We start from the raw sequence: 126,307 nt of genomic DNA on the forward strand, positions 1-126,307 counted from the left end.
GGCAGAACGCTGAGAAGGAGAGGCTGCTGAAGAAAAACAGACCAACGGACAGATGGGTGACTTCAGTCAGAGAGACAATCACAGTACGGTCAAAAAAGTAGGCCTTGGCTGGGGGGGGGCTTTCTTCTGGATACGACCTCTATGCAATTGGGCAAGGCAGTTGCATAGCCAATATAATCATGTACTGTATTTAAGATTTCTCTAATATATAGTGGAGTCAAAAAGTGTTTGCACCCTTCCTGATTTCTTATATTTTACGTTTTTTATGCTTTTTAACGTTTTGCTATGTTTTTTTAAACGTTTTTTACGTGTCAGATGATCAAACTAATTTAAATATTAATAATTGGCAAAAGAACGGAACAAAAAAATGCAGGATTTAAATTAAACTTTAAAGTTTGACTCCAGTGAACAACGTCGGTATTCGTGATTCCACCACACGGCAAAAGATCCACGACATTGTCTGTGCTCTACTTTTTATCAGAAAAAGAATGTATTGTTGTCCACATCCATTTTGGCAACATCATACGAACATACAACCCTAGACTGATCCAAATCTAATCCAAGATCATCTTGCAGTCAACCAAAAGGTATTGTTTTTAAAGCCACCTCAGCTAGAAAAACAAATAAAATGTTGACTAGTTTGCACAATTTACCAACTAAACATATTGATCAGCCCACACAAGCATTTCAGAGATCTTCAGAAAAAAAAAAGAGTCCCCATTCTATAGAGACTGCCCGGAGGATGAGGAACACTATTCTAGTCATGCAAAAAGCATTAGGGCTTTAGGGCCCAACTAAGAGAAATGGGAAAAATCATTGTGTTGTTCAAGGGAAGAAATAGGAAATACATTGAGAAGATTGTTGGAGATCAATATTCCATTTGGACTCCATGAGTAGACAGGACAGTAGACAGTCTAATGTTTTGCAGGATAAGCAGTGTGTGTGTGTGTGTGTGTGTGTGTGTGTGTGTGTGTGTGTGTGTGTGCGAGCGAGATAATGTTTGCCCCTTATTTCTTATTTCTATGGCAGTAGAAGGAGGAACATGGTCACTACTGGAAAGCCTCGGAGCAGCTCGGGGCTTCTTGTCACAGACTGAGTCCGTTGTGCAGCTGTCCATATCTATTGAGGTCAGCTGGGCTTTCTATATCGGTGGTGCCAAAAACAGCACCTAGAACCGTGGACCATACGACATTAGTGCGCTGGAGCATTGAAATGAAATACAACAGAGGAACACAGAGCCAATATATTGTTGTTGGAGCGAATGCCGCTCAGTCGTAGCACAAAGCTAAACCAAAATCCATGGAATGCTTGGAGTCGTTGTCATTTGGCAAAACGTTCACTGCTTATATACTAGAGTCATTTTATTTTGGTTTATTAGTCCCCATTCCAGTTGATGGTACTTTAAATATGTTAACTATGAGTTGCCAGTCCATTACTGAGCACATGCTTGTGGTATCCGTTCAACGAGGAATGTCACGATCGGGCTTCACCCCCTCGTGACGGCTTCCTTAGTTTTTGTCTTTCCTCTCTGTTCCTCGTTCGTGCTCTTATTTTGTAGTCACTTCCTCTGTTGCTCTGTCCTGCTTTCCGTTTCTTTCCATTTTCTCCCGCACCCGTTGTCAATCGGTGATTGCTATTTAGTTCAAGTGCACGCTCCCCTCGTTGTCGGTTCATTGTCTTAAGTTGAGTTTTGCCATGCTAGTGCGCCATCCTGCTGCATAGCACAAATAAATATATCTTTACCTGCATTTGGGTCCTATTCTCTGCATCCTGGGGTCGAACCACAAAGCTCACAAGCCGGACCGTGACAAGGAAGCCGGAAAGAATGCAATCAACCTGCAACAATGTATCTGGGTCTGTAAAATCTCAACTTATTTGACCATAAAAATGGGCAAGACTTTAGGGAGAATTTGGATTGTCCAAATGGTCCTAAAATGGATTCTTCTTGCCACTGATGTTACGTTGTACTGGCCCATGTATCCATGTATCCCCGTGTTAAAGGAGGCCACATGGCATTCCATTTGCAGTGTGGCGCCGTGAGATCAGGTGCATCGTCACGGTATTAGCATGACGCCCTGCTGCTTGCCCATGTAGCGGGGTTGTCCTGAAAGAACCCTAAAAGGCACTGAATGAAATTTAGGAAGCAGAGTGTTGTACCGTCCTCTTAAATCATTCCCACTTGTCCTCCACTCGCACCCCACATCGTCCACGATGTACACACACATAGACGCAATCATGCACTCGCCTGCTCGTGGTGACTCATTAATCAACGCCAGATTATCAGGAAAGTGACAGCTTTGTGATTACAATGGAGCCGGGAACTTTCTTTCATATGAGTTTAGTTGTAAAGGAGATGCAAATTAGCAGGTTTACTTGAAAGTGCACGGCTGGTTATTATTCAGGTTACAGTACTGGAGGGTTTGTGTCAAATCGGAGAAATGGAACTTGAATGTGGAACCAAATAGATAACATGTCAACAACTTAGAGCTTGCATTTTTTAGAGTAAAGAGAGTAAATAGAGCATTTGTTTGCTGATTTATTATTATGGCGCTAATGAAAGGTGAGGAAGGCCCATCCACCCACAGCATCCTACCATGTCTACAGTGAATGCTCAGCAGTTTGATATTCTTGGCTGCTAGCTTTTCCAAAGCCTGCAGTTTTAGTATGATTCAATTTTCAAGAAAAATGTTCGCCCGAATTCTGCCGCGGTTCTCATACCTTGTCTCCGTATCGTACAATATTGAGCGTAACAAATACTTGTATTTTCCCTTTTCCTGCCTTGAATATTGTAGTATTGGTAAAGATGTGTTTAGAGATGCTCACTTCAGCATGTGGGAAGCAGGTAATAATACGCTCCACCAATGCAGTGTCCGGACAGATGATCACGGTGGAATGAATATTGTGTTTATTGTAGACGACTGAAGCCAACAGCAAATCTTGAACATCCTGAAAGAAACATTCATTACCTGTCAGGGAGATGCCTTGCCGTGGGACTTGGGGGATCTTACTCCTCCACTGCTCCGCTTGACTGTGGAGTTCCACAAGGATCAATTCTTGGGCCCATTTTATTTGCCCTCTACCTGGTCCCACTTGGCGCAGTACTTAAAAAGCATGGCATCTCCTATCACCTGTATGCGGATGACTGCCAGCTGTACTTGCCACTCGCAAAAAATGATCATGCCCCCCTGACACCCCTTCTTGAGTGCTTAAAGGATGTCAAGGCCTGGTTGGCCCACAACTTTTTAATGCTTAACGAAGAGAAGACCGAAGCTATCCTGCTCAACTATAAAGGCCCCCCTATAGACTTCGGTCCCCTCCAAAACAACATTCGTCCCTCAGCCACCAGCCTTGGCGTCATAATAGACAGTGATTTTAAACTCAACAAACAAATTAATGCAGTTATAAAATCCTGTTTTTATCATCTTCGGCTTTTATCTAAAATTAAATCTTTTTTATCTTTGCAACACTTTGAGCAAGTCATGCACGCTTTTATTTCATCACGTCTGGACTACTGTAATGCACTTTACTCTGGAATTAGCCAAAAGTCTCTCTCCCGCTTACAGTTAGTCCAGAACTCTGCGGCACGGCTTTTAACAGGAACCAAAAAAGGGGAGCACATCACCCCAATTCTGGCCTCCCTACATTGGTTGCCCGTTCGTTTTAGGATTGATTTTAAGATTTTATTGTTTGTTTTTAAGGCGTTGAATGGGCTGGCCCCCAAATACATCTCGGACCTCATCCAAGTTTACTCTCCAGCTCGGTCACTGAGGTCCGAGGGCCAGCTCCAACTTGTGGTGCCTAAGACGAGACTTAAGACCAGGGGGGACCGAGCCTTTTCTGTGGTCGGCCCCAAACTATGGAACTCTCTGCCCTCCCAAGTAAAAAAGGCCCCCAATATCGAAAGCTTTAAGTCTCGTCTTAAAACCCACTTTTATTCTCTGGCTTTTAGCTCGGAGTGAGTCGTATGGTCCTGTGTCTTTTAGTTCTTCGTTTTTATTGTAATTAGTTTTATTTTTTATACTTTTATTGCTTTGTTTCTTGTTTTTAATATTTTAATATTTATTTTATTATTTTATTTCTTAAATGCTCTTTTAGTTTTGGATTATTACTTTTTAATTTTACTAGTCTGTGCAGCACTTTGGAAACTCTGTTTATAAAATGTGCTATATAAATAAAGTGGATTGGATTGGATTGGATTTGGCAAACTCAAATGAGGATGTGACACAAACTACAACAATAAGATCCGTCCTGACTGTGTACTGGCGCTGTGTTGCAGTCAGGGAAACGGCAGGGGCTCGCTGCTCATTATCCCAACTCCGATGGCATGCTGGACTCATTCAGACGCACGATAATGCCGTGTTGGAAGGGCTTTTCCATAGGAGATGTGGCACGACTCCTTCTTGGGACTCCAACTCAGCCCTTCCAGTAGCTCCAAGATGGCCGTGTTGGATATCTCTCCTAATTTTATATCTGACAGTTCAAGTCTGATGACAAGTGCACGGAAATTGTCCCTCTGTCATTTATCGTTGCACATGCCCTCTTGTCGCCACAACGGGCGCGGCCATTCATGCCAGCTTGCCAACAGTTTCAGGTTTGATAAATCACATTGCAGGTGCCGTATCAATACATCTACATGGCCCCCTTCCAATATTTTTGTGCGTTCCAATAATGTGGAAGCATCCTGCATATTCATGAAGGCAAACAGGCCCAATGGACTGGGAGCATTATTTTGTTTATTTGACAGACGCAATGATGGCTTCATCCTGTTGGTAGATCAGCTTTGGGGGGCGATCAGGTTTGCACGTTTTTACACATGCAGCTTTAGCAGATCAGTCCCTTAGTGTGCTCCAAAGGCTTAATACACAGAAAGAAAGAAACGCAATCAAGTTTGTCTCTCTCTAATGGAATGTGATTATGCCTGCACTCTGTCCAAACATCCTTCCTTCCCCACATCTGTCAAAGGAAAAGAAGCAACTCTTTTAATCTTTAAACGCTAAACAAGCTTGAACTCCTGCTGTCGCCTTCATTTTCTGTCTAAAAGCATATGCTCGTGTGCCTAAATATTTCATGCCAGCGGCCCGATAACACTGGGTGAGGGGACGGATAATCAAAGGTAGACCCTATAGACCGAGGAGCGGCTCTACTGTCGGTATCCGCCCCATTTTCTATCTCCAGATTGATTCCATACATATTGAGGAGCAAAGGTCCGGACCGGATTACGCTGCCCAGTGTGCTCTCAAGGTCCCCAAAACCAACATGTTGACACCGAACGCTTGCAAAGAAAGCACGAGCGTGTCCACGGTTGAGCGCTTTGTGGTTGTTAAGGGCAAGGTGGCTTAATGTAAATTAAAAAGCACCGCCTGATCCCATTTGACCCCCCCGCCCCCTCTGTTCACAGCCTTAATGCGACCATTTGCTCCGAGGTACGAACCCCCATAATTCAATTTGTCCGAATAAATGAGAGTGCCAGACATTTCATACAGGCAAAATGCTGGCCAACCTCAAAGAAAATGTACAAATAAAAAGAGCCGACAGAAGTTACCCTCCACAAACGCTGGCCTTCTCGCTTTCTAACCCTTTTTTACCGCTTTCATCTGTAAATGAAAGCAAGCAATTATTGCAAGGTGCCGGTATCATATTATTATGTTGGCCCCGGTCCCCTAGATAGTCATCAATCACTCTCAATCCAGCTGTCACCGGTAGGCAGACATCCAGCTGGAGAGCACTGGAAGGGGGTGGGGGGGGGGGACATCATCATTAATTTGAAGAGTGACCCTCGGGGCCTTTCACATGTCTCAACCCGGGACTCCGAGCAGGCACAGTGGATGAACCGGGGCGGGAATGCTTGGCTTTTTGGGTGCTAAGCACTTTGGGGATGGATGGAGGGGTGGATGGATGGATGGATGGATGGAGGGGTAGATGGATGGATGGAGGGGTAGATGGATGGATGGATGGATGGATGGATGGATGGATGGATGGATGGATGGATGGATGGATGGATGGATGGATGGGAGCATGAATTGGATGGGTGCGTGGATGGATGGATAAGTTGGGTGGATGGATGGATGGATGAGTTGGGTGGGTGGATGGATGGATGGGTGCGTGGATGAATGACAGATAGATAGATAGATAGATAGATAGATAGATAGATAGATAGATAGATAGATAGATAGATAGATAGATAGATAGATAGATAGATAGATAGATAGATAGATAGATAGATAGATAGATAGATAGATAGATAGATAGATAGATAGATAGATAGATAGATAGATAGATAGATAGATAGATAGATAGATAGATGGACAGATAGATAGATGGACAGATAGATAGATAGCATTTGACATTTGACCTCTTCATCTCCATATCATAAAAGCATATTAAAGTTCCAGTCGGCTGATATTTTAGACCGAACGTCGTGTGACGTCACAGCCACATCCTTTTAAAACAACCCGCCTCTGCTGCTGACGTCTTTTATACTACTTTTTTACAAGCCAAAATATGTAACTGACAGCAAAGTTGCCATCCCAGCCCAAGACATCATTTTTTTTCTATTTATCACACAGACATGTTTTAAGTGGCGCCGCCTCATGCTTTTCTCTCTTTTCGTTTTCCTTTTTTTCCCGGAAAGGTGTTGGAGCGGCGGGGCAATTCCCACAAATTAAACATGCTACCGCGCTTCGCCCTATAAGCTTCCAAGGAGCCTGAGCTTCCCAATCAATCGCCACAGTCGAGCAGCGGCAGCCTGCCGGACGGCGGAGACCTTCGTCTCGCTTCCTGCCGCATATTGGGGACCTCTACCATGTCCTATCCACAATTCGGATATCCCTACTCGTCTGCCCCGCAAGTAAGTCGTTCAATGAGTCCTTTTCACTTTCCAATGCCATTGATTATGTCATCGATCCGAGTTTGGGCTTTTTACGCACTTTGGCGCAAGAATGAGCGACGCTGTCGGAAGTGGAAGGTGTTTCTTTTCCTCCTTTAGCAGAGGAAGAACACCGGAGGAGGCATTGAATTTCAAAGAAAACCATCCGCACTTGACAACTTGTTCCGCACATGTTTGCGCCAATGCAATTTTCTTATGCAGTCATTTTGTTATCACTTTAGATTTGGAGCCAAAAGACGCATAATGGACATAAAACCGCCGAGGCTTATTTTTATTTCATGTTTTCATGTCGACAATGCAGTTGCTAAACTTTACGATAGCCCTTCTCTCCGTAATCTACTTCTCTATATCATCTATTTCTATCTCTAATTTCTATACATCCTCTATTTTCTCTCTAATTTCTCTACATCCTCTATTTCTATCTCTAATTTCTCTACATCATCTATTTCTCTCTAATTTCATCTATTTCTGGACACAACCCCCCCCCCCCCACCCCCACCCCCTGCAGTTCCTAATGACAAGCAACTCTCTGAGCACTTGCTGCGAGTCCACCGGCAGGTCCATCGCCGACTCCGGGGTGGCCGCGTCCGGCCAGACGCCGGTCTACTGTCCGGTGTACGAGAGCCGGCTGCTGGCCACCGCCAGGCATGAGCTCAGCTCGGCCGCCCTGGGGGTCTACGGGAGCCCCTACGCCGGCACCCAAGGGTACGGCAACTACGTTACCTACGGCACCGACGCCTCCGCCTTCTACTCGCTGGTGAGCACCTTCTTTTTGGGGTTGATGAAGGGAGGCTGGGGAGCCTGCATAATCCTGGGCGTCTCAGAAGCCAGACAGTTCTGTCGTGAAAAAGATTGTTTGCATGCATTCATCTCCGAAAAAATGTATGATTAGAATTTGGGTGAATTAAGGATATTATGTCATAATATTTAAAAAATTGAATAAAAACGAAGGGAAAGAAATCAGTTGCAAGAAGGTTTTTATGATCTTTGAAAATATTATTTTCTATGCTGTGAAGCTACACTGTATGAAAGCTACAAATATTATTACTGTTTTTTCTTCCCTCTTTTATATGGAAGTCTGTTTTAGAAACCCCTTAAGAGAGTCATTGAATCTCTATTCCGGCCTCCAGATGATGCCATATTTTACAATCCCCCTACCAAGGGTCCAACAGACCAGGGCAGCACATTTCAGGACTTTTAGCAGCAGGATTTCTAGTCTTGGTAACCGAGCGCCTTTTGGTTGATTGCAGGGCACATTTGATGCAAAAGACGCCAGCGCCTCGGCACATGCGGGAATCACCCCAGCGACAGCCTACTACCCCTACGACCCAACCTTGGGGCAGTATCAGTATGACAGGTAACAACGTGCTGTTGGTGCTGACTGATATATAAACGTATATATATATATATATATATATATATATATATATATATATATATATATATATATGTAGCATGATACTGCGCTGACTGTGTTTGATAATAACCATTTCATAATATTTCATAAAGTATGCTATGTTTGCAATATAATGCACAAAGATTTCACCAAAACATTTGTTTCAATTAACAACATGAAGTATCAAAACCTGACAGGAGTGCCCATGAGCAATGTGGGCTGTCAGGGACTCCCCCAAACGTTCCTCCTGGTTCCGATGTGAACTTCCTGCCTGCAAATGTAGCACTCAGAAGAACAAGGGGCCTCCAGCAGCCCCACGTACCTGTCGGCCTTTTACCCGGGGGTTCATCATTACCCCCCATGAAGCAATTTTACCGTCTGTTTTATTTGCTCGAGGAGCAAATGGAACGAGGAAAGGTGCCGCTCGGCCCTTTTGAGTCCCATAGCGGCGCTTGACCTGCACTAAGCTCTGCAGAGTAATAAGGCCTCATAAACGCCCCCCCCCAGAGGACTTTTAAAGCTCTCTGCTGACAGACTATCAACACTGTGCATTTTAAATGGGGGCATATGTATGTGTGGGGGGGGGGCACTTTGAGATTGTCTAGACAATACGCTGCTCCTATAAATCATCATTCATAAATCACATTCTAAAAGTTATTGATGCCAAATGTGTGTCGTTATGCCCCCCAGGCCTGTGATTAGCGGTGGTTTTAGGGACCCTAAAATGCACTCAAATCATCTTGTCTTCTGGGCGAGCCTTCAAACGACACATGGTCTTAGCGGTGCTCTGTGTTCTCCATTTCTAGGCCATCGTAGTATTTATTGAAAGTACTCGGGAATCATGGAGGTGGAGTTCATCAATGGATCGTTATATCTTCGCCACTGCAAAGAGATTGCGTAATATGTTTCAATACGAGATGATCTCTTCACCTTTGTGTTTGTGTTCTTCTCCTGAGCAGATACGGCTCCATGGATGGAGGACCAAGGCGGAAGAACGCCACACGTGAGACCACCAGCACCCTGAAGGCCTGGCTGCAGGAGCACAGGAAGAACCCCTACCCCACCAAAGGCGAGAAGATCATGCTGGCCATCATCACCAAGATGACCCTGACTCAGGTGTCCACGTGGTTCGCCAACGCCAGGAGGAGGCTGAAGAAAGAGAACAAGATGACATGGCCCCCCAGGAATAAAGGCTCAGAGGAAAAGCGATATGACGACGACGACGGCTCCCAGGAGGAGCAGATGAAAAGTGAAAGTAATGAAAATGGTCAGTGTCCATGCAGGGCTTTCCTTCCGCTTACGGTCAGCTTGGCAAAACCTATCCAAGGTTTCTTGTCTCGGGGCCAGGATGCGGTGAGGAGATTTATGACGTGTCTCCAGGAATGTCGGGTGTTGACAAGGAGATGCCTTTCCTGAACGCTGTACGAATATAAGCCTTGCTGTTTAACTCCGTGGACTCCATGAAGGACGCAATTAATATGGTTTCAAAGCCTAACGTTATGTTTTATTGCCTTTTTACACGAGTTACTGTTCTTGTTTTTGTACAGCAATGGCAGGAAGTCTTTTAGGCCCGAATCAGCTCATCTAAATGGTTTAAATGGCTTGGGTATAATAAATAGATTTTACGGAATTGAGTCTAGAGTAGATGACCTCCTAATATTGTCATTCATAAAGTTCAGTCAAGGGGATTATTAAAATGTCTTGTTTTTTTTTTTGTTGTTGCCCTCCACATTAAAACACTTTGGATATTATTTAAACGCTTTATAATGTGCTCTGCATCCAGAATAATACTGCATTGTTGTTATTATTATTATTATTTATTTATTTTTTGATGATGATGATTATTATTATCATCATCCCACTCCACGAATTCATGCACTCAATAAAACGATCAGCATTTTTGGAGTGGAAATAAAAGAGGCAGTCCCGGATGTGACCTTCTGCTTTGTCGTCTCTCCATGCAGACAGTCGAGGCCGGTCCAGCAAAGACCTCCAGCTGAGCGACCTGGAGGATTTTGACACCCTGGAGTCCGAGAGCTCGGAGTGCGAGTTGAAGCACCGATACCACATGAACCCCCACATGACGACCACCGGCGACTGCCCCGCCGAGCACCTCGTCAAGGACGTGTCCATGAAAATCTCCGCTCCGGGTTCCCTGGCAGGGGAGCGGGACTTGAGCAAAGGTTGCCTCAAAACGAACCCGGATGAGTTCCAGACGGAGAGCAGAGCGCCGCCCAAGTCGTGTTTCAACCAACAACCGCAGCACCACATATTAGACGGAAAACCGCGAATCTGGTCTTTGGCCCAGACCGCCACGTCCTTGGTCCAGACTGAATACCCGTCCTGTATGCTGCGGTGCCAACCGCCGCCCCCCGCCCCCTCCCTCAGCCCGCCACCCGCCGCTACCTCGCCCGCCGCCGGCCCGGACCACAGGCAGGACTCGCCCGTCACCACACTGAGGAACTGGGTGGACGGGGTCTTCCACGACCCCTTGTTCAGGCACAGCACTTTGAGCCAGGCACTGACCCACACCACCGTCTCCTGGAGCAGCAACGCCGCCAAAGGATCCCTCCTGGACGCGGACAAGAGCGGCCCCGGCGTCCTGCAGCAGGAGGGGCCCAAAGACAGTGCCGTGGCGTTCCCCAAAACTCTCAACAAACTCTTCTGTTCGTAACGATACCAAATGGGACCATTTATTTTGAAAGGACAAACTTGTCTCCTGTAGCCGTTACATCCTGTAACATAATTCAACTTCAATTCCCTTCACTTTTTTTTAGGATTATTATTTTCAACGCACGCACACAATTCTTTGAATTGTAAAATATGTTTACATATCGGGGAAAATGCCCCGAGGTTTACAGTATTTATTATTTATTTGCCTTCATTTCTTATGAGCATGCATAAATGATTACAATAATAATTTGGAAGTCACTACTAAATAAAAACAATGAGTATCACAGAAGCATGGTGCTCCAAGAGGTGGGGCGATGTCACTAATGTTCACTTCATAGCGGGCCTTCGGAGTTGCTGTCCATGGTGCTAGAGCCTGGAACTATATTTTTAATATCATTGAAAAATAATAACGCAGATGCGATTCAATAAATTATTTGAAAAGTTAATTAACTTCAGTAGTTCAATTAAAAAAGTGACACATTTATATCCTATGGATGAATATCATATAATCATCATATCATAATGTTTCTCTTAATAATGCTGATGATTTCAATTTACAGCTAAACCCAAACTGACCATCTCATAACATCAAAAAATATATATATCAAAAAGTTGAATATTGTAAACTATTGGTTGACTCCTGAGCCTGAATGGATGTCCTGGTCTCAATCGAACGCCATGTTCACAATATTCACATATCTTGCGTAGATCATAGCGATTTTACCGCATGTGTTATTATGGTGCTAAAGCCCCCACGACAGTCGGACATTGAGGATGCACACGTTGATGCCATCTCCACGGGCTGTAATTGGGATGTCGGTGGACATATTCCACAGCACCTCATCGATTTCCCCTTCCCCAAACATCTCAACCCGCTCCATGATGCAGCTGTCCAACTGCTCACTTATTCAGCGTGCATTCATTAGGTTCAGGAAAGGATCGTTTTGACACTTTTCCCTGAGACAACATCCACAGCAGGAAAAAAAAATCTCCCCTGGAAGGAAAGTGAAAGGTAGCCACTCATGTCGTCTCCAAGTGAAAAGGGCAAAGGAAGTGGAATTAGTTGTTGCAGATAAAAGGGCAAAAAGAGGGGGAAAAAGAGTCAAGGGTACTTGACAGTAATGGCGAAAGTGGAGCCCTCATGGGACTCTGTCCTGCTGGAGACGAGGAGGGAGGGAGGGAGGGGGGGGGGCCTGCAGAGATGAATTTTAATGGGAAAAAGCATGAACGACTGAGCCCCCTTCTTTCCTGCATGGAAAAAAATAGCGTGCCGGTCAAAGGGGATTTACTTTATATTGGAGTCAGCGTTAATGTTTCTGTTTGCACTTATTTAAAAAAAAGTCAGCATTTTGATGATTTATGACAAACATATAACCTGACACACAGGTGGGGTTAATTGCTACTTAATGGATTATTATGCAACACAACGCTTGCCTGATAAGACAACCCTGCCATGATGTTTAATTAATTTAGCATGAAGGTAGATTTTATTACGTTTTATTAGAGGGACGATGTGAGGAGGAGGAGGGGGTAGAAGAAGGAGGGAGTGTAGAAGTAAATCATTCAGCCGTGTCAAATACGAACACACAGAGGGAGCGCGGTGGTAAATGAACAGGGCGCTTTTTACATAGAGACCATATAAAACTGTAATCAGCGACGCGTTACTTTTCATTAAGCAGTTTTGACAGCAGCATATTCGGGAGCGTGGGGGGGGGGGGGGGGGGGTCCGGGCTCCAAATAAACTGAAACAGAGAGTCATAAGATAATTCCTTAAGCTCCATTAACAACTCTTAGCCGCAGGAAATGGGCTCCCCAGAAAACATCTCCAAATCTAAAAGCTTTATCGACCTGGCAACCCTCAGCTGATGGTTTTTTTCCCCAGCACCCACTACCTCCCTACCTCGCTCAATCTCCCCCTCCCTCTCCCTTTTTAAGGGACCAAAACGTCCAAGTGAGGTAATAGACTTTGACACAACACATTAAACAGGGAATGAGAAAAGTGTAGAAGAAAGGCCAGCCTTAAATGCCTTTTAAACGTTGCCAATTAGAGGTTTAAACTTGAATAAGATCTAGGCCTTTGGCATGTGGCTGACTGCTGGGACATTTAAGGGAATATTTCCTCCTCCTGCTACCCGCTTGCAAATATGGGGGCGCTGAGTCAAGCCATTCATACCAAGTTACCATTTTCGGGACGGTTAAAATGGACTCTGGCACCGTCAGTACGCTTCGTTTGGTCCGGTGTGAACGCAGGCCAGGACTGGACCAACAAGGGAACCGAGACCGCCTGGGAGGTGGGTTTCCGACCTCCTGCCAGACTCTAGGCCTGAGTGAGCCAAGGGTGAATGCTACCAAACGCCGCCATAACCCGGCAAAGTAGAACAGGCGTCACTTAGCGGGCTCTTTTTCACAGCCTTTTCCATGACGTCATCAGAAACATCTACTTTGGCATCTTCAATAGTGTGTGTATGAACATCATGGATATTTATACACACCTCTTTTGGCCAAGCAGGGCATCTTCCAAGTGATGCACACCATGAAAAGTTCCACCAATCTGTCTTAAAAACAAACACCCACCCAAACCCGCGATGGGGCCGCAGAAGCTGCCTGCAACACAGAACAATCAGCGCCCCGGAGCATCCCATGAGAGGCGCAGTCTGGGTCAGGTTAATGCCACTGTGACCCTGAGCCATAAATATATTTACACACCATTACACATCAACATACACAACTCCCTCACATACACACACACGCATAGAACATAGAACCGTTCCTTTAAATGATTCCTCGCCAGGCTTAATTGGATATTTAATCTATTGCCTGACAAACATTAATACCACCAGAACAGCAATGATGGCTTTGGAACGCGAAGCATGACAAAGGGAAGGGAACACACGTACATGCATACACACATACACGCATACACACACATACACACACGTACACGCATACACACGTACACACGTACACACGTACACACATACACGTACACACATACACGTACACACATACACACGTACACACATACACGTACACAATGGTGTTTCCTGGCCTCCCTGAGAATCAGTGGGTTGGCCTTTTGTTACAATTAAAATATAATATCCAAATTCCTGGGCCACAATAAGCAAAACAGCCTGCAGCTTTGGAATCAAACTTCTATTTTATTTTCCTTCCAGATGAAATATTATCTAAATGTCAGATGATGTGAGCTCTTGGTTGACCGTTGCAAATGAAACAGTATTGACTGAACACACCGAGTGGGGGGGGGGGGGGGGGGTCGACTCTCTGAGGTTTGTGGAGTTGAGTCTCAAGACAAGGAGGAGGTGTCACACAGAGACAAGGAGACAAAGAGACAAGGAGACAAGGAGACAGTTTCCTGTTGGCAAGTTTATATAAAATGTACTTAGCCACTTTCTGTTGATACAACACTTGGTAGATGGCTTGGTAGATTGGTAGATGGTAGATGGGGGCAAGACGATTGGTCATGGCGTGTCTATCTATTTTTCCCATGCACTTTAATGACAAAGTGATGTTATTCTATAATATAATATGATATGGATATGATGCTATGATATGATTGGCTGTTTATCCGGGTGTGCAAACTGACCAAAGTAGGCTGGAGTCAACAGAGTGCCACGGTTGCTAGTTTAAAGGTGGGGAAGTCAGAGATGGAAATGGTGGTGTGTCCTTGTCATCAGTCAGCAGACACCATGGTGGGTGAGATGCCCCACCCCCCCGCCCCCACCACTTGAGGATTTTAAGAGTGTATTCCTCTTCTATCGTAGGTCTGTATGTGCACGTGTGAGTCTGCTCGGAGGTCTGCTGCCAAAAGCACATGTCCACGATGTGTCGTTAGTCCCTGGCCGCCATTGCCCCTCCCTGCCGTCCCCTCCCTGCCGTCATTCCACAGGTCAAGAGGCTTTAGCCATTTGGTGTCCATTACTTTTGTTTCACTGGTTTTTTTTCGCGTCCTGGTGTTGACTTTTTGTTTCGTCCCCAGTTGTGGCGATTGTTTTCTGTTGCTCCTAGAATTAAATACTCTTTTTGTTTTTGTTTTTTTTACACCTTTGTTACGCCCCATTTTTGCCCTAGACCCCTTTGGGACATAACAGTTACTTTATTGGATGATTAATCCAGACTATAAGGGCCTAAAAGAGGTGATGAATGTTAACACAGAAAGACAAATCCAGCACAGTCCAATATCAATATCATCAATAGGGCAGTATCAGATGGATAAGAGATATATGTTTTTTATTTGGAGAAAAATGCACCTTTAAAAAAATAAATACATTTTTAATTTTTGTGAAATTGAGTCATTGAGCAATTTTCACATTGGTTACGTTGGAAATTCAAAATGTATGCTTAATATATCATAAATACATAGCATTCATGCCAGTCATACTTCTAAAATTAGATGTCAGTGTATCTCCCACTGGTTTTAGTCTGTGGGATTTTTCACTTACCCTCTAAAGGTCAAGAGGGTGTGATCATGGGGCATCAGACCACACTTCATCTCCGTCTGACAACTTCAACTCAGGAAAGCTCACCAGCCGATAGCAGAGATTGTACAAGCCACCTGAGTCGTTCCCAGTCTGGCTATTTTTAGAGTGAAATTGCAGATATAATTACATTATATCTGCAATTTTAACATCTGTGATGTTAAAAAGCCCACATCTCCAAAAGATGTTGATAGAATAGGTGGAAATCATGGTGGCAATATAGTACTTCCACCTACAGTACAGCCACTGCAAAAACTGCATAGACATAATTGCTAAAGGTCAAAAGAGACCGTGTTTTACCAACATTCTTGCGTTTATAAGTCAATACAGGTCAATAATAAACTGTTGTTTAAAGAACAAAAGCCAGAGGAGACTTAGTGCTGACCTTTCCAGCCTTTTTATTTTGTGCTCCAAAGGTCCCAAAACATACTAATTAGTACCTCAGCTTTCCCTCAACACAAGTACTTGTTCCAAGTGTTTGAAGATGCCATTGGTGAAGTATAAATCAGTCAGCGTCTGAAGTAAAGGAGCTACAGTCTCCTCAATGTGTTGCTTTAGTCCCTCCAAAGAGCCAACATGGCTTCCTTTTTTCCCCTTAAATATAAAAGAGGTTGATTTTTTAGAGAAAATGCAAACACGGAGAGCCAAGTGAAGATTTCAACACGCAACCACATGGCTTTATGGCGACGTGTTAACTTAACTTAACTTAACTCAACTTAACTTAACCTAACCTAACCTAAGGCTCCACTGTGCAGTCCAAATGAGAAGCACTTAGCTCCAAATTAGACGTACTTCCTCCAGAACATGAAGAAAATTCAAGGTAGGAGAATCATGCTTTTTATTTCGACGTATTTTTAAACACGATCCTAAAGCCCACGACTGTCCTTCAGGAAAGGAAAGTTCCCCTGCAGCAGCCATATTGAGGTTCCAAAATAGTTCCTCTAACAAGTCCCGCAGAGAGCGGCAGTGAGACACCTTTGTGGGCCCATCGCTCCCGGGCTACAACATGTAGTGTGACGACTCAGTAACTCCAACAGGTCCGCTATAGACTACTTTGGGCGTTTTGAGAGACAGCCCGGCCAAGTGTGAGGATGTGCTCACAGTTAGGTGATTCACCGCGGCACCACGCCTGCCATGCGTCTCAATCAGGCCTAATGTTTGCTTCTTGGCTTCGCTTACGCCGACTTACTGCTCTTTGCTTTACTCTCAACAGGTAAAAACGGGGGCGTTCATTTCCCCCTCAAATTGGTCAGATTGTGATGAGTCAGCCAAGCGATGTGGTTTCTACCTGTTTTGGGAAATAATGGTCCACTCAGCTACAAGCTGTACATTTTCTAGACAATCCAGAGGGAGGAGCCTTGAACCTGCGGTGGGCTGGAGGTGCTTCAGTTTACTGCGTCCACGGGCTGTCAGGATAACTGGGACTTCAGACTAGTCAAGGGTCTTGAGGTCTTGAAATGTTCACAAATTCATTTATTTTCACATATGATAGCAAACATAGTCAACCAAATGAAGACAAAATGAAAAGGGCTATTAATAAAAGCACTTTGGTCCAACACAGAGTAGTATTTCCAATTATGTTTATTTTTTCCCAGCAAAAGATACGAGATAAGAGCTTCTAGAATTGTATGTGAAATGACAAACAATTCAAGATGGTGAAACATTGAACAAGTTGTTCAAAACCGTTCAAGTCTCACAGGTATTTGTCTCTGTTAACTGGTTGACGTACCGCTGCTCCCGCTGTGTTTGCGTAAATGTATCCTGTGGAAAAAGCAACAGATCTGGTCCTTGGTTCAAACCCGCTCTTCTTTCCGCTTCCTGTTCCAATCCGAGCTCCTCATGACGCCAATCATCTACAGCGAGTACTCAAAGAAGGTCACAGGCACTCAAAGAACCTGCCAACGCCAAGTTTACGGACACTCGACTCAAGGCACTCCACTTGACTTGGGTGCTGGAGTCACCAGTGCAGAGTATCTGCAGCTTACGGATGATTGGCTGAGCTGGGGGCCTCCAGCTGGGGGCCTCCAGCTGGGGGCCTCCAGCTGGGGGCCTCCAGCTGGGGGCCTCCAGCTCAGCCTGTTGTGTCGTGGGCTCAGGTTCAGTCATTGGGAAAGTACAACTTCCTGTGCTGGGCTCTCTGCTAGTCAACATATACGACAGAGGACTTATCTTTGACTTAGAATTGTTTAGAAATTTTACATCATAAGTAAATCTGTCTTCCAAATTATTTTAAAAAAAATCATCAATATTGATGATTCATGTAAAAAAAAAAAAAAAGTACATCTGCAAGTCAAGAGAAATGTTTGCCCAAACTTTGCCAACTAGACTGAGAGTATGTAAGTCCTGTTACCAGGAAGTCCGTCTAACCAGAGGAAGGTTTGGAAAGGTCTGCAGAAGCCCACTGCCCCCCCCCCCCAAACGCAGTCGAAGGTGTTGAGGTGGTCCGTGCTTGAGCAGACTGTGTGACTGGTACAGTGGCTGCGGCTGACTGACCCGCCTCCTCATTAAGGCACTAGCGAGCCCATTTGGCCTGCTCCTGTAATGGGAGCCTGTACAGTGTCAGAAACACTTATTTGCTCCACAGCCATCACAGAACATTAACATTCACGACAGCCCATCACCTGAGGAGCCGGGGTGGGGGTCACAGGGCATGCTCACTGGCGCAGTCACATGCACACGCTAACACTTTTAGGTGCACACACAGTAGAGAATAGCAAACACACACAAATGAATGTTCTCCATGAAACACGTACCGTATGACTTTAGAGGCAGTCCAAGGCTCCTGGAAATGCTCTTCAGTTCTCTTCACAATCTGGAGATCACATGTTCCCTGTGAAAGCACACACACCTTCAAAGTCTACGTTCTCTCGTGCACTCTGGAAAATATGCAATCAGCCCTCTCAGTAAAGGTCACATTTGCAATGCAGGTGATTCAAGCAGAAGGCAGCAGGTAATTGGCTGACGGGACAAAGAGGGCTAATATCTCATCTCTGGAAGATAATGTGATGGATGAGAAAGGCTTGGCATGGGTGTCATCAGATGGTTTGGGGGTGCATAGACCAGACCAAGGTTCTTGAAATCAAGGAGCCTGACAAGGTCGTCCAAGTCGTCCACTCGGGTCGGGAGACGCAAGCAGAAGTAAAATGTAAAGGTGACCTTTAATTGGTGGGAGTAGCAAGGCGCAAACACGCATTTGGGTATCTCAACCCCGTGGGGGGTTGCCAGGCCACAACACATGGAAAAATCCGGAAACATATGGACTACAGTCATAAGAAGATCAAATGTGAGAACTAGACAAAGCAGGGACAAGAAAGGACCAAAAGTTGAAAACTGGAGTCTTCAGTGAAGGAGATAAAAAACACCAAGCGGAGAGCGAGGCCAACAAGATGAAGGACATCTGCCAATGAAGAAGAACCACCCTAAGTGCAAGTCCTTCTAATTGAACTGGGCCATCGCTGGCAGGGGGGCCCTTTAAGACACATACATTATTTACATAACGTGTGCGTGTTAGAGGGCGAGCGTATCATCCTTCCTTTGTAGGGAGAATATATTCCATCCAATGGAATTATTCCTGCTGACTGTCCACACACAGAAAATCATTTACTTTGTAGTAGTATTTCTGGCATCACAGTACCTTCATATTGACCCCCCCCCCCCCACAGAATAGAAGAGTGATGAAACTGTAAATACCAGAGACATTATCGTGTATCTCAAATCGTTCAAATGAGGGCTGTTACAGGACGGTGAACTGGCTAAGAGGGTCGAGGGTTCCACTCTCCACTTGGGCATCTCTGTGTCGAGTTTGCACATCAGCCATGTGCGTGTGAAGGTTTACTCTGCGGGCACCGAGGAAACAATACAATATTTTCCTATTATTGCTATCAGGGTGTCAGCCATGCTAGTTTGGGCTTTGTGTCGAATATTGTCCAGAAACAAAACAACTACAAGAACAGCCATTTGGGTGAGTACTTCCTGTTTAGGTCAAATTCAGTCATATTCCTCAAATGACATCATATTACTTTATGCTTAATATCTGACCAACAGGCTAATGCCAAGTGCTTTGATACGAAGGAAAAGAATCGGATGTTGGGGCAATTTGTTGTTATTTGGCTACATTGACTTGATAGGAAGTGGAATCCCTCGACTCCGTCCTGCGTCCCCCAACAGGTTATGTGATGTGTGCAAATAAGATTAGCAGGTCGTATTTTCTCAGGTCTCCACATGGAAACAGTAAACCTGGCTGTGTATATAATTAGATAGAGATTATACCAAGGTCACTGCCAATGATCACAGCCAGCTGACATTTGTGCGTGTGGGATGTGTGTATTGGCTTTGACCGTTGGTCGGTACCCCCCCCCCCCCCTCTAATCGCTGTGTGATTGGGATTGTGTGGGCGCCCCCATGCAAGTGTGTGTTCAGGATCACGGGTGTTACAACAGCAGGAGGGAATCCAGGAACACGGAAACACAAATGCAGTACATGGTAAGTAAAACAGGTATGGGATAGTGAAAAGTTACCCAATACTATTCATTTTCTCTTGTAAGCATTACTACTTCACCCCAGTGTAAATATGCACTCCTTTGAACCTGGCACACATCTGCAGTCAGGGTCCTGGTCGTTGGAGTGTTTGAATTCTCCTCCATCAATATCCTGTTTATTCAGTCTGCATAGGAATAATCACTTGAGCAAATGCATAGCAGCTTGCAGGATTTATAGGTCAGCGGGTTCCCCGTGTTTTGTGTTCATGTTTTGCCGTTATTTTTTTTATTTTAGTGCACACAACATTCCAGTGCAATTACAAATAAGGAAGAAGCAGGTGAGAAATAAGTTTGCTATAAAATGTCACATAAAGCACCCTGACAAAGTCCCTTTTCATGGGACACACGCTTTTGTTTCCAAGTATGCACAAGATTGAGGTTTTCAAGCGATGGCTGGCAACCCTACCTGGGGGCTACGCCTCCCCTGTCTATAAAACCTGACGCCACTGGGGTAGTAAATATGTCCGTTTTAGCATCAACATAAAATCTATGAGTTGTGAAATTCAAAAACTAAATACAAAGTCATATATACTGAAAATTATCCTCATCGGTGTTGCAGGGGTATGCTGGAGCCTACCCCAGAGCCAATCACAGGGCACATATAGACAAACAAGCATTCCCTCCTATAAACAATTTGGAGTGGCCAATGAAGCTAGTTTGTTTTTGGAATGGGGGAGAGGCGGAGTAGCCGGAGAAAAGCCACGCATGCACGGGGAGAACATGCAAACTCCACACAAAGATGGCCGACGGGGGATTCCAACCCAGGTCTCCCCATCTCCCGACCGTGTGGCCTGCATGCTAACCACTTGTCCACCATGAATTATTTAGAGTAAAGTATGCAAATGAATTAGCATGCTCAGCGTTTGAAGACCTTCATTAAAAGCTCACTATTGTTGTTTTGTGGTCCTCACGGCTAACGCATCACGTTAAAGACACGTCAAGAACATACATGAGCAACTGCTGTCATTCAGCGGGACGATGCTCCTCTCCGACTCCCATTTCCCATCTGCTTCCCATCGCTCCATGCTGCTTGAGAGTTACTGAATAATAGAAGAATTATGGGTATTTTATTCAGCCATTTTTCACGCACAGTTTCACATAAATTTGCGCTGAGAGGCTTTGCTAACTGAGTGAAAAATCTTCCTGGTGGTTTGCCATCGCCCGTCCTAATAGACGCCTCGCAGATGCCCGCGCTCGCCCTTCACAATTAGTTTCCATTGAACGCTATTGATCTTGAGCCCCTTTCGAATGACACACACAAAAGTGTGCACCAAACCAGCAGGATGTTTGTGGTAATTAGGAACTGTTCTTTGTGTCTTCTCCAATACTAATTATGTGTGGCTGCTGGTGTTTGCTATCCTCCGTGGTTAGAAAGGGGGGAAATGAAAACTCCACAAGGGACAAAAACCAGAATCACTACATGCACCAGTGGAGATCTGGGGTCCTGTCACGTTTGTGCATGTGTGTGTACGAGAGGGAGTGTCTGAACGCATGGCTATCCTGCCACCGTGAAGCCTATGGAGAATACAGCTAATAAAATAAAGATGATTTGGATAAGGAAAAAAGTAGAAAGCGTTTGTCCCCTGGCACGTCTCCCTCGGCGTGTGTAATCTATTGTGTTCTCCGTGGCCTGGCGTTCCTCCTGCATTGTTAAAGAATGTCTCCGCAAATGTCTCTGTCCTATTTCATTCCAAATAAATCCTGACATAAATAGCAATTTCCTTTGAACAGAACCGAGGCTCACAGTGAAAACTGTGCAAAGACATACGGTGCCATGAAATTGAAAGCGTCTTGGGGGGGTCACCGTATCGGTTTTATACTCCGTGACACATAAAAGCTGTGACTTATAGTGATTGTCTTCATTATGAAGTGATTTTATGCACCAAATATTCTTATCGTGGCTATTAAGAGGTCAGAATTCAGCCATCTTCCCGCCCTTTTTCCCATGGAGTGAAACTATTGCACATTGTGTGCAATCCGTGTTTGAACTACCTTCTCTCCTGTATTTACTTGTCCTCTAAACAGGAGAGGCACGCTTATGTACAAAACAGATTTGGCTGGCATCTCTGAGTTCAATCATTCTGCCCCCTCCTCAGGATGGCGGCCGTTCAACCAGACTCCAACCGGTGGTGGAACATACAGGAACCGCTTCCAAACTCGCTCATACAACCTCTGGCTAATATTCATGACTTAATTGTTGGAGTAATCGCCGTCTGGTACCAATGGCCTCTGCTGACCTTTGCCGATGCGTAACCGGGTAGCGATGTCCCGACGTTACGAAAACACCTCCGCAATGGACGTGTAGCAAAACAATAAGATGTGATTGAAGTGTAAACTTCATCTTCATGGTCTTCATGGGTCCTTTATTTGTTAAATACTTGAATTGTGAAATACTCCTTATAGCCTGGATCCCATGGACATCACCAAACCCCCCCCCCCGTTTCTTTTCACTAACCAAAAACATGCTCTGTTAAGGCTGAATTATGCTACAGCAAAGTCCGTATGCCGGCCCTGCTGGCAGCGTATTGATCCGTTTACAGTTCTAAGCCAGGGGGGGGGGCATTGACCAGCAATTTCCCACCAAAATGCTTGAAGCGGTGTTTCCTGAGTGTGGGCACCCACAACTCTGGTCTGTCTTTCGAAGTAACAGATGCCCAACAGGGACACCGAGTGACATCAGCGACAACCTGCCGAGGGTCGCGGTCAGGTTGTCACGATCTACCGTTCATAGAAGGCTTCATGAGCAAACGCAGAAGGACTCCACCGGCAGATGCAAACCCTTCACTGGGAATAATAACAGGAATGTCAGCCTGGAATTTGATAAAAAGTACAGACAGTTCTTAGCCTTACCAGAGCCCGATGCTGGCACGCTACGGGCGAGTCCGTGGTGAAGCTAGCTGTTCACCAGCTAGTAGCAGGCTATGTAAGTGGAGGGTTGTTGGTGCTTTTTGGAGACTTTTTCAGACGGCTTTATAGGAGGAATAAGTATGTCCCATGTGCAGTAATAAGTAATGTGTTTTTTTGTCTTTTTTTATATCTTTAAAACACACAGAAAAGGCCCACGGCCAAGTGGGTCAGCTGATCTCCACCCAACAACTTTTCACTTTTCATTTAGTGAACTGACAAAAAAGCACCCTAAAGTGTGAGGTACTTTTATTTGTACCTTAAGAGACAGTGACAGCGCCTCGTGACCTCTGACGACCTTGATAGTTCATTGTCTTCCATTTCATGGACCGCATATTGGCAGCATCCTGCCGCGCGGTTCACTTTCTAATAAATAATAAACATGACAGGTCCATATTATCCAATCAAAAGAGCTTTCATATTCCAAGCCCTTCTGAACAATATGACAAAATTGTCATGGGTTATTTGTGTGTTTTTCCCCCACATTTTCATTTACGTTCTTTGTGTTAGTGGATATTAGCCTGTAATACATTTTCCTCTGACATCTAATTAGATCAGCTTGTTTGACAGCTGGATAGACGTGTCTAAGATCTAATGTGGTATAAGGCCTGCTACATCAAATTAAAAACCAGATCCACCACAAAACTTGAATGTGTCACATGAAAGTAAAAAAAAAACATTAATTATGATGAAGGCTGTGCCGGGTGTCGTACTCTTCCTTCACCTTGATATCTGCCTTGTCACATATCACAAAGTGTTACTTTGATAATTACACTCCAAAATCACGGCAAAGCCCCCCTCTTGGTGAAAAGCATCACAGGGCTTGACACGCCGCTTTACCTTTAAGGACTTTTAACAAGGAAGTTAGGAGTGTGCCATTTAGTGCAAAGACCAATTACAGTCTGTCATAATCCGCTGACGTTATTTGGGATTCAATGAGCTCAGAACGTTCTGCTTCTGTCATGGCGCGGCTTGTAGCGCGCCGTGTGAGATCTATTGTGCAGGCAGGAAGTCAAGTCTGAAAGCGATCATTAACCGATCTGCGGGTCCGAGGTGATTTATTTATTTACATGGAAGACTCGCCGTGTGAAAAGCGTGTTGTGTTTGTCAGACGATGGAAATCAGACTTCAGGGGGAGAGGGCTGCAAAGACAGTCAATGTTGAGTCTCCAGTGAGTTCTACAGTGTGTGCACGTGCGTGTGTACGTGTGTGCGTGGGCCCAGACACCCCAGACACCCCAGACACCCCAGACACCCCAGACACCCCAGACACCCCGGACCCCCACAACAGGCCAACGGAGCTTGAACATTTAAACATGAGCATGCTTGTTGGTGTGTGTAGAGGTGTGTTGAACCTGCTCCGCGTGTCACATGGACACGTGCACACTTGTGTACTTTTACACAGCATGTCAGGTGGAATAAAACACACAAACTGATTTTGGAAGAAGATGTGAGAAAAGGATCCATAAGCTTTCTTTCTCGCTGAGATGTTTATTGCAAAAGTTGAGAAAACAACACTTGTACATGGGTGGGGTTTCAAGTACAGTTACTCACTTGAAGTAAACTATTACCGCTATTACTATTACTATTACTATTGCTACTAAAACATCCCATAATGGTTTGAACAGCATGTTTAGAACAGGCAAGCAATGGCTTTCATATGCCGTTTTTGAAATTGTGGTCCATGGTAATAAAGGAAATAATAAAGGAAATTCCCAAGCATTCCTTGGGAAAGGGAGCCGATCTAGAAACAAAAATAACGTGCATCCCGTATAGCGTTGAAAAGTGACACACATTTTTCCGTATTACACTGAAACTCTAAAAATAGAATAGTTTTTAAAATGTCAGTGGAATGAATGAATGACAAGGGGATCCATCCATAGTTTTATGGCAAACGTATTCCCTGCCCTGTCCTGCACTCTGACCAACTGCATGGGATTTGAGTCTAGTTCCATTAAAATATATATATATTAAAAACAAAACCATCTGATACAGTGTACATATGAAACCATTCTACAGTTAATGTCTGTTGATGTTTGTCTGACTTTAATCATACATTCCAAAATAAACATATCAATATCCGGTCCCATCGGTTTCTCATTCACGACCCTGGTGGTCTAACGGTACCCACTTGTGGTTTTTGTGGCAGAGGCGGCCTTTTTAAATCCCTGGTCAGGGTAACGTTACACATCCGGTGTAAACTTAAAAAAAGAAAATACAAATAATAATAATCATTCTTAGAATATGAATTTTTTACACAAATCACCAAACTTGGATCAGTCTGGAGACCGCCATGCTGGTCTTCCACTCACGTCAACGTAAAAGTTGATTGAGTGCACAAGTTGACTTAAATGCAAATAGATTCAAAGCATTTAGAGACTTTCAAGGACATTACAGCACCTCCTTGATCTTGATATTGATTCCAACTTTTAAAGTGATATTTTGTGGTGTGAAACAGGAGTCAAACCTCACCTGGGATCATATCATGCTGGTTGCAGCCTCGACCGTTCCCCATTTTAGCATGCTGAGCCATGTTCAGGGAGACTTTAAGTGCTCTGCTAAGTGTTTGGGGTTAGTTTGAGGTTACACTTTTTTTTAATTCCAACGCTTCATCTGCTAGAATCCTAAAGCTGCTTGCCAAAAATAAATAAACCGCAAGGGCAGCGCAAACGAATCATTTTATGTTGCAATGCCACAATGACAAATGAAACTTGTTTCAAGGAGGAAAACAACCACTAGATATGATAATGTGTGGTGCATTTAATAAGAAATTGCTTCATCTGCATGGAAAAGTGGCTCAAGATGGGCCCGAATGGCTCCTTCATGCTGTATGTAAAGCAACAGTGACCTCTATGGCTTGAAAAGGGTACTGGAGAATACATGCACAAAAGTTGGTCACAGCATTAAAAATGAATATTGCTCTTCTTAAAAGTTACTTTCATTGGGCATGGTGTACCCTCTTTTAAATAAAAAGCTAATAATGTTGATGCCTAATTGGTGTGCAAATATCATCGTGAACATCATAAATGCAGCATAACAACCTAAAAACGTTACAGTGACGGCAAAGTGCAACATTTACCATGGCATTGGGCACACTGGTTGTCCACATCTGTCCGCCATCTTCATCTTCATGGGAGTGTAGCACAAGTCCGACAATCTGACTGAATATCTGTCACACTGACACCCCCAGTTTGCTGGAGGGGAAACATCGGGATATCTCAGCTTGGCCGTACAGCTTCCTGACCAAAGACGGTCTCTGTCTGTTTCACGACTTGGCCTCCTCGGACTGCAGTGCATGTGTGTGTGTGTGTGTGTGCGTGTGTGTTTTGGGTGTGCAGAAGTCAAGCCAAGAAAGCAAACATGTGTGTCCGGTCGGACAGCGCTTTTGGAATCCGTTTCTCCCCCAGGCGATGGTGAAGCTGTCAGAGAATGGAGGTGTGGATGAGCTGTCAGAGAAGGGAGCTTTGGTCCAGCTTAAAATGTACCTTGCCGTGTTTATATTTGCAGTTATTTTCCCCGTTGAGTGCTAACATCTTGTTGACAACAGTGTGCGCACAAAGAGAGGCGAGACGAGTAAATAAGTCACACACTTCTCCCCATCTGCGGTGTGTCAAGATGCGGCGCTGGAGACAAAGAAGGCATGGCAGGAACATCCTGTACTTTTATTTATGCGCTGCAATGTCGCCGTGGATGCGGACGGCCTGGTTGACTTGATTGGATTTCATGCAAATGAGTGGAATCAAATCCTTCTCTTTTCTCGCCTACTCTTGGGGTTCAACCCCAGGATGTTAGTTATGACCACTTACATTTTAGGTACACATCATACTTCACTCTATCACAATATTGGAAAAATATAGGAATGAATAAGTCACAAGGGTTTTGTGGTTGACTTTGGCCAATTATTAGCCAAAAGTATTTTACCTAAATGATACTTTTTCAAGCATATGCCCCACCTGCTGATATTAGCGCTGCTCCCTCGGTGGAAATGTTCAAGTCCCGGCTTGGCTTGGCTTGGCTTGGCTTGGCTTGGCTTGAATTGAATTGAATTGGGGCGGCATGGCGGTCTAGTGGTTAGCGCGCAGACCTCACAGCTAGGAGACCAGGGTTCAATTCCACCCTCGGGCATCTCTGTGTGGAGTTTGCAAGTTCTCCCTGTGCATGCGTGGGTTTTCTCCGGGTACTCTGGTTTCCTCCCACATTCCAAAAACATGCTAGGTTAATTAGCCACTCCAAATTGTCCATAGTTATGAATGTGAGTGTGAATGGTTGTTTGTCTATATGTGCCCTGTGATTGGCTGGCCACCAGTCCAGAGTGTACCCTGCCTCTCGCCCGAAGACAGCTGGGATAGGCTCCAGCACCCCCGCGACCCTCGTGAGGAAAAAGTGGTAGAAAATGAATGAATTGACTTGAATTGACTTGACTTAGGCAAATGTATCAATAAAAATGAATGACTCATGTGGATACCTCAATGTGGATACAGAGCTAACATTTCAACTGAAGTTTCAACCAAGATCAAAATAACTAAGGAAATTACAAACTCAGTAGAACGTAGAAATTATTATTATTATTGGGGCGGGGCTACTACAGATCATGGCGTGACACGATGCTATTTATTGCGTCCCGCTCATCGTTGTCCGATAATGGAGCCTGTGTGGGGTGCACCTGACTTCCCATTACCCATGATGCCACTGCAACCATAGAGGAGAGCTTTCATCTAATAAAACAACAAATAAACATTTTGGCGTGAACAAGTTACAAAGACTTTTGGATGAACAACAGTCCCGTTTTTTATGATCCAGGATTGTAATGCATGAAAGCATGCGAGATTACTTCAAGCCTGCATGCGATCAAAGCGCTACAACAATGGCAGCAAGCGATGGAACAGGCTGGTGTGAAACAAAGTTTGCTTTTTGTTGTTTTTTAATTTGCAAAGCCTTCCCTGACAGTCGCTCGGGGAACCGGTCGGCCCGACACAGGTCCATTGTTGCTCTGTGTGGGAATGAACACACGGAGGCTAATGTGTCTGTTGTTTGTGGTTCATTGCGCCACTTCCCAGAAGATAGGCCATCAGAGATGGAGACAACGGGATGCCGGAGAGATATCACAGAGAATATGAGGATTTACATCTGCACTCCTCATAAAACCGCCGGCGTTTACAATGCCGCTTAGACCGGTCCACAAGGACTTGCGCAAAACTGCGCGCGTACAATAGACGTGCAGCTCCTGCTATTGTGTGTTCATGTGCAACACCTATGGGAACCTCAACGGAAAGGGCCCTATCAACAATTTCACACAAAGGACCAAAAGAGTAGAATTATGCTTCGGAAAACCTCTCATGCGGATCCCACAAACACGCGCATACAAAACTTGCATCGGCGCATGCGATCACGGCGCACAGAGGGAGCGGATTATTTCCCTCAGCCAGATTAGACAAAATCAAATGATTTCACTTCTCCGATGCCAGTTGTTGCTGTTTAATGCCGGCTTTTCAAACAACACAAGGTTTATTGTGGGCAGCGCCACAAAGCGGCAGTAACACTTGTGGTATTCAGCATGCGGAGCGGGCCACTTACACCGGCTGCAGCTAAGCCGTTTATGTCCCTTATTCAGCACTTACACAGGCCAGTGTGTAAACACAACTGGATCTTTTTAATTGTGCTGTTTCAAGTCTCACTCCTCCGCCGCTTTCCATCCCCGGACCAGGCTGACAGATTAGGAGGTCCGCTGGAAGAAAATGCTGGGGTGGCTCGGTTTGAGTTGTCACCGAATCAGCTTAAACTTTACTCAGCCGGCGTGGCGGCGAGCGATAACAACCCGACTCGTGTTTGTGGTGTAGCGATGCCGCAGAAGGGGCGCCCGGGTGAAGGCGTGCGCCCGCGTGTTTGTGTCTGTCCAGCAGATGTTCCTGCTGGTTGTTGTCCTGCTTATTTGTTGGAAAGCCGGCGATAAGCAGACGCAGTCCGTGTACGGGAATGAGACACATGGACTGTGGAAGCGTGTGACTTGTGAGGGATAACTCCTTCACGGTGGACACGCTGGATCGTATCGAATGCTTTGTTGAATCTGCCGTCTGTAGCTTTGGTTATTCTCTCCGTTATTTTCATTCGTGGAAGTGGAAATGCTAGCTCTGACTTGTGGGTAAAGTGGAGGCATCTTTGGGTACATCGCATGTCCTGTGAACATTAGGTCACAGGAGCTTATTTAGTTAGTTCCTTCAGCCCGGTACGCAGTATTGACTAAATTATCCACAGACACTTCTTAATCAACTAATTAATCCATCAGCACTTGCAGGAGATCCTTTTTCCCAGGAACTGAATTATTCATGCTTCCGACTGAACAGTGTGGAGAAGGCTTTCTTTTGCTCCAGCGTGACGATGCCCCAGTGTACAACGCAAGGGCCATAAAGTCATGTTCGATGACTTTAGTGTGAAGTAACGTGCACAGAAGCTTGCAAAGAATCTAGCTTTCCCTTAGATCCAAATATTTTAATTAAAAAAAAAATAATGGAATTTCTTCCAGACATTGCTAACAACGTAAACACAGACGCAGAGCTTGGGGGAGGGCAGACAGAGTATCTGGCATACAGCGCATGCCCATATAAGTAAACCCGGCACTCTGTGACATCACAAACCTCCAGTTTTGCCACGCCCTCTGAAACCGAGCGTTTTGAGACATCCAAACTTCTTTCAGGGCTCACTTCCAAATGTGCAAACCTAATTACCTGAAACTTTGTCATGGTTCAACACGAGGATAGCACATTTGAACTACATTTATAGGTCAGAAAACTTCACATAAAAACATTAACTACGATTTCCTCACAGAGTGTACTTGTACGACTAAAGTAACATTTTTCCAGTGAACAGTGAGTGTGACATCTCACCAAAAAGATATTTTAGGTGAACGAACAAACATTTCCACAGACATTTCTAGAGGCGTGTAAAGTGTGACCCATTTTTACTTTTTGTAGGTGCAGCATGATTGGTCGTGGTGCACAGAATAATCAGCTCCAATGAAAGGGGGTTGGGCATGTGACTTTTAACGAGTATATTAGCCAGTGGATTTAAAATGGGCAGCAGGAATTGCAGCGGTTGACTTTAACCTTTTCAGTATTTAAGAGCTGTGGAGAAGAGACAAGAAAGTATCTCACTGTCACTTCTGGCATTCAGGAGAGTAGAGAAGGCGGAAGGGGGGGTTGGGAGGAACGGAATGAACCTCATAAATATATAACCAAAAAGACTTAAATGGCCTCACATATTGTGCTGTTGTAGTAAAGATATAGGACTGAAATAATGAAGACACTGTGTCATGAAAATAATGATCATTCGGGGGTCTCCAATTCCAACTGACATAACTTCACTTACTGAGCACTAAAACCTTGCAGGCTGCCAGGTCGCAAGGGCAAGGCAGAGGAGGAGGGCGTGACCCTTGCATTCTGCTATTTTTATGATTATCTTTATTATTACGTTACGCCCCTAGATCGGAGTACCTGAAAGTTTGAACGAGTATTTTGTCAGAGACATTTTCTGCCTTAACCGTTGGGCATTGGTGCGTCACCCTGAAAGTGAAAGATGATCAGAACAAGATTAATCATCAATCATTTTCACGAGTGTCTCGATTAGTTAGCTTATGTTAGTTTATTCTTCCTGAAGGAAATTCTTATCCGTAGATCAAATAGATTGTTGTAAATAATTCAGTCTTTTTTTAAATGGACCAAAAGGTTCATGCGTAGATCCTTGCGTCTGTGCGTGGATTTCAAAGTTGTCATTGTCCCGATTTTTAACTGTGACTGATATGCTCTTTTCTGGTCCGGAAAATCCTTTTAAAAATACATCTTCTAATACATTTGAGAAGAACGGGAATTTGAATGACTCTTTCCAAAGGCAGCACAAACACACGGTAGGGAAAAGCACTAGAGGTGATGCCTATTAATTCCCTTATCCGACAGCAGCGTTGGAAAAGGTAGAATAGTGAAACGACAAGCCCCTAAAAAAGTGAACGAGCACACTTGAACGATTCCTACTACAGCTCCCCTCAACCATGCCTGTGGTTTTCAAAAGGAGGCGAATATGCTGAATTCTGTCTGTGGACTGATGCAGAGCTGAATGGACAGGCAGGTAATAGGAGGGCGAGGCGAGAGAGACAGGCGTGGAGCAATCATGAAAATGAATGCAAATGGAGTCAAGGCAGGTCCAAGCGCGAGGGGAAAGGTATCGTTAAAAAACAGGATCTCACCGAAGCGCCCCGAGTTGGCCAAAGGACACAATTGGAAAGCGTAAGTTCTTTAAGTAGCATTTGCAACATATTCTTAGGAGATGCTAGGAAAAAGGAATGACTATTTTACGTTGATATGTCTATGACAGATAAGCCGCCAGCCTCAACACGCTGAATATCCGGCGGACATGGCGAACAACACCATACTTTGGCGTTTGAGGTACTCATACAGATATTAATTTGCCATACGCATCTCGTCTGTTGAAAGATGAATCCACAATTCAGCAATGGAGTATCATTCCACAAATGTTTATGCCCGACCCTCGATGACCAACCTCTGAGCCCCACACCCCCTCTTTGTTTTAACGTCCCCTCAGAATGGACGCAGGCTTTTCTGCTCGGTCAACTGACAAACACCTTGAACTAAAATCCTTGTCATCTTTAAAAACACGACACCCTGTGACCTTCAATGTCATCCTCACATCAGACGGATGAATGGGAATATACATCACAACTTTGAGTGGGGGTGGGGGTGGCCTGCACAAAGTCAATATAAACTGTATGAGTTGGACGTTTCATTCCAGAGGATCCATGAGGAAATATGACGAAGAATGTACAGCAAATGCATATTGGTTCAGTCAGCACTAGTTACAAATACAAATACAAATTCATGAACACATTATTGCTGGCGTATGAAGAGGAACAATACATAACTATTTTGACCTCGACACAAATGACTGTCATGAGATTCACGATGACAAAAGTAAAACCAAATGTACAGAGGAACCTCGGATTACGGACACCCAGTTTGAGGGCCAACGTTCCATTCCCCTTTCCCTCCGCTTCTTAGCACCGCACGTTCTGGCCTTCCTGCAGTTTCCAACATCTCAGCGTGTGGTAGTAAATTAATAAAACAGGAAATGAATGCATTTTGGATGAAATGGTCTCAGCTGGGAGCATGTCGCGCCTCATTAAAGTCTATATTATTGATCAGATTCAAAACCTCTGCTACCCTTGGACCCAAACTATTAACTAAGAGCCCGCCCGCCCCTCCCCCATGAAGGATGCTAATTGCACGGAGGTAATGGATTAATAGCTAATTGAGCATATTTTCAGACAAATCATTGTCACGGCTTGACACTAAAACCAATTCCTTGAATATGCATGGGCCTTGTCACAAACAGTTAAGGCGGTAATATCATGTGGGAGGTTTTTTAAATAGTCTTATGAGATCCAAAAGTCATTGAATTCCCGACTCATGACCAGTTTACTTATGAAATATGGCATGCAGCCGCCCCTCGTCACATCAAATTTCCAGGCTTGGCTCTTATCACACTTTTCAAACACATATCAATTCATAAATAATAAATAAATAAAGCTAAAAGTCAACACTGAACCCCCCACATCACTTTATGAACTCTGATGAAATGGACTATATTGGGTAATACGAGTGTAAAGGTGACTGAAGGCATGTTACTTCATGTCTAATTAGTATGCTAAAAACTGTAAAATGTCATTTTTAAAAAAGAAATCCTACTTCCTGGGAATGAACTTATCATGGCCAGGTCTAGAACCAATTAACTGTGATAAACGAGGGATTTCTGTATTGACATACAGCATTTTGCACCTAGTGTCTCGGCCATTAAAGCCTACTTTCTTGGTGTGATTAGCCAGTCTAGGTTGAGCAGACCAGCAGCCGGAGGTTTGAGGTGGTTTGACATGGTTTAGAGGGCTTCCTGTCTCCATTGAGGTGGGCTTCCTGTCTCCATTGAGGTGGGCTTCCTGTCTCCATTCGGTTGTTTGGCGGCGCATCTTTTGTTGTGTTCTCTTCGGTCAGATCGTGTTTTGCCCCCCCTCCCAAGCAGCTTGCCATAAAAGATTTAAAACACGCTAAGTGACTAATGCATCTTCTCCACCGTGTGTTGAGACAATAAAAAATTAACAATAGAAATAATTAATCTTGATTGGTGTCTGCAGCAGTCCAAAACTTGTGTTGTGCCCTTATGAGTTATTCATATCTCATGCAAATCCCCTCCTTCACTTACATGCAAAATAATGTTGCTTCTGTGTTCTATAAATTCTGAAAGACTTGTGACTTATGTTCCAGCATGTTGTGATTACCGTATGCCCTCGTGCACCTTGCTTGTCTGGAAAATGTTATTTGCTTGTGTTTTGAAGTTCCAAGCCAGTCATCTAATATGCATTTAACCAGAGGTAAACACGATTCCTAAGTAGCATTCCATTTTGTAACTATTAATTCCTACCTTTCTCCTTGGCTGGAAACTGGAAACATCAGCCTTTTGTTCCTCAGCCTGCAACTTGGCATATTGCTCCAAGCGCTGCAAGCCTTACTTCTAACTGTCATTTTGGCTAATGCGGCATCCGGTTCGCCTTGTTTACATGATGTAAGTCTGACTGCCACCGCCGTGGCTATGTTCATTTTGTCTGGTTTTGGATGTTGCTAAAGTGGAACAGGGAGATGCGGAGTTACAAAATACCTCTAGTGTACGTCGCTGTGCATGACAATCTTTCTTTTTATTCTGTCAAGGTGGAAGCCGAACTTCTTTTTTTCTGTGCTTCTTCTAATACTTTACAGTGTAGCACGTTTTGTATGACTTGAAAAGAGTCAAGACTACACCATCATCTTTGCATGGTACCCCTACCCATATGAGCCGGCTGTCAATCATAACATTTTAGTGCGATGATGTGTGTTCTTCTCAGTCATGGCTGCCTGAAAGCCACGTGCAAGGAGTTCATTTGACTGGGAATAGTTTGCCTGAACGACTCCATTAGTAACTTTAAAATCCAATGTAATGTTCAGTGGAACTCTGGTTTCAGTTCAGGAATCAGTTCCAAAGGGTCACATGAAAACCAGTCTACAGAAGCCAAAACAGCACGCCCCCCCTTGAACTGTTCCCTGTTGGGGGTTCAAGTGCGTAGTACTTATGGAGAAAGTCATTCATGACACCCACGTGCTTGCCCCTCACCCTCGTGAGTCTTAGGTGCATTACATGATAAATGGAACTGTATTGACAACAAAATATTAACCTTGGTTATCAATTCTTCCTGGGCTCTTCTGAGGGCCAGTCGAGTTGGATGTCTGCTTAGGACGACCAATTACAGGATAGTAAATACAGAATGGCAACACGATGGCATCCATCTTTCCTCCATTCCAAGACTAGAGATAGTTACCCAGACGCATAAACACGCACGCACGTCTTCTCCCCACACGATCCCCCATGTTATCCCCATATGGTATCTTGCTGAATGAGTCAATCCATCCTGACAACAAATGGAACATAACACAAAGAATATGTTTCTTTTCACTCCGCCATATTACTAATGGATAGCCTGTTGGCTTGCAAAGCATAAATACTTTAACCATGTCACCACCATTTGTAACTTTGTGGCCCAAACAGATTCAAACAGGAAGCTATGAAATATGAATTGGCCTTTTTTGTGTCTGTGTTCATGTGGGCGTGCAACCCTGTGTGTCCGCTTGTGAACATCGTCTTGTTGCCCGGCAGGCGGTCTGCAGCCGTGTAGACGCCAAATCGAGACAGAAGAAAGTATATTCCATTTGCTGACACAAGCACACAAAGAGCGGTGCGTAGGTTTGGATTGTAACAGGAGTTAACGGCGATGTGAGAATATTAGCGAGTGTGGATGCTGTTGTTCATTCCCAGTAGCTTAGCTAGATTGTGTTGCAGGATGAACTCGCAATTTCAGCATCACTGTGGATTTTCTTTTTTTCTCGTGTCAGTTTCCCCACGTGTCCCAGAGAAGACAGAACACGCATGACCTAAAAGATGACGATTAAACTGACAAACACATGCAGCAAAGATAGGAGAAGGAAAGGAGGATGGCTGCCAGAAAGCGGCCAGCGGGTGAAAGTGCTGATTACTCACCACAAGAGGAAACCTCGTTACAGCACCGCAAATGCACAGAGCATGTAGACCAGAAGCAACATGGCTTCTTGGAGCTTGTACAACACTCCTGTTGGACATCACGTCAACCCAAGGCTGATCCATCACACTCACGGGTTGTGCATCTCAAGCGCAGGTCTGTCATCGTAGAAGCTGTAAAACATGGTGTTGGGCTAACACGCACACAAGCTACACTGCTGTACTACATCTGGAAGTACATCTTAAATCACAGGTCCATCATTGGAGCAGATGATGAACATCAGCTCCGTCTTGTTGACAACTTAAGACGACAAAGTGACACCATTACGACACAGACACGACTTTTGCTTCATTCAGGATCTTTGAAGGAAAAACATTATGCAACAACAACCAATTACTTGCCAAATACTACAGTGAAATACTGCAATACACTCTCACTGCTGGACTTCACCTTTAGTTGCTTTTTTCCATTTCAATAGCGCTAATGACACAATGAACATGGACAATGGACAATTTGGAGTGGCCAATGGAGCTAACATGTTTTTGGAATGGGGGAGGGAACCGGACTACCCGGGGAGAACATGCGAACTCCACACAGAGATGGCCATGGGGGGAATTGAACTCGGGTCTCCTAGCTGTGTGGCCTGTGTGCTAACCACTCGTTCACCGTGCAGTCACCAAGCATATTGTCCTTATTTTTCAATAGGATTTGTGTGATCATTGAGTACTTCTCGATAAGAATGCAGTCCCGAGAACTGGGAAAAAACGCTGAAGAAATGAACCGGCTTTTCCTGTGATTCCGTTTTGTCAGACAACACCAAAAAGACAACAAGTCTCCTTGCCGACCTTATTAATCCCACCAAAAACAGAAAGGCTAGATTGAGATGAGTCGTAGAACAGATGACTGTCCAACAATGGCCTTGAATAGTTTGGCCAGCGCTCAGAGCAACAACAGGGAAATACTTCATATAGTACTTGGTATACTTGGTTACCCAAGAAAGGAGGAGGAAAGGTTTGCTCCGGGGCACATTTAATTATGAAGCATCTCAATGTCCAAGTGGGAGCTGGCCAGTGAGCAAAGTGCGGTGCTAAAGTGGAACGCTAGTACGGTTCAATAGCTGGCGGAGGGCCACATTGCAAAGTTGGTCATTGAAGGCCAGCGGCAAGATGTCTGTCTTGGTTCACCTCCGCTCTTTGGGGGGGTCAATGCAGTGTTGGCCAGTCAATAACCACTTCTCCACAGCCCATACTTTTACCTTCCAGTAAGTCACTGTTTCACTTTTCACTACACTTAGACAACGGACTGTCCTTTTGTGACCTTCATATTTGCTTTTCGCTGTGACTTTACGTCGCTGTTGCTTTTTGGCTGTGCCTTTTCTTACTTGCTGTCCTCAACCGCTAGAGCGCTCTGTTTCTTATTACCTAACTGTGCCACCTTATGACATATTGCCTACTTCCTCATTGTCCATGGTGGGGTTGAGCGGGCTGTTTGTTGTATGTACGTATGTTGTACGTATGTTGGGAAAAGAGGGAGAAGAGCAGCGACAAGCTCTTGTTGGGCTCACATCTGGGGGGGGGGGGCGGTGCGAGTACCATTCCTCAACATGTGTCTTTTGCGTATACTGTATGTCTGGTCAGCAATACTAAACAAGTATACAGTCCTTGGAGATATCAAAGCATAGTTTTCATGTTTCCATCCAACCGAAGTGGAACATCATCTAATGAAGGCGTTTATGTGTTTTTAAGAAGATGGTTCCAAATCCATGCAAATCCATGTTTTAGCTTGTGAATGTGATGAAGACCCTGAAGAAGAAAAGGAGGCCATAGTGGACAAGAAGCTGACTGGCAAGGAGCGTGCTGTCCAGGACCAGTTCAGCTAGCACACCAACCTTTTGATTTGGAGATAATCTCCTGATCTTCTCCTTTGGGAGAGGTTGACATTGGATTTATCTCAAGTGGCTCGCTGCCGCTCGATTGGCGTGTCTGACACACACACACACACACACACACTCGCACATACTCGCACACACTCGCACATACTCGCACATACACACTAGTTGCAGATGTACACACACCTTGGGAAACACGACCAAAGTGACGACGAGCAATGGTGGAATTAGAAAGATCAAGTTCAGATGACATTTTAGCATCGTTAAACGTCATTTGTAAATGTAGCTCCTTTGCTGAGAAAGGGTCTTCATGATGTGATGAAGCAGTGGCGGAGCTACGGGATCCAGGGGTGGCCGTGTAGAACTGGTCCTTCTGCGGCCTCCCCACTGGCCACCCCCACATTTCAGGTACCGACTTGTTTCTTCCCCTATGTGAGTCATGGTTTCACCTTGGCCCCCCCAATGAAACATTTTTGGGGACACCCACGTCAGCATTTGTGGCCTCCAATCCAAATCAGATTTTGGGTCTGAGAGCCGATCCAATTTTGAGTCCAGATCCAATACTTTGACAACGTTATTAAATATTATCGAACTGGAAATGTTTTTAGTTTTGTTGTCGTTTCTGAGTCGGGACAGGTTGGTGTCCTACGGCATTGTTTTGGACTGGACCCTTTACCCTCAGTCGTGACGTGAGGCACCGCGTCACTACGCCAGAAAAATAGCTCTTTGTGTTAGCCGCTACAGTAGAAATGTTGGTCACTTAGAACATTGTCGCCGTTTGTGGAGGGTTGTTTTTTTTAGTCTGAAAAGGTACGTCCTCTTCCTCTTACATAGCAACAGTCATGTTTTTAATGTTTGTCCGACTCCACCCTACAGCTGCTGGGAGAGATATTGCAGAAGTTTCGCTAATGGATCCAATGAAAAATGGCTCTCAGAAGGGGATCGGTGCTCCACAGGCAAAGTGTGTCTTTGGGAGATAATTGGATGATAAATTTGATCATATGTCATTTGTAGTAATCCCAAAGCAGAGGCACTCTGTTACTGTTGCAGTTACAAAGTGTATCACATTACACATATGCATCATGTTCACAGTGACGTTTCTTGCAGCGCTGGTGTTGCCTCAATTGCTACAAATCATTTTGCAACAGGAGGTGCCTTGACAACATCACTTGGGTTTAAGCAAGCAGGCAAATGTGTCGCCTTCACGTCTTTGTAAAGGTTTAATGGTAAAAAAACAAAAACTTAAAAAAGCAAAACAAGTTCTAGTGTAAATTCGATGGGAAGAATCAATGGTCTTCTTGTCAAATGTCGTGGTGGATTTGTACCGAGGTGTCATACGTGTTGATAGCCCATCACTGCAAAAGCAAGAACTAGAATTCATTTGTCAAAGGTTATTAATGACTGGCCAATTGCATGTGCGGCACAATTAAGCATTCGCAGGTGACCGCAACCGATAGGCACCTTGTTTCCTCAGTCCCGAATCCAATGACCATTGATAACATCGGCGGCATCCCTCTTTTTTCCTACACTTACTCATTCTGCTCTTTTTTATTGTGCTATTTGTAGTATACGGTATTCCGCTTGGTTATCAAACTATCAGCCAAATTTGCTTGCTGGTGGAACACGGCCCAAAGGAAGGGCGAGGTGGAGAGAGGGAGAAGGAGAAGGAAAGAGCCTAATTACTTTCGGCTGTTCTGGTGTCAGGTCATTAATAAAGCCTAGTTATCTACCAGTGACGCCGAGCCAGGAGCATCCCACTTCCGTATCTCTTCCTATCTGTGAGGAAAATATTGGAATATTTTACCCTCTCAAAAAATAATTTTGTCCAGATATTAAGAAATACTGTTCATCCACAAGATATTCCTACCATGCTGGAAAAGTCACACTGGTGTGTATGTGTGCTGATGCATTTAGATGTGCATGGTGTGTGTGTGTGTGTGTGTGTGTGTGTGTGTGTGTTCCAGTTGGATAAATGTGCTAGAATTACACTGGCCCCAGCTTCATAAACATAGATGGATCTGGGCAACCTGCAAATGCAGATAAGCATGGGGGGGTTGGGACGGGGGGCATCACCGTGGAAGTGTTTAACTTCTTCCCCACTGTATATTTAAATAGAAATATATATGCTGTAGGTTACATAAACATTAATATTCCCTTGTCCATATCTGTGGCAAGCTGGGAGAAACGAATAACGATAATAACGCGCTGAGGTTGTCCCTGGCATGGACTCTAGTTTAGCATATTTTTACAGCCGTCTGTATCAAAAGGAAAGAGTTGCGTGATATTGAGTTCATTTTCCAGTGCCGTAACCTCTTTGGTCACCTTTCTTTTTTAAATGCAATTGGGAACATGGAGCAGTATCATGTGGCCGCAAACCTGGAATAAAATGTTCTCTCAGCTGAGGGAAATGCTCACCAGACTTCTATTTGGAATCTCTTTTGTCTATATCTGCAGTAAGAACTTCCGAACTGCCTCAACTTTGCCTTCCCCAAATCCTCTTGTTCTGCACACCCGTGTAGCGTCTGATGTTCCTTGGCTTCTGGACGCAGGTCCTAATACTCATCCATTAGCTTGCGCTGGCTCCCCTGATGACAGATCACTTCCAGCTGCTTTGAAACTGTAGCTCCATCAGCTGCGTCCACCTCTCCGGGCACACAAGGACCATATTCAGCGGGAAATTGAGTCACCGGATAGCGGGATGCGGCCCACACAATATTCCTGTGTAACTCAAGTCAGAGCAGAGGAGTGAGGAGATGTGAGGAGTTCAAGTGTCTGGAGAAAACATGGACAGGTGTCACTGGGAAAGAATACAAAAGAGCCAAATGATGACTATTTCATGATGCTTGCTTTTGTTGCTTTTCAGTCAAAATGTCAGCCTGACTGGGAAGGTCACGTTTTGGCTGTACTTGAAAATAAATCATACAGAAACGTCATTTCCATCCCTTTGAATTGAGTTGTGGCCTCCTAGGGCGGCTACATATCCTAACCCGCACATAAAGCTTTCCAGATCTTCCAGAATCTGCACCCATTCCAGCTCTATTTCCTTGGATTTCCAGAACGCTCTGTTTTATTTTATTCCGCCTCCGGGCATGCCCCCAGCTGTAATTGGTCACACCCAGCTTCTATTGCTAACAGTTTGTACCTGGGCACGCCCATATAAGACCCACTGTGACATCACAGTGAGCCCGTGTTAGAAAAAACCCTGAAACCAAGAGTTCAGAGCCATCCCAAACTTCTTTCAGGGCTCAATTCCAAACCTCGTGATCTGGAACTGGCAAACTTTGCTGATTAGACAGCATGATTATCATATTGAGCCTTTTATTGTGGCCAACCTTAGGCATACCTGTACAATAATCCATGCTGTCTACTGCTTCAGAGCTTCGTTATCAAATCCATTCTACGTTTTCATATGGAGAACACTTGAAGGTTTCACAAAAGATTAAAAAGTGGCAGGATTTGATTTAGATTAATTTGGTGAACATCTGTGGTGTGAATTAATTCACTTCTGCTCGTCCTGCTCGGGGTCACGGGGAAGCGAGGGACTGTTGAGCAGACTTGGGCCAGCGGTCCGTGGCCTGTCAATCACAGGGCACACATCAATCATGAATAAAACTTATGTACGGCCCCAAGTTTATTTTCTGGCTGGCCAATAGATCACGTTAACATCACAGCCGACGTCGTGGGATTGCTTCCATCGCTCTTCTAATAACGGCCTCAGCCCAACGCTGGCAGATAACTCAGCCCTTTGATTGGTGGTCGGCCATGCCCATCTCCCCCGCGCTGCATTTAGGGCTCATGAATAAGTAATGACATCTCTCATCACCTCAGAGCGCTGACAGTCGGGCCGAGAGCTTTCATCTGCTCCGGTCCGTGTTCCATGTTAATGTTTTTCTTCCTCCCTGATCATGTGACAGACAAGCAGCTGACCCGAAACTGCCATTAACACGACCAATCTCTAAGGACATGACGGCCAGGAAATGGAAATATCCTGCCAGATTATTTGTTTGGGATTTCAAGTCCTCACTTTAAGTTTGCAACTCAAAGTAGAAGACGTGAACGTGGATTTTATCATCGGGATAGGGTGAGGGAGGAATGTCCTGGGGATGCTCCCAGGGCGCCTCAAACGCACCCGAGTAGATTCGATGAAGCAACAACTTCTGCTGTGTTTGTTGGCATTTCCTGTGTTATAAAAGATGACATATTTTGGAGTTAGGTTTATGTGTAACTATGATTTGTAACGATGAAATATGGCTGGAGGACATCTTAACTGTCATTGTGAAAATACCACAAGACCTGAAAGATGACAGTAGGATTATCAGAAGTTGTAATTAATAGCAAATACGCCTCTTCCTGTGTATTTGTCCCACTCTTTAGTCCTTGTGGGCTGACCATGCCTGGCTCCGCCCCCCAAGCCCCCCCTGCTGCATATTCATGTCATGTTAAATTGATAGATGAAGTTATCCCTGCCTCAAAATCAATCGTGGCTCACGTTTCCGTATTCTTTCTCATTGCTCCACAATCCCGGAGCGAGGGCGAGGGCGAGGGAGCGGGGGAGAGGGAGCGGGGGAGAGGGAGGAGGCGCTGAGGCGCCGATAAGGCCCGGTCCCATTATATGTCATTTTAAACAAAGAGGCAAAGCAGCCTGTGGAGACTCCCTATCAGCTATTAAACAGAGACGTAGCATGCAGCCTGAGATTGATGATTAGCATTTCCCCTCCTGGAAATAAGATGCCGGCCTGGTCTGGCGATAAACACCCAGAAAGAAATGCACTCCACTTCCTCTTTTATGTTCCTCCTTTTAGGATTTGGTCTCCCTGTCTGTGGGACCATCAGCACCCAAATGTATCAAATGTGTATTTCTTTTTTCCCTCTCTTTACGGAGGCCAATAAACGCACAAGCCAAGTGTCCCTTTGTCTCGTGTCCTTGTGTAATCTTTGAGAAACGGACAACATGAAATCCCCGATGTCGCAGCCTGAGACTCGTAAGTCCTGCAGATAGAAGGCGGAATGACGGCAAATGAAAGCGGGGTAAAGGCGGGATTTAAGGAAGGGTTTGATGGGCGTGTGCAGGGCCATTGTTTTGGGGGTTTTCCCGACCGCAGGACCAATGTCGAGCATTGTGCTGTGGCGGTCCCGACACCATGTCAGCTGGTCAACAGGAGAAAAAAGGATGTGACCACAACGTCGGCTGCCTGGTAGCGGCTGGAGTGGAGAATTAGACCTACAATCATCCACTCGGTAACGTGGATGTTGGACCACGAGATACACGTGTCCACTGTGTTCCATCTGGAATGCTGGTCTTGATCAAGTTCCGGGAAGAAACCGGTCCAAATTCAGTGGTCATTCCCAAAGTTCTGATCCTTAGACCGGAGGTCGGGGGTCCTTGAGGTTGACCTAAATGATTTTCATTTCAATGATTTTGCTGATGTTATTGCTTGTATGAGTTGATGGCATCCATTGGACAGGGTCCAAGTCGGGGCCGACGCTTACCAAGCACACCAAGCAAATGTCTTTTTAACATCAAATCAGGTCCAAATTGCATTTAAGATTCATTTGTTCAGGAAATGAAAAGGAACCACAGCTAGAGAAATAAAACATGAATTTAAATCAGATTGAAGTAAATCAGACCACAAAGTTTTGACAAACTTTCTAAATGCGACGCAGGTGATATTGACCTGTCAGTTAACCTCATCTCGTTTATTTTGCGTGGTAATGGTCTCGGAACTGCACTACATGGTGGGGGTTTATAGATTTCAAAACACACCGATGTATACAAGTGTTTGCAGAATACGGTTCCCTCTTGATGGAACCCCAACCCTAGAATTGTATTATGGGCACCGGACAACAATAACAATGATTTCTGTGTGTGTGTTTGATGAATGAAAAAGTGACAAATCTGAATAATCATGAATAATCATGATGAAATAATGACAACAATAATATTTGAAAAATTTGCTTGTGAGTGATGGAAATGAAATTGGTACTGACTAACCACGACACGCTGAATGATGTTCCCCAACGACGTGAACATCATAGTGCAGTAGTTTACATGCAGAACATACCGCAGATGCAGTAGGACACATTCTGTAGCTTGGAGGCTTCTACACGCAGGTTCCTTGCTCCTGCCGGTGGTCTTCCCAAGTGGTCAGAAAGCATCACGAGAGCGCCTTCATTTGATCACTGTTAGTACTGCAGTAGTGAGTATACTGTATACTGTATATCATTGTATGCCAAAGAAACATGTCCTTTGGCTTAGTATGAGCAATATGTACTGGTATTATGGTATTATTTCCAAGAGTGTATGGAAGTGTTTAACTTCCATATAATCATTTTGTTTTCATATTTTTCTATATCACTGTGAAAAGGAAACCAAACTAAATTCATACATTCTGTGGGTGTTTTCAATTGTTCATTTGCAGTCCATATTCAGAATTTTGTAATGCAAATGTATAAATACCACTTTCAAAACTATGAAAAATGTAATATCATGAGCAGAGAGACTCCCGGTCCACGTTTGTAATTTCCCACATGTCGTTATTAGAAGTGGCAAAGATGTCGTCATCACCGCTGACACAGGACCAGGTGCCCTGAGAAAGGATGGGTGGGACGGGTGGCGTTACCCAGATGACAGCACATTATAGATGTCTCCATGTTAGGCTTCATCGTCAACAGAAGGACATGGGAACAAAGGATGCGCACACACGGATGGACATTTTCCCCTCGGAAAACTTCCAAGCAGCATTTCATTGAAAACAAGAAATGTGATATCAGCATTTAGCAGCCTGTCCAAGTATGCGTTTGCGTTTCATGTACGTTTCGGGCGGAGAGTCCAGGCGTACCAGGAAGTGTCATTTCTTCTTTTCAAACTGAAAGTTACTCTGACGTAAAAGATGTGGGTTGAAGTGATGGCTGGCCCTTTTAGTGTGATGCATTTTAGCCAAATGATATGCATAATGGATTATTCCTACTAAATTATGAAGCGTAACACCTGCCGCACTATAATGTTGGCGGTCTTGTTCCATACTGCAGGAAGCGGAGCGATGCTTGCTGAGAGGTCGACGTTCGGTGATAGTCTGGCACCGGCTCGTTGCTTCAGAAAATTCTCAGGAAATGAAATCATTCCAACAAAGAAAGTTGTGATATTCACACAAAAACTCGGCTCAGCTGAGTCCTTTCCTTGTCCTTGCGTCCCTGGCTCTGTCTACTAAGACTCCACACAGGATCATAGCGTAACATCTTGTATGCTTGTGTGTCCACAGAACGTATGGTCTTCCTGTCCGCTATCAGTCAGCCGCATTGACCAGACGCAAGCATCGCACTTAGCCAAGATTATCACGACATCCTAATAATAACGTGGGCTGCTGTAGGCGTCACACACAACAAGCTAAAAGTCAACTCTCTAGCCCGCCGTCATGTCCTCCACGCAGCGGGGACACATTTACTGCGACACGCGACCATGACTTGTATTGCTGTCTTACTGTCAGCTGTTGTCTCGTATCACGTCGACTGTATTTGCTAATACAAATGTGTACGGGGCGTTCGTGGCTCAAGCGGCAGAGCAGGTTTTCCGCAAACCGGAAGGTTGGCGGTTCGATTCCCTCTCCTTGTGTCCCTCGGCAAGACACTCCGCCCAGGTGCATGAATGTTTGGTGGTTAATTTTAATTTTAATTTTAATTTTAATTTTAATTTTAATTTTAATTTTAATTTTAATTTTAATTTTAATTTTAATTTTAATTTTAATTTTAATTTTAATTTTAATTTTAATTTTAATTTTAATTTTAATTTTAATTTTAATTTTAACATTTGACATTGGCTGACATTGGCCTCACCCCTCCAGAGGGTGGCACGTGCATTAGCAGGACCCGTGAAGAAAGTGGCAACCCAGGTCTTGATAATCCCTGCCTTTGTAGGTCTGCTGGCCCGTACGGTTGTACGGGTGTCCAAGTCCGGCAAAGCAGTGCTGAGAGACGGGCATGCGGGAGGACAGCCAAGCACTTGTGTTTGCCACAAAGATCTTTCTTGTCTTACAACTGGCGCTGTCCTGCCCGACATGGCTTTGGTTACAGAAGCAGCTCTCCAAGCCCGAGAGCCTTCATCTTCCTCGGACGACGGACGGTGCTTTCCAAACCTGATCCGCAAAGAGGCTTCCTCTTTCAAAGGAGCGTGGGTGTACACGGCTCACGGATTCCTGTGTCCGCTGGAAGATTGCGAGGCACCTGGACGAGAAGAAAGGATGAGGAGAGGAGAAAAAAGGAAAATGAGCGAAACCGCTTGGGTTTGATTCCAACCAAAAGGTGTCAAATGTCCGTGTGAAAATGATAGCAATATTATTATTATTATTATTAGCATGATTATATTCTAGCACTAACGAGCACCAGGACTACAAAAGGCGCTAGGAGGTTGAACAATACCTTCTGTCTGGTTGACTCTTATTTCTTTGCTACCCTGCTTTCTGCACCCTGCCGATTGCCTTTGAGCAAGACAATGAAAGCCCCCCCCATGCATACACCGTTCCATTTCATTTACAGAGCAAAAAAGGACAAAAGTCAACTTCTCTGACTTAAAGGCTTGGGAAGCAAAATAAAGGGCTTTAGTTGATTGACACATCCACAGAGTCGCCTGTCAATCATGCGTCCAATCCATTTCCTCAAGCCAAAGTGTTTTCTCTGTGTTGAATATGTTTTGGAACACGGTGGCCATTGATTGACACGGGCGCGGGCGCTAGTAAAACATCGGGGCGGCGTGAAGCAAACAACGCTCCTTCGGTCTGTCGGCCAGCCTCAGATGTTCGCCCGAGGGGTGATCCGGGTTTAATAGTTCTGGACGTCCACTCACGGTTTCACTTCCTGTCCGCGCTTTCTTTGTCACAACCGTGGCTACTCATACGCTGACCTTACATTTGGCTTTCATCGATCTTTCAGGCCGCACCGATGTTCCTCGCTTCTGCCTTCTCCACTCTGTTCCGACAGACACTGATCTTGGATCAGTGCTTCGTTAGTCCTTCGCATCGACGGCGGCGACATCTGTTCTTTTCTGACATTTCAGATGAAAGAAACAGGATGTCTGATTTTAAAACGACCTCAAACAACGCTAATTATGCTATTATAGCCTGTCAGTAAGCGTTACATACACCTTAAATGTAAACACTATACAACAATGATAGCGACATATTTCAACTTGTCTAGGATATTGACCCCCCCCCCCCCCCCAAATAGTTGGAAGGCATAGTTGCAGCACAGTGTGAGTGGCCGCCTTCTGTTACCAAATGAAAACAATCAAGAGAAAACACTGCATGTATAAAATGTCCTGACACCCGTGTATTTCCAAAATGTCATATGGATTGATTCAACACTGGCAATACAATTTTAATCAGCGGCGTAGAAGCAGGTGTTAAAGCGGGCGCCAGCCCCCCAGGCCAGAAGAAATTGGACAAGGCACCAGGAAATTGTGTCTCCCCCAGAAACAAGTGTTTTCTGATTGTTTACCCCATGTCTTTAAATTGCATTTCTTCCTTTTTAATTTAAGCACCTCAGCTCTGGGATTGGGGGGGGGGGGGGGGGATAAGCTTTTCAGCAATATTTCCTTTTCCTCTCCTTCCATCCACCTTAGCATGAACCACATCTGATGTGATCCCCGTCAAATGTAAATGTCACGACCTGACACGGTCAGCCTACAGGGGACTCTGACTTGGCGCCACAGAAAGGAAAGCAGGAAGTGGTAGGACATCTCTGTGTGTGTGTTGTGTTGCTCCAGACCCGCCATTACTAAAGCTCTTTTAAAAACATGATAGAGAGAAAACAATGATAGCTTCCTCGATGAAGTCAATTGGTCACACAGGGCCTTTTCTTTACGAGTTGCTGATTATACTGTGCAAATAATTAAGTACTGTGCTGTTTTTAGTATAAATAGATACATGTTCTGTATTTGTAAAATGACAACGTCCACAAGAGGGCGCGCTTCCGCCATTCATACAGTATGTAATGTGAGACTTTCACCACTAGATGGAAGCACATGATCAGATATGAAGAGCATCTAATCAGCAGTTATTGACTCTTGTATCTTGTACTTTTTTAAATTTTCATAATATGACTTAATTTCCCTGATATTTACAACCTTTGATCCAACCTAATCGTCCATAAATCACAAATGTATTTTATTTTGTTTGTTTCTCATCATATTGTCGCTTAAAATGAATAATAATAATAAATATTTCCACTTTATGCGACTGTATACTATTTTTCTTCATAATTCTGCAAGTTTGGTCTCGTAAAATTATGACTTTCTTCTGACTTTATTCTCCTAAAATTACAGCATTAATTCTGCTGTTTTGTTTTTTCCAACGACTTCACATTCTTGAAAATGTTCTTCTTGTATGAATGACTTAATCCGCGCTGGCTTTGTTCTCTTAACATTCTAACTAAACTAGGACTGCAGCTTTTGTTGTAGTTTTTTTAGTTTTCATGTTAAATTCTATTTTCTGAATGTGCCAGTAAGGCCAGTAAAGGCCAGTAAAAACACCTGTGTGCTGCAAATGGTTCCTGTGCCGTACTTTGGCCACCAACATGGATATCGGATCAATACCACCCACCTATAAATAGTGTAGTATCATAGTGTAGTATCAAATATGCCAGGCGCGAATAAAAAGTGAGGTGTGAGCTGAAAAGGGCCCCCCACCTGCCAGTTGAACAACCCTGAAGTAGGCACATACCAGAGGGTCCTGCAGGGTGCAGGATGAGGGGCCTTCTGGTCCAGGGTGTTTTAAAACTTGAGTACTGAAGGTCAAATCAGAAGGAATGGAAAAGCTTATTAATACTTGAATTAATACTTAGGGTGAATGTCAATGGTTTTCCATTAAGTTAGTGGCGAGCAATATTTAAGATGGATAAATACAACATACATGTATTTGCCATTTACACGCGTGTAACTGTGCCAAATAAGTCGCTCTGCTTCGAGCCTTGAGGACGCTTGTACGCATGCGCCCCAAGAAGCCAGCGGGATCGTGGCGCCGTTAGCATCTTGAGCTAACGGACCGCTTGGAGGAAGCGCACGGCGGAGGAAGGCGCCCTGCGTCAAGATAAACGGCTACTTGAAATAACCCCGTAAATAACCCCGGCTAATCCCGTAGCTAACCATTATCCCTCCATGGTGTCCAAGAAAGGCAGGTAGCGTTAATAACCCCGCACTGCCATCGTAATTAGCCACTGTGCAACATACAGATCGGGGTGCAACTGCGTCCCCCCCGGAGAACCCCCCTTTTGTAGTGATTTTTAAGTCAAGTGGAGCAGTATTTGTTATCGGGATGAAGTTACCGACTCACAGACGATGTGCGATGGAGGGAGATGGGAAGAAAATGGACCAAGCGCCTCCGTTCAGAAACCCATTTGTACACGTTTTGAAATTCACCCCCATGGAAAAGGCGAAGGTAAACATTTGGCTTAAGTGCATGTCCTGCTTTGGCTGTTCCTTTTAAATAGTCCGGCGATGCTGTCGGCGTCATTAAAAGCGGTATGTCATTCTCGGTGCGTGGATCCCAATCAGCTGTGTGCGTGTTAGCCAGTGTGCTAACTTTAGCTAAATACATGTTGCATTCTTTACCCTGCCTCTTCTTGGCCGGACGCCTCCATGTTTAGATGTTTAGATGTTTAGATGAACACGGCACACCAGACCTTTGCCTGCTCGGTGCCACGCAGAAGTGGCTAAATAAAAGCTACATTAGCCTCTTCACGCAACCGTCACGCATGAAATGACGTTACACTTTAAAATAGCTTGACCGTCCCTCCACGGTGGGCCTAGCTTGTTGCTCCGGTTCAGGTATTATCATTTAAAACACGGTTGGGTGTCTCGGTCACGCATGCGTGTCATGTTCGCTCACACAATGTGCTTTCCTGGCCCACGGTGCTATTTGGGTGCACCCCATCCAACACGTGTATAGTCGGGATGACTGACAGCTGTCTGTTTATCCACCTAGCCTAGCGGTCTGCATGTCATACACTTGCTGCTTTCACAAATCACCTGGAAAAGACAGGCATGACTCTTCCTGTTACTGATACTGTTCACTTCCACTTTTTAAAGTTAAAAGCTATTTTTCAGCCACAAGTTGTATTTGATTTCCATTGCTTAAGAAAGAACTTTAGCCAGCCACTCGTACAATGTCAACATTTGTATCGCTTATGACTGTCAGTGCTATAATACGGATGCAAAGATAGCCCGATATTTCCATACATAGGGAATGTTTGTCTGAGCAGACATTCCAGTCCCGAGTCACTGGTCAGCCCAACTCTGTGTTGGTTATGAATTGCTGTAATGTCATTCAACGATGTCAGGTTCCAGTTTTGAAGTGCTTTTTGGCCTTATGTTTGAAACCATACAATAGACACCACCACAACGGCCAGCATAAGTTACCAATAGGTTTAGAACAACAGATTGTAGGCGGAAATGTCTGTATTTTCACTATTACAAATTCTACTGCATAGAAATTGGGGTAGATTTTTTGGCCTGAGTAAACTAACCGGCGTACATGGCTGTCACTCTCTGTTGGTATTCACGTAAGCGTCAGGTAAACTACAGAATCACTGCAGGGACACGAGACGGCCGCTGCTTTAGACATAGCATGCTACCGAGCTAACTAGTCGGCCTTATTGATTGTTAACTCGGGAAAATGTTTCAAATGGCGTGGGGAAGAAGGACGGAAGCCAAAAATGTACCGCTTCCACACAGACTGGGAGGAGTTTATCAGCAATAATTTAATTACCAACCAGTAAAATGGGTTATTGTGACAAGCCTATATATAACTAACATAAAAAGTAGCTGACAGTATTTGGTCTACAAACAAAAACTTGAAACCGATAAATTGTTTGAATTTGGCAATGCTGTCAGATTAGAAGTGTCTTATCTGTTCCTATCAGATAAGATAGAGTTCCCCCAGTGCTGGGTGCTATCAAGACAAATATTGACAGAAGACAAGCATTGCGGTGCAGTCCTTTCCAAGCTATAAGATGCTACTTTTTTCCACACGCTTTGAACACTACAGCTTAAACAATGGTGCACAAAGTGCTGATTACTCAGAAGCGTACTCAGCAACAGTAGGTATGAGGACAACGTCCCCCAATTCTGTATGCATATGATGTATAGTTCTATGGACCATGTAATGGCAGCTAGGCATAATGTTTGATGTCCACAACGAAGCGTTTCAGCCCGGCATTACTCACCGCCAGAAGGGACTGGCTCTTTTCAGCTACAGCTCATGACCTTTCACCATGCCGTGGGAGCTTCCCAGGTGTTGACGCTTCAAATGCATCATGGCGGTTTTCACTCAGCTTCGTCTTTTTCAGACTTTAACAAAAACGCTGCCACACAGCCGACAGACAGGTCCTCCTCTTTGCCTGTGTTTCCGACTTTACGGGACCATTTTGTTGGCCCTGAAGTGGATTTCAGCAGTCAGACTACTAATGGATCAAATGAATTGAATTGGATGTGTTTCAATAACCCACATATTTCCTCTCCTCGTTTACAGATAGCAGTAATGACAGTCACACTATTCCCCGTCCGTCTACTCCTAGCCGCATTCATGATGCTGCTGGCTTGGCCTTTTGCCTTCCTGGCCTCAGTGGGACGCTCTGAAACAACCGTGGAACCCCAGTGCCTCTGGAGGAGGTGCGTGCCCTGCTGAGTGTGCATGTGTGAAGTTAAAGTTCTATTTATGTTCTGTTAAGAGCGGGTTACAGCACGTCATTATTGGCACTGTAAGAACTTTCATCATTGACAAATCGGATATAAATACTACATGAGTTACGCACGCACTCCATTTTAATTTGAATTATATTTAGTCTGACTCTTCACTTATGATCTGCAAAATGCTTTCTTTTGACATTTTAATGTTGGCCAATTGCATAACTCTTTCACATATCATATAAATGAGGCACTCACATCTAATCCTCATTTTCAGATTGGTCGACATCATTCTGAAGATCATCATGCGGGTCATGTGGTTTGCGGGTGGTTTCCATTGGATGACTGTAAAAGGGAGAAGGGCATTGCCTGCCGAAGCACCCATTATCACCCTGGCACCCCACTCTTCTTATTTTGATGCCATCCCAGTCACCATGACAATGGCCTCCATTGTCATGAAAGCTGAGAGCAAGGATATACCCCTGTGGGGCAGTGAGTAACGATTCCACAAAAATATGCTTTCTTTTTTTTTTTAAATATAAACATTACATACATCATCTTTGTACAGACACACCAATACAGTGTAAAAGATCATGCAAAGTGAGACATACGTATACCAGAAAGAAGCCATAGACGTATTGAGCATATGTCAGCATAGGAGTGTGGACATCGTGTAGAACACTCAATTCCTAAGCCTTAATTCGCGTTAGAATGTAGATGTCTGTTCAACGTTGCAATGAGATTTGTGGGAAGCACCAGGCACCATTGCAGAGATCAACACGTTGAATCCAGAATAGGCATTAAGACCTGATCAGCCTCAGTGACGTATGGAGTGTCTCTCCGGCTTGTAGTTCGAGTTCTAATCCCTTTCCATCAGCTCACTGTTGGGTTCAGTTACAGCTACTTCCGCGTTTCCTCACTTGTCCTATGCTACCCGACGTATGGCTATTATAAAACTGTTCCCCTTATGTGGGTCAACTATGTTTGGACCTCAAAGCGGGATATGAATTATTATTACACACCGTGCAAATTCTAATTGTTCTTCTACGCCGATTCATTGTGGTAGCCCTCAAAATGTTCCTTGATGTGTTTTCTTGTTCAAAGTGTGCAAATGATATTAACACAGAGACAGGTGGCAGATTTGAATATAGATTCAGTCTTATTCACCAACCACATCAATCAGCACTTTCTGAAGACCGTTTACTTCTATCTTAAGAACACTTGCGAACTGCATTTTAACACATCTCATCGCTTCTTTCGGTCAGTGGGATTTGGAGTGGAACCCTGCCTTTTGTAATTGTGGTCTGTCTTTTTTTAGCTTTGATAAAGTACATCAGGCCAGTATTTGTATCACGATCAGACCAGAATTCAAGAAAAAAGACTGTGGAAGAGATCAAGCAGAGAGCCCACTCTGGAGGTGAATGGCCTCAGGTAAATTGATCACATGATCAAAAACACTTTTGAGTTTGAATGATGATGGAAAGTAGTTGGAGAATCAACATTCCCATCTCCATAAACTGTAGCTCCTAGAACTATAGCTGTAAGTAGTAGTGTATTGCACCCTTGCTGATGTAATCATCGTAGTCGTCGCATATGTAACAATTGACACACCCTGTCTTGGTGTCATTTCTTTGATTCAGATCATGATTTTTCCGGAGGGAACATGCACTAATCGATCCTGCCTAATCACTTTCAAGCCAGGTAAACTCTTCCTTATTTGGTCATTGTTTGTCTTCTTTACCTTTGTTTTGTTTCCTCTCTCCACTTTCAAAACGTTGTGGTTGTGGATGTGTCCATGTAAGCATAATTGAGCACTAAAGGTCAATCGTGGTGTGGATGGCCGTCTCAATTGGTTGTTGAGTTATAAAACGTGTGCACTCTTGGGGCTAACACCAAATCGTGTTGTCTGTTGTCTCTTAGGGGCATTCATCCCAGCTGTACCAGTACAGCCTGTTGTCATGCGGTACCCCAACAAATTGGTACGATTTTTTACATCTCAGTATCAGTATGCAATTAAGAATAGGAAAAAGGAAAAATGTTGAAAATCTGCTTGAAATGGCCGATGATGTGTTTCTATTTTTTGTCTTGTACAGGATACAATCACATGGACTTGGCAAGGACCGGGAGCGTAAGTATTTTTTCTTCATGTACAGTAACATTACTGCAAATGTGCAAATAAGTAACAAAGTATGAATCGTTTTTTGTTGTGATGAGGTTGGGGTGATTTAAAACGTGACAAGATTTCTCATTTGGAGAAAAGCTGTATTGCGAGAACGGGCAGGGCCTGTTGGTGCAATGTGGCTCATTGCAGAAATAACAAACAGAAACCCAGCAAAAGTGGAAAATACAGCAGAAAGGCATTGATACTAACAATTGGTCTTTGAATGTACACAATAATAATAATAATAATGTATGGTACTCAAAGACACTATGTATATTAAATGTATGTTTGTTTGTTTTTTATTGTAGATTTGATTTATTATACCATATTTTCCATACTATAAGACACACTTTCATTTTCTCACAAATCGACGATGCGCCTTATAATCCGGTGCGCATTATGTGTGTGCTGATTTCCAAAATCTGTAAAAAAAATTGTCTTGCTAATTTGGTAAGTGCTCCGCTTGATTCTCGGACCAGTTCCCGCTGACACAGGGACCTAATACGTACGCTGGCAGAGATCAACCAATCGGAGAACGTGTACAGTATGTACATGTTACGTCGGCCGTGCCTCAGGGTGTTCAAAGTGTGGTTGCCATGGAACCACGAACCATGAAATAGTGAGCTTTATTATTGTAAAGGATTATAACAGTGGGTTGTTGACAATAGCTATGAGTGACACCACTTTTATGAACAGTAGAATATTGTTGAACATTATGTCATTATAGTCGGAGGCTTTTTGCCCCACCATCTCCCAAGCTAATGTGGTGTTTTCATTCTTTCATTCTTTTCATTTTTACATTTTTGTTCTCCAGGTTTGAGATCTTGTGGCTGACACTCTGCCAGCTACACAATGAGTTTGAAATCGAGGTAAGTGTGCAAATATTGTGCCAATACCGTTTGCATATAGGCTACCCCACAAGTGAGTACACCCCTCACATTTTAGGTATTTTCAGATATTTTATTCTATTGTCAAAGACAGCTGGGATAGGCTCCAGTATGCCCGCGGCCCTTGTGAGGATAAGCAGTATAGAAAATGGATGTTAATGGATGACTGTTATTCCATGAAAGTATACACTTAAAATAAATGGTGGACTCACTTTTATGAGGTACTGTATGCACTTCACACATTGCTGTCATTTTTCTTCTGTCCTCGTTTGTAATAGAGTACAAACGTAAGTGAGTAAATTCAATATCCACTCTTCTGAATATACAGGCCTAGTTTTGGATATGTCCTTTGGATTTATCCCAATCCTTTATTAAGCAATCTCTTTCTGCAGTTCCTTCCAATTTATACACCCTCTGAAGAGGAGAAAAGAAACCCTGCCCTCTTTGCCATCAATGTGAGGCGTGTCATGGCCAAGTAAGTTTTATTCATCGTCTATCATTTTATTGATATTAATAAGGGTAAGGAAGGTTCATTCATCAAGGGAAGCCTGCGTGCAACATGTACTGTGAAGTATGGTGTGATCCCTCCCCACTGCATATTTAATAATAATAATAATAATCCCGAACACTCCCAAGATGATAAAGTGCCTGATGGAGTGGCCGGGTATGTCTGACTCTGAACCCGAACCCAACTGTGTCTTAACATGCACCAGCTCTGATGGATTAAGACAAGCTAGACAAAAGGCGTGCTCACGCTAAATATCAACACTGGTCATCTGGATATGTTCACTGTGAGGCATACTCACGTGTGTGGCCGCCTATATTTCCACAATAACGGCGATCTGCTGTTGTTTTGACTTTGCACAGAGCCTTAGGAGTGCCCATCACGGACTATTCGTTTGAGGACTGCCAGCTTGCCATGGCTGAAGGCCAGTTGAGACTCCCAGTTGACACCTGCCTGTTGGAGTTTGCTAAACTTGTCAGGAGACTGGGGTAAGTTATTCCAGTTATGAAGTTATTCCATGGACGTACAAACATACTGTGTCCATGGCCCTGGAAAAGCAGTGAGCCATTAAATTGGAAGCAATCCTGGAATGAATCCACCTTACAAAGATATAAAAGGTTGTAGGAAGTCACATAGAAACTGACCCATGGTCTTTCTCTTCTGAATGGTGTCCATTATTGATTGAGCTGTATATACCATCACAGGCTTAAACCCAAAAACACTGAGAAGGTGTTGCAAGAGTATGGGAACCGTTCCAGGAAGCTGGAGGGACGGAAGCTGTGCTTGGATGACTTTGCTGAGTTCTTGGACGTGCCCGTCTCCGACATGCTACAAGACACGTTTGCCCTTTTTGACCAGGTCAGCATTTACTGTCTTGGGCTCTTCATCCTATAAAGTACATTTGTGGCACTTAGTGTATGAATACAGGGATGGACACGGCCATCGCTAGCATGTTCATCTTTTATACCAACCTCACTTTTCCATTCCAGCATGAAGAAAACCGCATGGATGTCAGAGAATATGTGATAGCCTTATCTGTTGTATGCAGACCTGCCAACACTCTGGAAACAATGAAACTGGCCTTCAAGGTAAGTCCCGTTTTCACATTTAAAGGGTCTGTATACACCGTGAACAGCGTGTGTGTGTGTGTGTGTGTGTGTGAACGGTAAATGAGCAAAACTAACATTTGTAGTTCCCAGTGCCAGCCATGACAAACTAGTTCTGGCAGTTCAGCCCCATTTCCATGTGTGATGTAATTGAGTAATACATAATACACAAACATAGCGGTGTACGCCTTACAGTCATTATAGCGAAGGTTTGAGCGATGTGTCAATTGTTTGGGGAGACTCCTATAAAGCAGCTACACACCATAAGCCACACAGAAAACTGTCTAGATCTTCTGCACCTATTCCAGCTCTATTTCCAAGCTCTCAGCTTGTCCCTGGGCATGCCCGTATAAGAAGAAAAAAACTCTCTGAAACCTAGTGATCAGAGCCATCCCAAATTTCTTTCAGGGCTGACTTTCAATTGCACAAACCTAATTATCTGAAACTTTGGCACTGTTTGACACGAGAATCCAACATTTGTAGGTCAGAAAAGTGGAAAAGCATAACAGCTCCCCGTTTAAACTGAACTCCTGTTGTGTGAAGTAGCCTGAATCAGTGGAATGAAGCAGTGGAGTGGTGTGTATATATTGATTTTATTTTTCAGATGTTTGAGGCAGAGGAGGACGGTGCTATCACAGAGACGGAATTGGCAGTTATTCTGCAGACGGCTTTGGGAGTGAGTGACCTCGGTGTAACCCAACTCTTTGCCGCTATTGACAGTGAAGACACAGGGAAGGTCACATATGGTAAGAACTGTAACAGTCCTGCAAAAATACAGTACCTGAATAACAATTGAATACTTAACACTCTCCAGCCGCTGAAAGAAATGACATTTTGTGCTCTGCTCCTTTGCTTTTGGCGCCCTCTCCTGGTGTCTGCAGAGAATTTCAGGAGGTTTGTGGAGGAGCACGTTGACTTTGCAGAGGAGTACCTATACACAGAAAATCCTGGCCTCCAGACTGGAACCTGTCAACATCACGCCAAGCCAAGACTGTCCTCCCACGGTGTGCACGCCACCGCTGACACCAAAATAACGAATGGTATATGCCCTGACTTCAGTCCCAAGGACCGTGACAGCACAGCAGATGGACGGCTAAAGAAACACAACTGAAAGAGTGAAGTGCGGCGGACGGGCGGGTAAACATCTCTCCGGGTGAGAGGTTGTTGTGTGACGCATACTTGGTAGTAGTTGCATTTTTGGACTGTATGGGACTACATCTCAGTAACTACGAATCAGAAGTTTACCATTTTCCTAGTCTTATGTTGACATGTTACTTTGATGGGGCTGTGCATGATGGCGGCTTCGGAGGCTTCTTTGACATGACTTTCTTTTCTTTTCTGTAGCAAGGGTTGTCACAAGGCCAACGTTGGCTGCTTCGGACACGATGCGTAAATACTTGAAGGGCACTTATTCTAGTCACGGGGCAGTTGTTGTCCCATGTTTTTCTTGTGGCAATTTAGGTAGGCCGTGCATGTTTCTAGCAGGTTGAAATCACGCCTTGACAATGAAAGGAACAAAAGCAGGGGACGTTAGTTTTTTCTTACCTCTTTGCTGTTTTGTCTTTTCTTTGTGTTTTTGAAGTAGCCGCCTTTTGAATAGCGAGTGCAGTGTGTTCGGGCAGTATTGAGGCATAGCTGTATTTACCCAACGACAGACACCTGAGTTGACCAGTGACGACTGTTGGATCACTTGAAGCAATTTTACTGCATCGAGCCACGTTTGAGGTGAACTCAGGTCACTCCGTTTTTTGCTATGAGCTTGTTCTATACATACTACGTATATTTATACAATATTTTTCATTTAGCTCAGGGTTCAGCAAAACAAATATGACAAGTATGATGTCATCATTTTTGACTGCTTGTGTGCATGTCTTTTTTTGGTTACGGTAAGACATTCTTTCACTCATTCAAGTGTCTTTTTATGCTGTGATGACACAACGTGGACCAAAAACGTGTTTGGTGACGAGATGTCGCCTCCTCCACCTGCAGCGTTCCTTTCAGTCAGCGGTGTCATGGCTTTAAAGGGAAGTGTAGGTGTGGCATTTGAAAGCACATTTGTTTTGCTGGCTGAGACGCGTTTTCTAAAGGACATGTCATAACTAGTTCTCTTTCTGCCTTACATCGCCGCACTTTTCAATCATTCCAATTCAGTCCACAGCATATAAAGATGAAGCGAAGTCCTATTTTTGTATGAACCTCGGTCCACCACATGCAACCCTGGACCAGTCAGAAGTTAATATTTATTTCACTGCCCAAAAATGAAAGCTCATTTTATTTTCTCATTTGTTTGTATGTCGATTGAAATTGTAAAAGGGAAACTCGCACCAATCTGAGCAGATGAACCTTGGATGGGTTGTTTCCTCCAGAAATGTACGCTGGGCTTTTTTTAGTCTCTTCCACTGTTTGATTTAATGTCGTGTTTGCATGTGTTCCTCTTCTGGCTTTCACTTTTTTAAGCCTCCTCTAATCAAATACTTCTCAAGAGTTCTAATATGTATTTTGAATATTCCAAATGCAGGACATTTTGTGAATTTTTGATATACATATATGACTTTTTTATTATTTTCACTGCCGTTACAAATATCTGCGATCTCTACAGATTGTATTGCTGGTGGGGAAAACTGAGCCACATTCCCTTTTCATTTCTTTTCTTTCTTGATATGATCCTGGCATTAAGTGCTGTATTTCTCCACCACGGGGTTCAATTATTGCTATGCCTGCTTGAAAGCGAAATGCAGACTTTGTAGGGAAACCGATAGCCTTGAATCGATATCATTTTTGTGCTTAAGCGAATGTATCGACAATCTTGTCACAATCACGAGCTACTCAAGCAAAATGACATTTTCTTTTGTGTTTCTTGACCAGGTTTTGTGTATTTTATTTAGGGCAGACATGCTGAGCTGAGCAAACATGAGTGTGACAGGCCTCGAGATGACATCGGCATCGCATGACAGGCCGCATCACATTTATGATGTATATCTACGTAGATATACGTCATACTGAATCACAATGCTATGCTGCCTCAAATGTGTCATTGTCCTTGCACTTTAGTTTTCTTTCTTTTATAAAGAGAGGTCGCGTAATGAAGCATGTAAATTTTTAGTTAAGTTTTCCTCTTGATTAGGAATACTTGGATATGCTACAGTCGTAGGATTAGGATTCGGCAGTCCCAATAGGCTGGATGGAGTTTTACTGCTTTGTCATGGATTGTTGAAGACTTACAGCATGAAAACCAATGGCTCGGCAAGCTCGCCATATAAATGAGTAGAAAGGGCTTGCACCGCAGAGTGGAAATGTATTACATGTACACGCCTTTTTCATGTTAATGTAAAGAAACCCATTCAGGTTGTGTCCATCTGGTAACGGCAAGCTTTGGAATCGTCCAGTATTAAATCCTCCCTCTGCTTGTGTGGGATTCCATACTTGGAAAGCTTGGCTGATCAAGTTCAAGATGTAGCTTATGTCTGTATTTACACCTGCAAATGTCCTTACTGGGGGGGGGGGGGGGGGGGTGTATTTATGCTGCCTGCTTAACACTGTTTGTCCAGCATGAGCCTAAGAAGAAAGATGTTGTGTACTCTTCCCAGAGCGATTGTCTTTCTGATGGCTCACTGCTTGTCGTCTGTTTCCTTTGTAGCTTGACTTCAACTCTTTGTCAATACGCAACATGTTTATTTTAGCAGTGCATTTGGATGAGTCAGTATGACAAGATACTTTCACTTTGTCTCTTAAGGACTGCCATGATGTAACTTGCTCATGTGACTCTTGGATTTCATTAAAAACAAAAGCTAATGGCGGGTTTCATTGTGTGTGTGTGTGTGGGGGGGGGGTGCTGGTGTGGCTGGTGTATTGATGGGAGCAATGGTAATATTCATCTTCATGTGAGTTTGTGCGTACATTATGTTGTACGCAGAATGTCTAAACATGGCTTCCAGAGATTGGTTGGCTTTGTGCGAGTGTGCAGGTCTTGGGGGCAAAAGGCTGTGAGCAACGCCCAATCAGGATTGGTGGACCTCCTGAATATTACGATATACTGATTATCAAAAAACTGAAGGGCAGTTGTCCCTTGACACATTCACATGCTTCAAAAAATATTTCACTCAATTGTTCAAAATAATCATTCAGAAATAATGAACATTAATTGTGAATGAATGTGGGTGGGAATGGTTGTCCCTATGGTTGTCTGAATCCGGGGGGCTGCATCCTACAAGTGCGCATTTGTAGGCTGTCATGACGTCATACTCCTCCCATTCCACCAACCATCATATCCCAACATTCTTTGCGCGCCTAAAAAAAATCAACTATTGATGAACGAAGTATTGATGTGTTTGTAAATCTTACACATTAATATGGGTAAGTAGAGTTCGATGTAGGAAGCTTTTGAAATTAAAATCACAACGTGGAAAGATTTGACTTTGATCTTAATACCGTTATAAAAACACATCATATTATGAACATAACAGGATGACGTCATTATTGATGTACATCCCCTACATGATTTATTGTCAAATCGTGTTAACTTTTATGAATGTAAAACCTAAAACGTCTGTGTTGCTGCTGATAAGTGTAGAAATGAACCAAGTAGCCAAAAAGTAAGAACTAAATAAAGGAGCTACGAATATTACTACTGTTTAATATATCAGCTTTATATATATCAGCTTTAGCTAAATCTGTCTCGGATAACGTCTCCTAACTAATAACTTTGTGACTTTACTGTAGCGATTGAAGGCAGAGGAGGGCAGGGTAAACCCGAGACCACGTGACCCAACCAGGAAGTGTCAGGAAGGCTAGACGGCTGGAGGAGGGGCCTCCTAAAGTCTGGCCTTGGTAGACCGGGTAGGCTACCGGCCTGGTGGGGTGCAGACCCCGAATCCCACACGGCCTGTGTGTGCCCTGCGGGCGTCTGTACCGGAAGTTGCCACCGCAGTCCCAGGCACTTGGAGGCCCAAATCACGTGATCTTGTTCTTGTTCTTGTCACCACGCAAAATACACATTTTTGACCGGGAATAGTTGTACAATGAATGAACCAATTATTTATATTGTTGTATTATTGTGTTTTGTAGGGTTCCGTTGTTCCAGGTCCAATATCTGAAGGGGTACGGGACAGTAAAAGGCTCTCTCTGGAAACCCTTTGTGGAATGTCTCCCTCTAGCGGTTATTTGATGAACACTCAACTCAGAATGCAATAGTGAATTTGGAATTTCAATCCCGCGTGAAGTGAGCCTATAATAAGCACGTTGTTTAGCGTTTTTACTTTTAATGATCATTTTAATGTCTTGAAAGGGCTTTTTCTTACACGGACACAAACAAAACATTTTATGTGGTGTTATTTTATCCCAGAAAAAGATATCCTCGTCTCAGTCGCTCCCTGTGGGTCACAGGTGTTGCATTTATGAAAACAAGGCACTCGATTATTGTCACCTCGCTGTCGGGGGACAAACTCATCCATCCAGCACGGATTACTCTGACCAATGATTTCTGATATGAGGCTGGAGTCCTGATGGACGATTCCATTTTACGGCGCTTTGGTGGCCATTTAGTAGCTGATTGATCATTACGATCGGCCTGCAAACAGCCTGAACATGAAAATCATAAATCATAAACGTACGTGGGGAGCTGGCTGATTGTGTTATTTGCTCCCATGGCTCATTATGGTTTAACCCCAAATGGGTGACGATGAGGTGGCACAACCTGGAATCTGAAGCGGCGCTTCTACGTTGGATATGTTGATGGACCTTGTTGATGCTGAGTGCTTATTAGCCGCCATAGTTGTTGGGGCTGGCATTCATTCATTCATTCATTCATTCATTCTTTCCTTTTCTACCGCTTATCCTCACGACGGTCGCGGGGGTGCTGGAGCCTATCCCAGCTGTCCAAAAACATGTTAGCAAATTGTCCATAGGTATGAATGTGAGTGTGAATGGTTGTTTGTCTATATGTGCCCTGGGATTGGCTGGCCACCAGTCCAGGGTGGACCCCGCCTCTCCCCAAGACAGCTGGGATAGGCTCCAGCACCCCCGTGACCCTCGTGAGGATAAACATCCATGTCCCTGTGTGAAAAAGTGATCGCCCCTGAAGCTAAGTGGTTGGCCACCCTTAGCAGCAACAACTGCAATCAAGTGAACACAGTAAAATACAGTAAACACATTGTGTATATATATATACATATATATATATATATATATAGATTTCTTTTGGGGGGGGGTAGTGTGGCATGAAATGATCATCTTCCCATCTCCATTTTCTTTTAAAGAGCAATTCTTGGACTTTGTTGCTGGATATATTCATTCAGGTCAAAATAATGAAAATAAAAAAACAGCTTTAATTTTGATGAAATATGATATTTTCCAAAATAAGTTGACACTCCCAAAGAGATGCTGTCCGTCATCCCTGAGGGAAGCCACACTGACTTGGCTGGGAAGGAGGGGGAACAGACGGGAGGGATCTGGGAGGGGGGGAGTGACGGTGTCGGGGGTGTTGGTGATTGTTTCTCATATTTCAAGAGTGGTCCTGCAGACAAGACCACCACAGCAGCAGCAGACCACATGGTGCTCCGGCGTCTGGGGATCTGAGGTGTCCAAGGAGGCTGGCACTTCTCCAGACTGGCGTCCTCATCCTTGCCCTCCATCTTCCCTGCCGTTTCTCCTCCATTTTTCTTTCCTTTGCTTTCCAACTTGGACGTGTTCAGTAAATAATATGCTAACTAGTTTGCAGTAAACAGAGGAACCGAAAACCACTGGAAGTAGACTGACCACACTGTCTGGAGTTTTCACCTGGACCTTGGCTAAGGTGAGTTCCCAAATGAAAACAACGTAATATGATGTAAAAACTCTTTGCTTTTTCATTTGCAACATGAAAAAAACCTGAACTGAAGATGTGCCATCCATGTTGTTTGTTATGACATACAAATACATCCAATAATCACTATTGCTATTATTTGCTATTTGTTGAACAGTGAAGTGGAAATGTAGATGGATGCTGAATTCAAAATATTTGCTACAAATTAGAACTGCTGCTAATTGTACACACAGCATGTTCATGTGCTGACATAAAAATGATATTTCAATAAGATCAATCATGTATGGCACGTACCAAGGTGAGCAAAGTGTCCATCAACTGGTGTGAGGTGTAATGAGCGTGCAGTGAGACGCCCCCCCCATGCATGTCCTTGGCCATTACCTCCTGTTGCTGGTTGCCACCCCCCCCCTCCTTTTGCCTTTGCACGCCACGCAGGCAACAAAGTATGCTAATATGTTTTTAAAACCACGTCAGGTCCCAACAATAAGCAGCTCAAGATGTGGGCGTGTTCATCAGTGATACTTTTTGTTAACTTTCTCCCACTTCCACAACCAGTCTCATTCACCTTCTGAAAGCTGTGCCCCCCCCCCCCCCCCCCCCCATGCTGAAGGAGAGAGTCCCTATCAGCCTGATGTCATCAGTCGTAGCCCCAGAAAAAAACCTGTCCAATGCCATGGGCCCCCAAGAGGTCAGTACGCATGTATGTAGTACTTGTACATGAACTGCATTCTGAAGAGCTGAGTAACCTTAATTCATAATTGTACTCATAATCGCACATGAAGTACTAAAAATGATTGTGTGGCTTGAGAGGATCATGAAAAAAGGTCCTGAATTTGAATCATTTGACAGTCGTAGTTTTAATATTTACTTATTTCATGAAGTCATTATCGTGTCTAATTGGAACAAATATACATGTACAGTATATCCAATGTCACCCCAGCCAAGGATTCATGTGAGTGGATGTCATTGGCTTATATAACACATAAGCAGTATCATCCATTATCATATATGAGAATACATAATACAGTACATGTAATATCATATGAGAGGGGATAACCGTAGAAAGGCTTCCTCTAAAGATCTAAAGATAACGAGTTGGATCAAACATGACAGCCCATACGGTGCATATGCTTGCGACCCCCCAGGTGGAGCTGGTCCTCGTGAAGGAGCAGAATGGGGTCCAGTTCACCTCCACCACCCTTGTGGCCCCATCCGCCACCCAGACCAACCCCAGCGGTGAGGAGGAACGGGAGACCTGGGGCAAGAAAATTGACTTCCTGCTGTCCGTGATCGGATTTGCCGTGGACCTCGCCAACGTCTGGCGGTTCCCTTACCTGTGCTACAAAAATGGCGGAGGTGAGGGGGGGGGGTCAGTCCTTTCAGAACAGCTCGGGTGGAACCGAAGTGGTGGTGACACGTCTGTGATTATGTTTTTATTGAAAAGGGGAACATGAAGGTTAACGTTTCAGGTGCTCCAAGCGTCTTCTCGTGGTGTTCGATCATACGTGTAACTGAGGTGTGTCATGTGTGCGTGCCCTTGTCAGCTTCTGGTGCACACTGGTTGCTCTTGCAAATCTTTGAACCCTTCACAGAGATGAAAATAAGGATAAAAAAGCAACCCCAGCTGTTGTGAATAGATTATCCCCAACAATCACGGCCACTAATTATGGCTGTTTAACATAGAGCTCTCATTAGGTCTACACCCTGTTCTGAAGGACGCGGCATGTTGCTAAGTGTAATATCGCCGTACATGTCAGGACGTCTTTGGGTTGCGTTTGTGTTTGTGTCACTCATTGTTGCATTTTTAGGCCCGACAGAAGCGTAGCCCAGCATGTTGCATCATGGGATTGATTAGGAACTTCTTTCATGTGCGTGTTTGCTGCAGGAGCTTTCTTGGTGCCGTACCTGTTCTTCATGGTGATAGCGGGCATGCCCCTCTTTTATATGGAGCTGGCCTTGGGACAGTACAACAGAGAGGGGGCAGCGGGGGTCTGGAAAATATGTCCCATATTCAAAGGTATGACTACACACACAGATACACGTAGTGGGGGGGGGGGGTATCGGGGGGGCGGGGTAGGCTGTCATTTTAGTGCAGACCTGCCAACATGTACAAATTTATAGTACTCAACATGCACTTTGACTCGTGAATATGCTTGGATGCTCTCCATAATTGTTCTGTTTTGTGGTTGCATATGGCCTAGAAGTTAAAAAAAAAGCATATTGAAGCAAATCTTACATATTTTTTGCCTTCATTGAGCATTTTCTGAAGTGAACTATAAATAAGTAAAATACCAATATAAGGCATTCAGACGATGCATTCAAAGACGCTGTGAATGCCATGTAGTGCTCAACACTGATCACTAGGTGTCAGTAATGTTACCGACTTGATCCCTGGACCAACAGGCTTTTATTATCCAACTGCAGGCACAATAATCCCCAGTTAATGTCGCTCCGCATATCACGCCAAAACTCCACTCTGAACCCCTGACGTCACTTCCTGTCTGCCCTCCACTCTGCTCCCAGAGGGAATGCAGTTATAGAAACACAAGTCTTACTCCTTTATTCTTACATATGTACTTATTTCCCTTGAATGTCTCTTTATGATGTCTACTCTATTGTAAAGATGCTTGTAGGGCCGTTATGTCGAGATGGCTCCCATCATGTTATAAACGCTATTTGGAAGGTCGTAAGCAGGTTTCCTACGCTCCAACTGCTATGAAAATGTTCCATTCATAAATAAGGAATCCTACTTCATGGAAAGAAACCTACCACGGCTGGGTCCGGGACCAATGGAGCGCAATAAATCGAGGATTGGCGTAGACTGTGTAGGTTTGCGTGTCATGGGGTGTCAGTGCATGTGTGGGTTCTGCATCCATTGTCCGCTTAATCAATCAATGTCACCCACCTGCCCATCAGGCCATCTGCCTACCCACTACACTGTCAGCGAGTTGACTTCCCTCGGATATCGACATGTCCGTGCGGCTGCCAGCATGCCCACTTGCTTGCCCGTCCACGTCAGTCCGCCTTTTGTTCGCTCATCTGTGTCGAGCCGCGACAGGCATTGTTTATCCTCCCAGAACATCAGGTTCCGCTGGCACTCAGATGGAAGGCGAATGAAAATTAGGCTTTTAGACGCTTGTCGGAACGTCTTTTCCCGACATCGGCTGACAATTTCTACAGGTACTTTTTAAAAGGAGGCAAAGAATAGTTCCCAAGGATGTCGTTTCTTTGTGTTAAGTTGGTATTTTCTAGTAAGTCTGTCATGTGACATCAACACGCATCCTTCTGAGATGTTGTGAAAAGACCATCTGTTGCATCTCAGCACGCCACCGTCCCCCGACCTGGCGTCCAATAACCGATGTCCTTGTGCGGCTGAAGGTGTCTCGGGTTCGTGTGGCTCTTCTGTGTGTGTGAACATGTGCGGTCTGTCAGGGTCCCACAGAAGACGTTGACGTTCTAATCACACGCTTCACACACTGTCATTCTCTGCCTCTCGGGGGAGGGGGGGGGGATAACAGTAATTATTCAAACACGCACATACACATGCCAATATTGACATAATTGTTCTGATCAACAAGCTGGTTTCCTCCTGGGACCGACGCATCTGAAGGGGGGGGTGGAGGCACCCCATGACGGAATGTGGGGCTCTAGCATGAATATCACATCCACGCTAGAAAGTCATCAGTGAGCAGTGAAAGACCTAGAAAGCCCTAGAAAGGCCCAGAAAGCCCTAGAAAGGCCGAGAAAGCCCAAAAAGCCCTAGAAAGCCCCAGAAAGCCCCAGAAAGCCCTAGAAGCCCTAGAAAGCCCCAGAAAGCCCTAGAAGCCCTAGAAAGCCCCAGAAAGCCCTAGAAGCCCTAGAAGCCCTAGAAAGCCCCAGAAAGCCCTAGAAGCCCTAGAAAGCCCCAGAAAGCCCTAGAAGCCCTAGAAAGTGTAGGAGTGTTGATAAGTCCAAGGTCTTCAGATTTGGGCGGGCCGTTTGAATGTGATGATAATCTCATTTAGATGGTTGACTTCACATTGCAAACAAGTCTTCATCGTGTAAAACCTAAAACCACTTTAAAACCCCCCTAACATTTGATGTGATGACACAAGGGGGGCACCAAAGTCTTCCTGCTTGGATGCGAGTCAGCTGAGTTTGCGTCCCGCCTGGTGGTCACTGCTCTATTGTGACGCGTCCCTTCAACAGGTGTAGGATTCACAGTGATCCTCATTTCACTCTATGTTGGCTTCTACTACAACGTCATCATCTCCTGGGCGCTCTTCTACCTCTTCTCCTCCTTCACTGGCGAGCTCCCGTGGGTGCATTGCAACAACACATGGAACAGCCAGAACTGCTCCAACTGGGCCGACAACAGCAGTGACATTTACAAGACCACCCCGGCTCAAGAGTACTTCGAGTAAGTCATAGTATATATTGTATATTTATACACGTGATACTGCATGTACCAATATTTGCTGGGTGTTACTGTACAAATTAGTGGAGAACCAGGAGAAAAGCCACACATGCAAACTCCATATAGAGATGCCTGAGGGTGGACTCGAACGCCAGGCTCCCAGCAGTGGGGCCTGTGCACTAACCACCCATCCACCGTGCAGCCTTAATGCAATAGTTAATGTATATATTTTTCACAATTTGGTGACCTGCCTGCTATCATTGGACAGAGGATGAGACGCTGTGTTGTGGATGTGTTCCCATGTGTTGCCTAAATATAAAATATAATAAATATTCCAATCATAGCCATAAAGTAAGAGACGTTGTACTTGGGGACCAGGTGCTGGCCAGGTGTCTTCTATTCCTGTTTTGTTGTGATAGGTGACGCTTCCCATCCATCCCAGTCGGAATGGCGGTGTGCTATTTCCATGGAAGCACCTGCAGATAATTTGACTGCATGTGAAACACGTTATTTAGTCTCATCTGTCGGCCTTGACTGACTGCACTCACGGCATCAGTCATTTGTACTCATCTTTCTTTTGAAATCATGCATTGTAATTCAATACTCGTTTAAATATGTTAGCGTTCCCTCGCTACATCGTATGAGCGTGCACCGTGTCGTGCGTCCCTTGGAGCGATCTCATTGGTGCTCTATTGTATTTGCTACTGCTACTAGTAGAAGGCGTTGTACACGCATGTGAGAGTTGACATGTCCAGTTGGTCTCAGTAAGTGTAGCAGGCCACAACAGCGGCTAAGGGAGAACCCGCCCATGTGTTCTGTGTTCTGATTGGCTGTAGACTATTGTCATCAATCTCCTTGGTGGTTGGAAGTTTGCTAGGGCGCCATTCTGGGATACTGTAAATCAGTCTCCGGGTCATGCTATGAGAAGGATTAAAATACGACAAGAGGAGCAACATGGTTTAACAAGGATACAGAAACGCAACAGCTGAGCGGCGCTGGGAAAAGGCTTGTCATGGGACTGAATAAAGTGAGTCAATAAAGAGATTGATCATTAAAATTCAAGCGTCTTTAAACAACTAAGTGTATTTTGAGGAGCTTTTACAGCCTTTAAACGCGTATAATAATTGCAAACAAACAATATTGGCTACTTTGTGGATTTCTACAAAATTGCGGGCTATTTTGGAAGCTATCCACCGCAATAAACGAGGGAACGCTGTGCTGCGTTATCACCTCTGCTCTTCTAAGGTTAGGACATAGAGTGTGTGCCTTCTCCTTCCGTAGGCGAGGAGTCCTCCATATTCAAGACAGCAATGGCATCGACGATTTGGGTCGACCACGTTGGCAGCTGACGTCCTGTCTGGCTGTGGTCATTGTCCTGCTCTACTTCAGCCTATGGAAGGGAGTCAAGACCTCTGGCAAGGTAGACTTTACCTCCCATTTTCTTGACTTGTTATGTGTGGAACCGCTACTTCCTAAATACCTGGTACGTCGAGGTAGATGGGCGAGGTAAACACAAAGCATGCACAGACCACCACGAGGTAGTCACCCAAACTAGCTTGCATGCATGGGTGAATCTTTGTCATGCGGCCATCTGACATCCAGCCTGCACCCATTCTAATTGTGGGTCCGTGCATGCGTGTGTGTTTGCACGCTGCCTTCGGTGACCCTCTCAGGTCGTGTGGATCACAGCCACCATGCCCTATCTGGTCCTGACCGTGCTGCTGATCCGAGGAGTCACCCTGCCCGGAGCCAAAGATGGCATTAAGGCCTACCTGTCCGTAGACTTGCTGAAGCTCTGTGATGCCAAGGTAAGGACCGAGTGGACGCAGGGACATGCAGGTCTACCAGGAGGAAAAGGATTACAAATATCAACATTTTTACCATACTTGATACCGTAGCATACATTACAATACGATCAATCTAATGAATAAATATGAACTTTGACACAATAACAACACGTGTTAGTTTTCATAAGAAAAGACACCAAAATGATGGATGAGTCCCATAAACGGAATGATGTGTGTTCTAGTTACAGTAAAGACCGCAACCTAAACAACCCGTTCTTCAATTGCTGTTTCCTTTAAAGGTCTCACATCTTATTTATCTTCTTTTGCAAAGGGGATCAAGTACCCACAACTAAACACTTAGTTATGTAGAAAAAAGAGCGTAAGAAAAAGAGATATGCATTGGAGAATTAGATTAGATGGATGCTTGTCGCAGTAATTTGCAAAATTACCCCCCCGTATTCACAAGCGTCTTTCATCTATTGCCGTTGAATGAGTTTCCTGCAATTATCCCTAATAATGGCTTTTTTCCTCTCCTGTGCCTTTTGTTTGCTGCTTCACACAAGTGCGTCTGTTCTGTCGCCCCCCAGGTTTGGATCGATGCCGCCACGCAGATCTGTTTCTCGCTGGGAGTCGGGTTTGGTGTGCTAATCGCCTTTTCCAGCTACAACAAATTCAGCAACAACTGTTACAGGTAGAGACCGGCAGATGGGAAGCTGCCCGAGCGCACGCAAATGCAGCACGTGAAAACCCGCCGTGTCTTTGACCCCCCCCCCCCGCTGTGCGATGGACAGCAGGGGCCAAAATGGTGGAAATGGTCACATGCTTTAAAAAAGCATCAGCACCCTTGAGCAGGCTTTTTTTGTGGTTTTGGCTCTTTTTGCTTGTCCCATAACCGACACGTTACCATGACGATTCCTCTGTTCGTACTTTGGGAGGTCCTGCGGCAATATGTTAGCGTAGTGGAACGGGGTTAGCGTAATGACTCCACCCCAGAAGGCAAGCATCGTACTGCAAGAAACACGCATATTAGCACTAGCTAGGCTTTCTGTTAGCTAATTTCACCACGTTTAGCTAGCAAAAGTAGCCATCATCCAATGTGTAACGACAACACCAATGCGTAGTTTGTGTCACATGGTTCTGTCTGTTCACGGTCCCACACGAGGTGGGCTCGTGTTGCAACCGTTTCACCCAGTGATCTGGCCTGAAGCCGTCCCCGTGTGGATGTGACTATTTACCGATCCCACTTTGTGTTTCTCAAAGTGCCCAAAACGAGAACACCAGGAGCTTTGAGGACGGGGGCCCACGTTGTTGAGGGCCCCGCTGAGACTGCTCTACGTGAATACCAGACAGCAGTGACTCGTCCTATTGACACCATTTTTATGAATTTGAATTGTAAAACATATTTCTATCTCTGTGTCTGCTAGGTTGTGTTACTGTGGAGTTTGTGAAACGATGGATTCATCTTACAATGTTTCTCTCTTACTTTTCCATTCATTTGATTTGTTATGACTGATGCAGGGATGCCATCATCACAACTTCTATCAACTCTTTAACCAGCTTCTTCTCTGGCTTTGTGGTCTTCTCCTTCCTGGGCTATATGTCCTACAAGCACAATGTCCCCCTGGATAAGGTTGCTAGAGATGGTATGTGGCTGTGTACATTCAACCGCCTTGATTTTCACTCCTGTCAATCAACTGCATTTGCCGTGTATCCACCAGTGTGATGTAGAGATGGTTGGCAAAGCCAAGGAGGGTACAGAGGGCATGTTGGGTTGGATGGGCGAGTTTCAGGGGCGAAGTCCCCTCCAAAAGCCAATTCCGTTATTTTTACCGTAGACTGGAAAGCTTTGGGTTTGACGCCAAAAGATGGACGTGAGAAAAGAGAGCAGCAGTTCAGCTTTTAGAACATGCAAACTCCACACAGAGATGGCCGAGGGTGGACTCGAACTCAGGTCTCCTAGCTGTGAGGCCTGCGGGCTAACCACTCGCACAGCGTTTGACCTCATATTTTACCAGGATGAGTAAGTCGTTATTATGGATCGTGATGAGGAGATCAGAATGATTGTCTTTGCCAAAAGTAACTCTGTTATCGCCAGCAGCAGCGAGGACGACAACTGTCTCTTCATTTCAATGATGTACATATTGTTTTCATATTTTACTGATCCCAATAATACAATTTGTGCATGTATTATTGAAAGGGGGCTGACTCTGCCAGGCTATAACTGTTCTGGGGGGTTTTCTTCTGGGGGGTCTCTGTACAAAGTCTTATTTGACTGCTAGTCACTCACATTGCCCGATAAGTAAAAAACAGACCCGTTTATACATGGTCATATCATTACTCAGTATTGCTGACATATAGTACTAGGTGGACCGATGACATCCTCATGAAGGCCACTAGGGGGCGGTGGTCTTTTGTGACAGAGTTTTCCTTTTTGTTAAAGGGGACCTTGAGGTTGTCTGACCTACAACTTAGTTAGAATGTTGTACTCTGGAGTTAAAGCAGGCCAACGGTTGGAGCACCAGGATATGAGTTTAGTGTAGTTATGAGTTACCATGGTGATATACCGGCTTTCCACTCAACACACTTGGCTAGTAAACCCCCCAGTCTAGTCTTGACTTATTGATCCAGTACCCGTCTGGGGTCCCTTAGCTCCTGTCGGCCTACTTGAGAGAGGCCCATTTCGCTGTTCATGGTGCTGAAATCAGGCAATGCACAACATATATTCTACTATAATTTATTTATAATAATGTTACCCCTTTGAATGTTTTGTGGTATAATATTTAACATGGTAAACGCAGTACATACACATCAGTAACCTTCCTAACTGGGAACATCATTGAATGTAAACTACTTCCACTGTCATTTGATCATGCTTCCATTTCTTGTTTTTAGGGGCTGGATTAGTGTTTGTTATTTACCCAGAAGCCATTGCAACATTGCCCGGGTCATCAGTGTGGGCAGTAATCTTCTTCATCATGCTGCTGACACTGGGCATCGACAGTGCGGTGAGTACGCAGTTATACCATCTGTCAGTTGTACGAGCTGTCATTTATACGATCTGTCAATTATACCATCTGTCAGTTGTACGATCTGTCATTTATACGATCTGTCAATTATACCATCTGTCAGTTGTACGATCTGTCAATTATACCATCTGTCAGTTGTACGATCTGTCAATTATACCATCTGTCACATCAGACAGCATGGCATCATTTAGTTTCAGGTTTCTTAGAAAACGTGTATTAGAAAGTGGGGTTTGTTTGTCGTTCGAAAGCACTGTGGGCATCTGACCAATCACAGCGGAGTGGGCGTGCCCGGAGGCGGGACGTCGGTGGAAACGATGGAAATTTAAACAAACCGTTTTGTCAGGAAGCACAAATCCAAGGAAACACAGCTGGAGTAGTTGCAGATTCTGGAAGATGTAGAAAGTTTTCTGTGCATGTTATTGTGTGTAGCTGCTCTAAAGGAGTCCATATCTCAATACAAAAGGTGGAAACATGAGCATTATAGATCTCCTTTAAATTATCATTCATATTGATTTGGTTCCCATCCGTTTTGGTCCTGGAACCAATGACTGTCGCCAAGTTCACGCCAACAACCAAGAGTGTGTCCACGGGTGTAGTATACCATGAATAAGGGATGCCTCGTGGCGTCGTAAGCATTGCCAGTTTAGTTGAGCCTTGAGCGCCAATAGTCCTCCTTTGTCTTGTAGATGGGTGGGATGGAGTCTGTCATCACGGGGCTGATTGATGAGTTCAAATTCCTCCACAAGCACCGAGAACTGTTTACCCTCTTCATCGTGGTCGCCACCTTCCTCATCTCACTCTTCTGTGTCACCAATGTAAGTTGTGCACCACAAGTGAGAGGTAATGGTGTGACACGGCACGAGTAGACATATTTAAATGTGATGGATGATGCTCCTTCTCTCTGTCCCCCCAGGGCGGGATGTATGTGTTTACGCTGTTGGACCACTATGCGGCAGGGACATCCATTCTGTTTGGAGTGCTTATTGAAGCCATTGGGATTGCGTGGTTTTACGGTGAGAGAAATTGAGGGATGAAGGGGGGGGGGGGGGGGTGATTGATGTTGTCGTGGCCAGCAATGCTGATGTTGTATTAGGGTTCTGATGAGAAATGGCGGGCTGTGACTCTATGTGACCTAGTTCTATTAAGCCAAAGTGTAGGGCGACTAGAACATCAACAAACACTAATGGCTGCTGCCCCTTCAGTCCCTGGCGGGCTCAATGTGCCACCTGGTCTGAGCATCATTTGCCCATCAATGAAGATCATCGTGTTTTCGTGTTCATGTTGACGTCTTTCTTTGAGGCTGCTGTGAAGGGCTACGGCTGATTGGCTCGTTTACCTTAAATATGTCTGTCTTTCTTCGTTTATTTCAGACATGCATACAATGTTACATTAAAGTACATCACATATACACGTATACAATATACACGTTAAATATGTTAAACCTCTACTAATATTATAACAACATAACCCAACAATATCAATGATAATTCAGTTATAATAATAATATTAAGGCATGCCGTACAGTCACATACCTGACAAGTAACATACATACAACATGCATGTATACTGTATGTTACACGCTATATAATCATAGACATATACTATATATAATACTGTATACATTGCATTAAAATACAAGCAAGAGTATGTAGTACTACACAGTATGTTATAAAGTATTCAACTGCAACGCTGGCTGCAGAGCATCCGACGTGCACGGCGTTGTGCTCGTGACTCCGTGACTTCATCAGCTGGGTGTTTTGTTGTGGCGCTTGTGACGTTTGTGTTACTTAGCAGTTGCTGTCCAGCTCCTAGAGTTAAGGGCATGTGGGAAACAGGGAATTCCCATTTGTCATGAACTGCTCAGCTGGCTGTCAGCCACATTGTCAAGGCTGACAGCTGTGGTGCGTTCAAGTCATCTCCGACATCGTTATATGTCATTCACATCCGTATTGGCACACGACATACGAATACGAATGCATCCCACTGGTTGGGAATGAGCTTCATATTCTATGTCAACATGCATTGTTTATTCATTTAGTGGAGGAGTTGACGTTAGATTTAAAGGCTTGCTAGTTTTTGTGCATTTTGCCAGAGTTAATGACTGGTGTGTGATTTTAATGTCCACAGTATGTGTTGATGATTGGCTTCACCCATTTGGAAACATGGAAACAAACTGAAGGTCAAAAAACAGCAGACCTGAACTTCTATCTTGGGTTATTTTTCACATTCCCACTCGGCCTCAATATTCTACTCAATACTAATACTAACTCTCCCCCAGGCAGCGGGCGCCGTATTGCCCCACTTTGGTGGGTCTCGACCTTGGCAGGCCTGATAAATCAAGCTGGAGACCTCTGTGGGCCTTTTTTTTCTTATATGACAAGAACCTTTCCAAACCCTGCCCACTGTGGTCTTTCGTTCTGCTGTCCAGCCGAATAAAACCTTAGCAGGGAGACATACCTTCTGGGAAGGAGGGCTCCTGAGATTCGGGATTATTGCCTTTACACTATGCATTGCACAACAACACGTTCAAATGATCTTTTGCAATGTAGTAGGCTTTCTCTCAAACCGGGTAATATGAGAACAACTACTGTCATGTTATTTCGTCCTGAAATAACACCCGACTGGAACAGCTTTGGAATTGTAGAATGTCTTCCCATGCAAGCTAAAACAAAGGATTAGCTTTTAGCGAGTCGGTTTGACAGTCAAAAGTGTCTCTCTGTCCTCACGATGTTTTGTGTGCTGTGGTACCAGGAGTGGACCGTTTCAGTGACGACATCGAGGAGATGATTGGTCAAAGGCCTGGCAGATACTGGAGGCTTTGCTGGAAGTTTGTAAGCCCGTGCTTTCTCCTGGTGAGTAAATATCAAAGACTGGAAAAATAATGATGTCCTCGCAAGGGACTGTATGCGACTTGACCCAAAGGGCTTTTTCTGAAACCAGAGGATGTAAGACGCTATCATCATAGGACTGGCTTCTTGACTCCTGCACTGCCAGCCATGTTCAGAGGAGGGAGATCCAGTTTGGGGGCATTTTTGATGAATTTCAAGACAGATTATTCAACATTGGAATCACGTAAAGATACTTTAGAGAAAAGTTTATTTTTAGCCTTTTTGGCTCTTTATAAACTGGCAGTAGAACATAGACCAGTTTCAGCCAAAACACCTGATTTCCACCAAAAACCAGAGAGAACCAGCCTTTCCTGCAGAGAAGCAAATTCAATCAGAACGATGACTGACGTCCATATTTGATGTTTTAGTGACACCTCAAACATCAAACAGTTGTTTACTTCTCTGAAACAACAAAAACAACCGTACTGGAGACCAGTGACCTGGTTGACCAGGGTTCCAGTCCTATGGTGTGACTCAGCACCGTAGACCAGTGACCTGACTGACCAGGGTTCCAGTCCTATGGTGTGACTCAGTACTGGAGACCAGTGACCTGATTGATCAGGGTTCCAGTCCTATGGTGTGACTCAGTACTGGAGACCAGTGACCTGACTGACCAGGGTTCCAGTCCTATGGTGTGACTCAGCACCGTAGACCAGTGACCTGGTTGACCAGGGTTCCAGTCCTATGGTGTGACTCAGTACTGGAGACCAGTGACCTGATTGACCAGGGTTCCAGTCCTATGGTGTGACTCAGTACTGGAGACCAGTGACCTGACTGACCAGGGTTCCAGTCCTATGGCGTGACTCAGCACCGTAGACCAGTGACCTGACTGACCAGTGATAGCAGTCATATATAAATCCGTACTAAATCTGAACTAATGCTTTCTCTCTTAGTTCATGGTGGTAGTGAGCTTTGCAACGTTCAACCCCCCCAACTACGGCTTCTACATTTTCCCTCCCTGGGCGAACGCGCTGGGATGGTGTCTGGCCATCTCCTCCATGACCATGGTGCCACTTTACGCCTTCTATAAACTTTGTACCCTGCCTGGAAAGTTTTGTGATGTAAGTCGGAGCTACCACGTGGCTCTACCACGTGAAGTCTTGACATGGTCAAATGTATTTTGTCTTTTATTGACATAATTGTGACCCTTTGCTACAGAGACTGGCTTATGCCATCACCCCAGAGACAGAGCACCATTTGGTCGACAACGGGGAAGTTCGTCAGTTCAGCGTAAGTGTTTACTTCCTGTTTACCTTTTATCGTCCTCACAGATTTGCGTGTTTACGGTTTATGTAATGGCCTCGTTGTGTCTCACCCCACAGCTTCACCACTGGCTGGTTGTCTGAGCGCTAAGATAGCTTTCAAGTCAGGATGAGGAGAGGAGCGTTGGATGCTTGCACAGCAAAGGTCTGAAGAGCAAGAAGCTGCGGAGTTTAGAAGTGCCAGAAAAAAAGTTGTAAGAAATTGTAGTGTGATTTCATTTCAACTGTGCACGTGTGAAGCTGTGTAAACCCGTTCTGGTTTGACATTGCACTTGTAGTCGTGAACTTATATCATCAATAGAGCCAGTAAAGTGAGGGGGTGTCCAAAATGTGGTCGGGAGGCCGTTGGCAGTTTTGGGTTTGTATTTCAGTCACCCATTCTAAAAACTTCATTTCATAATAAAAAGGCGTTATGACCTTTTGGGGTTCAAGTCCTAATAGAAGAGAAAACAATGGCAGTATCGAATTTATTCCATCCATCCGTGTCTTCTTTTAACGACTGTTAACGACTGCGGCCATCTTTGTTTACATGTCAAGTATTAGCAGGAGCGCAAGTCTATAAACGATATGGGCCCGCTTTAGTAACGATCCAAAGGAGCTGGTTGAAATAACCATAAAAATAATTAACATGAGTCATCAATATGAAGGAGGCCAACACTAATCCCGTAATCCCGTTGGATTTGAGAATAAAGCTTTGAAAGCTTCAATAGAAATATGATCATATGATCGGAATATGGTTGTGATATGAGAGTGTGCTTACTTCAAATAACGACTGTTGAGGATCTTGTCAAGTCGCACATCGTTGTCGTCATCATCCACACTAGTCGATGTTCCGTACGAGCAGTTCAAGGTATTTCGCAGAATCAAACTGCCGCTTTGATCGCTACAGCAAAGTGCCGTGTACAGTAGTTGATCTGCACTGATGATTAACTAATTAATAACTAATTAGCCCAACGGCTGCTGTACACCAGCAAAGATTTGGCGATTGATACATATATTTCCTTGGAAGCGATGAAGCTAAATGTCATTCGGATGTAACCTTGACTGGGCCACAATATCTTCCTTTTTATTCTTAGTGTTTACATATTCTGTCGCTGACTTGACAAATGTCACATTTCAATCAATAAAGGCAATATTCTTTCATTTGACTTCATTCAAGACTGTTTCAAAGCTGCTGTTTGACCTGCATATGGTGTGTAATGTCAAGATGTAAATATACTACACATACGCTGGTATACATATTGTGTGTGTGTGTGTGTGAGGTTGTGTATTGTAGAGCCATTCTTTGTATTCTATGATCGTGCCAAGATGGACCAGCCATCCATGACATTCACAGTCCAGTAAAAGTCGTTGTTGCTGTGGAGTCGATGCATAGTGAGGATGTTGACACGTGACATTCCACACAAACGTTTGTGTGAGCAAACATAACCAAGCTCTTTGCAAATGAGTCGGCATTGTGGTGCAGTCAACGTATGGCAGGCTAGCTAGCCCTGCTATAGCCCCGCCCCCAACTGTATGCCTGTGCTGCTGTATTGTGCCTTGTGCTCTTTCACGTGTCATATAAAGTACAATTACTCCAATCAGTACTTTGCCATTGCTCCTCGTTATTTCTACTTAGCTCTCCTGGCTTTTCTACACAACACAGGAAGTCAGGTGACAGGGGGTGTTCCCCTTTCTGCCGCCTTATTCCGCCTTCATGTTCCAAGGCTTGCTCTGTACTGTTTCACAGCCTGATTGACAGCCCGGTGCCCCCCCCCCCCCCCCCCCAACCCTGCTGACCCAGGCGCTGTACGTCTAGCAACTTGGTTGGTCATCCCCTGCTGATGGCGTTGGCAGAAGAAGCTGAGGCAGCGTGATTATTGCTCAATGCTCCTTAGGTTGGCTCCAATAAAAGGCAACTCCAAAATGTCTTGGGGGGGCACTCAGCATCACGCTATCCGTGCATTCCTAATCAATAAAATGCACCAGTGTGGCGGATGGAGTGGTTATGATGGTTACGGTGGTTATGGTGGTTAGTTATGGTGGTTACGATGGTTATGGTGCTTATGGTGGTTCTGGTAGTTATGGTGCTTATGGTGTTTATGGTGGTTATGATGATTATGGTGCTTATGATGGTTATGGTGCTTATGGTGGTTCTGGTAGTTATGGTGGTTATGGTGTTTATGGTGGTTATGATGATTATGGTTCTTATGGTGGTTATGGTGGTTATGATGGTTATGGTGTTTATGGTGCTTATGATGGTTATGGTGCTTATGGTGCTTATGATGGTTATGATGGTTATGGTGCTTATGATGGTTCTGGTAGTTATGATGGTTATGATGGTTATGGTGGTTCTGGTAGTTATGGTGGTTACGATGGTTATGGTGCTTATGGTGGTTCTGGTAGTTATGGTGGTTATGGTGCTTATGATGGTTATGGTGGTTATGGTGCTTATGATGGTTATGATGGTTATGATGGTTATGGTGCTTATGATGGTTCTGGTAGTTATGATGGTTACGATGGTTATGGTGCTTATGGTGGTTATGGTGCTTATAATGGTTATGATTGTTATGGTTCATGTTATGTTCTAAAGTTGGCTTGACAATTAGTGGATTTGGATCTCTCCAGGCTGACACATCTCTCTATAGATTCATAAATGTTCACACTTAGGATATAAAACAATAGTTGTTGACGTGTAAACAACTATTGCTGCATGATGACATAATATTAGTGAGTTTCCTGTATATCATAAAAGCTTTTAATAAAATGAACCTCGACCTTATTGCATAATAAGTTTCATATTATGATATCTGTTCGCCAGGCCTGTGACTTGAGCACAACTCTGGCACCATCTAGTGGCGTCAAGCTGTAACTGCATGTGGTATGAGCCATAGTCCAGTTATCGTGGACTGATCGCTCATCTGAGTTCATTTATGGCATCGAAGTGGGTGCTTTAATTAGCGTCACATGCTGCCATGTGACTGCGTGTCACTGTGGAATAAAGTCTTCTATAAAGAAAGGGTCTTTGGGGATGAATGCAGCATGAAATGTTGGCGGTTCCTGCACAAAAGCACACACAACAAACATGTTTTTCTTTCGGGGTGTGTCTGGCAACCCGTGGTTTCCGTCGGGTCTCTCGGTGCCAATTAAAGCATCCTGCGCTGCACACTTGGAAGCAACGTAAATTCATACGTGGTTGGCTTTTGCTTCCGCAGTTTGCGTTGTTCTTCACTGCCGTTTGCCGCACATCTACAGCATGTGCTAATTGTGCCCCCCCCCCCCCAGCTCTACCTGTTGATTGAGGGTGGGAAATACTGCGTGTTGCCACAGACACATCCCGATAGGTGAGCTCTCCTGAGAGGGAGCGCCTTGGAAGAGGTCCTCCTTGGCGCTCACACCTGCGGCGCGGCAGTGCGCACGACGAGAGACCAAGAGTCTTGGTGGGGGGACGCCGGTCGGTCAAATGGACTTCCTTTAGTGCCCTTTTGATGGCTTGCAGTTTCCTGGCCCGCAGTCTGGATCACACTTGACCATAAAAGCCGCTTTAAGTCGCTTGCGGAGCCACTTTGAGGCGCCCAGATGGGTTCGGAGAAGCCCAACTTCCTGTCCCAACCTGTGGTGAAGAACGTCTTCATGTACCGCAACGGAGACCCGTACTACGAGGCTCGGAGGATCGTCATTAACCAGAAGAGAGTCTGCAATTTCGAGACGCTGCTGAGAGAAGTGACGGGCGGCGTCAAGGCGCCTTTCGGAGCGGTGAGGAACATCTACACTCCCCGGGGAGGACACAGGGTGGACTGCCTGGACGGCCTCCGGAGCGGGGAGCAATACGTCGCCGCCGGGAGGGAGAGATTTAAGAAGTTAGAGTAAGTTGTCAACTTTTATCCTGCGTCGTGCGTCCCTTGGGTCGGTTGGCCGCGCTGAGTCACGGCTTGGAGCAAACAAGATCAGGAGAGGCTGCTGCTTTGCTGGGGCCTAAAAATAAGAGCTCTTCCTGCAGATGCCCCTAATGGGATTTGCTGCATGGAAGTGCGGGTGCTGCGGCACTAAATCGAGTTTGCAGCAGGCTGTGGAAGCTCTGGTAGCGTGGAGCTCTAGCCAGCATGGTGGCCTTGCACAGGTAACACCCGGCAGGTGAGGCATCCATTCGGCATCACCGTGCTTGGCTGCTGCTCTCAGCAGGACCAGCCAGAATAAACCTTCTCATGATGCAGTGATGAAATATGATTTCACACGTCTGACAAACCTTCATGATGGACTTGATGTGAAACCTCTCGCCTGGAGCAGCGCCATCTTGGTAGAGGCTGGCATCCGGATGCCGATGTTCAAGAGTGCTGATGGATGGCAGATGGATGACCTTTTCAAAAGGTCATTCTGACTTTTCACCTCCAAAAGTAGTTGGAAGTTGAAATGAACTACGAACGTGAACTACTCATATTTGTCATACATTCACTCATACATTATGATTTTTCCTACATTATTGTAGTCATCATATGCAAATAGTATGCAAATTAGATGATGATGTCATCTAGCAACTCCCTGCCATTCTAGGACAGCCAATAGTTGGCTCCAGTGGATATGATGCTTGCTGCACATTAGCGCCCTCTAGGGGACAGTGTAACCATTGCAAACCGTCCCTTGAGTTCTTTCTGTCTCTGGTCTGGAGTTATTTACAGATTGGTTCCAGAAAGAAGAGGATGATGCAAAATCTTCCATTTCAGGTAAGCCAAACTTTCTATTTGACGTATTTTACCTTTTCTTTGTTCCTTAAATGACGTTCCTTTTACTGCCAAAAAACAAAAAAATATATAATAATATATATAATAATATATAATATATAATATAATATAATATAATATAATATAATATAATATGTATAATATGTATATAATACATATACCGTATTTTCTGGATTATAAGTCACTCCAGAGTATAAGTCACACAAGGCCAAAATGCATAATTAGGTAGAAAAAAAACATAATTTATTTTCCAAACTATTTGACCAAAACAGACATTAGGTCCTCTTGGAAGGCAGGTTCTACCAATAAAAGAATAGAGAACAGGCTGAATAGGTGGAAGATATGCTAACACAATGCTTATTCAGCTACACTAAATATAAACATGAACACAAAAGGTGTCCAGTGTTTATGGAACATAAACACTTTTTCATGTACTATAAGTTGCTCTGGAGTATAAGTCGCAGGAACAGCCAACCTATGAAAAAAAGTGTGCCTTATAGTTGTGAAAATACGGTATAAAAGTGGGTTGTGTCAAATGTTTTGATGGGATGGCATTGCGGGTCTCATCAGCACCACTTATATGTCACCATGCTAATATATGAGTTATGTGGAAGACGTACCGTATCCATCCATCCATTTTCGACAGCTTATCCTCACTTGGGGGGGGCTGCAGCCTGTCCCAGCCGAGAGGCGGGGTCCACCCTGGGCTGATGGCCAGCCAATCCCAGGGCACATATAGACAAACAACCGTTCCCACCCACATTCATACCTATGGACAACTGGGCGTGGCCAATGAAGCTAACACGCATGTAGGAACCCACACCTACACGGAGAACATGCAGACTCCACCCAGAGATGTCCAAGCAGTACTGATGTACTTCTGCTATCGAGCCAGGTCTTCCTGACATGTACTAGGTAGTCCCACATAAACAAGCTGGCCTCGTACTGCCATCTAATCGGCTGGTTTGAGGGACCCGGGGTCGGATCAGGTTCTTGTTCAGGTCTGAGGACCACATAGAGTTTTTCTGCTGTCCATTCAAACCGTTAGGAAAATGTTCTTTGTCTTCTTGATTTGGTCTTTCCTCCGTGAGCGAGAAGCCCGTAATCACAAAATCACAAAAGGATTTTTGTGTTACTTGATGACCTCTTAGCATTAATGGTGCCAATCATCTAAAAGCACCCCCACCACTCCCACCCCCACCTGACTGATTGTGTCAATCAGTGTTAAGAATGCTTAGCTGTTCCAGTCGGTGGCTTTTCTTGGCTTTCTATGAAGAACATAGCATCAAATGTCAATATTATGATGTTATGTTGTATTGTCTTTTCTACATGCTACATGCTAATAATACTTTATATAATAATACTCTCTAAAAGTACTAGAATGCCCGCTGACAGTGTAGACAGACAGTAGACAGTAAAATATCTCATAGGATAGAAACATGTTGGCCCAAGGAGTTGAACGACCTCGGGGTTCAAGGGAAGGAATGTCGGAAGGTGAGGTCGCCAGGCGGATCGGCGTGGCCTCCATTTTGATGCCGACCCTGAATCGATCTGTCGAGGCCAAAAGGGATCTGAGCGGAAGGCAAGGCTCTGAGTTTACTGGTCCATCTACGTTCCTACCCTCACTTTTGGTCAGGAGGTAGTGACGGAAAAACCTACATCGAGTACAAGCACCCAAAGTGAGTTTCCGTCATCGGGTGTCTGGGCGCCCCCTTGGAAATCTCATTTTACTCTCCAGAGTAAAAGCGCTGCTCCCCCGCAGAGAGAGAAGCCATATGAGGTGGCTCGGGTATCTGGTCAGGATGCCTCGAGGCACGTCCGACTGGTGGGGGTCCTCGGGGAAGACCCAAGACCAGTTGAAGAGACTGTGTCCCTGGACCAAGAGGGAAATCTGGGCTGGATGGATGGATGGGTGCATGGGTGGATGGGTGGATGGATGGGTGGAGTGATGGATGGGTGGATGGATGGATGGATGGATGGATGGATGGATGGATGGATGGGTGGATGGATGGATGGATGGATGGGTGGATGGATGGATGGATGGGTGGATGGATGGATGGATGGGTGGATGGATGGATGGATGGATGGATGGGTGGATGGATGGATGGATGGATGGATGGATGGGTGGATGGATGGATGGGTGGATGGATGGGTGCATGGATGGATGGATGGATGGATGGGTGGATGGATGGATGGATGGATGGATGGATGGATGGGTGGATGGATGGATGGATGGATGGACGACGTCATTGCCACTTTACATTAGCTGTTAGCGTTATTAGGGTTTTCCATCCAGGTTGTTGCCTCCGTTGCTAAAGGGCACATGTTGTTGTGGTGAAATCAGAACCCAAGAGGACTCATAGAGGATTTTATTATAGCACCTCCCTTATCGGCCTTCCTCATAGGAGCCCAAGGTAGAATCCCAGTGGATTCGCCATACGATCCCCACATTGTATTAAAAACAGCTTGTTTCTGTGGCTTTCATTGGCTAACACCGACCCTCTTGGCTTGGAGGAACACACATTTTAGTTTCGGGGGTGGACACCACTGATATATGCTTCCAGGTATGCACCCCCCACATATATTTTTTCATGTTTTGCAGGCCAAACCACTCCCACCCAGTCGGATATCTGTGTCAGCCAGATTCCTGAAACCAATTAAAGAGCCGTGTCCCATCTTGTGAGTTCCGTTATTCCTCATGCAAACATGACATAACTATTGTGACACAGATTATTATTATTATTATTATTATTATTATTATTATTATTATTATTATTATTATTATTATTATTATCATTATTATTATTATTATTATTATTATTATTATTATTATTATTATTATTATTATTATTATTATTATTATTATTATTATTATTATCCATGTTTATCTTGTATGCATCAGCACGCAGATACGAATGTGCCAGTTCAATTTCATGGTAATACCAATTCATATAGAACGTAATATTAGCCGAGCTGGACATGACCGGCTGATGCACCACATGAGCTGTCGAGTGAGTAGAGCAGCCTCCACGAACCTAAGAGCTTCGCCATGATGGTCTTCTCTTACCAGCGTGGTGGCCAACGGGGACACCCTGAACCCTGCGATCAGGCTGCTGGTCCACCAGAGGATGCTGAGCCAGTTTGAAAGAATACTGGAGATGATCACAGAGAAGATGGGTCTGAGAGTCCTTGGCGGTGTGAGAAGGTAGATCTTTCCATTTTGATTGTGCCGTGATGCATTTCCCACCAAAAGATTCCTGACATTCCCTCCTTCTCTGGCGTAGTCTTTTTACTTATGACGGCCAGCCGGTGAGCGATGGAACTCAGCTGGAGAGCGGTCAGCTGTACGTGGCCGTGGGCAGGGAGAGATTTAAGAAGCTCTCCTACAGTGACCTCCTCTTCAGCAAACCTCGCGGGGCCCGGAGAGTCAATGGGTAAGCAATCCGTGACTCTGCATGAATTCTAACTCGCACTGCAAAGCCTGAAGCCAAACGGAGTTTGGCCATTTTGATTTTTGGTGCATTTCTATGGTTTTTGCTGAGTTTTACCCGACTGACGATGTGCTCTTGCAATACCACAGGGGTGACGTTTTATTTTTTATTTATTCATATTCATTTGTTTGCCCTTTCCTGTGCAGTAGTTCAGGAGTAGAAGACTAAGCCTACACAAAACCATCCAGTCCATCCAATCCACAACTAAAGCGATTGATTTCTTTGGTTGCAGAATGAAGATGTGCACCCTGCCACCAATCTACAGATTCCCAAAACAAAACGGAAATGTAAGAAGTATCTTTTTGCCACATGTATTCCAACTTGAGGTGACATTCTTTTACGTATACTCAGTGGTGACCTCCTGTTTTGAAGTATTATTTACCTTTTGTAGGTTTATAAATCATAGCAATGTTTTGGGCTTGTAATATGTTGTTTTTTTCTACTTTTTTAAATTTATTGAATTTAACGACAACCCAGGCTCTATTTGTGAGACCAGGTCGTGCCTAGGCCGTGCCAAGGGGGTGTGGCTAGCGCACTTTGCAAATTTTGTGAACGGCGCAGCGCGGCGCACCCACACATCCGTCCCTCAGTGGCAAGGGAGGGAGGGAGGAGAGAAGGCATGAGAGGGTTTAACACAGCCGACGTCTTTCGTCTGACATCAGATGTGATGAGACAACCAATCCAAGAATGTTCGTGCTGGTTCAGACGCTTAGTGGTTGCTGTCGTTGTTTATTTCACTGAAACGTGCGCAACACTCTGAAAAACCTGCCTGCGAGGTTTTGGTGACGTGTGTTCACAGTGCGCCTGTCAGCCATTTTACTGCTACGCCGGGTGCGCTTTGCCTGTGCCGAGAATAGACCAGGTTGGAGCTGGCGAGCTTTCAGCGCACCTTCTGAGCACTGTTTTGTCACAAAATGTTCACTGCGACAAGCTGAAAATGTGGACACCTCCCGTGGTGCGCCGCCACGCCCATCTTTTTGCAGCCCGGTCTACCAGATTACCACTGCACGGGGTGCGCCACCTTAGGCTGCGCCACGAAATTGTGTTAAATTAGACATATTTTTTTTATGGTTGTATTTTGTACATAATATAGTTATTATTGTGACTATATTATTCATACTTAGAAGTGATCACTATTTCTGTAGTGTTTGGCACACGAATTGATGGCGTCTGATTCCTCCAGAGCAAGTCAGGGGGTCGGCACGGTGACAGCGGAGGGAGTGAATGGAAGGCCTCGCCTCCGAGCCACAGTGGCAGCAACAAGGAGCACCTCTCCTCCATCGTGAGAGAGATCTCCCAAGCCAGACTCCTCTCCCTCAGGAAGAAGAGGAGCGGACAGAGCGTAACCTTGGGCCTCTGTGACAATGGTAATACACCAAAACACACGTTTTATCCTAATACTTTTACTAAATGTAAAAATCACTAAATGTCGACCCATCTGCCATTCCTTTCTTTGCTTCCACTTACATGAAATTGATCTCGCTGTGCAAACGGCCTCAAGTCTGATGATGTAATGCTCATACCCTGGAGTCTTAGGTAACCTGCTGCGTTCCTAAGTGGCCACTAAGAGGCGCTGTTGCTCTGCGCCAGCTAGAGGAAGGTCTGGCTGGCATGATGACATTCAACACTTTTACAAGAAACACATTACGTCATCTTCACTTTGCTCTCATAGCGTAAATATGCCCACAATTCCGGTTAAAGCACGCTCATTTGAAGTTTACAGATAAGGGGACTCGACAGGCTACGGATGACCTTGGTGTGACCTCTAATGCAGCACCACTCGCACAGCATCATCCATGCTGGCTGTGTTGTCATCTTTCATCAGCCTTTCGCCATTTAAGAAAAGGCGTGTGCGTGTTTCTTTGTTAAAATGCTTTAAAACGTTCATTTGAGGCATCTGATTGTTATTAGAATTGCAGAAGACTACGTGACATTTACTGGTCCCCTCGGGGGGCACTGAGCAGACCCCACACTAAGAAAAGCAACCAGATCGCTGAGAAAACAACATTCTAAACGAGTCCATCCATCCATCTTCTATGCTGCCTGTCCTCACTGACGAGGGGTATGCTGGAGCCTACCCCAGCTGACTGTGGGAGAGGCGGGGCCACCCTGGACTGGTGGCCAGCCAATGGCAGGGCACATGGGGACAAACAACCATTCCCACTAGAATCATTAGAATCATTTTAAAAATTATGAAAATGAAGAAAATAAACATTAGCAAAGAAAGTAGTAATGACAAAAAATAAAAATAATAATACTATCAAATAACGAGATAAATATTACATTTCAAAAGAGGATATTTATCTTTGATGTCATAGTTTTGGTCCAATTTAGGGCCCCACTAAGCATGGCGTTCAATAGCCTCGACGTTCAGTGATCCGTAACGTATGTCAACTTTTCCGAGGTGTTATTCTCTCTTGGAGGAAGCCCCCCCCCCCTTGGCCCCTCAGATGGGAAAAGTAAAAACAAAGCCAAAAGGTACAAAGACAGAAAGATGTCTGACTGGCAGAGGTTGTGGAAGTAACACAGCAGGAAGATGCTGTGAAGCTCGACCCTTACAACAAAAAGTTAGCATGCTAAAAGTCATGCTAACGATATTGGTGACCAACAGGAGGCGCTGGGGAATAAATAGAGAAATGTGAAAGATGACAAATAAGATACAGCAACCCTGAATTTGATGATTATGCGTCCGTGTGACAGCCAGGTCACCTTTTGTGGGTGCCGCCATTATTGGCTGTCAATCAGCTGGTGGGGGGGGGCAAGGGAAGAAAACAATCCAGCGGTTTCTGCTGGATGTCTTGTAAAGCATCCGACTTTTCTGCTTCATTAGAGTGAACACAGATGCAAGTGACAGTGAAGACAGCGGAGTGGGGGGGGGGCAGTGCAACAACTCATGCAGCAAAGGTCATTCAGTGTGTTTTTCTCTTTCTCAACCCCCCCCCCCCCGTTTGATTCTGGAGACAAATTGAAATGCAATCGGGGTGTTTTTCCCCCCGGTTTTCTTGACTTCCACTTGATGAGCAACGGCAGCAGAATGAGTGGTTTATTGGGAGGATGTGTTCAAGCTGTAGTGTAGTATAGCGAAAGGGATGTTATGTAAGGTGAACATAAAGAGGAAGGCAGATGGAACCTGGAAACGGAGTGCGTGTGCAATCAAATATGATGAATAGCCCGAGTGTTGGGGAGGGAAAATGCATGAACGTGTTGAAGGCCAGGAGATGCTAAAGGTTGGATAATTGCCCGTCATTTGGTTAATCTCTCCATTTGGAGTCATCAAAGCAGAAGTGAACTTGTCTGTGCCCCTTGCTGGGACCAAATTGCTGCTCTGAAAATCAACAAAAGAGCCTTTTAGCTGAGGAAGAAGAGGCCGGCAGATATGACCAAGATGAGGGGAAGGTGAGGTAATGGAGGTGGAGAAGCAAGGATGCCGTCTACTGCTGTACAGACGGACAGACTGCCATCTTGATGGAAGTGTGATTTGAACACGACACGCATTGGTTATAATGCAGTTGCACTTCAGGCTTGGTAAGGTCCCACGTTTGCACAGCCACTCGTCGATTTTTGTCATTTGGTCCCCCATCCTCTTTTTAGAACTTCTAAAGGCCAGGACCTGGATTGTGTCGTGAGTGAACAATTTTACAGTGTGATCTCATGCAGAGGAACCTTGGGTAGCTTCATTCATCTCTTCCAGAAGGTCCGACTCTAACCGAAACGTACTCTATCCAATGTGTGGCTGGACAAATATCGACTCATTTCGCCAACAAATGTGTTGATTGTTGATATATTTTAGTGACGGGTAGAGATTTCTTCCAGTTGCACTGAAAGTAGCAACACCAACCAAAGTAAAGAGCAAACCTTTGTGGAGACATTTAAAAGATGGAGTCTTCACAGGAAACCACAAAGACCAAATCTGCCATTACACTTCCTCATATCATCAAAGCCATTGGACTCAGAGATGGCTGGTATTTTAGTATTTGACATTCAAGGGAGGAAACCCAGTCAGGAATAGACCAAGGTCTACTTTGCAAACGTGTCTGTGAAGACATAATACGGCCCCTTTGTGTCGGACCTCTTGGAGGTACGAAATGTGTTGAGTGACGTTCAAATGGAGCCGGTTGGGGCAGGGCTGGTTGTGAAGCCTCAAGGACATTCGCTCTACACAAAAACCTTTTTATCAACGCGGCCCCACCTTTTAATGCAGCAGGAGCCAATTCAATTTACCGTATGTCCCAAAATGGAGCCGCATTATGTCCACGAGCCTTATTTCCTTTCTGGACAGAAGTGGAAGGTGACCACGTAAACACAACCTTTTCTAAAATGTAGACCAACAAAAACACTTTATCCATACAAGGGAAAACTGGCTTTCCCGATGGATGGAGGGATGGAGGGATGATGGATGGATGGAAAGATGGATGGATGGGTGGATGGAAAGATGAATGCATAGATGGATGGATGGATGGATGGATGAATGGATGGATGCATGGATGGATGGATGGATGGATGGATGGATGCATGGATGGATGCATGGATGGATGCATGGATGGATGGATGGATGCATGGATGGATGGATTGGTGGATGGAAAGATGGATGCATGGACGGAAAGATTGATGCACAGATGGATGGATGGATGCATGGAAAGATGGATGATGGATGGATGCACAGATGGATGGATGGATGGATGGATGGATGACATCTTGCTCTTTGGGTAAACTTACTATAGAAGCATATCCAAAATCTCCCAAAGGGAAAACAAGTCTCACACGAACCCTTATGGGACAATAATAATAATGATGATGATGATGATGATGATGATAATTATAATAATAGAAGTGACTTCTCTGCGACTTAGAGTAGTCAGTGTCCAGGTAAGGAAGCACCATAGCTTTACTGCCCCCCCCAATCTAAATAAACACTCAGCGGTTCTCGCTATGCCGTGCTAATGATAACCCTCACAGTTTGTGTTTCCTTCAGTGAACCGCAGCTGCTCCCCAGCATCAGCAGCACTCATGCAGCCCCAGGCCATGAGACCATGAGACCATGAGACCATGAGACCATGAGACCATGAGACCATGAGACCATGAGACCATGAGACCATGAGACCATGAGACCATGAGACCATGAGACCATGAGACCATGAGACCATGAGACCATGAGACCATGAGACCATGAGACTACTGCCACCCCTATGCATGAGGGCAAGAAGTAATTATCTGGCCCAATCGTCATAATTATCTATAATTGCAACGCTGAATTGGACTCCTGTGACCTTCTTACCTTCCTCATCTTGTCCTCCATTTCTGAATTGTAAAATCTCAGGCATGTTGAACTTTCCACTGTAGTTGAACCACAATCCAAAGTGTGTGTCATAGAATGTAAATGTAAATATAATCCAAAGAAGCCTGCTGTATATGTACACGTACGCGTGTGACTTCTTCAACGCTCAAGTCATCCAACCAGATCAGCCAAACGCTTCTGGTGTCATAAAATGCGATCCTGCCAGAGGGAATTATCCATGTTAGCATATGTAGCTATAGCGCCTGTCAGAGGGGAGCAGGGCTGAAAACGGCTTTGGGAGACGGGGGGCACATCCCCAAAGACAAATATGGCGCGTCTGTGTTCAAATGAGGATGAGTGACGGCAACATTGACATATTTTGTGTGTAGGTGTGTGTGTGTGTCTTGTGTCGTACTGGAAAAACATCCATCCTTCCCAATTGTCCTTCCTTTTGCTTCCTTTATCCGGCCTTTTCACGGCAGCAGTAAAGGTTCCCCATGACCCTTTGATGCAGGATTAGGGGATTAAAGTGCGGGGTGGCGGCGCTAATCTGCCACATTAATCTGCTAACAAGTGTTTCACATGTGACACATAACTGGGTAAGTGTGACACGCGGAGTGGAGGCTCTGGCGCACATTTTCCTCATGTCTGTCATTTTAATCTAGCCTGCCGTGCGGAGAGATACTCTGTTGACTCTACAAGGTTTGTTCAAACGGCTTTTATGCACCGAGGGCAAGATCTTGCAATTAAGGAAGATGAATGCTGGAGCGGACCAGTCATGGCTCTTGACGGGCATCTGTTTTGCATAACGCGGCATTGACCGAAATACAAGCTTACTGTCAGGAAATATGCTTTGTTATGTCATGTTTTATGTCAATTATTTCATTTGATTTGACCTGACTCATGGTTTTACAATTATACTGTACATACTGTAAGTACTGTACATACTGTACATACTGTACATACTGTACATACTGTATGTATTTACGCCCCAACACACATCGACATGCTATCAAGGCTGGAGGCCTAGCGTCCTCCACATGCTTATCCCCAATTCCAAGAGCCTTGGGTGTCCAGGCATCTTAGTTATCTTGTGGCTTACCTATTGTGGAGGTCAAAGGTCAGACTAAAGTTCCAACGGAGCGGTAGACTCCGTGTGACTCTTGGGGGCGCTACACGGTTCCTCGGTGTGCTGTCCTAGCAGGCGTGGCTTGCCTCGATGTGCCTGAGGTCATTGTGTAAACGTTTTGGTGATTTTAGAGCGTAGTTACCATGGTTACCGAGTTACAGTAAAGATGAACGCTTCCTTTCCGACTCGCTTCTGCTGTATGCTCCCAAGATGAAACGATGAGCCAGCGGTATTATTAACGTGATGATAATAATTTGACATTTAAGAATGATAGATGCAGAGGATGTGATCCTGAAAACCCTAACTTGACCGATATGCTGAATGCGCTCATCATAAGTATTGCAATCCCATGAAGTACATGTAGTAAAACTGCAGCGGGCATCGGTGTGCGTGAGCGAGAGACGCTAGCAGATGGAGCAGCAAATCCATCAGCGTTTAAACGCAGCAGATGGATTTGTTTTTTTCTCAGCGTGTCAAATCAGCGTAAACAAGCCGAGAGTCTCTCGTGGATTCAGGATATACGCTCATGAAATGTTTTAACGGGACCCCGGTCAGTGAACGCAGCCTCACTTGCTGAGTGGCAACATTTTTTAATTGCCATTCAGAGTTAGCGTCCATGTTGTTTTACACACCACCATAACTCAGCCGTGCGCTTGGTGGAGTCGTCCAGCCGGCGTAAACAAGAAATACACTTTGGGCTGCATGATGATGGCGGCCGGTGATTTAGCTTCATTAAGTGCGACATCACGACGCCGCTGCGTAAACTGGGGAGTTGAAGTCATAAATGCAGAATTAGCTTTTGTGTGTGTGTGTGTGTGTGTGTGTGTGTGTGTGTGTGTGCTTGCTCTCAATGCGATGACATCACTGCTAGTAAAAACATCTCTCAAAGACAATGCAGCATTCTGGGAAACTTCTCACTTGGTTGCATGATTGTGAGAGCGTTGTACCTGCATTATCTCGCTAAACGTTGTGAAGCGACAGGCCACGCCTCCGGTCACACTTTGCCTCCACACGGCAAAAGTCGGGGGCAGATGCATCGTTTGAATGTTGGACCGTAAGGATGGGAATGAGATTACAGGCTTTCAGTTCCGTGATGGTTGGGGCCCTTCTTTTGAAAATAAAATGCTAACATAAAATGCTAACATCCAGCTAATGTTCCTGGAAACATCTCCTTGTGTGCTGGCTCTTGAAAGGAAATACGTTGATCAACCATGCGTTGGATGTGTCAATCACAATTGATCCACACAGTAAAGGAAGTACCAAGAAATTCATGGAAATACTTGGAACCAAAACACATCTACTCACCAAAGATGTCCATTTCCCCCCCAGCCATGGTGGGTGTCTTATAGGCGTCAAATACCTTTGCTCTGATCAACCAATCAGAACTGGTGTGAGAATGAGAAGATCTCTCAGAAGAACCCGAATAGATGACATTGATATTGCAACGCATAGAAGTGGAAATCTGTGTTTTATTGTGTCTTTTCTAACTGATCATTCAGCAAGTATTGCCCAATTGTTACGTCCTTGGTTGACTTGACTGATGTGTTCTTTTGGCTTTGACTGACAGGTCTGCGCAGGCTCAGCCGACACGGTGTGCGTGAACGAGGGAACATTATTTGACCTTCTCATGAAGATAAACACACCCACGTGTCACCACACAACTATTTCAGGGTTGCAGTGCAAAGTAATCCAAAGTCTGTCATGGCCTTCAATGATGGACCCGTTTAGCTTCTCATCTCCTTCCTCCATGCGCTCATCGCTGAAAGAATATGAGCTACTTCCATAAAATATTCTTAAAGAGCTCTGTTGTTATTACCGTAACGTTTCATCTTCCAACGTAGTTAAACCTCAATCACTTTTGCTTTTGACATTTCTAAACGTCTTCCTAAACTCTCTCATCTCCATCAGGTCCATTCCTGCTTCCGCTGCTAAATGAACAAGTGAATTAATTCCGACATGAATTGGGAATTAGGAATTAGGCTGCTCTATTTTGTCTTTCTTGTGTGGTTCATTCCTGATTTGAAACTCCACATCCATGCCGTGTTTTCAAACACGTGTGTAATTACGGTGTTTATCACAGCCAAAAGTCGTATTCCTCGACTGGCACTTGGGTTTGATTCCGCTCAGGTCTTTGATGATCTTTGGTGTAAAAGCTTTGTTTTAGAATCCAACAAACTGGCTTTCCCTTATTGATTGGCCGAAATCAACCAGCCAATTATTAGTTGTTGTGTTGCAGAACGATGTCTTTATTCTTGGGTTGGCGTCGTGCTATTTCCATAAAGTATATAACTGATCCAAACCCAAACACCGAGCATGACAACCGTCATGGCGTCGTGAAAATGCCCCCAAGTAGAAATAGCCGCTCTTCCAGTCAGGTAACGCAGGTATTGCAGTGTGAACAGAAACATGGTGCAAAGGCTGGCCATTTCAGACCACTAATGGTGATGGTTTGTGGTCACCATGGCGATGACTCCAACTGTGTTTCACAGATTTCAGCCAGTTTTCCAGCAATGGGAATTTAGAGGAGATATTCCAAGGTGAAATGATGATGTATTGTTTGTTTAATGTGAGCAAACACACACGTACGTCCATATAAAGAGTAGATGGCGGACATAAAGCAGAAGGAACCTGACTCATTCCGCACCGCTGAATATAATGACAGCATTCATATGACATTTACGCTTTTCATCTGCCTCCGCCTTTCAGCTTCCCTGACGTGATCCTTCCCCTGAGAGCTTTTAAAATGTTTACTGGGTCTCCCTGGAACAATTCCATTGTCTGAGCGTGTTGTTTACTTGCATGACATTGGGGGTGTTTTCCTTCCTGGCCACCGGGTGTCGCTCTTGTGCCGTGTCTGTGTATACTTCAGGGGGCGAAGGAAAACAGGATACATGTTATTCCATGACTGTTATCTCATTCAACTTGAGAAGAGAAGGCAGTCAGAACGGATGAGAACTTTAGGCTATCAGGTTTGAGGACTACTCAGAACACGAAGTGGTCTTCAAGATTTGAAGTACTTGGTCTTGGCTAAGAAGATAAATGGAATCATATTTAATCAATCATATTTGTCTGGATTCACACCCCCCCCAAACCCCCCATTTTCTCTCTTTGTCCTCAGATGACCTCGATTCAAAGACTGAGGATGGAAACGCTGATAGCCGATCTCCTCAAGACCAGCCGGCTGAGGAGGTACGCTAGTGACCATGACACACCAGGAAGGGATGCTGGTGCAATGCCGTCTGAAAGCATGCATTGTTTTGGCTAAACTGCCAATGTGCAGCCTTTCATCCAACATTATTATTATGCATTATTATATTTTTGGTTTCCATATTATATTCCATAGTGTAACTAACTGTCCATGCACACTTTTAATATCATTCAGTTCATCGTGGGGGAAGTGTGTGCCCCTAAGTCCTAGCGTGCGAGCGATGATTGAGATGTATTTATGTATACTGTATATTTATGTATACTGTATATTTATGTATACTGTATATTTATGTATACTGTATATTTATGTATACTGTATAACGTAAGGATTTCTTGCTAAACAACCCAAATACTATGAAGTGGTACAACAAGTTGTTGGTGTGATGTTGCAGGAACCTACATCAGATGATCCAAAAGCATCAGTAGACAACGGTGAAAAGGCTGAAGAAAGGAAGGACGCCTCTGATCCAAATACGGCTGACAGGGACACGTATGGTCGTAAAGAAGAACAAGCAGATAAGGAGACGCATGGTCAAGCAGAGGGACACACGGAGGAAGAAACCGGGGCAGCAAAGACTGAATATGATGAAGACATCTCTGAGGAGCAGGCAGGGAATGCCAAGGAAGTGGAGGTTGGGAGTAGAGAGGCCTTAGATGACGGTAAGGATGACTTAGATGACGGTAAGGATGACTTAGAGGAGAGTAAGGATGACTTAGATGATGGTAAGGATGACTTAGAGGAGAGTAAGGATGACTTAGAGGAGAGTAAGGATGACTTAGAGGAGAGTAAGGATGACTTAGAGGAGAGTAAGGATGACTTAGAGGAGAGTAAGGATGACTTAGAGGAGAGTAAGGATGACTTAGAGGAGAGTAAGGATGACTTAGAGGAGGGTAAGGATGACTTAGAGGAGGGTAAAGATGACTTAGAGGAGAGTAAGGAGATTCCAGATGACAATGAGGAGGCCCCGGATGAGAGAAATGAGATCTCAGATGAGAATAAAGAGGTTTTGGAGTCTGTTGCACCCGAGAGTGAGGGCAAGAATGAAGATGTCAGTGTGGCAGCAGAAGGTCAGGATTCAGATGAGAGTTATGAGGACAAAGCAGATGACGTTAAAAAGCAGTCTGTGGATGAGCGCGATGATGAGGATGCTGATGAAAATGAGGAAAAGCTGGCAGAGGAGCGTGAAGAGGAAGTCGCCAACGATAATGAAGTCACAGACGAGAGTAAGGATGAGAATAAGTCACCTCCATCTTCTGAGGACCAAAACATGAAGAGTAATACCAAAGATCACATTCCTGACGATGACGATGATGATGAGGATGATAATGAGAACAAAAAGCAAAGTGACCAAGAAAAAAGTCAATAGCAGAAGAAGAAATAAACGGAGACCGACGCTGATTCCTGATTTCTTTTTTTTTCTGCATGTTTGTCATCCTTCAACGTTTGAGATGATGAAACAAATGCAATTAGTCAAGGTCACACAAATGAACATGGAACTTTCCATTATTAAGGGAGGAAACAAACCCAAAGGTCCAAGTCCCTGTGTGAAAAAGTGACCCCCCCCCACCCCAAAGCTACAAAATGGTTTGGCCACCCTTGGCAGCAACAACTTCAATCAAGCGTTGGCCATAACTTGCAATGAGTCTCTTCCAGCTGTGGAGGACACTCCACAGTGACCCTTCCCAGGTGACCCTTCCCAGGTGACCCTTCCCAGGTGACCCTTCCCAGGTGACCCTTCCCAGACACTCCTGGGAAGGGTCACCACCTTTCCATGTGTTCACCATTTGTGGATGATGGCTCTCACTGTGGTTCTCTGGAGTCCTAAAGCCCAACAAATGGCTTCATGGACTTCAATTCATCATCAATTCAGCAGTTGTGTTGTCATTGACTAAACGAAACATAGAAGTGTGACAAACACGCAAAAAGTAATAAATCAGCGAACAGTTCACACCAGCGTGCAAGGAATGCTTGGAATGCTAACATCCAAAGGAGTCGACTACGGAATGAAGATGCTGGGATGTACTGATGGTAATCTACATTTAATCAAAACAACAAGGCAGAGAAGTAGGAAATAATCAGAAAATAAAACCCGATTAGCTTCAGAGCTAGCGTTCATGTTTTCTAGTAAACCTTAAAAAAGAAGCATTAGCGAGCTAGGAAGTCAATGCTAATCGTAGCACGATGTTGCTTTAACTTTGAACGTGGACTGTTGAATGGTGCTCGGATGTTTGGAAAGACATAACGTAACCATCAGCACCTTAGACTGGTGATGATGGTGATGATCTTTAGCTGATGATGCCAGCGAGTGCTTTCCTGTTGATAGAACGTTTGGTGAAATCTTTACTTATGAAACTCATGTTTAGTATCTAGGAATTAGTACGCTGCGTTAAGTGATTAAGTGACTTATTCATTGAAGAGAGCATGTGTGCTATTTCCTGAAGCTAAAGAAAACGATAGTTTCACTAAACAGCGACCTCACACTGTAAGCATAAAAAGATTCTACATGACATTACGATATTACAATTTCAGATAAGATAAGATCATTTCAATATTTTCTCTGTAAAACCGTTTAACCACTGAGTGCATGAATCTGTTGATGATGATTAAACGGTTTGGTTAACTTGAGTATTATTATGAACGAGTGTGTGTGTGTTGTGGGGGGGGGGGGGGGGGGGGGTATCAAACAAGACATACAGGACATGAACCTTTTATCCCAAATGAATACAAGCCATTCAGGATCAGTACAAGCCTGAAGTTGTTGTCAGGGAGAAGATGATAACGCTACTGTGTGTAGTTTGATGTAACAAATATGCATATTAGCGCTCAATAACTTCATCAAATCTTAACTTTAAGCATTGGAGGTGGAAGCTGAAGGAGAAAAATACAGTCTGTTATCTGTGCAGTGTCGGAGAACTCAACTGCGGTGTGTTCAAGGACCGTCGGACAAGTGAGAAAGGTCGGATGGAACAAACCAACATGCGCATGGAATGTGATGTAGTTATTGACATTTTTTTGTATGTGTCTTCTTTGATTATTATTGCACCTGAAAGTTTCCCACGGCCGCTACGGGTGTGTGGGCGGGGTCAAACAGTCTCAGAGAGTGACTCCTTGCCAATCAAAAACATTTTGGCCAAGTGTCAGAGCGTAAGCGTGTCTTAGATTTCAGCAATAGTAGAAAACGCAGCCTGCCCCTCCAATCAATGGAACATATCAAACATGTCACGCATACGTAGTCCGTACTCGAGCCAGCCATCCATGTTCTATACCCCCCCTCCCTCCAGGCTTGTGGGCCGGTGGACGCCTGGCAAAAGAAAGGAGGACAACACCCTGAATGGGTCACCAGCCCAAAGTCGGCCAGGGTGGGCTCCTGCGACCCTGAACAGGATAAAAGGCAGAAAACTGAAGGAAGGAAGGCCGGTCGCTTCTTAATTCCATCGAAAACCAAACGTGAGGCCATCGGCAGCCATCTTACCATCAAGCGTTATTAGATTCCATGTGGGCGATGGCCTCGCTGTCTCTCACCAGCAACTTTTCTTTTTAATTTGCCATCCGTGCAGTCTTGGTGCTCGTGAGTCATCATTGCGCGTGTCGCCATGAGTCACTTCTGACTGCTCAAGGTGATCGTCCTATGGGGGCTATTTCCAAATATGCCATCCATTTTGTCTTATCTAGTGCAGGGGTCCCTTTTAGCGTGTGCTTGGCGGAGTTAATGAGACCCCGAATAACACACTTATTATTCAGTACCGCCCCTTCCAAATGACCTTCCTGATGGATTGCGGTGAAGACTTGTAGTCTAATGAAAGCTTGGAGATCGTTGCTTCATCAGAATGTATTGCCAACAAAGTAATGGAGTGTAAGAGAAGCAGTTCACGTCCTGGAGATGAACTGGAGATGCACAATGTGTGGACAGAAGCACAGTGTCACACAATGTTGGCCTGCAAATATTTCACTTTTATTATCCTTGAAAATAGACATAGTGCATGATGGATATTTATATACTCTTATTATTCTTCTTTCCTATTGGGGAATGCACACTTAACGTACATGGGGAGGCACACTCAAGGTCTAATGAGTCGAATTAAAATACAAGATTCAACCTGGAATAACATCTTTTTTTGGTAGTTACAGCGAAAATATACTCAAGATGGAATCCAGCCTTTGGTGGATGAAAGGATGAATACAATTAATACACAATTCACAGCATGGAACTACTAGTGAGCACATTTATTGATCACTCGCCAACTCCCTGACTACAATGGGGGTGCAATGGGGGTGCAATGGGGGTGCAGGGGAACAAGCCTTTGAACATCTTGGTGTTTGGTCTGGAACAGCTTCCGCATGATTGGGTAACATTTAAGATGTTGATCGTTAGTTGAATAGTTAGTGTCTACGAGCATAGCCTTGTGTCGGTGTGAAAACAAACCATATTGAACTTGGCGAGTGAAGGGGGGGGGGTTGTCTTCATAAAAGTTTAACTTATGAAGGTTCTCATTCCTAATGTGGGTTTGCTTAAGGGACCTGCAGCAGTGATGCAAGAAAATCACGTGAAGACAACTAAATGGCAATTGGAAAGGAACTATACCGTGTTGTGATTCTAAAGCAGTATTGCTCAAACCGTTCTTAAAATTGTTGTTCCCGACCACTCCCACTAAGCATGCTGGGTATCTTCCTCTTCTGGCACCTTCTGAACTTCCGAAGTCAAACGCAATCCGTTAACAGACATTGGTCAATCTATGATGTGCTTGACGTTAAACAGGAAAGGACAGATATAGAAATAAAAATGTCCCCATGTGTCACCCAAAACTTTATTGATCACACAAGTGTAAAGGAAGCTGATTGGCATTCATAGTAAAATGTTCCATATGCGTCATGGAGGTTTGAGGTTTGAACTCTTGACTTGGTGTATGAGATGATCAATGAGTGCGTTCTGCTTGCTGATTGGCTGCACCTTTATGGAATTTTGTCCATCATGTGAGACATGAAAATACGTCTTTCACGTTTTGTGCAATCCAAAGAAAGAAACACGAAATGAGAAGCCCGTATTGCACTGATAAAACCTTCTAAAGATAATTGCCAAAACGTGACCTGCATATGAACCGAACTACAGCGACATTGTCATTGTAGGAGCGACCGCAGAAGAACTACTTTTCTGGTGTAGTGACACAGTGCCTCGGGCCATGACCGACAGGTAACGTCAGCTACTGGAGCTTCTGCATCGCCTGTGAGTTTGGATAAGTTAGTACGTCATACGTCATAGCTAGATGCTCGTTAGCGCTCAGGCCATCAGTCGGCATCCAGCCAGAGCAGACATTTAAGTGACTGTTTCATTATGGTTTTTTCTTGTGCTACATGCTAACGCTATGAGAATGACTTCATGTTTCACTAAAGCTGGATCTGCCTCGCACCCAGCAACATTAACTCTGGGGGGTGTAAAGGAGTCTGCCATGATTGGTGGAAGCAAACGTTCTCTTTATGCCCCTGTTTTTGACGGACGTAGCGGTCGTTATGATGGGCTCTTTGGAACCGAAGCCTAAAAAAGGAGCACCAGTAATGCTTAAAATGACCAAAATACGGCAAATACTGTGAAGTATTAAAGGTCAGCATGAATGTGCCTGTTTCTACATGGTCACAAACATGCGGGGGGCTTATGGGCGGAATAGGTGAATCCATGACACTGCATCATTAGCTACCTCGTGCTAGCAGTTTTCACGATTTACAAAGCGCAGAAAAGAGAAACGTGTGTTCATGTCTCACGTAAGGATTGTGGATGATGGGCAAAATCCCCAAAAGGTTTTCATTAAGGCAAATCCACAATAGAATAGCATACAACTGTTATGGTTATACAGAATAATCCTTGTCCCGTACTGATACTGTATTTTTCTGGCCTACAATTAAGATATGCCTTTATTCGTCCCTCAGTGGGGAAATTTGTAATAGCACTACGGTTTTCTAGTGCTCCATGACTAATGCTTTTATTTGGGAACTATGACAAATATTCATGTTTTGACCAACAACCTGTGTGCCCATGAGTCTGCAAACATCGAAGGCAACAGAAGATGCGAAATAAAGCGTCATCCAATATCCAGGACCTTTCCTTACATTGCTTGGTCTTACAAATCCAGCCAGAGGTGCCGAAGAAGACGAGGTGGAAGATGTGACAATTGGAAGTTCAGACGATGCTGCCTAACTTTTCCAACAATTCCTTGTCGCTATACATATGTACAGTATAGAGTATATACTGTACATACAGTATACAGTATCGTGTGTAATGCTGGTGACTTTGAGTGGAAAGCCTGACTAGCCTTCTACGTTGTGCAGCTGTGACTGTTTCTGGTCTTCAAATGGACGTTAATCATCAATAATGCCGGCTCTTCCCCTCAAACACAATGTGGCGCCATTTTAAAAAGATGTTAGCTTGTTCAGTAGCTGCGTTCTATTGATTTATTCTCGGCTTGCTTTGTTTGTCGTCTTCTTTCCTGTGTGGGTTGGTGGCTAGCGCTTACAACCTCTCTGTGATGCTAAAGCCGTCTGGCACACATGGATGTTTCATTTTACGTCCACGCTAAACTTTGTCATCCTGATATTGAATCGTGTCAAACAAATGGAGGAAGGTGAGCATCAGTCATGCAAGGTGACCATTTAGGTGAAGACACCTGGCATTTCTGACATACCAAGTACAGTAATCCCCACGTGGCCCTTTTACGTTCCGGTGGAACAGATCCCAGCCAGCTGTGTTTGTGAACCGCACCCCCAGCCTTAAGACGCCCCCCAGAACCGTCCCTCGGCTCTCATGTAGCTCATCCACTTGACAACGTATTTGAAATTCTACCCTGTTTAGGTGCTCCGCACTCATGAATGACAATATAAGACGACTGATGACCAGATGGAACTGGAGTCACGGTGTAGAAGTTTCACCTTTTTACCTCACAACAACTAAGAAGCGTTCAAGGGCCGCCAGACAAAGTGGGATATCTCAACGCTTGGCAAAAAATGACAGCAGTGAAGTATAAAGACATAAACATGTAAAAGGTGGGGGCTTTTGAACGGTGGTACGGATGTATGCTGTACATCTTACCGGTATTATCACGTAGTTACACATTAGTACCCGCCTAGGTTTTTTTTTAACAACCTATTTTCTGAAAAAAAAAAAAAAAAAAAAAACAAATAAAAAAAAAGTTTTTTGGCCAAAAAGCCCTAAATGTTCAAGGCCGTGAATGCTGAATGTCGAATGTGCGGGGATCCACTGTACACTCACCCCCAGTTGGTATCCCATTACGGTACTCAACATACACCCAGTATTTGTACCCCCCCCCCCCCCCCTCCTTCAGCCAGACTGCTGTCGGGTCTCTGGTTTGGGGCTGACGGGCTGGATGTTCTGGACTTTGGAGAGTGTGACTGGCACCTTTCCTTCCCCGGGAGTTGGTGCTCTCATTATGGGCGTGCCTGTGACGGAAGCCAGGAGTGGTGTCAGCCATGTTAGCCATGAAGGACGCTGGAAGGCACCAACATCAGGAACAACCTTACCAACTGTTGACTGCAGATCAGCCAGCCTTTCCTTGAACTTTTGTTGCAGATATAATTCCTCTTTGGAGTAGCTTTTGGCAAACGCAGACAACAGGAACCCGACAGCCATCGACGTTCCCCCCACACAGAAGAGTACGGCCCCCGTCAGTTTGCAAACATCCAGAGCACGGTTGAAACTGACGGCCTGGCTGTTGGAAAAAGAGAGAAGTGTTGTTACGTCCCGTAATTGTATGAGCTACTTTTGCTTCACCCGTTGTTTTACGTCCCGGTTTTGAGGGTTCTTCTTTGGTTGGTCCCCTGTTGTTGGGGGGGGGGGGGGGGATTATTTCAGTTATTCTGGAATTAAATACTTGATTAACTTCGGCCTACCAGTGTGCCACCCTTCCCTGCCCGGGGTTTTCTTTTGTTTACTTTTGTTACATCGAGTCTTGGGACACGATTCAGTGTAATCAAGTGGCACGGTTTGGATGGGCCATGCTAGCATACAAGCTAATAAATATATCCAACATATCAATAAAAATGGCAACAAACGGCAGTCAGGACTCCTAAGTACACAATCCCGTCTCTGAGCCAGTATAACTCCAAGGCATGTTGTCGGGTACCTGTCCACAAAAAGGAGATCGTCTTCCCCAAACGCTTCAATCCTAGCCGGAGTAGCATAGCCCACCACGATGACAATCAGGCCAGCGAACAAGATCACAGTGCCAAACGCGAGACAGACCTGAGGTAGGAAAAATCATCAAATATTTTTACATGTTGTTTTAAATGTCATGATGCCAACCTACGTTTCTGCTTGAACTTGCTCAAGGTCAATCTCACCTTCCAGAGTAAAGAGCTCCACCTGCTAGGTGATCTCTGAATCTGAAAATCTTCATCACGTTCCCAGATGGAGGCTGTGCACTCCTCGTAAAACTGGATAACAAAGACATTTTCTATCGTTCATTTCCGTTCTTTGAGTAGACGTTTGTGATTGAGTTCTACCTGGTGTAGGTAGGAGCGGACGCCATACTGCTGGTAGTTCCCGCTGACTTGGGCTTGCTCGCCATACTCAGACCCACAGATCTCTGAGCAAGACGCCATCCTTCACGTCTGTCTGCCTGCTTGAGCAAACACAGATTGTAATGCATGGCTGACGCCGCCCACGCGGCTTTGCTGCCTGCATGATTAGCATCCTCATATTATACATCTACGCACCAGCGAGCACATTTAACCCCTCCCACTCGCTAGCCAAACGTTAACTAACCAACAGACCGTACATATGCAAGTGGATTGAATATTAATGATGTGTTTTGGATTGTTGAGAAATGATTATACGCACGAGATGCACTATTGTCAGACAAGTTCAGACATGCACTTTTCTTTCATACATACAACATTTAATATAACGTACATGTACTATGGACAAAGGTCGTCAGTCAGAGGTTGAACGGGATTAGACGAGTGTTGCTATGTCACCACGTTAATATAATAACAACATTGGATCATTCTGTGAGGAAATTTGGTGTCTTGCTGGAAATGACGTAAGGCTCATGTTAGTTTGACACTTTGATGGGGACACATATTCGGGGTTAGGGTCGAGCCCCCCAGGTCCTTTATAGACCAGTTGAAGTACCCTTGAATGAGACGGGTAGCAGTAGCTCAGTTTGTAAAGATAGGCTTGGGACTCCTACACGGCTCAATTAGGACCGCTTGATGGAGGATCTTGGCGCAACCCCCCCCCCCCCCCCCCCCCCCCCCCCAACTGCTTCAAGGAGTTCCATAGCTGCACAACACCCTCACTTTCACATGTCTGGGATTTGCCACCAATATTTTTCCCCCTGAGGTGCAGTCCAACCCTGGTGGAGACTGGTCTAGGATGCTGGTTGGCTTGCTTTGTATCTCCAAACTAACGTTCTCCCAACAAATATTGTCGATGAATTCATGTATTCCATGACTCACGATGTTCTATGCTTTTGTCAGCTTGCAGAAATATCATCTGCTATCCCTGTTCAGCTGAATTAACTCAAGTAACACAACAGAAGGGCTAATATGCTGTGGAGACATGGAAATAGTTTGTCTTGGTCATTACTCATTGATTTCATCTTGCTGGATTCAATCAGTATAATTTCATCCCAGATAAAAATAGGTCCGGTTAGAGGCAAAAGTAATTAAAGCAATTGGGGAATGGTTACTAAGCATGTTGGTCTAATTTGAATTAAATGTGGACACCAGGCATGGCTGAGGTGTGGATGGACCCTTCTTGTGTTATAGTCATCCAAAACATCAACATTAGCAGCAATGGGACAAGCAAATGAATTACTATATAATACAAACCAGTGAGGTTGTATGGCTTCATATTAGTGTCCTGATTTAAGTATTGTGCACCTTGGATTTGACCAAAATGGTAGAGGAAAAGAACGTTAACGTGGATTGGGATTGTCAGATGTCCGTCACAAGCAAGAAAACCTGATCTATTTGCTCAAAATGACCTGATCTATAAGAATTTATTGATAATGTTGCACCCATACCCTAGTGAGGATAAGCGGCATAGAAATGGATGGATGGATGGATGATGGATGATGGATGATGGATGATGGATGATGGATGGATGGATGATGGATGATGGATGATGGATGATGGATGATGGATGATGGATGATGGATGATGGATGGATGGATGGGTGGATGGATGGATGATGGATGGATGGATGGGTGGATGGATTGGTGGGTGGATGGATGAATGGATGGATGTTGCACCCATAAACTTAATGTCATTATTTCAGTATTCCATGGAACAGTAAGTCACATTTAACACGGTCTTGATAAATGAGTGCTCATTCCAAATTCCAGGAAAACTGCATTAATACATCACTAAAGGTGTGTAGCAAGGACAAGCTTTTCACTAAATAACTAAACTCTGTTTGGATTACAATCAGGTCCTCGTTCAAAAAAACAATACAATCAAAAGATTGTGAACGTAGAAGTCGTTGTGAGCTGGCCTTGGTGCTGAACGCCATTACGACCCCAGCATGAAAATATGCCTACGTCACAGGTGACGCTCATCTGAGAGCATACAGTACCTCTATGAGGTAACCCCATGCATACGTGCTTCCCAACCCCCACCAGACATAAATAGACACACATTACGTCCATCAATTCCATTTACAGTCTTTGCATTCGCCAGACTTCCTGGCCAAGCTGCAGTCGACGGTCACAGAACTGCAGGGTTGGGAGGACGTTAGGTTGCTCTTTTGTATCTCATCATTACATCCCATCTACAACATGACAACACACACACATTCAATGCAAAACTGCTCACGACCCCCCCCCCCCCCCCCCTAAATAAAATACCGTTGTTACGTTATGTGAAAGACGTAATTTTACACCATGCCGACGGAACGACGATGTTGGCAACAAGAGGAACAGTTTGTTGTAGCATGAAAATGAATATTTGGAAAAACTGCAACCCAAATTTACCCAAATGTACCAAAATTTACCCAAATTTACCCAAATTTACCTGTCATTAGCAGCTCGGAGACTGATCACTCGCTCCTGCTGGCTCGGCCGGCTCCCATCACTCTGAAGGCGCCTCTCTCTCTCTCTCTCTCTCTCTCTCTCTCCCTCTCTCTCTCCCCCTCTCTCTCTCTCCCCCGGGTCTCTTGTTTGTGTGCATGATTCAGAAGCTCTCGTCTACTGCGCATGTGCCAGTCCCATGACAACGTGATGATTCAGAGCTATATAGTGTATATATATATATATATATATATATATATATATATATATATATAAAACCAGGCAATAACTGGATGGGACTGGCAGGGACACTCATTCAAGATTCAACAAAGCAATGCATGAATGAGAGAGATGGGTAGATAGAGAGATGCATTCATATCATAACATCTTTCACTTATTATATTCTAAATTGTGTTTTTGATTCAGGTAATTACATTCAGTACAATCCCAAAACATTTACATCATGTACTCGGGTCTTTTTAAATCATTTTCCAGGATTTTGGTGTCTAAAGACTACCTTTAATCATGACTTCATAAACGGCTTTTGGTCATGAATTCAAAAGTCCTCCATGCCAAAGTAGAATGATGTTCATGATTGTCATGGCAGCAGTCAAGAATGGCCTTGTGTGTTCTTAGCTGACTATTAGAATCAATGTGCCGTCTTTTTTCCTTTTCAACTATAAAGGTGGTCAAATATAAAAAATAAATGTGAGTGAGGACATGAGAGCATGGCGACCCGGCAATCGATGGAAAACACACTGCCCGCCAAAACAAGCTTTCTGGGCGTTTTGTTATTTGTGGAATACAAGCTTTATTTTGCTATCTGTTATTCTACAAAGGAGGCACTTGTGTCACTTCTCCAGCTCACTGATTGGTTCATTCCAACCGTGAAGACCATTCAGGGGGTCATACTGGATGGACACATCTATTCCAGGGGTGTCCAACCTGTCACATGACCAGAGATTGGCAGTCGTCGGCCGTTTGTGTTTTGTTTTTGACCTTTCTCTTTCATCTCAACCGCCGAGGTCCACACAAACTAACCAAAGGTAAAGTCATGGAATGTCATATTGTGTCTATAGATCCATGCACCACATGTATAGTCGTGTGTTATTTACTGTCACATGATGTTACACTGCTGCTGATTGCATCATCGTGCCTTATCACGCCACTAACACGTTTGACTCCAGCAGTCGGTCCTTTTTATTTCCCACAATCCTCAAAACTCAGTCAGATGTCAGCACATTCCTTATTCCGGACCTCTTTTGGATGAAGCTCGGAGTTAAGCGCTGACTCAGGCTTGTCGTAAATGGCGCCCCTTAATCTGATTACACCGCCTGTGTTTACATTCATATCCTGTTTCTGTTTTACAACACGCCGTCTTCTCTCGCTTTCTCAACAAGTATAATCATTATTTCCAATGATACTGTTGTTATTGCATTTCATCCCCTGCACTTCCTGAACTGATCCACTGCGCAGACGGCATTCCCGTTGAAGGGGACTTTTCTCCTGCCACTGCTGCTTAGTGTTTGCTCATCGGGGATTTGAGTCTCCATGGAGAAAGGTCTTAGATCTGTTGGTGTTTTTGGCGCTTTAACTAAAGACATATTGACAAAGCGTGCTGCTCATTCAGCATGTCTCAGGGCCCGAAGGAACAAATGCCGTGTGGTGTTCCTTGGGATCCGTAGGTCAGCATCGCAGCATGTCGTTTGTCATTGCAACTCCTGCTACCAATTATTGTGGCGTGCCTGTGTCTCTGTGTCAAAGGTTGAGTCCAGGCAACTGGAATCTTATTGTTGAAGACGTTTCATGTTTCTTCTTCTTTAGTTGTAAACTTTTGGTTGTGGACTTTCACTTTTACGTCTCTGGTGGGTGGATCCCCTGGGGGTGGCTTGTTGTTGATATCGTGGTGGAGCATGACGTGAACAGCCGTCCTGCAGAGCAATAGGTCATTTGCCTGTTGGCTCTTTAGCGCCGCCCCAGTGGCTCCCTGGAGCTTTTTGAAAAATGTTTGAAAATGGAAAAGGGGGGAGGGAAATTATTTCTTGTTTTAATATGGTTTCTGTAGGAGGACAAACGTTTTCCAATGCTGTAAAAACGTGGAGAGCAAATATTAAATGTCAACATTTCTGTCAGGGAAGATTTGCGTCACACACGTTTCTATCAGCAGGGTGGGATGCCAGGTAGGTGCCTGTTGTAAACAAACCGGCGGCTGTGTGATGGGCCATGGATCCCAAAGGGAAAAAGAGAAAAATAACTGAGGAGAACCGAGGATTAAAGTTTATTGGACCGAATCATTTGCATTCATCTTACATGCCCGATGTTGAGAAGCTGACCAGTCAAGTCCGAAAACGGAAGTCCCATTAAACGGGAAGAACACAATCCTGTCATAGGCACATATTTAGTAACAAAGTGGCTGTTTTTGGAAAGCCATTTCCGATTTTTGTCAGTATATATTTGGAATGACACTGGAAATTGTTGCGTTTTGTTGCTCTGGTCCGAGTGTTACAGGCATTTGCCTTGGACAGCTATGTAAGGTGGACTTGCATGACCTTTGAACCAGCAAGTTCGTCCGGTCTGAAATGCCTCGGGGCCGGAATGTTTAAATAAAGTTGGTTGGAAGCAACAAGTAACACCAGGATAGCTACGTTGGTTGGGTAGATACGTTCTTGTTTTTTCGAATGCTCAAAATAAAAATGACATCAAAAATTAGATTTCTTTATTGCATTTCTTTAATTTCATCAAAGCAATGAAACGTAATTTATGAATATTGTAATGAAGTTAAACCTGAGGCGGCATCGTACAACATCCCTACAGGATGCACTGCAGGGATAACAAACGTTATAATATACATTTAATCATGAAGTCATTATGTATTTGTAGGCAATTTAGTAATCTTGATAGTATGCTAATATAGCTAATATAGATACATACATCATGTGTTGCCTTCATTATAAGGATTATGGAAGGCTTTTCATTTTTTGTGGCTCCAGACATATTTGTTATTTGTTTTTTTGGTCCAATATGGCTCTTTCAACATTTTGGGTTGCCGACCCCTGGTATAGGCGGAGAGATGTAAGGACATTGTTATAAGCAGACACCGCGTCCTCCCATAGAGAAAAATCCAGTGGGGTTTTTCTAACAGCTGGAGAGCAGCAAGTTAAATGTAGTCCTGAATGAATGGATGAATGTGACTCACCAGGAGGATTAGACACCCAAACTCACCAGGAAGGTGATGAGACTTTTACAACTAAGTATAAAAACGTTCTCTGGAAAGGTCACATGTAATTCATATGTAAATAGCAAATTTTTTCAGTGAATAAGAACATTTCATTCATCTCATTTCATACATCAAACATAAAACATAAACATTATCATCTCCCTCACTTCTTTTGAAAGAAGAGCTTTTGAAGTTCCGACTTTTCTTGACATCTTGAAACAAGACCCTATTTCATGACGGACACAATGCTGTCTCCAGCTAGGTCTCAGTCAGAGACAGAGCATTGCACCCAAGCCCCCCCCCCCACCCCCACCCCCACTCTGACTGCTCTAGCTAGACTACCAACAAGAGTAACCACTGGTTTCTCCCCTGCCAATCAAATAGTCTTGGTTGTAGGATGTGACACCTCCAAGTCTCTATTGGTTCAGTGTGGCCAGTGTGGCCAGTGTGACCAGTGTGACCAGTGTGACCAGTGTGGCCAGTGTGGCCAGTGTGACCAGTGTGACCAGTGTGACCAGTGTGACCAGTGTGGCCAGTGTGGCCAGTGTGACCAGTGTGACCAGTGTGGCCAGTGTGGCCAGTGTGACCAGTGTGACCAGTGTGGCCAGTGTGACCAGTGTGACCAGTGTGACCAGTGTGGCCAGTGTGACCAGTGTGACCAGTGTGGCCAGTGTTACCAGCATGACCAGTGTAGTGGCTATTGTGTTGATTGGTGGTATAGCCAGACAAAGCACATACTATTTTTTCCACAATAAATTTGAATAAATATAAGCTATAAGCAACAGTTGACTTCAAGTGATTGCTATAAATCATTAAGTGTAAATTACCATTTCATTTGTGCACATTAAGCATTAATAATGCACTTTTGTCGGGGGAAAAAACGCCTCCTTTCCTCCTCTAGCTCTCTCTCCCTGTGTGTACACACTGAGCATCTCAGCGTAGAGTGAGGCGGTTTCTATGGTGACATGAAAAGGTCACCTTCAGGGAGCTCACTGTGAGCGTGTTCAGAATGCCAGCCGAATAATCAGGCTTCCCGTAATGACTGATAACAGACCACAGCTCATTACAGACACTGAAACACGGAGGGCGGGGGGCTTTTAGGTAGATTATTAGCATCTGAGCAGAGGAAGTATTTGTACTAAAGGTATTCTTGCACTTGTACTTATTATGTTCATGGTTTGGGACACTTTTGATTTGCTTTGATCATTGCATATTCAGGAAAGCACACAATGTCACTAGATACAGTATAAATATTGATACAGTATATATATATATATATATATATAAACATACATATATACGGTATATAACCTTGTTACATGTCATCACCGTTATAAGACAAACATTGCAGTACTCGGGAAACGTCAGCGTCAACACAATGCAAACATAATATACACGAGTTCTTCCATTTCCTTTGCTGACAATAACAATATTCCGTATATGCTGTATAAATGTTATGGTATATGCAGTAAATCTAAGAGAGCACATAGTATGTGACCCCAGTAGTTGTTGTACTCAAATACCGAAGAATCAGTAATATCTCCAAGGTAATACGGTCATCCACTAACAATGGAAAACGTGAATAAACTGCATTTAACATTTGAAGATAGTTTACATTTATTTGTCAACAAAGAACTAAAGTGTAGCCGACATGGAGAACAGCTCAGAAAAGCCGATTCCTTGGTCGCGGTGCTGCCATCTGCTGGACAACACAAGAACTCATCAAGCGATGAAGTGCTGCACTGACTTGATCCAGCCATCCGTTTTCCACATAATCCATCCCGTCTTAGTGTCGTGGGTGAGCTGGATCTCCCACCCAACCTCCGGCTGGTCCATCACAGAGCAGTATAGCCGATATTCGGGACAGCCATGGAATTTAGGGTGGAGGAATTTAGGGTCTCCAGTGAACGTCAATGGCACGAAGACTTAGGAGTGCTCGGCTCCAAACAACGCAAGCACAAAGAAAACATTCAAACCAGGATTCTGAGAAGGTGAGGCAGCAGTGCAAACCCCAAAGTGCTAGTTTTGAACCTATTGCATTATTATTTGAACTGGTGATGACCATGAACACATTTCATATTTATTATAATGATCAAAGAAGAGACAAAACAAGGTGTCCCATGAAGACTCCAATGCTTCGTTCCTGAGAATGCATGGCCAAACTTCAAATATCAGATGTTTGCTTCATTTCTTTCCAACTTAAAAAGTTACAAAGCTTGAGTGGAAAACCTCGCAGACTTCTGATCACATCCACATTCTTTTGCCTACCACCGCCCTCGCCACACGTCGTGATGAATGTGATGTAGGCCGATGCGATCCATCCATCTGAAAAACCTTCTCCTTGGCCATGGTGTCCATTCTTCATCGTATTGATTCCTTTGTCATCTTGCCAGCGCAGGAAACTCAGACATCCACAGTATTTCATATTGCACCGACTGGAGGGGAATGGGGGGACTGGAGGGGAATGGGGGGGACTGGGGGGGACTGGGGGGACCGGGTTGACGCTCCAATGGACGTGACCCTTTTTTGAGGCACAGCACTGTCAGAAGAGGTCGGACATGTTGTTTAGATTTGGAATTAAAACGATCTAAAGAAAGTCAACACATCTCTTCAGAACGAAGACACTACGGCCATGTCTACATCGTCCTTACGGTCTTAGCGTCGTGGTGAGCTGGACCATCTCCCAGACAACCTCCGGCTGGTCCATCACAGAGCACATACAGTCGAGCCAAGCCAGCTAATTTGACCTGTTGGGGAAACAAAAAAGCACATTTGCACAAATTGTACACACATTTGGCTACCATAAAAATGGCAACATGAATAAAAATACAAATATCAGGCATTCGGAAGATGTGATATGTAGTTTAATATCTGCAATGTGTTTGACATCAGCTTGCTGGAATTGACCGTTGTTTAGCTGACTGCTTGTTAATAAAGTGATTGGAGCACAATCCAGCTTTAAGAACTCTTACCAACACGTTTGAAGGAATAAAATGTATAGCTGCTCACCATGAATGAATGGAAATGAAAACCCATCTATAGAACGGATGAATTCCGAGTCACGCCCTCGCCTTTAGCCTGGTTGCTAGACAAGAGCTACAACCATGGCGCAGCCAAGAAGTTGGCTGCTGGAAGCTCCTCCTTCCGAAAGCACACATGGCGCCGCCGTCTTGCTCTAACGCCATGTTTTTGCTGTACTGTGATGCTAATCATTTTATGCTTTATTATCATGATGATGAACGTATTTTCAAAAAATCAAAAACATTTCAAATCAATCATAAATAATCCATTAAATAATTACATCCATTAAATAAAAAAATAATTGAATTTGCAAATGCAGAGTGGAAAATATGCGAGGATCCTCCAACTTGCCTGGTAGCAAACCTATTTAAGAATTGTAATCGTATTTTAAGAAGTGATGCCAAGCGACCTCCATGTTTTAATCTCATCATTGGAACATTTGCCCTGAATTGTCATCAGTCGTACGTCTGTTGTGTTGACGTATCGCTCTGTGCTGTAATTGTCACTGCTTGGCTCTCCAGGCACAACGTTACTCATGAGATACACTTAGCAGCAATTCATCATGCTAAGGCCCACCACATCCACCCGGGCGCCCCCCACATTTGCCACAAACCTTTTAGGACGGCCAGTCTCTCCATCTTTGGTGTGTGCTATTTCAGTTACATGTGTAGTTTTCCATTTCAAACCTGTTTTGTATATTTCTGAGGTATAGTGTTAAGTTGCTGCGTGATGAGTTTAGTGTTGTTTTGAGAGTGATTTACATTTGCAACAATATAATCACAACATTTGGAGGATAGGATGTAGGTATTTTGTGTGCGGACAAAAGGTAAGTCCTTGTTCTTGAGTCACTGCCTCACCAGCCATGAACCTCTCTCTCGCTCTCTCTCTCTCTCTCTCTCTCGCTCTCTCTCTCTCTCTCTCACACACACATATGGACTTTATAGGACACATACATCATACGGCCTTAAAGAATACAGGCCTTGAAGTTCTGCAGGAATTAGTTATGTTTGTCTGGACGAAGCCCCCCATGCAGCAGCAGCTCCGTGTTCTACTGTTGTTTTTATGTTGCACAGTTCCATCTGTCATTGATTTTACACACGCTCTTTTCTCTTGTTTGCTTCTCTGTTCTCTGCGCTCCTCTCTCTGTAATTGGTAATTTAAATGAAAAAGCGTCAAACTGGGGATTAGAGTCACATGCATGCGTCTCCAAGGGATAGAACAAAAGCATCCGGGGAGGGGGGTTGCCATGGTTACAGCAGCCATGTGGCGTTGGACAGTCAAGCTGCTGATATACTGTATTTGAAAAATGTTTGTGAATTTTTGCTATTTTCTGACGACGAGGTTGGCTTTCTGGTCCAAACCGAGCCTGATACACGTCATCTGTTGTCGTATGTTAATGCTAGCATGCTAATATCATGTGTGCGGACGGGCAGGCAGGCAGACCGGCCAGCTACCGTCACCACGCGGCAACAGCCGACCACGCTTCACCAAAGCCTTCCAATTACACAAGCCCACCATGCCAAAAGTCCCCTCTTTTCCTTTCAATAGATGGGACGTCTGGGCTGCATTCGCTGCCTGCCCCCCCCAGCCCCCTCCCTTCGCTCTTCTCATGGTGCACCTGCCTCCCACTCTCCAGGCCAGCTATAGTCGTCCTATCAAAGGAGTCGGGCTCTTTTTTCTTGCAGAAAGCTAATCCAACACCTGTCTCCAGGCTTTATTCGGCAAATAGAGAGCAGTGTGCGTGTTGCTCGTGAATGCGAGAGCTCCGGGAGCCTGTGAATACAGTATGTGGAACTCAAGTGGAATGGAGTATATGTTGGTGTTTTTAAAGGCGGGGGGGGGGCACACTATGTCATTTCTACAACATCAATCAACCAAAAAAACGTGTATGATGCTTTTCTTTGAGGATTTGAGAATGGACATATGGCAATACAACGGAGGCTGGATACTTTTCAGCCGTAATGTGCTATCAAAGGGCATTTGGGGATAGATGTCTGGGTTTCATTTAGCAGGGGGGCAGATAAGTACTAGCACTAGACCGACAGAGGTTCTTCCTGTGTTCTTCAGGTGTTCACTCACAGTAACTCTAGAGTGCATGTCTATCAATATGAAAGTACAGTGGTACCTCGCTTTTTGTTCATAATTTATTCCAAAAGGTGAGAAGAAACCCGAAATGTAGTAAAGCCAAGACGTTTTTTCTCATAAGAATTAATGTACACACAATTAATCAGTTCCAGCACCTTGAAAGATTTCAAAAAAATTGGGCTGTCAAAATAAGCCCATTAACAGCGCTAACTCATTTATGAGTTAATTGCATTCAATTTTGAAGCGTGATGAACACATATGCATCATGGCAAGCCGTGCGTCTCTGAGTCCTCAGCATGGTGGGGGCTTTGTTGGGACACCTAATTGTACTGGGCTACTGACTAGCTCGTCACACGCAGTATTGTACCATAACTGAGACGGAGGCCACCATTTTCTCTACAAAAACTACCTCATATCAACCGAGGTCTGACTGTAGTTGCAAACGTCTCCAGATGTCATTGTCTAACTTTCAGATTAGATTGATCGTAAGTAATTGATTTCATTGATCTGGCCCATGTGCACAAAACACAGAACATGTAGCGTTCTTGTTAATCCATTAAAGAACATCGGGAGTCACGGAAGCGTTTGCTATTTTTTAGGACAGACTTTAATTTAACAGGACAACTCACTCAATCACGGCCTCTGAAGATTCGCCTCCAGCAGCGGGGTCTCTCAAATTGGAAATTGGAGGTAAAATAAATCTAAGATTGCTTCTCTCTCTGTAGAGTCCCAAACATGGCTGCGGGGGGGATATTAGAGAGACGGCTGAGCGGCAGAGTTAGATGAATAGATGGCAACATCCAAAGAAAGGAAAAAAAAGACTGAAAAGGAATGAATGGAAAAAAAACTGAACATTAAAGTGTTCAAAAAATGGAGGATGTTTTTTAAAAAGAAAAAGTGCAAGTAAGTGAAAGTGTCGTCCATGTCTGGGAGGACCGCTTCTCTAGAAGGATAACATGTGGGCTTGATTACCCATAAAAGCGATCCCAGCAGCATGGCTTTACCAGTAAGGCATCTCTTCAGTCCAAATGTGATCATGTAAATCTCAGATGGCCAGATATTCCGGTCCATTGGGTTTCCACAGGTCATGTGACCCTTTGAGCATCAATCCAATGCACTGTTCCTTCTTAGAGGTCTAGAATTTCCTACTTTCAATTGGCACATTTCAATGTTTTTGCTTCGAAGTGACAATTGAAATATGGATATGGTATCAAACGGCGACAAAGTGCATGTCATTGGATATGCATGGATCAGGCCCTTTAAACATTTGCATCCGAATGGTGGAGCGGGTGTTTTTTCATTAGGAACAAAGTTGGCCAGCACGTCACAAGATAACCCAAACACCTTTTTCTATTCTTCATACATTCGAAATGATTTGACTCAGTATTGCTAAACCCGACATTACCCAATTACCACCTTTCGTCCACCTGTATCCCACGAAACTCAACAAGCCAGCCTTGACTTTGGCCCTACTCCATGCGTGCTCATCTCAAATAAGAATGCAAATGATTTTTACTTAACTTTGACTTTACCACGAACCATGACTGTACGTTACTGTCATATTTCTCTCTCTAACTTGCTGCTCCCGTCCCTGAGCATGGATGGAAGTCTGCAATAGTATAAATGCAATCACTTTGGTTTAGCTATGAATTTCTTATCACTCTGCATCCGGCACACGGTTGCGGGTTATCTACTTTAGCATTGGTCCGTGTGCCAGACAGTGCACATCACTGATGCTGCAAATGAAGGACATTTACCAATCAGGCAGATTTTGAAGTCAACAAACATACAAAACGGGGCTGACTGCACACAATAATATTCTGTTTATCTAAACGGTAAACACACAGTAATACACCATCTACAAAGACATTGAACATACACAGGCACGGTGGTAAACATTCTCTATCAAGAAATGTCACAGGTATGAATATACGATAGCGTACTGTGGCATTTCATTCTGACTTTGGGATTTTGGATTATCCCGATAAGGACCAAGAGAGCACATTCCATGGTGCCTAAACAGCATATCAGCGGGTGGAAATTGGATGTCCCTCACCCATCGGATTCCCATGCTTTCCTTTCCTCAAGGATGTATTCCGGACATGTAAATATGCATGGGGGTTTATCTCAACTATTCCTCACTTCATTCATAAGAAATCAATGCTTTCGATAACAGCGTATACTGTATTACTGTGTACAGTTATACAGTACACTATTAAAACCACACACTACAATGTTATGTCCATTCATTCTGTCAGGACAATTTACCTCAAGCTGAAACCAACTTGGCTTCTGCAGCAGGACAACGATCCAAAACCACCAGCGAGTCCACCTCTGAATGGTTGAAGAAAAACAAAATGAAGACTTGGCCTAGTCAAATCCTGACCTGAATCCCGATGCCGTGTATGACCTGAGGGAGGGGAGGGAAACTGCTTTTTCAAACTTTGCCCATCATTCATAATAGTTACGTGAAACATGGACAAATATTTATTTCCCTTTTCTGTGCATTTTAACAAGACAAAAACGGCTTAGTATGAGCTAGCTAACAATGCACATCATTTGGACGTAGATACCTACTTCAGCTCTCTAAGCCCTCTAAAAGAACCTTTTATTGCTATTGTTTGACATCCATGCTCTGATCACATATTAAATTCACTGATGATAACATGTAATACTTACAGTATCTTGCCGTATTTTGATGATTTAAAACGTTACCAAAACTGCTTTCCTTGCGCATTGATTTCCCATCGCCCAGATAGCTTATGCTACTTCCGTCAAAAACGACAGCAGATCCAAAACATGCGTTGACTGTATTCTGGACTTCCTGGTTAATCCTGGAGTACGTGTTGTTTTTTCTCCCAATGGCTTAGCTGCCAACAATTGGACCGCCTCCTAGTGATAATAGAATTCCACGGTCTCACCTCCTGTACGATACGTACTGTGTTACTGTGACCCGTGAACATTAATGTCCTATTTGAATCGATTGCAGTTCAGAATGTCACGGCCATACGTAATCTTAAGGATGACCTGCTAGAAATGATCGTGAAACATACTGCACTGGCTCCTATGAATCTGCATTTTAGACTAACTTGGTGCTTTCATTTGTCAGAGCCTAATGGCGCTATTAAGGAGCTCGTTGGCATTTGCTGGCCTGCAGAATAAATTCATGCATGCTGCATGGCTGTTCATGCCAAAAAGGGGCACGCGTACATTCATACTACGAATAGACACACGCAGGCTGCTGTGTGTGTTCCTGTAAAGGTACCATCATGTATTCAGCCCACTGTCTGGTCTGACTGACCACCCGTACCGTCTCGCTGACGTACTCCCTAGGGGGTCACAGTGACAATTCCTACTGCTGGCTGCAGTAATTTAAATAGATGACTATGATATTCGGCTTACTGTTTCATGCTAGGCCCTACGACCAATAGGAACGCTTGAACCACAAGCTCATCAAAACCAACGACAAATCTAGTGACTTTTTCTGGCATCGTTGGGAAGTTTTCCGATATTTGGGGACTTAAAAGTGAAAGCACGCCCATACGCCCAACCAGTATGGACATGATCTCACGAGGGACGCTGATGATGATGAATGATGAATGTTAGTGGTGTTATCAAGGGCTCGTGTGTTCGTATGACATCAATAAGGCGACTATGCATGCGGATTATATGCGGACCAAAAAGGCAGAGGCCACATTTTCGTCCGAGGTTCACCCCTGGTGAATTGCGACCCACATGAATGGACATATAGTGTGTAATGTATTAAACAGCCGCTCTAACGTCTACAAGAAAACGGTTCCACAATCATTTCACCAAATGATGCAATTCCCAACAGAGAAAAACGATTGTAATATGTTTTTGTAATGTGCATTATGTTAATGACGCGTTGCGCCGTCGGCTTTTGGATGTAATTATATGTGATTTCAGTGACCCTTTTCTTTCGTGCCATACACTTCCTTCACTCCCGATCATATAGCTTATATTATTATTTTGAAATATAGCATAACCAATTTCCTTTTTCTTTCTCTCTCTCCTTTCTAATTTAGCCCAATGACTGATCCCCCACTTGCTTCAAATAATAAGAAACTCCCACTGGCCTGCAAGACTCATTCCCCAAGCATCCATCACTCCCAGAGTCACATTACTGGCCTTTACCAGCACCAGGATGTTTTTCTCCTTAATTGTAGTGGTATACATACCTCACCCCCCAATAATAAATGGTCTTGTCCTCCATTATGGCCATTAGGGAACTCACGCTGAGGGCAGCACGCCGCCCACAGTGAGGAGAGCTTGTTCTGCATGAGATGTTGCAGCCAAGCAATGAAAAAAACATCTCCTGCATTTGAGACACGTCAGGGAATTTGCTACGTTGACGAGAGCATTGAGTTGCAGGTCTAATATTTCTCCATGTTCCTCTTTCCACACAAAGTCGCACTGAAGGGGAGACGTCACGTTGGACGGTAGACAAAGACTCCCAGGAGCAATGCTATTATGTGTCTGCAACCAGATGTCTCAAAGCAGCAGCCAACCTCTGAGCATGGAAATGAAAGTACCCTCTTTGGCCAGAAGATGGCACTATATCACCATGGCATTGCAAAGAGCAAGTGTGCCTACCTCATCATAGAGATGCAGCCTGCCTGGCAAAGAACGTTTCAATGAGATGCCCATCAGTGTTGAAGGACAAGGTAAACGCCTCAACGCATGGCATCATCCCTCTGGATGGATGTGCTGTCTGCACCATGCAGTAACGCAGACGTCTGGACATGCGGGGTCCACCCTGGACTGGTGGCCAGCCAATCACAGGGCACGTATAGACAAACAACCATTCACACTCACATTCATACCTATGGACAATTTGGAGTGGCCAATTGACCTAGCATGGGATGACTGTAGTTTCACGACATTCCATATAAAATATCACCTTCCAGCCCTACTGCAGGTGGCCGAGCCTACATTAATTTAGCACCAAAATGAGGAACCAATAGCAACTTTTTTATTCTCTTTCACTCTTTTACTGGAGTTGACCTCAGCACCGATGTCACCCCAATGTGCATCTCTAATGTTGGCTTTATTGTTCAGGCAAACAAAGAATGATGGCTGTGTGTATTTCACCATCTAGGTAACGCTGTTGATGGTTCCTTGTTGTTTATCTCTTTGTGTATCTGTTAAATCAATATAAAACACACTCCGCCCCCCAACACACACACACACACACACACATCTTTGCACAAAATGCTCAACTCTCTTCAACAACACCTGCGCCTTTATGATTGATTTTTTAGTGTTAATCTGGGACGATCCATCCATTTTCCAGCCGCCCGCCGTCATGTATGTCACTCTTGGTGCCCGACACCAACAGGCCAATTTACAGGCGGTGACACCAGAAACGGACAAGGGAATCATTACAGACACTTTCATAAATATCAGCTGCTCTGTTTCCTTTAATGGTCAGGAGTCAGAAGTTTACGCTGTGGAAGTCCCGGAGCTAACAGACTCAAGGATAGATCAATGTCAGTCGTCATGGGGGAATGAAGCCGCTATGGAGGAAAAAGGGGGGACAGGAAGGAGCTTCAGGCGCTGAGAAGTCATATCATAAAGTCGTCAGAGTGGCTATGGTGGTTTCAAATCATGAATTCTTTAATGTACTAAGTCCAAATGGTCCCCTGTGCCCCCGCAGTGCCTTGCCTGGCACTCTGAAAATAATTGAGGACTTGAGCTGGAGAAGAGGGGGGTGTGAGTAAAGAGCGTGAGTGAGGACAGCCGACCGCCATGTCGGGTGGAGGCTGAGGAGGAAATGAATAGATGACAGAAAGAGAGAGCCGCAGTCCCGACCATTTACAAAAATGACCTTACATCTACACTTACACCACTCTCTTGTGACTCACGGGGCCATCATTTGTTCAGGCCCCCCGCCCCATATCATGATGATAAAGCTCTCATGGTGGATGGGCGGGGGCGGAGGGTGGAGTAATCTCCTGACATTTCAGGGGACGGACCTCAGAGGATTACTTCTTTCATCTTGGGTCATTAATTGCAATCTTCAATCAGTTTGCTTCCGGATCAATAACACGGATGGAAAAGGAAAAGCATGACGGGTGGCGGTGGAATATAAAAACCTGAAGAATCAAAGCTGCTGTTAATGTTCGATTCTTAGTGGCGAAAAATGACAACTCTGTCCAGGGGCATGGTGGCATGTGCCCCCTCTATTTGTTTATTTGGGCTGTGGGGTCATTAAGGATGAGCCCTAGGAACCCTGCCTAGTAACATTTTCTCTGTGATGTTATTCGGAATTTAGAAATGCTGCAGTCGTCCTTCGCCACTTCCAGCAGTTTTTCAAAGATCCATCCATTAATAACAACTTTAATAACGAATTTCACGGCGCAATACAGCCTGTTATGTGGCAAAAATATACATAAGCCAAAATGAAGCATCTGCAAGCACAGAAATGTCTAAATGAACTAAAATACAAATATGAGGTCATCAAAGGACGCATCCAAAGATGCTGATGAAATGTAGTACTCCAAGCTGGTCGCTAGGTGTCAGTACGGTGCTGTAATGTTTGGTGAGGCTTTTAAGGCTCAGTTATCTCACAGCAGGTATAATAGTCTGGAATAAAAATCCAGAATAAAAATATGGGCTACTGTGGTCCCCATGCAAAGCTGAAACTCTGACGTCACTTCCTGTCTGCTCCTGCTTCTCTAACACACATGAGCAACATGTGGCTCTTATTTATGTCTTAAATGGCTTATTTGCTCATATTGCGTCTGCTATATTGAGTATTACGAGTGTAAAGATGAGTATAGTGCAATTCCATGTCGAGAAGGTTCTAATCATGTTAAAACATGCATTTTGAAGGTTTAAACAGATTTGTTATTCTATTTTTAAATAAGTCTTAAGTCCACGTTGACGGACTGTACTTACTACTGTCAGGTCCGGAACCATCTAACCACAATTAAGAGGGATTGCTGGCATACAGGCTATTACGCAATCATAAAACATGGAAGTACTTGCTATTTGGGAACCTTGATAATTGCCTTTTAATGTTTCTCACTCTAGTAAGTACCGGCCACTCTCTCTCTCTGCTAGTCAGCCATTCATTAGAAATCATCATTCAGTAATTTGAAAGAATTAGAGTTTTCATGAAGCCCATTAAAGGCCAAAGGTCACCCATTTCATCGTGGCCAAGGCTCATGCTATTGATGTTCGCTGCTTTCCATTCTTTGTACCAAGCTGCCTGCACGCAATTGCTGGGTGTACTCCTAATATCTGACTTTGAATGGACCAGTGATGGAGACGTGGACCTGGTTTTTCACATCGTCTGTTTGTCCGGTACATTTTGGATATAGAATCATTTTTCAATTCAATTTACCATGACTTTTATTTTCTGCAACAATAAGAGCCCAAATACTTACTTAGTCTGTGTGTTCAGCACGAGGGGACAAATAACCCACATCAGCACCCCTCCCAGCATAGCCAAGGGGGGAGGAAACCAAAACGGGATTGGGTTATTCCAAAGATGAATGTGCCTTGCAGCTTTCGGGCACACAACACAAAGCCAGCGAAAGGGAACATCGGCATCATCTGATGAGGCATTCCAAATGTCTCACGGGAACCCGATGGCTACAGGCTAAATGACAAATATATGTTGTTGGTGGTGGAGAGTGATTCTGCTGGCTGCCCTCAGGTGTTCCGCGGCTGCCAGCGCTATTCTATTTGTCCTTGAAGATGTTGGCTGGGAATGTTGTCATCTGCTCCGATCGCCTCCTTTGTTCCTGCTTTATCGTGTGTACAGAACCCACTTCCAATTGCTCCACTCTTGTTGTGGTTGCAACGTGACTTTCTACCAAATCCTCACTTGGATGAATAATGAGCTATCATGACGTAATGGTCATTAGGCCATTCCCCGTGGAACATGTCTCCCGTATACGGTTCAAGAATATCTATCTCACCAGTGGACGCCGTAACAGGATATCCGCCAAAGCTCAAAGCATCGCTTCCTCCTGTCATGGTTACATGTGTACTCCCACAAATCCATTCCTTAGCTCTGATTGGTAAATACTGGACTAACTCCACACGCGTAGCGGACGGACATGCACTGCTATGTGCAGCAAGACGCTACAAGACGGCGGCCATATTTGGAAAAATAGCACAGCATGTTTAAAGAAGGTAAAGCAGCTGATCAGAATCAATTAAAAAAATCATTCAAATATCTGCAGCATAAGCAAAATCAAGGCAGGCGCCTTTCAGCATCTCACCACCACGGATGGATACTGCGAATAATGTCTCTTATTACTCAACTAATTCATTATTGAGCATAATGTCGACCAGGCCTAAGGTACTGTATGCTCTTACGGTGGACGCCCACTGACAAATATAAAAGCCGTCACCCCGGAAGTGAAAATCAACGTAATCGAAGCTCTGGGAGAGGAGGAAGACATAGCAACCGTGGCTTCACGTTCAGTCTTAGCGTGTCTTGACTGTGGCGTCCACCAATATGGATAAAGATGGTATCCTTGACCTTGCAAAGGAATAAGTCAGCAATGTCGTGGTCTTATTACTGAGATGGAAGGGTTGCTTACGCTCGTGCAGGAAGACCTGAAACAACGTTGTATCAGTGAGCCTCGTGTGGATTCAGGAAGTGATCCTGTACTCCCAACCAGCACCTCTTCTCCTTCCTCCCAGTCAACTACAGGGATGAGGTTGTCCTCTTCTAATTACTGTTGGATGTCATGTGATTTCAGGACTGTATTTATTCCCTTCATGTGTTTTGTGTACAGTGGGAGTGACTTGGGAGTCCATCCAGGCGTAGTCCGGACTTTCATCACAACTTCACTTACGTCAGAGTCTAGTAGCCGTTGATGGAATGACACCTTGGTCTTCCTTGGGGTGTTTGCTTTGACCTCTAAAGTAACTTTACGGTTTCACCCAAACTGAATCAATGAGGTTAGTTGGAAGCCTAAATGAAGAGTGCTGAACTGCGACATTCACACTGGGGGGGGGGGGGGGGGGGGCAGCGTGAAGGCTGAGGTGGGATGGAAAGTGTCTAACTGCCATTTTTGGTTTGAGTTACGATAAAGAAGAATAACTAATGGCGGAAAATGACACGATTGGAAGACATGACATCCTAAAGGATACATTAGTTCTTTTTGTCCAAAAACCCAGATATGGATAATCATTTCTATCTTCCACAGTGTGCTGAAAGTATTTCACAGAAACCCTAAAGGATCCTTTTAAATATGGAACATTGGCGACACTTTCAGCATAACATGATGCCGCTTCAAACGTACAGTTTCATTAGTGTTGCCAGTTTCCCCATCAGAGACGTTGTTCCCATTTGAAAGTTGTGTAACTCAGGCTTGGAGATAAATCGTTCTTTGTGGGGAGGCTGACACTCGCCTCTCATGTCTTTCTACCTATATGCCTGAATTATTGATATAAGACTCTAAGAATGCCTTCCCTGTGCAGCGTGGATCTTCATGCTTATGCCCAAAGACAAAACATGGTAAAACCCCATCAGAGGTTGAGCGATAGAGTTTGAATATTTACAGTCACTTAATGACATTTCCATTCTCTGTGCTCGTCAGAAATAACAAAGTCTTGCATTTACCCTCTGCATCTGCTTAAGTCTCTCCCCCCCTCCCTGGGCCCCAAGTGGCTCAGAAATCCTACTTTATAGCAGAGAGGTGTCAGAATTTTAAACAGGCCGTCTTTATACCCGCTTCCCCGAGCTCTTTCCTTTTAATTCCTGGAAGACTAGACCGTGGTCGCCTTTTAACCCTCACCGCTTCCTCTACTAGAATAATGTTGGCTTGGGGTTGCTGGCTGAGGGAGGGAGGGAGGGAGGGGGGCAAGGTGTGGAGGGTCGATGGCGAGTGGATGAAACACTGGGGGAAGAAATATTATAGATGCCCGAGTAAAAGAAGAAGAAGATTTGAATGTACTGGTGGAGAGACACAATCCATGGCCGGCCAGCAAAGGATGACGTTCTATTATTCTCTGATGGGACGCTGACTAGGCATTTAGCACAAGAACGGGAGGGAAAAACCAGCCTGCAGTATTTTATCACTTGCCAGACAAACTGATGACAAAGCATATTCACACAATGGGAAGTCCTATTGGGGAGTTTAAAACAACTTTATAGGGGGGGGGGGGGTAACGGCCTTTTGGGGGGAATTTGATCTTTTTCATCATCAACTGGGTAATGGCAAGTTGACTTTCTCTTTTTTTACCCTCATAATATCTTTGTTCATGATTTGAACTACAATTAAAATTAATTAAATGAAAAAGAATTAATAGAATATTATTTTATGGATATTAGTAGAATACATCCATCTATCCATTTTCTATCATATACTCACTAGGGTGGGGGTATGCTGCTGTGTGATGCTATCCAACCACCCATCCACCCACCCATCCATCCACCCACCCACCCATCCATCCATCTATCCATCCATCCATCTATCCAATCCATCCACCCACCCACCCATCCATCCATCTATCCATCCATCCATCTATCCAATCCATCCACCCACCCAAAAATAAAGAAAATACAAAAAACAATAATATTATCCCTGATACGTAGTATATATTATTAATGTATATAATCATACGTATAACAACATGCTGAGACAAAGCCTGTATCTAAAATGTAGGACATGTATGTTCCTTTTAAATGAGCCGGGCACTAAAGGGCATTGAATCGTCAGAAGTCTCCAAATGAATTGTCTTTAAATGAAATTCCGCCGTATGAATAATTGCCCAAAATTCCCTCCCCTTTGAGTCAATCTCATGTGTGAAGTCAACGCTGTTAATTAGACCTATTTTCATGTTCAGGGAACCAGCTGAGCCTTCTCCGCTCTCTTTCTCCCTGGCTTTCTCTCCCCAGCGTTGGTCCTTAATTACTGAGGGACTGCAGGCTGCCCGTAGCAGGCATTAGAAAGACCTGTAATGTCATTAGCCAGCACACTAAAAATCAAGGAAATTCTGGAAAAATGAATGCTATCACGTATTTATCTTTTGTAAGTGAGGACGTGTAACAAAGCAGCTCCATCGCATGTAGTCCATATGCACACGTCTACCAACGTCCTCTGCGGCGTAGACGTCTTTTTAATGAGCAAACGTGAAAGCAGTGTTTTTAATTGTAATGATGCAAATGCAACGGGCACAGAGGAGGTTGACATACGGCCCACAATGACACCTACTGGGTGTTGAAAATTGGATTCTCACCACAGTGGTTGCTTCCGTTTGTTGTTCAGCGCAGTGGAGTGAGCGGGAGGTGTGGATATTGAGTGGCGGGATAAAGTACACATTCTCACCAAAGCACACGTACGCGCAGGTTTTGACACTTTTGATTGCATCTGACACCACGGGAGTCCGCAAGACATGAAAAGGTGGAAATTATCCATTGATTACAGTCCTCTGTTGCAGCTTTTTATATGGACTGAATTGAATCAGTCGTGGCTTTCGCCGCCTTTGCAACGCCTGTAGTTATTGGGAAAAAATCATAATTTAATGCAGCCGTAATCGCTTCAACAGCAAAAGCATCAGATGCTTGGGACTCCTGGAGGTCCACATGGCAATGCATGATCCTGTTGATCCCAAAAAGTCTACTGATTCAGCTGACTTTATTACTTTGAGTTGCCTCAAGGACATTCAATTATATTCAATGATTAAGTTTTATTACAGATCTGTAATCATATCAAGAGCATAAATGTTTCAACCATAATGCTGTTTGTTTTTTTAGCAATCTTAAATAAACTGATAACTGCCTCCAGAGTCACATGTCCTTCTCATCAGTAGTCGGGGGAGGAAAGCGAGGCAGAGCTGAATGATAATAACATAAAATACATTTTAATATTTTTCCTTTGATCTTCATTATAAACTTATTCTCTGTATGATTCATTTTAAACACTTACTTGTGTAAAAAAAACTTCACTTGCTGATCAAATGTAGTGTAGAAAGCTAAGACGTCTCTCCCCGGCTCGCTCTTCTCTTCCAAGTGTGCAAGCCCTGCCGACCTTAAGTCTGTCAGTGCACTGAGTGAGATCACGGCGCCTGCCTGCTGTTCTTTGTCAGGATGTTCCAATATTGTAATGTTGCAGAAACATTTATTCTACTACATGACTTAATGTCAATGTGACATCATTGCTGACTGGACAACAAAATACAGAGATACTGCATGTAATACACAGAGGTACTCGCAGTACTCTGCTCATCCTGAGGGGTGGGGGCAAGTGTGAGTTTGTCCCCGCCATCCTTCCATAGAGAGGAAAAGCCAACAGGTTTTTATGATTGTTTTTTATGATTCATGATTGTACAGTATGCCCTATTGATAGTAATGCCGGATGATATAACAATACAACTGTGTGTAATAATAAACATGATCAAATCAAGATGTTTGTCATTATGACCAACACAAGAATGGAAAGCAAGCAAGGACAGCATGAACATCTTCCACGGCCAACTGATGAAGATTGAAGGGGAGACCAAAGCGCTTGGGCTGAATGCTGTTTGCTGCGTAACATGCATGCATGCATGCAACAAATGCATCCTTAGGAGAGTACCGTAAGGTCACCGCCGTCCCTCGCAGCTCACTGGAGCTATAAGTTGATAAATTCAGAGGGGCGTTTGCCCTTCAAGTTGCACAATTTGCTAGCAGCCCTGGCTGTCCAAGGCCCGCCCTAATCTAATGCCGACTGTCTGCTGGGAAGAAAAATGGAAAAATTGTTTGTGAAAAATGAGCGTCAAAACCTTTTCTTCAGCGCCGTGACCCTAATCAGAAGTACGGCCAGTGGTAGCATTTGAGATGTAAAGCCTCTAAATGTCGGCAATTATGGATGAAGTGATTGGACACGCCGCTATTCCTTATTGGCGTCACTAAAAATAGTGCTAAGTGGTCAAAGCGTCTCCTGCAGCAACGGTGATGCTGCGTGATGCCAGACGGTGTCCTTACATGTCACAATCATGCAATGCGCTTTTCTTGGTTAAAAATAATACAGATAAATACACTATTTTATTTCAAACATATTTGAAATAGATTTGACAAAATAATATTGATCATAACAACAGAGGAGGAAAAATGAATTTCCACCGCCGTGGAACCTTTATGGTTGAATATAATTATATTATATACTATATACTATATATACTGTATTAATTCTGATGGGTTTTTTTAACCACTGAAAAATAAAATCTTGAACGTTGCCCTGACAAAACTTGTATTAACGGTACAAACGGTGAACTAACATTGTAACAAACAAGTTTAGTCTTTAATCCCTTGTTTACTGTGATTACTTGGTTCCAGACCCGACCGTGATAAGTGAATATTATCATGATATGATATTGTCATAGTTGGATCATAGAGAAGCTGTTATCAATATTAGAGCCCTTGATGCTCATATTAGCAGACATAGCAGACATAATAACGATAAATAAGCCATTAAGACATAAACAGCACAAGACTAGTGCTAGCTTGTATTGCTAGGAATGTTACCTCGAGGAGCAGAGTGAGGAAGTGAGGAAGTGAGGAAGTTAGGAAGTGACGTCTGTGAGTTTGTGTGGGTTTTGGCTGCAACAGTAGCCCTTGTTTTTAAGAGGGATTGTCGAGAGATCATTCGACCCTGCAATAAAAGGCTGTTGTTTTGGCAATAAAATCTGATGTTTTGTGTGTCTCACCGAACATCTCAGCAACGTCACTGACACCTAGTGACCAGTGTAAAATACTACATATTCCAACATCTTTGAATGCGTCACCTGAACCTTATA

At 44.4% G+C, this 126,307-nt stretch overlaps 5 protein-coding genes across 8 annotated transcripts; 4 read left to right on the forward strand and 1 right to left on the reverse strand.

Moving 5' to 3' along the window:
* Nucleotides 1-6,499: 6,499 nt before the first annotated feature.
* irx4a (iroquois homeobox 4a) lies at nt 6,500-11,291 on the forward strand. The gene is made up of 5 exons (XM_058053445.2): nt 6,500-6,847; nt 7,395-7,643; nt 8,137-8,243; nt 9,242-9,549; nt 10,247-11,291. The coding sequence occupies exons 1-5, from the start codon at nt 6,803-6,805 to the stop codon at nt 10,954-10,956; spliced, it is 1,419 nt and encodes a 472-aa protein (XP_057909428.2). The 5' UTR covers nt 6,500-6,802; the 3' UTR covers nt 10,957-11,291.
* Nucleotides 11,292-47,871: 36,580 nt separating this feature from the next.
* LOC131105303 (lysophosphatidylcholine acyltransferase 1) lies at nt 47,872-57,744 on the forward strand. The gene is made up of 14 exons (XM_058053289.2): nt 47,872-48,321; nt 50,413-50,552; nt 50,845-51,059; nt 51,886-51,998; nt 52,208-52,268; nt 52,488-52,546; nt 52,661-52,695; nt 53,543-53,597; nt 54,008-54,090; nt 54,483-54,608; nt 54,825-54,978; nt 55,110-55,208; nt 55,831-55,972; nt 56,108-57,744. Exons 1-14 carry the CDS (start codon nt 48,199-48,201, stop codon nt 56,335-56,337), a joined length of 1,635 nt encoding a protein of 544 aa, XP_057909272.2. The 5' UTR covers nt 47,872-48,198; the 3' UTR covers nt 56,338-57,744.
* A 3,960-nt stretch (nt 57,745-61,704) lies between these two features.
* slc6a3 (solute carrier family 6 member 3) lies at nt 61,705-76,900 on the forward strand. 2 transcript variants are annotated; one of them, XM_078790948.1, is made up of 16 exons: nt 61,705-62,016; nt 62,636-62,713; nt 63,171-63,381; nt 63,911-64,042; nt 66,214-66,424; nt 67,703-67,841; nt 68,095-68,229; nt 68,796-68,899; nt 69,727-69,851; nt 71,101-71,213; nt 71,921-72,049; nt 72,148-72,247; nt 73,986-74,086; nt 75,016-75,183; nt 75,281-75,352; nt 75,445-76,900. In XM_078790948.1, exons 2-16 carry the CDS (start codon nt 62,657-62,659, stop codon nt 75,466-75,468), a joined length of 1,821 nt encoding a protein of 606 aa, XP_078647074.1. In that variant the 5' UTR covers nt 61,705-62,016; nt 62,636-62,656; the 3' UTR covers nt 75,469-76,900. The 2 variants fall into 2 exon arrangements, with proteins under 2 accessions (XP_078647074.1, XP_078647073.1); XM_078790947.1 differs by lacking the exon at nt 61,705-62,016 and having other exon boundaries at nt 62,622-62,713.
* A 1,796-nt stretch (nt 76,901-78,696) lies between these two features.
* LOC131105301 (uncharacterized) lies at nt 78,697-95,783 on the forward strand. Of its 2 annotated transcripts, none has more exons than XM_058053285.2 (9): nt 78,697-79,229; nt 80,030-80,084; nt 82,705-82,781; nt 83,173-83,307; nt 83,387-83,536; nt 83,826-83,880; nt 84,777-84,960; nt 93,116-93,186; nt 93,597-95,783. In XM_058053285.2, the coding sequence occupies exons 1-9, from the start codon at nt 78,943-78,945 to the stop codon at nt 94,569-94,571; spliced, it is 1,989 nt and encodes a 662-aa protein (XP_057909268.2). In that variant the 5' UTR covers nt 78,697-78,942; the 3' UTR covers nt 94,572-95,783. The 2 variants fall into 2 exon arrangements, with proteins under 2 accessions (XP_057909268.2, XP_078646607.1); XM_078790481.1 differs by having other exon boundaries at nt 79,087-79,497.
* A 1,357-nt stretch (nt 95,784-97,140) lies between these two features.
* On the reverse strand, nt 97,141-104,360 carry nrsn1 (neurensin 1). Of its 2 annotated transcripts, none has more exons than XM_058054027.2 (6): nt 104,225-104,360; nt 101,711-101,826; nt 101,549-101,641; nt 101,332-101,450; nt 100,730-100,917; nt 97,141-100,648 (listed from the first exon to the last, which is right to left on the reverse strand). In XM_058054027.2, exons 2-6 carry the CDS (start codon nt 101,807-101,809, stop codon nt 100,530-100,532), a joined length of 618 nt encoding a protein of 205 aa, XP_057910010.2. In that variant the 5' UTR covers nt 101,810-101,826; nt 104,225-104,360; the 3' UTR covers nt 97,141-100,529. The 2 variants fall into 2 exon arrangements, with proteins under 2 accessions (XP_057910010.2, XP_057910011.2); XM_058054028.2 differs by having other exon boundaries at nt 101,711-101,829; nt 104,225-104,309.
* Nucleotides 104,361-126,307: the final 21,947 nt, after the last annotated feature.

This window comes from Doryrhamphus excisus, linkage group LG5 (assembly GCF_037039965.1).
Source record: "Doryrhamphus excisus strain RoL-2023G ecotype Guam linkage group LG5, RoL_Dexc_Guam_v1.1, whole genome shotgun sequence".
NCBI lineage: Eukaryota > Metazoa > Chordata > Actinopteri > Syngnathiformes > Syngnathidae > Doryrhamphus > Doryrhamphus excisus.

Coding starts and splice junctions, on each gene's coding strand:
- irx4a (XM_058053445.2), top strand. CDS start 6,803: ATGTCCTATCCACAATTCGGATATCCCTACTCGTCTGCCCCGCAA. Junction 6,848..7,394: donor CCTACTCGTCTGCCCCGCAA/GTAAGTCGTTCA, acceptor CACCCCCTGCAG/TTCCTAATGACAAGCAACTC. Junction 7,644..8,136: donor CCTCCGCCTTCTACTCGCTG/GTGAGCACCTTC, acceptor GGTTGATTGCAG/GGCACATTTGATGCAAAAGA.
- LOC131105303 (XM_058053289.2), top strand. CDS start 48,199: ATGAAGTTACCGACTCACAGACGATGTGCGATGGAGGGAGATGGGAAG. Junction 52,269..52,487: donor CCTAATCACTTTCAAGCCAG/GTAAACTCTTCC, acceptor GTTGTCTCTTAG/GGGCATTCATCCCAGCTGTA. Junction 55,209..55,830: donor CAATGAAACTGGCCTTCAAG/GTAAGTCCCGTT, acceptor TTTATTTTTCAG/ATGTTTGAGGCAGAGGAGGA.
- slc6a3 (XM_078790947.1), top strand. CDS start 62,627: ATGCTGAAGGAGAGAGTCCCTATCAGCCTGATGTCATCAGTCGTAGCC. Junction 62,714..63,170: donor ATGCCATGGGCCCCCAAGAG/GTCAGTACGCAT, acceptor GCGACCCCCCAG/GTGGAGCTGGTCCTCGTGAA. Junction 63,382..63,910: donor GTGCTACAAAAATGGCGGAG/GTGAGGGGGGGG, acceptor TGTTTGCTGCAG/GAGCTTTCTTGGTGCCGTAC.
- LOC131105301 (XM_058053285.2), top strand. CDS start 78,943: ATGGGTTCGGAGAAGCCCAACTTCCTGTCCCAACCTGTGGTGAAGAAC. Junction 82,782..83,172: donor AAAGAGCCGTGTCCCATCTT/GTGAGTTCCGTT, acceptor TTCTCTTACCAG/CGTGGTGGCCAACGGGGACA. Junction 93,187..93,596: donor AAGACCAGCCGGCTGAGGAG/GTACGCTAGTGA, acceptor GTGATGTTGCAG/GAACCTACATCAGATGATCC.
- nrsn1 (XM_058054027.2), bottom strand. CDS start 101,809: ATGGCGTCTTGCTCAGAGATCTGTGGGTCTGAGTATGGCGAGCAAGCC. Junction 100,918..101,331: donor GATCTCCTTTTTGTGGACAG/GTACCCGACAAC, acceptor TTTTTCCAACAG/CCAGGCCGTCAGTTTCAACC. Junction 100,649..100,729: donor TGATCTGCAGTCAACAGTTG/GTAAGGTTGTTC, acceptor CTTCCGTCACAG/GCACGCCCATAATGAGAGCA.